This window comes from Passer montanus, unplaced genomic scaffold (genome assembly GCF_014805655.1).
Source record: "Passer montanus isolate IOZ18808 unplaced genomic scaffold, ASM1480565v1 scaffold53, whole genome shotgun sequence".
Taxonomy (NCBI): domain Eukaryota; kingdom Metazoa; phylum Chordata; class Aves; order Passeriformes; family Passeridae; genus Passer; species Passer montanus.
Window position 1 is genome coordinate 4,546,657 of NW_024370263.1, and position 106,483 is coordinate 4,653,139.

General features: G+C 51.1%; 5 protein-coding genes across 11 annotated transcripts; 2 read left to right on the forward strand and 3 right to left on the reverse strand.

Moving 5' to 3' along the window:
• Positions 1–9,670: 9,670 nt before the first annotated feature.
• On the reverse strand, positions 9,671–20,564 carry MVK (mevalonate kinase). 2 transcript variants are annotated; one of them, XM_039724806.1, is made up of 10 exons: positions 20,437–20,564; positions 20,208–20,355; positions 19,348–19,495; positions 18,234–18,389; positions 16,352–16,455; positions 15,479–15,524; positions 14,571–14,661; positions 14,054–14,170; positions 11,425–11,578; positions 9,671–11,122 (listed from the first exon to the last, which is right to left on the reverse strand). In XM_039724806.1, exons 1-10 carry the CDS (start codon positions 20,512–20,514, stop codon positions 10,971–10,973), a joined length of 1,194 nt encoding a protein of 397 aa, XP_039580740.1. In that variant the 5' UTR covers positions 20,515–20,564; the 3' UTR covers positions 9,671–10,970. The 2 variants fall into 2 exon arrangements, with proteins under 2 accessions (XP_039580740.1, XP_039580742.1); XM_039724808.1 differs by having other exon boundaries at positions 9,671–11,166.
• Positions 20,565–20,726: 162 nt separating this feature from the next.
• MMAB (metabolism of cobalamin associated B) lies at positions 20,727–25,041 on the forward strand. The gene is made up of 9 exons (XM_039724867.1): positions 20,727–20,806; positions 20,945–21,003; positions 21,081–21,174; positions 21,279–21,336; positions 21,915–21,987; positions 22,159–22,256; positions 22,513–22,577; positions 23,167–23,226; positions 23,373–25,041. Exons 1-9 carry the CDS (start codon positions 20,727–20,729, stop codon positions 23,458–23,460), a joined length of 675 nt encoding a protein of 224 aa, XP_039580801.1. The 3' UTR covers positions 23,461–25,041.
• A 3,510-nt stretch (positions 25,042–28,551) lies between these two features.
• UBE3B (ubiquitin protein ligase E3B) lies at positions 28,552–49,379 on the reverse strand. 4 transcript variants are annotated; one of them, XM_039724332.1, is made up of 29 exons: positions 49,242–49,379; positions 48,524–48,606; positions 47,921–48,113; positions 47,452–47,572; positions 46,630–46,689; positions 46,200–46,304; positions 46,014–46,110; positions 45,251–45,336; positions 44,493–44,575; positions 43,884–43,989; positions 43,109–43,229; positions 42,345–42,522; positions 41,891–42,060; positions 40,931–41,098; positions 40,015–40,186; positions 39,338–39,456; positions 38,616–38,730; positions 38,157–38,256; positions 37,601–37,720; positions 37,104–37,280; positions 36,913–37,023; positions 35,997–36,134; positions 35,801–35,866; positions 34,408–34,466; positions 32,764–32,946; positions 32,184–32,295; positions 31,804–31,896; positions 29,223–29,497; positions 28,552–29,130 (listed from the first exon to the last, which is right to left on the reverse strand). In XM_039724332.1, the coding sequence occupies exons 3-28, from the start codon at positions 48,079–48,081 to the stop codon at positions 29,240–29,242; spliced, it is 3,279 nt and encodes a 1,092-aa protein (XP_039580266.1). In that variant the 5' UTR covers positions 48,082–48,113; positions 48,524–48,606; positions 49,242–49,379; the 3' UTR covers positions 28,552–29,130; positions 29,223–29,239. The 4 variants fall into 4 exon arrangements, with proteins under 4 accessions (XP_039580266.1, XP_039580268.1, XP_039580265.1 ...); XM_039724334.1 differs by lacking the exon at positions 49,242–49,379 and adding an exon at positions 49,070–49,212 and having other exon boundaries at positions 28,552–29,172; positions 29,268–29,497; XM_039724331.1 differs by lacking the exon at positions 49,242–49,379 and adding an exon at positions 49,070–49,212.
• KCTD10 (potassium channel tetramerization domain containing 10) lies at positions 48,595–61,920 on the forward strand. Of its 2 annotated transcripts, none has more exons than XM_039724339.1 (7): positions 48,595–48,717; positions 51,252–51,465; positions 55,660–55,829; positions 56,308–56,394; positions 56,973–57,025; positions 57,809–58,004; positions 58,600–61,920. In XM_039724339.1, exons 2-7 carry the CDS (start codon positions 51,258–51,260, stop codon positions 58,816–58,818), a joined length of 933 nt encoding a protein of 310 aa, XP_039580273.1. In that variant the 5' UTR covers positions 48,595–48,717; positions 51,252–51,257; the 3' UTR covers positions 58,819–61,920. The 2 variants fall into 2 exon arrangements, with proteins under 2 accessions (XP_039580273.1, XP_039580272.1); XM_039724338.1 differs by lacking the exon at positions 48,595–48,717 and adding an exon at positions 49,349–49,490.
• Positions 61,921–61,966: 46 nt separating this feature from the next.
• On the reverse strand, positions 61,967–91,917 carry MYO1H (myosin IH). Of its 2 annotated transcripts, none has more exons than XM_039724336.1 (32): positions 91,802–91,917; positions 80,192–80,347; positions 79,399–79,514; positions 78,868–79,066; positions 78,351–78,431; positions 77,752–77,931; positions 77,297–77,395; positions 76,581–76,694; positions 76,215–76,286; positions 75,417–75,536; positions 75,052–75,119; positions 74,601–74,706; positions 74,003–74,083; positions 73,611–73,702; positions 72,149–72,243; positions 71,904–71,950; positions 71,616–71,696; positions 70,872–70,977; positions 70,509–70,626; positions 70,142–70,255; positions 69,633–69,709; positions 69,071–69,139; positions 68,416–68,500; positions 67,784–67,943; positions 67,330–67,413; positions 66,786–66,879; positions 66,213–66,268; positions 65,629–65,764; positions 64,788–64,855; positions 64,085–64,182; positions 63,070–63,169; positions 61,967–62,506 (listed from the first exon to the last, which is right to left on the reverse strand). In XM_039724336.1, the coding sequence occupies exons 1-32, from the start codon at positions 91,811–91,813 to the stop codon at positions 62,483–62,485; spliced, it is 3,108 nt and encodes a 1,035-aa protein (XP_039580270.1). In that variant the 5' UTR covers positions 91,814–91,917; the 3' UTR covers positions 61,967–62,482. The 2 variants fall into 2 exon arrangements, with proteins under 2 accessions (XP_039580270.1, XP_039580271.1); XM_039724337.1 differs by lacking the exon at positions 91,802–91,917 and adding an exon at positions 89,138–89,261.
• Between the last annotated feature and the right edge of the window lie 14,566 nt (positions 91,918–106,483).

Below are 106,483 nucleotides of genomic sequence, written 5' to 3' on the forward strand. Positions count from 1 at the left end.
TGTCAGCATATCATTTAGCCTTTTCAATATAAAACCCGGAGACAGGCTGGGAAATCTGTGGTGTTCTCTTTAATGAGGAATGGAAGGGGGGAAAGAGGAGAAGTGGAGGTAGCGGCTTGGCGAGGGTGGGACAAAAGGCACCTCTGTGGTGTGGGGCTCTGGAGGATGCAGGGCACTGGGCTGGCACGCTGCTGTGCTCTGCTGGGACCGTCCTGTCTGGGAGGGAGAGGGGACCCTGCCAGGGCCAGGCACTGCCAAGGCTCTGGGAGCATCCTTGGGGGCTGCTGGAGCCACCAGCACCTGGAGAAAGGGACTGGCAGTGCCATGCAGGGCATTCCAGGTGTGTCCCACCTGGAAGTCGTGAGCAGATGCTGCTCCCACCCCGTGGGGCCTTGCAGAACTGTGTGGGACACACTGTGGGACACACAGCGAGCTCATGGCGTGACCAGTGACAAGGGATGGAGCCACATGTGCCATGAGCTCACTCGGGTGCTGCAGCAGCACCAGGTTTGATCAGTGCTCCATCCACCACGCTACTGGTGGTGCCTTCCCGGCCCTGTTAACATTTTTCCCAATTCCTGGCAGTTCATACACAGGGAGACCCTGGCTGCATGCCCCCAAAAGTGGCATGTCCCTGTTGCCCCCACCATCCCCTGGGCACCGCAGAGCTTTGGGGCCGGCTGCAATCCAGAGGGCAGCGAGCGAGTTCAACACCATCAATAATCCCTGATGGCTACAGAAAGAGCTTTCCCGAGGAATAAATTCTTGCTGCATCAAAAGGAAGCTGCAAATCAATGCGGGAATCGCTCATTCTGAACGATGGGAACTCGTCTCGCTACAGTGGGAAGCGTTAGCTGGGAACAGGGGGGGACACGGGGCCAGGAGCACCAGTCCCCTCCATAAAATAGGGACAAAAATGAATGATGGGCTGGAACGGGAGCGGGATGATCCATCCCGCTGTCCCTGCTCATCCCAACGCCGTGCCAGCCCTCGGAGCACGGCTGCAAACTCCTGACCCTGCTGCCTACGGAGCAAATTCCATTAGGAATTTTTTTTTTTTTTTTTGTCTTGTATGATCCCTGACAACTTTTCGGTGCGGCGCATCCCGCTCGGCCGGGCTGTTCAAAGCCGCAGCGGTGGTCCCGGGGCTGCCTCCGCCTCCATCCCCGCCTTTGTCTGCGCCGGCTCCGGCTCTCAGGGCACTTCGGGAGAGATGGATGTGCGGCCCCGCCGAGGCAGACATGTTCCAGGCGAGATCCTGGGAAGAGGTTTCCTTAGCAACAATAATGAAGTGTGAGCGAGAGAAAAGCTCTCCCGGCTCCGCTCCCTTCTCTGGGGACTCCCAGCAGGTTTGGGGACCCCAGCAGGAGGCGTTCCAAGTGTCCGGGATGAGTGCTGGAGTGGAGCTGCTGCAGATCCTGGCATCGGGATCAGCCGGGAGAGGGGATCTGGGTGCCAGCGCTGTGTGTGTGTGTGGGGAAGCCAAACCAGAGCAGGAGTGGTGATCCCAGCAGCTCCCGAGCATCCCATGGAGCAGCCTCACCTCCAAATCTCCGAGCTGCCTCTGCTCAAGGATGGAGATGTGCCATAGGAGCAGTCCATGAATCCCAGCCTTGGTGGGAAACCCTGGAATGGATGATCCCATCCCTGGCAGCACCAGGAGGCACGACCTGCCTGGCAGCTCCTGCTGGGGTGCCTGGGGAGCGGGATGTGCTGTCCACACTCCAGGAAACATCTGCTGGAGCAAGGAACAGGGCTGGCTGTGCCAGGACAGCCCTGCTCCATGGCCCAGGTCCAGCAGGACCCTCCAGAGCCCTCAGGGAGCTCCAGCTGATCCGTGCTCCAGCCTCAGCTCCACGCCCCCTCCTCCGGGCCAGCGGGGCCGGGGATGGCACTGTGCCTCGAATCACAATTACAGTAAATAAATCCTATTAGGAGGACTTTTACTACCGCATGCTCCTCATTACAATCTGCCCAAACCCCCGGCTCCTGGGATCGCCCCGGTAATGAGGCCGGGATGGATGGATGCGGGAAAATTAACGCTGCTACAAGTTAATTTGTTTTTATTAGCGCGCGGCGGCTGGCGGGGGTGGGGGTGGGTGCCACCCCGCCGGAGCAGCACAGGGATGAGCATCCCCCGTGGCACCTGGATCACTGCGTGCCATCGTCCCCTCAGCCACTGCCTGGCTGCTCTTGGCCTTGGGGACAGCACTGTCCCACCCCAGGGCGGGACGGGCAGATGGCAGTGAGGAACCAGCTCGCTGGATGAGGTCACATCTCATTAATAAAGGCTAATTAAGAGTAAATCATCAAAAAGAGGGGTTGGAGTTGTCTGAATAACCCATGCAGGTGCTGCTGGTAATTAACTCAGGGCTGTGACAGCTCCTGTGGCACTGGAGGGTCACCAGGAGCATCCCTGTCCCCATCTTCTGCCCCGTGGCCACCAAGTGTCCCCTCATGTCCCCCATGGCACTGACAGCTGTTCCTGTGGGAACAGCTGGGCCCTCCTTGGGCTTGGAAAATATAGATCCCACCGTTAATAATACATACATTTATTAAAATTAAACCACTGGCAGATATTACATCCAGCGGCACTGAATTATGGATAGACCTCAGCCCAACCTTTGTTTTTAATTAAAAAGCCCTTTTCAGTAATTCCATTAAAGCAGCAGCTTATGTTTTCCTCCTCTTCCCCCCTTTCAAGCACAATCCGGCAGCGTTCGGGTTGCGCTGATGGAACGGCTTTGAAGTTTCATGAATTGCTGATGTAATTGAATAAAAATAATATTAAGGGGAGAGAAGGGGCGGGGGGAGAGACAGAGAGAGAGAGAGAGACTTTTCTCTAAACCTAAATCCTAATGAAATCACCTTAGTGCGCCGAGCGGAGTGACAGCGAGCCGCTGGATTTGTGCATATTCCCCTAATCCTAAACCCATTAGCCAGGAGGCTCCCTGTGAACCACATGTTGCAGATTACAGCCGGGAAAAGGGCACCCACAAAACCCCAAACCTCCCTTTAATTCCCAGGGAGAGGTACAGAGAACCGCCCCCATCCAGAGGGTGGGAGGTGCAGCTCAGACCCCCCTTGCCAGCAGCTCATTAATGCTTTTTTTAGGGAATTAAGGTAGGGAGATTTCTAATTATTTTGGTGTGTATTAATGGAAATAGGAATTTTTGCCATCCCTCACCTGATTTTGGAAGAGTGGCTGCCCCTGGGATGCCCGGCTGGAGGAGATGTTTGGGATGAGCTCTGGTGGGTGCTGGTGCTTCCAGAGCCCAGGTGGGAAGGGGACCATGATCTCTGGGACTGGGAAGAGAAGGAAGCTGTGTCCTGTCCATGGGAGAGGAACCTGCTCTAGTGGAAGGTGTCCCTGTCCAAGATGATGAACAAGATGATGAACAAAATGATCCTTAAGGTCCCTTCCAACCCAAACCACTCCAGGATCCCGTGATCCTATGACAAACTCGCCTTTCCTTTCTTCCCTCTCTCCTCATTCCTTCCTTCCCAATTTAAGCTCCTCTGCAGGATAATGCAATAAAGACATGAAGCACCTAATTTTCGGTGGGGGACAACAGACGCGACGGTGTATTTACCCAGTCAAACCATTATGAAATCCTACAATTAAGGCTTCAATCAGATAAATGCAATTACATAATACCATCTTATACGATATAATTAAAAACATCTGCAATCAAACCGAAGCCGATGGTACAGTAATCCTTAATCAGAAATTACCCAGCTCCAGCGGAGAGGTTCCATCCCAGAATCCGGCGGGACACGGTGGTGACGGTGCCATCCCCCACTGAGGGAGGATGATGATGGCCATGGGGAGCTGGAGGGATCTCTGGGCCAGCCTGTCTGCTCCCTGCCTTGCTGTGCCCCCAAATCCATGCCCACATCCCCTGGGACACCAGCTCAGCAGGCACGGTGGCACACAGAGGTCGTGCCACAAACAAGGAAGGTGTCCCCAGCCCTGCCCGGGTCTCAGGCTGGCAGTCCCCTCCTGCAAAGTGTCCAGAGATCCTCACTGGGATGGGAATGGACATCAACACCCACTTTTGGTTGTGCTGGCCATGCCATCCCCCAGCCTGCTGCTGGGCCAGGCTGCAGCTCCAGGGCGTTGTGCCCGGCCCTGGCATGTCCCCGAATGAAGACAAATGGACTGGGTGACACCCCAGCATCCGTTAACGGCAGTGCCCTGTCGGGAACGCTGGGGATGTGCCAGCACTGGCAGGAGGAGTGGCAGCACTGGGGCCAGCACCCCACCCGGGGGTCAGCAGGGTCAGCCTTGGGCTCCCACACCCCCAGCTCTGCCCAGAGCCCACCTGGAGATGTTGGCAAGAGGAGCTGGATGGGATCCAGCCCTGGCAGCACCACGTCCCCATTGCTCTGAGCCCCTCACCCCTGCAGCCCCAGCTCCTGCCCCTCCTCACACCTGCCTCTCACAGGGAGCTTTGGGGCTGTGCACAAGAACCCTCCTTGCTGGTGCTGACTCATGTCTCAGGTGGCTCGGGCATCCCAGAACAACACAGGGCATTCCCAGCACTGGAATGGATATCCCAGCACTAGAAGGGGTATCCCAGCACTGGAATGGGTATCCCAGCACTGGAAGGGATATCCCAGCACTGGAATGGATATCCCAGCACTGGAAGGGATATCCCAGCACTGGAATGGATATCCCAGCACTGGAGGGGATATCCCAGCACTGGAGGGGATATCCCAGCACTGGAATGGATATCCCAGCACTGGAGGGGATATCCCAGCACTGGAGGGGATATCCCAGCACTGGAATGGATATCCCAGCACTGGAAGGGATAGCCCAGCACTGGAGGGGATATCCCAGCACTGGAGGGGCTATCCCAGCACTGCAATGGATATCCCAGCACTGGAATGGGTATCCCAGCACTGGAAGGGATATCCCAGCACTGGAGGGGATATCCAGCCCATGCAGTGCCTGTGCTGCAGTTGCCTGGGGGGTCAGGAGCAGCCTTGGGATGAGGCAGGAGCACTGACCCTGCCAACCTTTTCCACCCCCTGACCTTTCCCCAGCCCCTCTCGGAAATGCCACGGAGCTCCTCGCCCGGCCAGACGAAATGTCAGGGAAGGTGGATGGAATATTTCCAGCTGCTGCGCCGGGTGCTGGGGGGGATTTTCCCCAGTGATGTGAGTGGCTCCAGAGGGAGCAGGGGCCGTGCTCCAGCCTGTCCCCATCCTTGTCCCCATCCTTGTCCCCATCCTCATCCCTGTGCCACCCCGGCGCGGGGCCGAGCCGCGCTCGGCTGGCTGCGAGCGTTTAAGCAGAATTGAGTGTGTGTTCAGGCACTTTCAAACACAAGTAATCTTCATCTGGGAGACGGGAAGTGAAATATGTTATTGCCGAGCACAGTAAATTACCCGTGCCAGCCCCGGCGGATAAAACATCGCCGTCGCCGGCCGGCGCAGTCACTCACCCGCGCCGGGCCGCCACCGCCCCATCAATTACAAAACAAACGGCTGCTGGTCAGCCTGGACACGGCACCGGGACTTGTGTGGCCACCGTGGCACCGGGACCTGCCCCAGAACCAGGCAGGCACCCGGTGTTGGCGGATGGATTCCTCCTGGAAAGCACCAGAAGGTCAGTGGGATCTGGAGAGGGACTGGCACTTCCAGCAGCTCCTCCGAGCAGCTTGTGCCGGCTGGTTCAGCTCCTGCTCCCCGGAGTGGCCCCGGCGGGGTGTCCTTGTCATCGTGGTGATGCTGCTTAGTCAGGGCTAACGAGCTGCTGCGGCGGCGAAGCACCCAGGGAAGGCGGGAGGCGAGCGCGCAGCTCCCTCTCCTTTATTTTCCTGGGAAAGACCTTCAGAAAGCCAATCCCGAGCCCATAAAATAAATAAAATAAATTCCTGCAACTTTAGCAATCATTGTGTTGGATTTGGGAGATGTTATTCCTCGTGACAGACAAGGGCAATTATCTGCTATCCGCCAGCAGTTTTAGCCTAATTTCATTACTGCTGTGCAATTCTTCCCGAGCCGCCAGTCTATCACTGTCTCCCAGAAAGGATTAGCCGGCACTTTCTTCATCTTCAAATGAATTTTAGCTGTCATGCCCTTGATGAATAGAAGAGGGAGGACGGTGAACCCACGCCGGTGAGCAGCAGCCTGGCTGTGCCACGGCGCCAGCACCGGTGCCAGAGCATCACCGGAGCTGCCTGGATGTGCCCTGGGATTTCCTGCCATGCAGGATGAATCGGCCAAGGGTTTTCTTGGAGAGCACCCTGGAAGTGGGAAGGGCTCGAAGCTGGTGCCCGACATCCAGGAGGGATTAAAATGACAGGATCTGTAATACAAGGAAATAATGAACACGCCATCCTTCCCCCTCGCCAGGAGATGCTTATCTGTCAGCCCGGGCCACTGAGGGATAGAGAAAAGCAATTTCGACTTCAGAGCTGAAACTGCAGAGGATGTTGCAGGGAGAATGTCCAGGAGATGGTGTCCCAGGAGGATCCACCAGGGTCCCAGAGCTGATGGGAGAATTGAGGCTTCATTTTCCTGGCCAAGCTGGAATAAGGCACACGGATCTCAGCCCAGTGTGTGCCAGGATGCCTTGTCCCCATGGCATCAAGCTGTGCCAGGCAAGGGTCAGGAGGACATCAGGAGGAATTTCCTCATGGAAAAGGTGGTCAGGCCTTAGCAGGGGCTGCTCAGGGAGGTTTGGAATCCCCATCCCTGGGGAAGAGTCCAAAGAAGGCCTGGATGTGGCATTCCAGGCTGGTGACAAAGTGGGGATCACGCACAACTTGGACTCGATGCTCTTGGAAGTCTTTCCCAAGCTGAAAGATCCTGGGATTCTGTGAAATAACTGAGCCCACCAGCGAGGAGAGCCCAGCTGCCCCCAGGACACCCAGAGGGGGTGCAGAGCCCATCCTGGGTCCCCCCAGGACGTCACCTTGCGTAAACGGAAGCTCCGGAGCCGGGGGCTGGCACCAGCCCAGGGCTCTGTTATTTTTGTAAACGTTCATTCCCACCCGCCACAGCATCCTGGCAGAATATTTTAGCACCTTTAATGCAATTTCCTTCTCCCTCTGAAATATCATTTTAATAGAACCCAGCCACACCGTGTACCTGCTCCCTAATAAACCTCTGCGACTTTAATGAACTAAATAGCAAATTACTTTTTTATTCAAGAATGAAATTTCATCATATTCATAATTCATATTTTATTTCAGACATCTGCTGCTGATTACATTACATTTAACTAAAATTAGATGATGCTCAGAATGTAATTAAGCCCCTGCCAAATTCTCTGGCCCACCAATACCAGCCTTGCTCAGCGGGGGCCGCTTGGAACCTAATATGTAATTAGGAGCTATTTTCTAGCTGTTTTTAAAGTCTGAAAATTAGCTGCCTTTATTAATCACACAGACAAATATAAAGCAGAGCCAACGCTTGCTGAAATTTCTAAAAAGGATTTTTTTTTAATTATACACCACATAGCGCTGAGACTCATTTTGAATGTTGATTTGTTGTGCACTGACATTTTGACAACTAGTTCTCAATTTGTCTGTCGTAGTTAGGCAACAACAAAGCAGACGGTAATACTTAACTTTCAAAACCTTCAGCGTGCTGGGAGGGGAGAGGGATGGGGGGGGAAAGGGAGGACGGGCTCCCCACCAGCCCTGGGAATGCGGGAGCCCCAAAATCCCTGGGGATGGGAAGCAGAGGGGACAAGGGAGGTGCCCTTAAAATGGCTCTGGGGGGGTCCCTACTCGCCCTGGGGGATCCCCCCACCTCCCAAACACTCCAAGTGTGTCTGAGGACACGGCACTGGCCCTGCAGAGGGTCCCAGTGCCACCTCCTGTCCCCAGGAGGGACCCCTGGAGCAGCGGGAGCCCCGGGGGTGTGAGCAGCCCCCAGCCCCGCGGGGCTGCGCTCTGACATTTCCTCTCTGTCTCCCTGACCCTGTTCCTGCTCTCTCCGTGATCTCCAATAATGTCACTGCCTCCTCAGCATCTACTCAGCGGAGCAGAAAGAAGGCACTGCTGACACCGAGTGCAAACAAACAATAATACCATCTGTGCCTGCCAGGCCGGCCGGGGAGCGCCGGGGTCCGGCTCAGGGGAGGACGTGCAGGGCGGCAGGAGCCCTTCAGGGCACCAGGACATTCCCCAGGGATGGGGGGAGACACCCTGGCAGTGCCCCGGGCTCTGGCTGTGAAGGACAAGGAGGATTTTTAAAGGTATTTTTATTTAAAGTGTTTTCCTTTTTGTTGTCACTAAACACCGGTGACCCCCAGCTCTCACCCGACCCCCACGCTCTGAAATTCCTCAATCCCTCCTTTAGGCTGGAGCACAGCCTCCCCTCCCCATCCCCGTGCTGGCTATTAGAGGCAAAGCCAGGCTCGTTAGTCTTGCTGCAGAGCTCGTAATGTGAAAAATGAAGCTCAAGAAAAATTAGCCAAATTACCAGGCTAATCCTTCAGCAGCAATCGCTGCCCTGCTGCACATCCGTCCCGCGGGGTGCCTGGGAGAGGAGGGGCTGATCCGTGGGGAGAACACGCTCCACAGGCTTCAGTTCTGCTTCCAAAGCAGCAAAACACACGAGAGACAGAGCTGTGCCTCCTTCTGCCCCACTCTGTGTCCCCGTGGGGCATCAGTCCCTCGGCAGCAGCTGCTCCTGCCCCGGCCTGAGGAGGCAGGGGTGGTTTTGTGTGTCCCAGGGCTCAGGGGTTTTTGTGTGTCCCAGGGCTCAGGGGTGATTCCCGAGTGGAAGGTGGGGTCAGGAACATCCCAGCCACCCCTCGGGTTGTCCCGCTGGGTGTAGCAATGTCCCTGCAGAGCCTTTGTTTGATGGAGCTGGTGAAGGAGCAGTTTGGAAAGGAGGGAATGGGCACTCCCGTGCTCACAGATGGATGTGAAATCTGTGCTCACTCCACACTGGGACTGGCTCCAGCTGCTGACTTCGGCAGATCTGGTCCCTGTGGCACAGGGAAGGCAGATCCCAGCAGTGCCTGTGTCACCCTGGCCCCTTCCCACAGACCCCAGAATGGGTCACCCTCCTGCCACGACACTGCCACCACTCTCCCTGCCCCGGAATGTCACCACTTCCACTGCCACAGAGCAGAGCGGGATGAGCACTCAGGTCGGACATCAGGAGGAATTTCCTCATGGAAAGAGTGGTCCCTTTTGGGGAGGTTTGGAGTCCCCATCCCTGGAGGTGTCCAAGGAACACCTGGATGTGACACTCAGTGCTCTGGGCTGGGTGGGAAAGAGGGGATCGGTCACAGATTGGACTTGGAAAGCTTTCCCAAGCTGGATGATCCTGGGATTCTGTGAATTTCCCCTCAGTTCTAGTCCCCAGCCCTCAGAGCCAACAAGGCTCAGCCCCAGACATGTTGTTTTGAAGGGAAGTTCCCCGTGCTGGATCTGGCATCTCTTTGTGCCAACATCACAAAGTCGACACATGTAAGTGGTTAAAGTCAACACGCTCCCAGATCCTCACATTGATTACACTGTATTAGAAAATGGTAAATTATTTATCAGCCTTTCTGACTTGTGATTAGTGTAAAGCAGCTCTCAGATGCAAATTGGAATTGTAATTAGACATGTAGAAAGGCAGCATCTGAGACCTGCTTTCCTGAAGCAGTGTAAGGTGCTTTTTTCCTTTTGTATCCAGCATAATTATCAAAGAACACTTTGCACATTAAAAAACCCATGGATTTATTAAAACCAGAGACAGTTTTACATGGGATCAGGGAACTAAAGCTGGTCACCATGATGCTGGGAGTTGGAGCTAGAACACCTCAGCTTCTCACACTTGATTTTTTTTATCCCTAGGCTGGAAGGGGAAGGCAAATTCCCCACCTCTGCCAATTCATTACTCAGCTTTGAGTGAAGCGATTCTTGAACACAGCTACACTTAAAAACCCACTTAAAAAACCCACCCCAGACAAACAGAGTGATGATAAAACCCCTTTGGCAGGTACAGCAGAGCCCACAGTCCCTCAGAGTCAGCTGATGACTCCCAGAGATTCTGGCCTCAGCCACTTCCCCTTCGTGCTGTGGCACAGCTCATTAAAATTTCAGGAGTAAAAAATGCATTTACATTTGTGTAATAAGTCTAAATGCATTTAGGTTTTAGAGTTTGTCAACTGCAGCTTATGGTGAGCTTTTGAGGACGTGGTTTGGGTTTCTTTCTCCTACTTAATTACACCAAAGTAAACCCATCAGCAGGCAGGGTCAGGGACATGCTGGTTCAAGGCTGAAGTGTGAGAAAACAGCTTTTACAAGGAGGAATTTTAAGCCTGCCCTTGGCCTGGAGCTGCCCTCCTTGCAGGTGCTGTTTGAGTCAGACCTTGAACATGTGAATAAAAACCAGAGCCTGACTACAGGACTCTGCTTATCAGCCCAGGCAGAGATTGTGGAAAAGAGTGAAAATCAGTAATTTCACTAGAATTGTGCTTTATCTTGCATTTTAATTACCCAACACTTAATTAAGAGCAGGGAAGAGCTGTATTAAAGGTTTCATCTTCACTAGGAATGTAGTCTAGAAGAAACAGAGACCTGAGCATCAAGCCCTGAGCTGCCAAAGATGCTCTTCACCCAAAAACGTCAAAGCACCATGCATATCCACCTTGCCAGCTCCCACAGGACAGCAGGGATGAGGGAAGAGACACCACATGCATCTGAAGCAGCACAGTGTCATTATCCACCCTGGAATCCAGCCAAGCCCCTCTTCTCCTGCCCCTTGGGATCAGCACAGCAGTTGAGGAAGGAAATTCAAATCAGGATTTTTGAGAGCCTTGGTCAAACACCACTGGGTGGGTGCTCCCAGGTCCCCATTGCAGCCCCAAATCCCAGTGACACCAGGTCCCAAACTGGCTCCATACCCATCTGGAGGCCCTCAGCCACACAGGAGAGGGGAAAGAAGTTTCCAGGCATCTGGGCACACAAAGCTCCGAGGACGTGGTGCCAAGGGCTGCCAGAGGCAGCAGCTCAGCTCTGGGCGAGCGCGTGCAGCACTTGGGCACTCAGAGAGGAGCAGGAGTGCAGGCTCACCCCGGGGGCCCCAATCTTGGTCTCCCAGCATTCAAATCCACAGGCACACAAGTCTTGCTTGGCTGCTTCCACGGCCAGCGGGGAGGTGTCTGCCAAGAGCAAGGCAAGAGCAGCCAGCGAGTCAGCACGGCCACTGCAGGGAGAGGGAAAGGGCCATGGCTCCTCCAAACACAGCCCCTGGCACAGGGCCAGTGCCCCCAGGGGCTGACACACATAAATGAACACTCTGAATCAGCCCTGGATCACACACTGCAAGCCACAGTGCCAGGCAGTGCTGGGACACATCCCACCCATCCCTCCAGGCCAGGGCTGGCAGTGATTCCTCTGCTCCCAGACCTGCCCCCCTCCAGAGCTGTGAGGAAGAGGAAGATGCCCAAGGGGCTGTACTGACCTGGTGGCAGCAGGGTGATGCCACAGCCACCCCCACCAGCCCCAGTCAGTTTGCTGTGCAGGCTGTGGGATGCTGTCACCTGGCACAGCCTGTCCAGGGAGGGGTGGCCCACTCCGAGCACATTTAAGTGGTGTTGGTTTATGTCAAAGAATTCCTAAAAGCAACCACAAAGAGAGGAGATGAGCACACAAGGAGACAGAGGCTCTTTACAGCAGTGGCAGCCCTGCCTTCCCAGCCATCCCTTCACAACCACCTCATTTCTGCAGAAATTTGGCCACCAGCACCAGGAGCAAGGTCAGGCCAGATTCTGAGCTGCTCATGTGTCCCTGTCCCCCATCACAACTTGCACAGTGACAGGCACCTTCCAGGAAAACCCTGATCCCTGCAAGCTGCCAGCAGGAATTTTTTCCAGAGCTGTCCAATGCCCCCTGACTGCTTCTCCTCTGCCCTGTCACTCGAGTGCTGAGCAGGAGGCTGTGCAAGGCCCCTCGCCGGCCGTGGGAAGGGCACGGAGCCAGCAGCTCTCATTCCTGGCTGTCACCCTGCCCTGCTCTGCAATCCATCCAGCAAAGCCACATCCAGGGACTTCTGACACGGCTGAGGCGTCGCTGGAGAGGTGACAGAGAGGGACATCCCTTTGTTTGCTCTGTGCTGCACTTCTGCCTCCTCCTGGGCTGGGAGCCAAGGAGCCTCTCGGCAGCACCACGCTGGGACTCTGCACCCAGCTCAAGTGGGGTCGAGAGGGTCCTTCCCTCTGGGCCCTTCTCTGAGTGAGCCCACCCTCCTGGCAGAGCTGTGGGAGCATCCCTGCCACACTTCCCAGCCAGCCAGACCTGCTGCTCCTGGAGAAAGCTGCCCCAGCAGCAAGGTCCAAATGGCCTGAGGGATGGACAACACCACAAAGAAGTGGAAGTTACAGCTTGTCCCTGCCCAGCAGGACAGGTGAGGAATTCAGGAGCAGAGGGAAGGGCTTGGCTTGTGCTTGGAAAAAGTCTGGGGCAGGGCCAGGAGCAGACACCAGCTCCCTGAGCACCACAGTGCCCTCCCAACCCTGTGCTCCAGCACTGACTGCTCCCTGCCTGCAGCTCCCGGTGAGCCAGGAGGGGCTCTGTGCACAGGGAGCACAGGGCAGGTGTCAGCCACATCCCCCTCCCTCTCCACCAGGATCCTGCCAACCCCACACAGGAGGGGACACTGCACAAAGAATCCCTCTCCCCCTCCAGAGCATTTCTGCCCGGTGTTTAAGGAACTGTGGGAAGAGCAAGGAGTGGATGGCAGGCAGAGCTCAGCCACCACCCACTCCAGGCTGGGCAGGACACACGTCCATCCAGAGGCCTCTTGATATGCCTGAGTGAGGGCACAGCACTGCCTGGGATGATCCAAGACACCTGTCATCTCCTGATCCAAAATCTGCCAGGAATCCAATGACAGCTTATGACACACTAGACTAGTTCCATGGTTCAAATACAGCGCTGGCCAGAGCTGCACATTTCAGAAACAGCCCAAAAGATGTATTTATATATCTGTGTGCTGCATCTAATCAGCTGGGCCTCTGTGGGCTCTTCAAGCACAAGACAAAACAACAAGATTCAAGACAGGAACCTGCTCACTGCAGTGCTGCTTCCCGGGTGTGGGACACAAGGATGCTTTGGCATTTTCCATGCGAGGAGCTCAAAGCACAACTCAAATTATCCCCTCTCTTCCCTGTCCCCTGACACTTCTGACAGCCTGAGGATGTGGAATTAAGATGAGTTGTGTGAAGCTGTGCTGTGAATAGATCTCCCTCAGCTAATGGCAGCTCAGCCCACTGTGAGGGGTCCAGAATCCCACCATCCCCCTGGTGCCAAGGGAGCAGGACTCTGCTATGAATCCCACGGGAACAAAGCAAAGCAAGAGCAAGGACGAGCAGAGGTCCTCCTGAGAGCCAAGGGGAAGCATCCAGATGGTACCAAATGGTTCCTGAGTGTCCAGGTTGGCTCCCAGGGCCAGGCCAGGTTTGCCTCAGCTGGGACACAGCCACACATCCCTCCCCCACGGTGCTGTGGAGCAGCATTACAGCACTCTCAGCATTTCTTCCACTCGGAAGCCTGTTCCTCCCCCCTCCCCAGCCTCTGCTCTTTGAGCAAAGCCAAGACAAACAGATCTTTGTGTGCACCTCGTGCATCACTGTCAGGTCAGCTCTGGGCACAGCTCTGTCTGTGGCTCTCCGGAGCCAGGATGAGCCTGGAGCACCAGGAGCTGGCTGGGAACCAGTCAGTCCATCACAAACCAGTGGCTCTGGGCTCTCCTCACCCCAGCCCTGGCAGTGACAGAGCAGCTGCTTCACAGGGAGCGACTGCCAGAGCCGTGGCACTCAATGTAAGAGAAACAAACCCTCCAGAGCCACAGGTCCCCAGAGCCCCAGGCCTGCCCCCTCCCTCCCTGCACACAGCTGGGAAGAGGCACCAGCAGCAGCTTCTGTCTCCTGGCTCCAGGAAGGGCATTAAAAGCAGCACACCCAGACCACGGTTTCGCTTAGAACTGAACATTTCCTGCTATCACTTTTTTTTTCAGATCTAATGTTCTTTAAATGACATTTTGATGTTCAACAGTAACAGTGGCTAAAAATACTGGCGAGCAAGCCCCTTACCTCCAGCACAGGGTAATGCTCTGGTGATGGATTTGCAGGCATTGCTTCCAGAACACTTTGGCACTCCTGAGAAATGGCATCGATGGAGTCCAGCACTGGGTTCATTATGGCAGGGAACTGGAAAGGGGGAAGGAGGGATGTCAGCTGCCTGCTTGCTGCTCTTCCAATACTATTGGGAGGAAACTGGTCCCAGTCTCTTTGAGCTGGGCAATTCCTCACTCATTCCCAGAGCAGGGCAATGGTAGCCTGCTCCTGGCTGCAGAAAAGGGAGGAAGAGAAGGAAACAGGCCAGAGGAAGGAACTGCTTTTTTCATGGTTGCAAATTGATGATTTGAACTCCTGTTAAACTGGAGGAAGGGAAGAGATGAGCTGAAACCCCATTCCCAAGCAGCTGGGAGACAGGAATACAGTGGCTACAGGAGAGATGCCCCAAAAGATCCTGTGGGACCTGCAGTCCCACATGAGGGTTCTCTCTCAAAGGTTATCCCCCACATCTCCACCCCACAACCACCTGCACCTTCAGGATCTTCTCCTTTACACCAGCCACCAGGATCTTGGTGCTCCGAGGGACTTTGGTGTTGGTCAGCAAGATCCTCAGTGTGGGCACCCTGAAAGCAACAGGAGACAGAGAATCCCAGAGTGCTTTGGATTGGAAAGGACCTTACAGCTCATCTCATTCCAACCCCCTGCCATGGGCAGGGAACATCTCCTGGCCTCTTTCCTTCACACCCCCCAAGGCTACAGCTTATTCTGCCTCAAAAGGCCTCCTGAGCAGGAACCCAAGATAAGGAGTCCCATTTATTTTACAAAGCTTCAGCAGGTGTTTCAGTGCTGGCTGGGCTCAGGCTTGTTCCTCCTGGATACAAGGAACAACTGTACTAGAGCTATAAATAGGACTGTAATGTATTTACTAAAACCCATGTTTTTCAAGCAAATTTCTTCCTTTGAAATACTCTCTACAAGAGTAGCCAGCAGTGGCCATTAACTGCTAATAGAGCAATTTCATGCACTGTGAAAGATTTTAATGGAGTCAGATTATACTTCTCTGGCAGGAGGCAGAGGGAACACACAGGACCCAGATTTCTCTCTGCCAATGGGTTTTCCCACCACCAGGTAGCACAAAGTTCCCCCTCCCCACAATGTCATTTGCTGCCAGGAGCAGATCCATTCCTGCTGCCCATAATGCCATGAAATTAATATTGATCCTTTGTGCTGTGTTCATCTAATGTCAGATAATGACCAAATGTTTTATTGTCCCCATTCACCCCAACAACTGAGGCTGCCCACACCCAAAATGGGGTTGCAGAGCCCTTCCCACACTCCAGCCATCTCCCATCATCCTTATACCCTCCAACACCCACCCAGAGCCTCTCTGACATGTTCCACCCACCGTGTGTGAGGGTTATTTTTAAACTCCAATATTACCTCTTTAACGGTGTGATTTTTCCTGCTTGGTATCTCAGGGCTCCACCTAAAGTAAAATACATGTTATTGTCTCAGTAGAGAGCGAGCTGGGAGATAACACAGAAGGTCTTTCATCTTCAGAACCTCACCCAGAGCCTGTGACAGTAATTGCAAGAAACACCAGCTAAATGAACCATGTTCTCCAGCAGCACAGCCCTGCCTCACCCTGCTGCCTTAATGAGAGGGTCTGGCTGGATGTGCTCAACCCAAGGCCTTTCCCTTTGCTCTCCTCTCCTCCAGGATCATAACAAATAATTTTTGAAAAGGCAGAGTTTGGCCAGCATGAAATCTTTCCTGAGAGAACAGAATCCAGCAGTGATTCCCTGTGGCAGAGCCAAGCACATGGGATTCCATGGACTGAACGTGTGCACTGGTGTCAGCAGCCATCCTGCAGCATGGAATTTCATTGTCCAGAAGGAATGTCTAACTTGGCTCCTACCCTCACAGAGGCAGTGTGATTAGGTCTCATTAGAAAGATTATTAACAGTCTCCAAGGACACTTTCAAAACACTGGGAAGTCTCTGCTAATTGAAACTAAATGACAGCTGTCCAACTGCATTTTCCCCTGCATTATCCCTGGGACAGGATTAGGTTTCTTTGTCCCTGCAGAATGTTTAAATATCAGTTATTTGCAGCAAGGTCTCTGCCCCGTGGCACCTGCCTGGGGGGGACAGAGCTCTGGTGCTCCTGCAGCCTGTTCCCAACATTCCAGCTGGCTCCAGGCCCAGCTCACAGATGGGGCAGACTGAGAGAGGGGAAGGATCCCCTGTGCTCAGGCCAGAACAGGGAGCTGATTTTGGGAGTTTCTGCCTGAGAAGCAGCAAACACACCTACCCCAGGTGCCAACAGCATTGTCCACGCCCGAGGGATTGCCATGGATCACCTGCTCCCCTCGGAAGGCCCAGCTGTTAATCAGGGTCAGCTCCTCTTCTGTCCACCTGGAAGGCAAGGAAATAACTCCAACACAAACCACTCCAAACCAGTGGATGGGGAGGGATCAGATTCAGGGGGAAGATCCCAGTCCTGGCCTGGTGTAGATCAGATTTAATGGAATTCAAGTCCAGACTCATCCCCACCTCACCAAACGTGGTGTGTTACCACACACACTGGAAAGGCTGAGGGAGCTGGGATTGTTCAGCCTGAGAGGAGAAGCTTTGGGGCCACCTAATTCCAGTGCCTGAAGGGGCTACAAGAAAGATAGAGGCTATTTACAAGGGCTGGAATGACAGGACAAGGGGAAATGGCTTTAAGTTGACAGAGATCAACAGGTTTAGATTGGATATTAGGAAAAGATTCTTCCCTGTGAGGGTGGTGAGGCCCTGGTTGGGCAGGGACACCTTCCACTCCCAGGTTACTTCAAGCCCCATCCAACCTGGCCTTGGACACTTCCAGGGATCCAGGGGCAGCCACAGCTTCTCTGGGCAGCCTCTGCCAGAGCCTCACCATGCTCAGGGAGGAATTCCCAGTATCCCATCTAATCCTTCTCTCAGTCTGAGCACAAAAAAACACCCCTGACCCTCCCTGCACACCACAAGTCCATTCAACAGGTACTCCATGCTGGGGCAAGGGCACAAATCCACGTTTTGGGAAAGCCTTGCAGCATCTTGCAAGGCAAGGCAGAAATTCCAAGAGCCACCTGCTATCCAGAAACTTCACTCCTGCTCCCCTGAGCCTTGGCTGAATGTCCTTATCCATGTCCACACACCTTGCATTCCACCTGCCAGGATTTAATCTGGGAGCACTCAGCAAACAGCTCACACCAGCAGCCTCAGGAACAGGAGTAAACCACTTGTTTTTAATCCTCTTTGAGAGGCTGCAATTCCTCCCGACACAGGAGCCTTTCTATCCTGCTGTTCTTTTCTTGCCATGGGAAGCAAAATCCTTCTGAAGTCTGACACCCCCAGCTCTCTGCACACCAGCTGGAAGGCAGGAATTATGCAGGATCCATGCTGAAGCCACGGAGGGTGAGCAGGGAATGAAGACATCCTGACTGCACCACTTGGAGCTGCCCTTTCATTTCCCAGTTTGGGAGATTTGCCCAAGCACAGGGGACAAAGTGCTCCCAACAAGACCTGCTTCTGTGTCAGGCTGCAAATTCTGGTTCAGAAGCAGAACACAGAGCCACCCTCCTTGCTGTCTCACTCTCAGCCCCACACAAAATCCCACACAACAGAGTTCTGCCCCTCCAGCTTTGATTTTTAATGGCTTCAAACAGAGCTCCCCCTCACAGGGGCACAGCACTCCAGGCTTCCAAAGAGGAGTTCCAAGGGCAGAGGGAAAGAAACTCTCTTTCATCAGGTACTGATAAAAGGGAAAGACAGGCAGGAGATCAGGAGGAAAAGCAGCACATGCTGAAAAGAATTCATGAGAAATGCAAAAAAAAAACCCAGAAAGGATCCTCAAGGACTTGAAGCAAAATCTGGAAGATGCTCAGAGCCAGAGGAAACTGAGGTTAAAATTTTTCAGTGTGTTTTATTATACTGAAAAAATAAAGCTTTTTTTTCCCCCTTTTTAGGTATGTTTTTCTGACCCTAAACAAGGGAAATGGGGAGTTCTACAAAGTCTGGGACAGGGCTGGGAACACTGGGCATGGACAGGAGATGGGCTCAGGGTGGCACTTGTGACAGCCAAGAGAGACCAGCAGAGGTGGCAGTGCCAGAACTGGTGCAGGCAAAAGGGAAAGTGGAGCACAGGGAGCAGAGCTGGAATTCCTTACCTGGCTGTGGAGTCTCCCTCCTGCAGTGGGCAGGAGATGGCTCCACACACCATGAGCAGGGCTGCAGCCAGGCACACAGCATAGGCAGCACTGGACCCCAGCCCTGCTCCCGTGGGCAGCTCCGACCACACCACGATCTCCACGCTGGGAACATCCCTGCAAAAACAGACACACAGGCACTGCCACAAGCACCCCGAATTCCACCTCCAGACCACATCACAAAGGCAAAGAGGCTGGCAGGACTGATCACAGGGAAAGCTGGTTGAGAACTGGCAACATCAGCACGTGCATCTGACACAGTGGGGCTTCAGGAGGGCTCATTCCTGAATGGAGCAGCCTGGCCAAGCCCCTTGTGCTGGAATAAATCCCTCCTGAGCTGGATCCATGACTGGCACAGCTTGTCAGGCTGCTAGAAGGGGCTCCTGGTAACTAAATACCTGAGCACCACCCTTCAGAGGTTGTTGTAAACAGGATTGTAAACATATTTCTGAATAAAGTGTAAACAACCCAAATCTGTAATTGCACAGCCACATCCCACTGGAGCAAGAGGCTGGTGGGGAAGATGGAACATGGACATATCCACGTCCTTTTGCCTCACTGAACACACCTGGGTTGTGTTCCTGACCCCAAAATCAATCCCAGGAGCTTTTCAGGGCTGCTGAGTGACAGTCCCAGTGCCACCCTGAGACTGCAGGGAAACCACAACCCAGCTGCACATCCCAGCTCCTCATCCTTGGATTTCTTGGATGAGAAGATGGAAGTTGGGCTATACTTTGGTTTCTGACACTGCCCTGAGCACCCATCCAGTCACACAGAGATCACTGATGGTGTTGGGCAAGGCTGGGGACTGGAACAGCCCCAAGTTCTCAGAGTTTTAGGGAGATTCAGCCCATAAAGAAATCAGACTTAGTTCAGACAACAAATTCACAGTTTATTTCTGTTTTTCCAGCCTAAGCCAGGATGACAAGAGCTGCCTGTAGAGGTATGTGTGTGCTGTGACTGTGGCATGAACTGTTCTGGTTTCAGCCCTCAAAACTGAGATCAGAGACTCCCAGCTCAGCTGCCTGAAGCACCCACCCACCACCCAAATTTTGGGGCAGGAGCAGAGCCTTACCCATACTTAGCAGAAATAGCCAGGCACATATACAGGAAGGCAAGAGTAGCAAGACTTTCTGGAGCTGAGGCCCCAGCAGCAATTCCAGCAAACTCCCTCAGTGCATCCAGCTGTTCTAGGCTGGGAGACTTGGACTCATCAACATCAGCTATGGAAGCAAGCAGGGGAGAGTTTAAACACTTAAAAAAAACAGGGAACTGTTACACTGAGAGCAGTATTTACAACAAAACCTTCTGTTACAGCAGGGAGAAACAGCTGGGGCCAATTTCAGGTTCTACCTGAGGATCTGTGATAAAATAAAAGCAAAATCTCCACCAGGCACTCTGAAATCCCAGGGTTTCCACACTCCCCACTTCCAAATGTTTCCCTGCCTACACCTCCCAGTGCATCCACCCACAATTACTGTGGAAAACACTGCAAGTCACAAACTCTTCATTAAAGAATGTGGATTTTGGAGCTGGGATATCCTGGGGCTCCAGCCAGTGCAAGGTGCTGTAGAAATTCCCATGGGGGATGGTGTGGGACACACAGGCAGGAAAACAAGGCCAGGCTGGCTCCTGCCTGTGTCACAGCACTGCCCGAGCCACAGCAGCACCGGAACAAGCCCCTGGAACCCAATCCAGGAGGGGACAGGGCCACCTGAGCATCAGCGGGGTCACAAGGGTAATGCAAATAACTGAGAGGAGCAGGGACAGGTCAGTGAGCAGGGTCAGAGACAAATAACAGGGGGGACAAATAACCCCACAGAGTCACCCCACGGGGGTTCTGCAAGGTCACCTCATGGAGGGTCCCAGCACGGTCACCGGGGTGTGGCAGGCACCGACCGGCACCGAGAGCCCCTCACTGCCCCCGGCCCTTGCCTGCGATCCGCCCCCGCAGGGCCCGGAGGCCGGGGGTGTCCCAGCTCCTGCGAACGCCGACGCCGGGCAGGGAGACGCTCAGCCGGCCCTCAGCGCCGGGCCGCAGGCGGAGGAACGTCCGCAGGTCCAGCGCCACGGCCAGGGCCACCTGCGGGCAGAGAACGGCGGTCAGCGGCGCCTCACCGAGCTGGGCAGCCCTCAGTGCCTCAGTGCCCCGCCGTGCCCTCACCTTGCCCAGCACCACGGCGTGCTCCCCGTGCAGGATCACCTTGCCCGGCGCCGACACCGCCAGCTCCCGCTCCCACATCGCCGCCGCCTCACGGCCCGCGCCGACTGACAGCCGCACCCACCAATGGGGGGCCGCGCCCTGCCCCGCCTCCCCGCGCTCAGCCAATCGCCGGGCGCCGCGCGAGGGCGGGACTTGCGGGCGGCCAATGGGAAGGGGGCGCTGCGGGGTGGCGCGGCGCTGGGGTGACAGCGTGGGCTGAGGGCGGGACGGCGGCGACGGCGGCCGGGAGGATGTGGCGGCGGGCGGCGGCGGCGGCGGGCCGGGAGCTGCGGGGCATGGCGGGGCGGCGGTGGCGGAGCGGGGCGGGCAGGTGAGCCTGGGAGGGCCGGGACCCTCTCACGGCGTCCTTCCGCCCCTCACGGCGTCGTTCCACCCCTCACGGTGTCGTTCCGTCCCTCACGCTGTGTGCCCCCCTCACGGTGTCCCCTCACGGTTTGTGCCTCCACAGCCCCGAGCGCGCCGCTGCCGAGCGGGCCCCCAGGATCTACACGAGGACGGGAGACTCAGGTAGAGCCCGGGGGGCCCCGGGGGCCGCGGGCGGAGCTCCCCGGGCGAGCCCTGAGCGCCTCCCGCCTTTCCCGAAGGATTCTCCAGCACCTTCACCGGGGAGCGGCGGCCCAAGGGCGACCGCATCTTCGCGGCCCTCGGAGCCACGGACGAGCTGAGCTCGGCCATCGGGTACGGACCGGCTGGGAGGGTCCAAGTCACGTGGAAAATCATGTTTGTTATGATTTCTTCATTCCCAGCTAACTCTGTTTTGTTTATTTTTCTCTCTACCCAAGGCTGGCTGGTGAGTTTAGCAGTGAAAAGGGTCACACGTTTGTTGATCAACTTCATAAAGTGAGTATTAATGATCATCTTCATCCAGTGCAGTCCCTTACCTGTGCTATTAAAACATGAACTCCTATGCTTACTATGCTTATGTTATATAGGAGTTAAGCATAACTCCTGTAACTTACCTATGCTATTAAAACATAACATAACAAAACATAAGTTTATTAAAACGTGAAATCCTTAATTTTAGCTACAGTGCTCCCACTGACACACAGGAATTCAATACATTTCAGTATATAAATAGAAATTCAATAGTATTTCAATATGTAAATCTTTAAGGATCCCTTGATTGCCCTCTAAAAGGCAAATTTCTTCAAATAGGAAGGAAACTGCCAGACCAAATTATTAGTTATGGGCAGACAGATTCATCTCTAGGTTTATTCTAAGTCAGATCCACATTGTGAACATGAGTTTTGTTGTAACAGAACTCCAGGTTTGAAACTGGGACACAAACCAACCACAAGGGCACACCAGTGACACAGGTCCTGCCTGGGCAGCCTGTGAGTTTGGCTGGTCAGCTCTGCTGAGCACAGGAATGTGAAAAGCCACGGCTGGGAGTGCCAGCAGTTGTGATTTTTGTCCAGGTCCAGTGCATGCTGCAGGATGTGGGCTCCAACATTGCCACACCACTGTCCTCAGCCAGGGAGGCTCACCGCAGTAAGTCCTGCCTTTCCTGGGGTGGCAGGCCTTGGGCACAGCCTGCTGTGCGTGGTGGGATGTCGAATATTTGCTTTCTCAGGACTTGCTGATCCAAGAAAGCAAAATTAGAGCTCAGCTTGTTGTCTGAATCACTTTTTTTTTCAGTGGATTTTTCTCTCCCCTCTGTAGAGCGAACGTCGTTCAGCGAGAAGCCCATCCTGGAGCTGGAGCAGTGGATTGACAGCTACTCAGAGCAGCTGCCTCCCCTCAGAGCCTTCATCCTGCCTGTAGGTGCTGCCCGTGCCCCTCACCTCCTTGGGGCAGCCCTGCTCACTGCCCACCATGGGAGAGCAGCCTGGGAGGTGCTGTTTCCATGGGCAATGCCAAGAGAAAAGCAGAGGCGAGGAGCTGGGAGCTCCATCTGCCCCCCCTGCTGCACTGGGATGTCCTGGCCGTGGCACAGGGATCAGGGTCATGTGTGTGGGAGGGCAGGGGGCTGTCCCTGCTGCTGCAGGCACTGAGTGCTTGTCCTTGCTGTTGCAGTCTGGGGGCAGGAGCAGTGCTGCTCTCCACTTCTCCCGAGCCGTGTGCCGCAGGGCTGAGAGGTGGTGAGTGCTGTGCTGGGGAAAGGGGATGGGGACACCCCAGTGACAGCAAACCTGGGCTGGGCGTGGGGCTCAAGCCAGGCTTTGGTGTGTTTAGTCCAATTCCAGGAGTGCAGGAGGCCCAAAGCTGGGCTCTGTTCTTCCTTCCCCAACCTAAACCTTTCGGGATTCTGCAGCCTTATCCAACCTGGCCTTGGATGCTTCCAGGGATGGAGCAGCCAGAGCTTCCCTGGTCAGGGCCTCATCACTCTCACAGGGAAGAATTTCTTCCAGTATCCCATCTAACCCTGCCCTCTGGCAGTGGGAAGCCCTTCCCTCTGTCCTGTCACTCGAGGCCCTTGTAAATAGTCACTGTTCAGTGATTCCCATGGATGGGTATCGTGGGAGGAGCAGAGCAGAGGTTTTCCAGGACAAACACAAACATTTCTGGCATCATTTACCCCTCCCAGATCCCCTGGGAAGCAAAGATCCTTCACTTCTGCAGGAGTCAAAGTGGGGACCCCAGGAGAGGTTTGGGGTGGGAAGAGGCTCCACCCTCTGTGGACTCAGAACTGGAAAATTAAACACCAGAATTTCCCTTTGCTTTCCCCAGCGTGGTCCCTTTAGTCCAAGCAGGAGAAGCAGATCCAAACGTGGCCAAGTATTTAAACAGGTAAAAAAATAAAATCCCAAACCATTGCCCTGTCCTACTGTAGCATTCCCTTAGTTCTGGGAATAAAACTGGGGGAGGTTTGCTTCTCACAAGCTTCTCTTCTGGAATAAGGTCACTGGTTTTCCTGCTTCTCCCTTCCTTTCCAGGCTCAGTGATTATCTCTTTGTCCTGGCACGTTATGCTGCAATGAAGGAAGGCAAGGAAGAGAAAATCTACATAAAACCTGAGCCCTAGCTGGGAGCTGGAATGTTTTGTGCTTGATCATGGAAAACTAAATCCAGTTGACTGCTTTTGTCCATCAAGGAAGGGAGAGAGAACAAGCCTGGACTGGAAATGGGAGCTGCCAAGGATTTCCACGTGAAATAACCAGCACCTTGTTGCTAAATCCTGAGAGGAACAGAATCACAGAATATCCTGAGTTGGAAGGGACCCAAACACACCTGGCCCACACATCCCGTGTGGGGATGGCTCTGGAGTCTCTGCTTCTCCCAGGTGGGAGTTGAGGCAGGAGAATTCCATAACGTTTTGGAGGTGCCTTCATTTCCCTGGGCAGCAGCAGGTGCTGTGGGAAGCTCTGACAGGACTCTGAGGATGATGAAGGGAAAACAATCAGCTCCTCCTCTGAAGTCTCAGTGCTCGTATGGAGCAGCAGCTGGAGGCGTTTGGGAATTGTGTCTGCAGCTCTGAAATAATAAATGTGAATTTCCTTGTACCAAAGGGCCACAAACTGTCACATTTTAACACCGAGCCCTGTGTGCTTTGCTGCTCCAAATCCCTTCCAATCCATCAGCTCTGGCTGGAGCTGAGCTGTACAGATTTACAGGAATGCACCACGAATTCCTTGGCTCTGGCTGCCTCTTGTTGAGCATGTGAGGAATGTCTGTGTGCTGACAATGCTGGGCATCCTCTGCCAGGAGCAGGATGGAGGGGGTGAAGCAGGAAAGGCCAAATCCCGGGGTCTGTGTGCTGGGGTTGTCTCCATGTCCCTTGGAATGGTGGGACCAGCTGCCCCTCTGGCTGCAGGAGCAGCTGGGGGAGCAGAGCCCGGGGTTTGGGAGCACCCAGGGCACTGAGGGTGCAGGAAAAGGGGCTGGGGTGAGGAGCAGGGCCCTGCTGGAGCTGGCTGAGAGGGGCAGCACCCTGAGGGTTCCTCCCAGGGTGTTCCTGCTGAGCCTGGAATGTTTCTCCATGGAGCCTTCAGCAGAGCAGGCTGGAGAGAGCTCACACCCACATCACACACACAATTCCAGCTTTGCACTCATGTCCAAGCTGCTTCCAGCTTGGAAATACACCTGGGCAGAACCCATGTGAATTTACCCTGGTGTAATTTTCCCCCTGGGAATGCTGTGGGCTGCAAGGTGGTGATGCCCATCCAGGGCTTTTAGTGAGGCAGCTTTTAAATCCATCCTGCCCCTTTTCCCATTCAGTTATTTGAGTAGAACCAACCTTAAACTTGTTCTCCAAAGAATCTCTGGCTCTGTGTCCCTTTTTGGGCAGTGAGGAATGCTCAGGAATGAGTGAGGAGTGCCCAGCACTGACAGATCCCCTGTCTCATCACTCACCTGGGTTTGAGGCAGATATTTCATGGCTCTTGTTAATGCACATTTTTCATGGAGTAATTTTCCAAGCCTCAGCCTGGAGCACATCCTGGTGACAAATGCTCTGGATTTGGATGGTGCCATCAGCTGCAGTGTCACCTCAGCCATTCCCTGTCCCTGCTCCAGCCAGTTTTACGAGAGCTCTGGCTCTGGGACTGAACCTCAGGAATCAAGAGGCTTTTCAAGTTTAATTTAATAAAATCCTTTGCAATATAAATTCTTCATGAATGCTCCATAAATCAGCTTGGGGAGGGATTTATAGTATTTCCTTTTTTTTTCCAGCTGTGGGGGGAAGAAATCTCACTACTGTTTTGGGACCAAAGCTGGCATTGTTTGGATTGCAAAGAGAAATAAATCAAGCTGCTACACTTAATGTGATGGAGAGATTAAATTTACTGGGGTGCTCCCAGCTGCCCCCTCCCTCTCTACCCACAGCAGTTGTTTCTGGAGGGCTGAGGCAGAGGGAGGTGCTGGGGTGACCCTCGGTGTGTCACTAAGCAGGGCTTGGCTTCAGGAGGGAGTTGGGACAAGGCTGCAGCTCAGCAGGGCTGAGACATTCTGCCCTGAGAGTCGTCCCCAAGGTCACAGGACAGCCATGGGCTCTTGAGCTGGGAAAAGGAGGCTCAGGGGGGACCTTGTGGCTCTGCACAACTCCTGACAGGAGGGGACAGCCTGGGGAGGGGCAGGCTCTGCTCCCAGGGACAGGAGAGAGGAAACTGCATCAAACTGTGCCAGGGGAGGGTCAGGGTGGACAGCAGGAGGAATTTTCTCATGGAAAGGGTGGTCAGGGCTTAGCAGAGGCTGCCCAGGGAGGTTTGGAGTCCCCATCCCTGGAGGTGTCCAAGGAATTCCTGGACATGGCACCCAGTCCTCTGGGCTGGTGACAAGGTGGGAATTGGGCACAGATTGGATTTCATAATCTTGGAGAGCTTTTCCAACCTGGATGATCCTGGAATTCTGTGATTCCTCAGGCTCTGGTGCACCCTCCTCACCAGGCTGGAGCAGAGGCACAGGGCAGCTGAGCTGCCCCTGCTCCCAACCCAAGGTCAGCCAGGCAGCAGCAGCAGAGTGACCAAAACAAAACCCAGCCTCTAAATCCAAATAAACCTCCCTTGCTCTGGGCTGGCAGTTGTTTTTCCAAGCTCTTTGTCTCTTCCCAGCCCTCCCAGCCATCCAGCATAGGGATTCCAGTGCCTGCACCTCATTAATATCACGGGGGAAGGCAGATGCTTTGTCCAGGCTGCCCAGCTCCAGCGCCCAGCAACATTCCTGCCTCGCAGGGTGCCTGATCTGGGATTGCTCCGGAGCTGCCAGCACAGCCATATGTTGCTAAGGGTCGTTTATTCTTGTTTGTAAAATGTATGGCTGCTCCCAGCTTCCACACTGTCAAAATGAGAAGAACTGGCCCCAAAATCTCTTGCTGCATGATTGGATCAGACGCCCGTACATCTGTTAACGCCGTAGGAGCTGTAAAATGGAATAAGTTGGGCTATAACTCAAGCACCTCGATTACCACCACGATGTGGGAGCAGCAGAACGGCTGCTGCTCCGCCAGCAGCCACGCAAACATCCATTGTGCCAAGTCAGATGTAAATTTACACAAGGCAGCATTTCCTGGGCCAGGGCTCAGAAGGGAGAGAGGGATGAGAGCCCCAACCTTGACAGGCTGTGCTGGAGCCCCAGCCCGGTGAGTTTTGGGGTGCACAGCCTGGCAGTGGGGAGACAGCTGGAGCTGCAGGAGCAGGAAAGATCACAGGTTCTCCAGCAGGGCAAGTCCTGTCAGCTCACAAACTCCTGAAATCCCCTTTTAGCCTGGAAATGGGCAAGGAAAAACCCTCCCCACTCTGGAGCAGCCTAGGGCAGGAAACATCAGCTCTGTGCCTGACAGGAGCAGGATGAGCCTGTCTGTGGAGGAAGGGGCTGTTGGGAACCCTCAGCTCTCCCTGTGCTGCAGCCTGGCCCAAAGTGCCCACTCCAGTGCCCACCTCACCCCAGTGCCCCCTCCCTGCCTTGGCAGGGCAGGCACAGAGAGGCAGAGCAACACAGGGAGAGCTCAAACCACCCCAGGGAAACTGGAGAGGGCCAGGATTTAAGAACTTGACCTCAGAAACAGCCACAAAAGCAGCTTGTGAGCACCAGCTCAGTGCCACTTACCCAGGTGGTGACAGTGCCAAGTGCCACATGGTGTGACCAGTCCAGCACCTGCTGCAAGAGCTGCTGCACCTCTTGGTAAATGGGAACACAAAAATGAGCTGCAGAGACATCAGGGATGTGGGGACCAGAGCATGGCACAGCCTCCCCTCCATCCTAACCTGGAATCTAGCATGGGGCACAGGTGCAGAACAGAGGAATCTGACAGAGGGAACACCAGCCTGGGTGTGAGCCAGGGGCTGGGACAGCCTGCAGGAGCAGAGAGGGGCAGCAGGAGCTGCTGTTTGCCCCTGAGCACCCCGTGCCTGCAGCAGGCTGGGACACCCAGCTCTGCTCTGTGCCAGCACTGAGCCAGCACCAGGCCCCAGGGATCCTCCAGGGATCCCCCCCAGCTCCTCACCCCGCAGTTCCCAGTTTTATGCTCCCAAGGCTGGTGTAGCCACGGCCACATCTGACCTCGGTGGCCCCAAGCGATGCGTGCCCAGCCCCTGGTTGATGCCAGGGAAGCAGGGCTGTGCAGGCCTGGCTGCTGCCAGCTCTGCCTTGGCAGCAGCTGCTCTGGGCTTGCTTTTTGCTGTTCCTGACAGTGCCAGATGCCTGTGTGTCAAAACAATGGCACTTGCACACTGACTGGGAGCCTCTCCCTCGCTCCCACCATGCTCCCGCTCCCAGCAGAGCCAGAGAGGGCTGGGAATGGCCAGGGGGGCAGGAGGGCTCCAGGCAGGGATGGAGGGGCACTGAGGGGCTCCAGACCTGGAGTCAGAGGGAAGCTGGAGCAGCAGGCACAGCTCTCACTCCTCCAAGGAGCCTCCAAGCAGAAACACACAATATTATAATGTTATTATTAACATCAAAGCCCATGGCTCCAGCAGCTGCTCCTTGGGGCTCCCCCACTCCTGCACTGGGGGATCCCACTTGGATTTCCAGCCTGTTTCCCTCTCCACCAGTGGTTGCAGCCACCATTCCCAGATGAGCACTGAGCATTGCTGGTCCCACCCACCCCTGCATCCGAGGAGCACCAACACCCCCAGGAAGGACCAAACTCCAGCACTCTGCAGGAGCAGGCAGAGCTTCTCCAAGCATATTCCAACATCTCCAAGCAAATCCTGCTTCAAACAAGGCTACCAGCTCCCTTTGGGCTCAGCAGGCCTCATATCCCCCTATCTAGAGCACCCCAGAGATCCCAGCTCTCAGGGGCACCAGGAATCAGCCTGGAAACAAGAATTCCCATGGGAGCAGCAGGCTCCATGCGCAGCCTGGCACACTCACAGAATCCCAGACTGGTTTTGGTTAAAGGGAACCTCAAAGCTCATCCCATTCCACCCCCTGCCATTGGCAGGGACACCTTCCACTATCCCAGGTGGCTCCAAGACCTGTCCAGCCTGGCCTTGGACACTTCCAGGAATCCAGGGGCAGCCACAGCCTCTCTGGGCACCCTGTGCCAGGGTCTCCTTACCCCTGGAATAAAGGCAGGTGCTGAGAGGTGCCAGGGCCCCCAAAGCCCTGCTCTGCTCTGCCAGGAGTATCCTACCAGCACATTCCCTGCCCTAGGAAAGGACCAGGAGACATCCAACCATCTGAACTCATCCCAGCTTTTATTTTCTCTGCAGGTCAGACACACAGGGATGGAACCAAGGTCTCCACGGCAGCAATTCTTGGAGAGAAAAGATCCTTGTGAATCTCCTGTGGCAAAACCATCCCTGGGCAGAATTCACAGAGCAGGCAGGGACTGACACAGCCCCCCTGGGACACAGGAATCAGCCCCTCCACAGGAATCCTTGCCTGCATCCACTGGGAATTTCCCAGACATTTATCATATTTTCCACACCAGCTCCAGCACTGGAGCAGTGTCTGTAGTGCAACATCTCCAGGTTTGGAGGGACCAAGCTAAGTCTGCAGTTAGATTTTTTTTCTAGGAATTGTACTCCTGAGGAACAAAGGGAAAAGGGGAGCAAGGATTTGATCTCAGTGTTCAACAACTCATTTCACTGAATGCTCATTGTGCTCTAGTCAGACACACTGCACTTCCTAGAAGGAAAAAGGAGATTTTGGGTGATACTTAAACTCTGAGAGGTCCAAGGCAGTGCCTAAACCTCCCAACTATGCAGTCACCAATGGGTTAATGTCAAAATGTTCTATGCATAAATAAAAAAAAAAAAGAAATTTACTATAATTTTTAATTTCTCTGACTCACAGCGTCACCAATGGGTTAATGTCAAAATGTTCTATGCATAAATAAAAAAAAAAGAAATTTACTATCATTTTTAATTTCTCTGACTCACAGCCCAGTGTCCTGAACCCTGTGGATGCAGACATTCCTGTCCGCACCAACACTTCCCATCACTCCTGGTTAATCTCACTGATTTGACAGAGAAGAAGGATCCTGACATTGCTTTCCAGATGCATTTCCAGGCATTGGCTCTAAAAAAAGGGTTGTTTCTCTGAAATCCATCTGAAGCACGACAGGAGGAGGATGAAGCCAAGGCCATCTCGCTGCTCGGTGCCGAGGGTTTTCCGACCCCCTGGAAATATTGGGAAATATTGTAGTTAAGGGGGTTCTTCCAGAGCCCAGGGTGTGCAGACCTGTGCTCTGCTGAGCTCACCTGGGCACAGGAATCCTGTGGGATGGACCAGGCAGGGCAGCAGGAGAGGTGGGACATGGCCAGGGAGGGGAATGAGGATCCCCAGTGCCACAGGGAGGGAAGGAGGGAGAGAAAACCCTGGGCAGAAGCCAGCAGCCTGTGCAGGAGCTTGTTTTACCAGAGAGGTGAAGGGCAGGAGGTGACTGGCTTTTAACCCTGTCCCCAAGAGGGCAATGGCATGGCTCTGCTTTGTGCCAGAGTCCCAGCAGGGCCAGGACAGCCCAGGAGCAGCCCAGTTCCTACTCTCTCCAGCCTGGGCCAGGGCAGGGCTCACAGCAGCTCAAGGGACCAAAGATGGGAAACTGCAGAGACACTTTATGAGTGTCCCAGAAATGGCAGGAAGGATCCACACCTGCCCAAGTCACCCCCTGCAAAAGCTGCCTGCTCCAGGCAAACACTGACAGAAATAAGGCCAGAAAGAGACAAAGTGACCAAAATAAAGAGTTTGGCAACAAAGCAAACGTGGCCATTACACAGAGAGCCTGCCCTGGGTCCAAACAACTCCCTAAGAAAGGGCCTGCAAGCAAAGGGAAACTTCCATCCCAGAGGGATTTTGCCAGTGGAGGTTTCCAGAGGATTTGACACATTCCCCTGGTTCCAGAGAGGAACCTGGCCCACCTGAGCACCGTGCTGGGGAGCCCGAGTGTGTGCCAGCTCCTGTCCTCTGGAAACCAAGGAAAATGAAACCTTTCCTACTCCTGAGAAATTGAGACATGACTCTTTCTGTCCCAAGGCCTGGGTCTGGCAGGAGCCTGGCAGAGGCACAGCTGGCTGAGCCCACTCCTGCTGCTCCAGCCTTAACCTCTGGCATTCCAAAGCCTTCCCAAGAGCCACAGGGTCCATCTGCTCCTGCTGAAGCTGCTGCTTCCCTGTGATTCCTTCTCCAAGACACACCCAGGACCCTGCAGGAGCAGGGACACCTGGAATCCCCCTGTCCTGAGACAGCAGTTCCCACTCCAGGCACCTCCAACGCTGCCATCCCTCTGCCTTCGTGCAGCTTCCCAGACTCACTTCCAGCCAGCCCAGCTCCTGGGGAAGGAAGAAGCAGCACTGCCACGGCAGCAGCTGCCCAGCCTGCTGGGGGTCTCACTGTCACTAATCTGGGTGGCACTTGGAGCGTTCCTTCCGTGCTCCCCCGGGGTTTGCTTTTAAGGACGATTTCCGTGGGTGTCAAGTGAAGGGCTTAAGGTCAGGCCCATCCCCTCCTCCAGCCTGGAGCCGTGCCTAAGAAAAACCAGCCCTGAGCCCAGCAGCTCTTCCCTGGATCCCTGTGAACCTCCACTACCAGCTGCCTCTCCAGGCCTCCAGCGAGCTCGGCTCCCGCCCAGCTGCTCCGGGCTCCACGTGGGAAGGGCTCCCCCTTCCAGCAGCAGCTCCCAGCCCCATCCCGAGCCTAGGACAGCTCGAAGCCGGTGTTCATGCTGATGGCGTAGCGCAGCTTCTCCCTCAGGATGCTCTTCTTGCTGTAGTTGGGGAGCTTGAGGAGGTTGAAGCACGTGGAGGAGGTCGGGAGGCGCCCGCCCGGCTCCTTCTTGCGGATGGTGAAGAAGCCGCGCAAAACGCTGCCCAGGGTGTCCCCCGTGTCCTGCAAGGACACACAGCTGTCACCTCCCTCTGCGGGCTCCTGGCACACAGCAGAGGTGCCAACACAAAATCTGGCACTGGGAAGAGGGAGCCAAAGTCCAAAGCTCAATTTCTCAGCCCTCTCCAAGGAGCTTCGCTGGTAAGGTAATGGCTGACACGGGCAGGGTGTGCAGGGAGACAGCTGGGACACAGGGAGATCCCAAACACAGCCCCAGAGGAACCCAGGGAATCCAGGAGCTGCTCCCTGTGTGTGCAGCCATGAGCATTCTACTGGGGTAGGGCTGTGTTCAGAATCCCAGAACGGTTTGGGTTGGAAGGGACCTTAAAGCTCATCCCATTCCATCCCCTTGCCATGGGCAGGGACACCTTCCATTATTCCAGGTTGCTCCAAGTCTCATCCAGCCTGGCTTGGGATCCCTCCAGGGATGGCAGCCACAGCTTCTCTGAGCACCATGTGCCAGGGCCTCACCAGCCTCACAGGGAAGAATTTCTCCCTGATATCTAATCCTAACATCTCATCTTCCCACACTAAGGGTTTCCAGGTCAGATGGAGGAGAGGAAGCTGGGAGGGAATTCCCAAGCCCTGAGAGCAGGATGCCTACCTGGTCATCAGACACTTCCACGCAGCGGATGGAGAAAGGAGGCTTGAGGTAGGCAAAGCCCAGAAGTGGAGGCCTGGAGCAGCTGGTGACAAACTGCAAAGTAACACATGGTGATGATGGGAGCAGAACAGCCACACAATGACAGTCCTAGCACTGCTGGGACTGACACTGAGCACCCCCCGTGTGTGTCTGACAGCCTTTGGGGAGTGCCACCTCTGCAGGGCCATTCATGGTGACACCACAGCATCCACAGAGCTCTGCTGGGCACTTCCAGGTGTCAGGAATTCTGGTGCTCCTTCAGAGAGCGCTCACATAACTAGAGAACAGCCCTGGCCCCACCACCCCAGCTCCCAGCTGGGCAGGGATGGCTCCTCACTCACCTTGAGGAACATGGCTCTCTCCTCAGGGCTGAAGTCGTTGGCCAGGATGTCCCAGAGCCAGATGATGACACGGTGACTGCCATGGAAGCCCCCATAGTACACCGTGTGTTTCCTGGGGAGGGAAAGGCTCTGACAGGCCTGCCACTGCAGCAGGAGGGGCTGAGGTGCTGGAAGGGTCACTCAGGTGGGATGGTTTGGGTTGGAAGTGACCTTAAATCTCATCTTGTTGCACCCCCTGCCACAGGCAGGGATAAATTCCAGTTGCCCACATTGCTCCAAGCCCTGTCCAACGCCTGCCATGGGTCAGGGTTCACTGCTGACACTGAACCCCAAGCACCTCCTGGGCACTTGATCAGAGGAAAGGGAAAAGCAGAGAGCAATTCCGCTCCCAGGAACCAACAGAAGAAAGGACCCATCCCAAATCAGCCTTGAGGAACACATTCCAAAGCTGCTCCTCCAAGCAAGAGCAGCAGAAGTTGTGGCCAAGTCGCTGTCCTGCCACCTCCCAGGAGCTCTGCAAAGGAAGAGCTCAGCTCCCAGGCCAGATGAGGGACGCCCAGCAGCCCCAGCTGTCACTCACTTCAGGTCCTCGAGGTCGATCTCGGCGTTGTCCCCGGAGATGAGGCGCTGCAGCTCGGGCGCGGAGAACATGCGGATCCACTCGGGCTTGATGATGGACCTGAAGCCGCCGATGAGCGCGGCGGTCTGGCTCTTGATCTGGGTGTGCATCCGGAAATGTGCCATCAGGTGGATGTAGCTGATCCTGTGGGACAGGCAGGTGCCACGGGGACGTGGAGCTGACAGGGACAGCCGGCACTGAACTGGCCCTGATGTGTTTCTCCAGCCCCGAAAGGACTGGGGCAGCCTGGACAGGGTTGTTCTTCACCCTCCAGGCCCTGCTTGTTATTTAAGCAGATGTTTTTCTGGCCCTTTTCCCCCTCTGGGACTTTGCTCATTTCTCAGAGCTCCTGCCCAGCTAAGGGACTAATTTGCTTTAATAACTCCTTAATCAGCCTTGGCTGGACACAGCTCCAACTCCTTTTAACAGCTCAGCTCTCCTCTAGGTCTGACCAACAGCTCACTGGGCTCTGCTGCCCCACGGCTGGAGAAACACCACACCAAAACCACGAACCATGGGAAAGGTGAACTTTTTGTTAGAGAGAGGCTCTTCCTCTTCTCACCTCCAGGCAAAACACCTGAACTTGCCGATTCTTCTTCAGCAGACCCCACCTCAATTCCACTGCCTGGTTTTTGGCAAGGTCACCCCAGCATCCCCAGGCAGAGCTGTTTCCATATTGCTGCCATTCCCAGCACTTCTGCTCCCTCCCAGCTCCCAGTTTGGGTGCAAAAGCTTCAAATTTCTGCTGTAAATTACTAGAGCAGCATCCAGGACTTTCAACTTTTTTCCCCTGAGCCGACTTGTGAGAAGCCAGAGGAAGATCCTTTCAAATGCAAACTCCCTGGTCAGAGCTGGAGAAGAGAAAAGCCTGGAAACATCAGACTGCAAAGCACAGATCCAGGTGGGATCCAGCTTCCATTTGTCAGGAAAAAAGATAACAACCCCCAGATCACCAGTTCAAACACACATTTGCTTAATAGATATCTCATTCTGCTTTTATGAGCACTGAAGGGGATAGGGAAGGGGAAAAAAAAAGGAACAAAAAGGTGGGGTTGGTTTGCAGGCTCCGGAGTTGACATTTCTGATAACGATCTAAAAGCCGGTTATCTGTGAAAACAGCCCCGGGGCTCGGTGTCTCCTCTGATTTCCTGGCTCTAAAGAACGACTGTCGAGTACATTTGAATTCAGCACTGTGTGCTCGGAACACGGTGCTTTATACAACTGCCACATGTTATCATTCTGAGGAGATCTGTCTGCTCCAAGGTGTCTTTGAGCATCTGTGCCCTCTGTGTTCACCACTGTGTGCCTGAATTGCTTTGAATCCATCTGTCTGTATCCATCACCATCATTAAATCCTGCAAAATCTCCCTGACTGGGTGCCTTTGACCTCAGAAGTGCTGTTTCAAGAAGTAAATTGTCAATTTTTATTTTGCAAATCAAATTTAATACAATTTCTGCCGATGAACTGTAACCAGCAAATTCTATTAAGATATTTATGTGCTCCTTCTGCTCCAATCTATCTCAATTCATTCCAGATGCAAGCCCAAGGAACCAGAATAAAGTATTGTGCAGTGGTGACCTTAAAAATCTAATTGCTGTACTTACTTATTTTCATTGGTAACGGGAATGGTCTTCCCTCCAGGAACAAGTTCATGGCAAACCAGCTGAGGGAAGAAATGATTGGATTGCTAATTACTGCCTGGAACCACAATGGAAGGAAATGCCATGCTAAGCTGTTACCTCCCCATAAAACATTTATTTTTACAATAAACCAGCAGGATTTAAAATTTAAGTAATAATCCTGCTTCTGCCTTGAACCAGTTTCACTTAACTATTAACAGAGTAATTGAACAGCAGGAACTGCAGCTCTCCCACCAGTGGAGCCAGCCCTTCTCCAAGGAAGCCTCCTCTGCAGTCTGATCCATCACTGCTGAACCACACACAAATCAATTCCAAGAGCCCTGGGGGACTGTCACAGTCCCAGAATCCAGAGGCTGAGCAAGCTCAGAGAGCTCAGCCTGGCAGCACAACCCAAAGCTGGCTGAGGCACAGGTCCCATGCAGGAGCTCTGTCCTTCCAGGCAGGAAGGCAGAGAGCCAGGAGGGATCTCCCAGTGCCTGGTGATCTCCAGCTCAGGGCCAGGACCCTCCAGGTGCTGCCTGCAGAGTCCCCACTCCTCTTTGTCCAAGCTGAGGCAGCACATCCTCATTCCCACTTGACAGGGGCCTCTGTGCTTGGCTCCAGGTGAATTCCATGGTCAGGCTGAAGCCCAGCACAGGGAATGAGCTCAGCTGTGACATGGCTGTGGCTACAGGGACAGAGTTCAGTCAGGGTGACCCCACCTGGCTCCTTCAGCCCAACCAAAGCACTGGGGAAACAGGAATGCCTGGGTTATTTTTAACCTCAGTGAACCACAGCCTCCAGTGTCTCATTGCTGGGCTCCATATCCTGCTCCTACCTTCATTTTTCACATGGAAGAACCCTCCAAGCTGAAACCTCAGCAATCCTGAGGCAGCAGCAGGTGTCCTCCATGGCTCCCCACGGAATTTGCAGCACAACACTGCCAGCAAAAAGCACTTTCATCTTATCTCTCTCCAAATTTTCCAGCTCTGTACACACAACTTCACAGGGCTCAAGTGCAACCAAGTACCTCCAAGTCTTCCTAAGGGACTGCCAAACAGCTTTTCATTCTCTAGGCCAAGAGACCTCTTGACACACTTGGGAGTTTCCCTGACAGAAGCATCTATGTAGGAAGAAAAGAAATTTCTCCCTATTCACAGGCTCTTCTTTTAAGAGGGGAAATCCAGTTATGCAGGGGAATTATTAAACACTTTTCAACCCTGGAAGCAGAAAAATTAAGGGTCAGAGGGGAACCTCTTCTTGTGGAAAAAGCTGCTTTTCTGTCCACAGGTAAATACTGAATCCCACGGCTGAGTTCAGACAAGCTGAGAGGACAAAGCAGAGGTGAAGTCCAAAAAATCACTGAATAAAAACCTACCTGACCCATGACATCTTCATCATAGGAGAGTGTCAAGCCCAGGTCACTGATGTCACCATCATAACGCTGAAGAACAACAGGGAAGAAGGAAAAAAAGGGAAAAAGGTTAGAGTTCACCAGAAGAACAACCAGTCACTCCCAGTTTCTAACAACAGGCAGCAATCAGGGAGGTTGACAGGAAAATTATTGCTCCAACCTTAATTGAAGTGAGATTTTTATAGAACTCTGAGTCCAAGGAGGGCAGTTCATCCACGGAGCTGTAGAAGACACTGTGGTGGTGCCCAAGGAGCTGACTCAAAAAGAAGGAAGCAAATGGAACATCCACAACTATTCCCTGTGGACAAGAAGAATGCACAGGTAAGGTCCTGCCACACACTTGGGGTTGTGGCATCTTTGGTGACCTGCAAGGCAGATCTTGTGAAGTGGAACAAGTGCAAAGAGCACTTTGCAAGGCACCAAAGTCAGCTACAAACCCCACATCCTCTTAAAATCCATTAATTAGTAAGGCAGGTGCAAAAAGGCACCTGGGGAACTCCATGTGTTCTTTAAAAGAACTGCAGTACATGGTTTGAACTGAAAGAGGGGAAATTGAGTGAGATACATGGAAAAATCCTTCCCTGTGAGGCTGGTGAGGCCGTGGCACAGGGTGCCCAGAGAAACTGTAGCTGCTCCTGGATCCCTGGAAGTGTCCAAGGCCAGGCTGGACAGCGCTTGGAGCAACCTGGGATAGTGGAAGGTGTCCCTGCCCATGGGAAGGGGATCGGACTAGAAAGTTCCCTTTCAACCCAAATAATTCTATCAGAGTCATTCTGTTATTTCATCCTCCTTTTTGCCTCATGTCCTTTTGAGGTATCAACAAATGGATAAGGTGCAACACCAAAAAACCAGGCTGGTGTCCCAGCACTATGAGGAACAATCAAGGCATGACCCAGGTTTTACCTCCAAGATTATTTTTAATACATGCCTAAAGAAATTCCAGCCTGTTCCACTAAGAGGATCTTTATCCAAGCCATTTTTCCAAACTCCGCTCTTCAATAAAACCTCCCAAGCAGGACAGGTGCCCTCAAAGGCACCATCACTGACAAGATCCCAACCTGGTGCTTCTGGCTCACCTCATACACAGCCTTCCCAAGCATCTTCCCCACAAACTCAAAGAGCTGCAGGTAGTTCTCATGGATGTAGGATGTTGGGGATGGATAGAGCCTCTCATCACCACTGGTGGTCTGCACAAAGAGTTAAGAGCCCAGTGAGCCAGAATGGCTTTGCCTGCACCAGGTCACCTCAGGTGGCACCTGTGTCCTACCTTGAACAGGTTCAGTGCAGGGTCAAACACCTTTTTAATGATCTCTTCCAGGAACTCTTTGAAGACCCCATCTTGATCAATGCCAGCCTCATCAACGCCCAGATCATTGACAAACTTCACCCTGATCACTCCCTTCATGGCGTTCTGGGAAAGCTGCCGGAGCTGCTCGTACCCATCCTACACAGAGCAGAGAACCCAGAGGATAATCCCAGAGAGAGACACGTGAAACACCCACCCAGAGATGCAGCAGAGACAGGACACAGGCCCACCACAGAAATCTGCATCTGTCATATGGTCTTGAGCTCAAAAAACCAGCATTTTCCAAGTCAAAATTCCAGGCTTGCAGCAACCTGAGCTGAACGAGGATCCAGCATCCTCCTGGAATGTCAGCTCTGGGAGTGGATCCCTCAGCAGCCACAGAGAAGGTAAAATCACAGCTCCCTGCCCTGTTTTTTCAGGCCAGGTTGCTGCCCTGTGGGCTGGCTCGTGCCCCTCACCTCGAGCATGCGGGAGCGGCGGATGGTGATGTGGGTGACGTGAGGGGACGCCGAGCTCGTCTCCACCAGCCCCAGCTTCTCCTTCTCCTTGGTGACCATGTTCCGGAAGAGCAGCACCCTCTGCAAAAACAAAACAAATGGACAATCCATGGGGATTCCCATCTTGCAACAGCAGGGATTTGGGAAGCTCCTGACACACAGAACTGATGTTGGTTGTCCTGTTCCCAGCTATTCCCAGGGGTGCCACTGTCACCCACTCACTGCAGGCAGCTGCACACACAGATCAGTTCTGTCTTGACAGAGAGATCAGGACATCTGAATGAAGTGCACTAGGAAGAGGTGAGGAATCAGATCAGTCCTCTCTCAGTGACAGAAATCAAGACATTTAGAGGAAATCTATTGGGGAAGGTGAGGATGAAGGAGAAGACTTTCATTCAGCTGGCATTTCAAAAGAAGCTCCATGTCACAAAATGTTCCAGACACGTGTCCCTCCCACCCCAATGGCTACCCAGGCTATTGATTCCCAGCCTCCACCCTCTGCCCCCATCCCACTCACGTTCTTGTGGGGAATGACATGTGGGATGTACTGCAGGAGCAGCTGGGCTCGTTTCTTGTCCTTGTCCAGCTCCTGGAAGAGCACGCTGGGTTTGAGGTCCCTTGACAAAGAAAGGCAGAGGTTCAGAGATCCCTGACAAATACCCAGGTGTGGGAGAGAGGGAACAGGAGTGATTCCAAAGATGACTGAAGTGCTCAGTGTACACACTAAGAAGGTAAAAGGGGCCAGGGACACCCAAGCTCTTGGGCGCTGAGTCAGTTTTCCAAGCACCACCTAAACCTCCCACCACAGAGAAAAGCACAACACAAGGGGTGTCCTTAACTGCAAACACAAGCAGCAGTTCCCACCTCGATCCCACAGACAGAATGTCAATAAGGAATCCCAAATCAGGCTCCCCAGAGGATGTGGAGCAGTGGGACAAGCCTGGAGCTGCCCAGGATCCTTGCCCTGGCCACTCACTTGCGCAGCCAGTGATCCTCGGGAGCGAAGCGCCGCCGACAATCCCGCTCGTACAGCACCATCAGCCAGCCATGGACAGAGTGGAACAGCTCCAAGGTCTCCCCTCGGGCATTCTCTGCACAAAAAGAACCAGGCAGCAAAGTCCAGGCACCTTGGCACCAGCAGGAGTCACACTTAGATTATCCTCCCCACAGTAATAGCACTGGGGTGCTTTCCTGACCTGCACGGACTCTGGAGGGAAGGATTTTGTGCCTCTGGGAAGAGAGATGGTCTCTTCTTTAAACAGAGCTAATCAAAGCCATCTCACTTCACATCAGAGCTGGACTATCTCAGCTAATTACCAGAGAGCTGAGCTCTACCCAAATTATACCAGCAGAGAGATCCACAGCAGATTCTACAGAGACCCAAGCAAGCTGCTCTGCCTGGTCACAGCACTGCCCTGCTCTTGTCCAACACATGGCCCAGCCTTGCTAAACCTCATCTCTGCCAAAAACCAACATACCCATCATGTCTGTTACACAAATTCTTACTGGAAATAGGGAAGTGCTCTAGATTTGGCACAAAGCATGATCGTGGCATCTGGACATCAAAAGACTGGGACATATTCCCACATTGAAGTGCTTTTTGTGCCAAGGAATAATTAGCAGAAGCTTCAAATTCCAAAATTAATGCAATTTGTGGTTCTAACAGTAACATCAACTCAATCTACTAAAAGCACTCACCTACAATTCCATCCCAGATCATCTTAAACACAAAGGAATTCAGGAAAGAGGAGATGGTCACCAGCTCTTCCAGCTTGAATGAAATCTGCTCTTCGTAGACCTCAATGTCATCCAGAATCCTGTCAGAGCAAACAAATGCAAATGCACAAGTGTAAATTTAATTCCCTGTTGAAATTTTCATAAAGGCACATTATCCTTTAGCAGCAGCTCTTATTTCTATGACAACTGACACCCATGAGGATCTAAAGTCATAAACAACCAAACCTTATTTATGGATTTTGACTGATAGCAGATCCTAACAGAAGATGGTATGAGAGGCTGAGATACAAGCAAAGTCAGTGTTTTATACTTAAAAGACCTTTTCCATTCCCAAGAAAAATTTTGCCTCTCTAGTGACCAGCAAGGGCAATTTTCCACCCCCTTTCCCATCTTCTGTGTTGTTTCTTTTCCCCCTTCCTGCCCAGTTTTGTCACCAGCTGCAAGCAGCACATGGCTGAGGGAAAAAAGTTCTTTTGAAGCCTTTTATTTTTCAGGAATCAATCCCAAAAGCTTGCTGCTTTACCCTGCCTACTTATCTTCATGAAAAGACATAAAGCCTTAAATGTTTCTCTTGAACCTGAAGGAACACAACAGCTCCATGTCACAAACCCAGGGATCCCCACCCATGAGCTACCTACGTGATGAGGTGACGGGAGCAGTCACAGAAGAGCATCAACATGGCCAGCAGCCTCTTGGATTCCTCTGTGTCGTTGTTCAAACACTCCAAAAAGAGTTTTAACCCTCCCTGTGGTCCCAGCTCACAGATGAAAGCCCACAATTTGGGCAGTAGATCATCCAGGTAAGTGAGACCTATGAAAATATAAAGTGCACGCAGTAAAGCTCATTCTGTTATTTCTGAAAGCCTAGAGAGGTGAAGCTTGAAGCTGAAAGAGCCTTTTGCAAAGCAGAAGAGGAACATGAGCATCCCATTTGGCTCCCAGGCCTGTCTGCATTAACAGGACAGGGACAATCACCAGGAAAGCACAAAAAACCCCCCAAGTTTTTAATAAGGCATTGTTTGCACATCTTGAACCTCTTCCCCAAAATTCTTTTGCAGCTTTAGAAAATAATGAATCCCTGTGATCCCACATCCATGTTAGGGATGGGAACACAACAGGGCTGCACCCTTGGTCACCACAAAGCACCCAAAGTATGGACTCACTCCCTGCTCTACCCACCAAACCAAAACAGTGATCTCCTCCTCCACCCCTTCTGCAGATGTATGAAAGCATTCAGTGTTCCCACCACAGGAAGATTAATATTGCCAGGCTCCCCAAAAACCCTGACTCAGGCTGAAGATTGAGAGGGAGTAAGCAAGGTTTCATGAGAGGAAAACTTGCTTTAATTTGTATTCTTGAGAGTTTGTGCTTGATCAAGTGGTGCTGAATGTTATTGATCCCACGGATGATGCAGGATGGAACAAGCCTTCCCCAGCCAGTCAATAACCTGTTGGCAGTGATAAAACTCCCAACAAATCAACAGAAATAAGAAAATCTCTTTTTTTTTCCTCTCTCTCTACTGGAAAGGATTTGAGCAGCAGGGAGGTGGCCTGACCTGTGAGGATCTGCAGGCGGATCTGGGTCAGGGTGGTCAGGGTGGTTTGGTACAGGACACAGATGCTGCAAACCTTCTGCACCTCAGCAGAGTCCACGCGCTTCCCTCCCACCGGCTTCAGGATGTTCCGGACTGAGGCCGACTTCTGGAAAGCTCTCTTGAACAGGTCTGGGGGCAGAAACACAGGAGGAATGCCAAAGGGCAGGGTTAGATGGGATTTTGGGAAGGAATCATTCCCTGTGAGGGTGGAGACGCCCAAGCACAGGGTGCCCAGAGAAGCTGTGGCTGCCCCTGGGTCCCTGAAGTGTCCAAGGCCAGGTTGGACAGGGCTTGGAGCAGCCTGGGACAGGGAAAGGTGTCCCTGCCCATGGCCCTAAATCCCTTCCAATTCAAACCATTCCACAGTTCTATACATGCTCTACAGGACCAGGTGAAAAGAATGAGCTGTAAGTGCCCTTCCAACTCAAACCACTCGTGATCCACGGTCCTGACTGTGGCAAATAATGACCACAGGATCCTGTGGCAACAGCCAGAAAATATCAGATTTACAGTTATCTTATCCCAAATCCTTTTCTGCAGGACCACCACACCTCACAGGTGCAGGATCCAGCTTCACCTTGCTTTCCACATGGGAAGCTGAGCCCTCATCTTCCCTTGGAAGTCTTAAGTTTTGCCAAAAGCACTTCAGCTACTTGAGGAAACGATGAAAAGAAACTGCTAAAATAAGCAAATATTTTCCCAGCGCCAAAGAAAGAGACTTGCCCTAGGTCACAGAAGCATTCCAAGGAGGAATTACAAATAGGAGGCATCACACCTCCACCTAAGCAGCAGCAGCTGCTGCAAGTAATTATTCAAAGCTTTTGGCAGAAGTGAAAAAGTCAAAGCCCTGCGAGTTTGGGAGAGAAATCTACATAACCACACACAAAGAGACAAAAAAACCCAAAACCCTCTAGAACTGACTTTTCATAGGAAGGCTGTTCTGAGGGGAGATTGGCTGTGCTGGCAGCTGAGCTATCTCCTGATTTTCCAGCAGTTTCTTGCTGAGCACATCACTGAAGAGGATCCGGATCATGTGGACCCCCCAGAGGTGCTGCAGCTGCTTGGTCAGCAGGGGCATGGACTCGTTCAGCCTGGAAGACAGAGCAGGGGGACAGCTTAGAAAGCAGCTTGGAATAAAACACCAGGCAGTGATACTGATCCATTTAGCTCATAATCCAAACTGGAATATGCACCCACCCATGGAACAGTCTGTGCAGGAATGCTACAGTTTATTGTGCAGCTAGAACCTGAAATATCTGAGAAATTATTCTCACTGTTCATCTCAAAACATAAAACACTCTGCAACATATAAAAAAAAATTAAAAATAAAAGGAGAGGCTTCATCATGTTTCTCAGTGAGGTCCTTCCCACTCACCCATAATCCACAGTCTGTGAGAACCAGCCCAGCACAGGGTGCCAGTGGGTGAGGTTGGATTTCTTCTGGGACACATACTTCTGGCAGTAGGAGAGCATGTGGATGAGCACCCCCACAAAATGAGCTGTCTCCTCCTCCAGCACCTGGTCATTCAGGGAGCCCAGGAACACCAGATTGCCTGGAGGAAGGACCAGCACAGCAAGGCTTAAGGAGGAACAGATGCTGTGGGACAGGGGTTACAGGTGAAGTGAATCCTCTCCCAGTCCCAGGAGAGGATTTGTGTCAGCAGTGATCTCAAAGGCCACCCTGCAGGAAGCCATTTCCAGCACACAGCAACCCCTGAGGTGCCAGGTCCCTTTGGCCACCTTCCCACCAACACCTTCTACAAACTACTAGAAGCTACACCCCACGGTTATCTCAGAGTCCCAACTGGTAATCTTGTTACTTTTGCAGGAATGTGAATTTAAATATGTAGCAGCATTTAGGGGAGGGAGATCCAAGTCTGCCACACTCAGAGTCCAAATGAAAAGCTGGCAGAGATGATGCATGACATGGATACAAGAGCAAATCTCTGGCCCTTCTTCCCTTTGCAAAGGTCTTAAACCTTGTCTGTAACATCCCAAAATACACCTCAGCTATCATTTAGAGAAAATTATCAAAATAACAATTAAAAATTATGAGCTGGAAGCAGCTCTTCTCCATGGAAAAAGAAGATCAGAATCAAGACTCTTTTTCAAGCCCAGCAGAAGAGTGGAGGTGCTCACCCAGCAAGCAGAGGGTGTGACTGCCCTCCAGGCACACGCACACATCCCGGCACTGCGACTCCCGGCTCAGGAACAGGATGAACTTCCTGAAGAGATCGTGGGATTCCATCACTGCCAGGCGCTGCAACACAGCATGGAGGGCCACTGAGGCTGGCAAGCAGCACATTCCCACTCCTGACCTGCCAGCAGCATTGGCACTGCCTCCTCTTCCCAAATAAAGCAGCAAGTTGAGGCTGCTTTAGTGTCAAACATTCTGCCCCACAGAGTGCTTGACACGGAGCTGGGCTGGGAAATAAAACCCCTGGCAGGTGAACAGGGCATGCTGGAGATGGAGCCAGACCTTTGCAATGTTCTGTCTGCAAGAACACAGGATTTGCCCATTTGGCACAAAACCTGCCTGTCTGCACCAAGCAGGTTGAATTGGGTTAGTGGGCAGCACACTTGTCACCCTCACAGAGCCTCTGCCACCCAAAAAGGTGATTTTGGCTTTGGCTCTGTCTGTGGTTATGGAAAAGGAAGAGCAAGGACATGAAAAATTCAAGCTGTGGGTCATATATGCCTTTATTATTTATTTATTTAGGTATTTTAGGGCAGTTCAGCCCATCATCCCACTAGTGTTGATAATTCTGCATTAGAAATCCAGAGTATTTGTAAGGCTCACAACAGAGAATTGAAACTGGCAAAGAGAAATGCCACAGCTCTGTTCCAAGAGCTGGTAAAATGAAGTAACAAGTGGCCTGGTGTGATAATCAGTCCTCTGAGATCACCCACTTACCTCAGGGGTGAGAGTAGCAAGGTGAGTCATTATAGCAGGCACAGACATGACATGGATCAGGAAGGACCTCAGCAGATTGTCTGAGAACTGTGCAGGAACCACAGGGCTACAGAGAGAGAGAGAGAGTTCAGAGCTCAACCCAACCTGGGTAAGCATCATAGGCTCCAACTGAGCCATCCAGAACTGGATCCTGGGAATTCTCTCAGCAAGAGACACAGGGAATGGCTTGGGTTGGAAGGGAACATAAAGCTCAGCCCATCCCACACCTTCCACTATCCCAGGCTGCTCCAAGCCCTTTCCAACATGGCTTTGAAGCATCCCATGGAAAAGATCAAAAGATCATTCCCTCACACTTCTGTTCTCAGAACAAGCTCACCCTGAACTGAAGTGCACCCTCAAGTTTAGGCTCACACTAATTCCTGACTCAAAGTCACTCTAATCTGAAAAAGGGTGACAGCAAAGTGAGCCATTTGCCTAAAGCAACTTCTTTCCTCAGGGTGATATTCTCAATGGCACAAAACCACTCAAAGAATGAGAAGTCTTAAAAAAATCCCACAAAAAAAAGAGAATTTTGGCTGCAAATCCCCCAGGCAGCTCCAGCTGACTCACCGCAAGGCAAGGGAGAAGATGGCAGTCAAGGAACCTTTGGACAGGGAAGGTCTGGATCTTGCCAAGCCATTAGTTAGCAAAATCTGGATTGGAAAAAATAAATGAAAATATAAAAACCCTGTAGTACTCAGAAAAAAAAAATACTATTACTCCTGAAAGACGTTAAGTTTATTTAATGCAGAGAAAACATCAGAGCAGCCTAAAATCCAGTTCTTGCAAGATATTTGGCAGAACTAGAAGGGCTTCAGGCTAATAATGGCAGAAGAGAGATACTGCAATGAAATCAGACACTCTGCAGGACTTATTTCCCTAGAACCTGTGCTCACAGGCTTTAAAAATTAACAGGCAAGGCTCGGAGTTTGGTAATGTAATTCTTATTTAAAAGATTCATTACATCAGTTCCTTTTCCCAGCAGAGCAGCAAACAAACCCAACCAATACGATGTGGCAGCTGCAAAGTTTGGCAAAATTATGTAGGACTTGTCCCTGTCCATCTCATGATGAGGTGATTAAACAGGATTTAGGTTCAGCAGCAGTGACAGAAGGGGAAGGGTGGATTTGGTCTCAGGTGGGGACACTGCTTTACTTGAGAAACTTGAGAGATTTTTGCTTTGCTTGAGAAAAATAATATCATGCACAAATCAGCAGCAGCTCATCCCTGAGACCCCAGCACAGACCCAAAGAGCTCCTCAGGAGAGGGGCACAGGCAGGGCTGGGGCTGGTTTGGGTGAAGCTGGGACTGGGGCAGCTCAGACTGACCTGCAGCACGGAGTAGAAGCCCTTCTGGTTCAGGTGGCCCATGATGTTGGCACAGATGTGGTTCATGGCAGGCCTCAGGGTCTCACCTTTGGGTTAAAGCACTGATGTCACTCCCACAGCACAACAGCCCCACTCTGACTCCCCCACAGGAAGGTTGGTCACTGCCCGAGCCCTCCTGGCACAAAGTGCTTGTCCTTCTACACAACCCGTCATTCTGGCAGCACTTCACACTGCATTGTTTAGGCTCTAAGAGTCTCATTTCCTTTTACTACTTGTCTGCCTTTTCTACATCTGCAAAACCCCAGAGCTAAGAGCATTCCCTTATCCTATAAACACTTCTTGTGTGGGCGTTTTTGGAATATTATAAAAATGCTGTAGCAGCTATTGGTATCCTAAGGAAAACAGCCTAATCCCAAGGGCAACCAGACTAATCCCAAGGGAATCCTTGTTTTGGGCAAACACAGGAGCAGAATAAATCCTTGTGGCAACCAATGAACCTTTGTGGCAACTGTTTTTTTTCTGCAGAAACAGAATCCCAGAATGGTTTGAGTTGGAAGGAATGTTAAGGCTCATCCCATCCCAAACTCCTGCCAAGGGCAGGGACACCTCCCACTATTCCAGGTTGCTCCAAACCCTCTCCAACCTGGCCTTGGGCACTTCCAGGGATGGAGGAGCCACAGCTTCTCTGGAACATGTGCCGAGCATTCAGTAGATTTTAACACCAAGTCCCAAATCAGTGGCCTAAAGACTTGGATGCACCAACCTTTTCCCCGCAGGATTTTCCAGGTGGAAGTGTCTGTGAAGGTGACCAGCATTGTGAGGTGCAAGTTCACCAGTCTGGAGTCCTGCAGGATGTCAGGCTGGGATAACAAACAGCAGAGTTAACAAAGCACTGAGCCTTCTGCCACCTGCCAAATGCAGGGAGAGACAACACAAGAATAGTCCTTACCTTGAGCTGCTTGAGGAATTCACAGCAAAACCACAGGATGTCTTTGATCTGTTTGATCCAGAGGAGTGTGAGGTCCTTGGAGAGTGCCAGTGACACGTACCACACCTGAGCAGGGGGGGATGCACACAGGGATCAGGGTTTGTGCTACTGCTGGGCAGAGTTTGGGGACTGAACCCAGCAGTGGGACCAAGATGCTCCTCTCCCCAAACTCCCACATCACCCACCCCAGAAACCAAATGCGCTTTAACTCCTGTGGCTGCACAGAGTAAAAATATCCCAGGACTTGTCCAAACTTTCCTTGTGGAATCTCCACAGTGCTCAAGGGCTTGTGAAAGCTTAAAATTACATATTAGCAAAGTAAATCCCCACACAGAGAGAGTTACAAACGACCACCAAGCCCTCCCCAGTCCAAACCAAACCCCCTGCTGACCTTGGGCTCGTTCTCCACATCCATGCTGTTCAGGATACAACGGCACAGCTTTTCAAACCTCTGGGAAAATCCAAAGGTGGGATTAGTTCTAACTACAGGAAGGGCTATTCTGGAAAAGCACAAGAACAGCTCAGCAGAGGGAGGAAGATCTCTCTGTCTCAAATCAGCAAATGTTCCCAGGACATTCCCTACAGGAATCCTGATGGCTCCTTCCCTGGGAGCACACACATCACACTGCTGCTGCTGTGCAGGATTCCCTCCTTGGCACACAGGGCTTTTTTTGGGTGCTGCACCTACAGAAAACTGCATTTGAGCACAGATTTCCATGGGACAGAGATTAAAATACCCTCACTGCTGCTGCCATTGGAATGCAGCTTTCCACCTTCCAGCTGCTTTCCTTCCAGCCAGCCCTCACAGCTTCCTGGGATCATCATTTCAAGGCTTCACTCTGAACCCACAAGTTCAGGGCATGGTGAGAAAAGCTGCTGGGGGACAAAGAGCCTTCCCTGTGGCAGCACAGAGCTCTGGGAGCTGTGCCAATGCACCTGCCTGGGGACCTGAGGTGTGCCAAAATCCCCAGGCACTGCTCAGCTGGCACAGTCAGCAGGAGAAACATCCATTAAAGGATGTCCCAAATACAGAACCACTGCTGAAAAATTCAAGGCTTCTCCTGTTTCAATCCTTCAGGAAGGGCCAGGAGTCAGAGAGAACACTGCTGAAGGCAAAATATATTGCAAGAACCCCCAAGATCACTGAGTAAGGAATTAAACATATTTAACCTGTCCCCAAAAGCATGGAGGGATGTCAGGGCAGCGTCCTCACCTCCTTGTCCTCCTTGGGATTGAACACAAACAGCAGCTTCCTGGCAATCCTGAACACAGACAGGGCACTTCTTTTACTTGAGCCACATTCATTTGTCCCAAAGAAATCCTCCACCTCTTTCCTAGCAAAGAGGGAAAAACAAGAAGTTAAAAAGCAATCACTGAGCAAAGAATTCCTTCCCTGAAGGGGCCCAGGGGGAAGATGGAGAGAGACTCTTTACAAAGGTCTGGAATGACAGGAAAAAGGAGAATGGAGATAAATTGACACAGCACAGGGTTAGATGGGATATTGGGAAGAAATCCTTCCCCTGTGAGGGTGGAAGAAGCTGTGGCTGCCTCATCCCTGGAAATGTCCAAGGCCAGGTTGGAGCACCCTGGGATAGTGAAAAGCAGCGAGGGGTTTGGAATGAGATGAGCTTTAAGGACCCTCCCAAGCCAACCCATTGCACAGCCCCACAAATCCCACACACCTGATGTCCCTCTGCAGGCGGCAGCGACACAGAAACCTCCTGACCAGGGCCTGGAGCTGCACTGCAGCTCTCTCCCTCTCCTTCAGCTCCCGCCGCTCCTCCCGCGCCTGCCGCGCCTTGTCCAGGAACTGCGCCCTGGAGGACTGGCTGGCACTGAACATGGCTGGGGGAGCAGGATCCTCGCAGCAAGCACCTGCAACACCAGGGCACAGTGGAGAAAACGCTCACAGAAAGGTGCTCTTGGCTGCCTGCAGGGGAGGGGAGAATCTGACAGCAGAGGGAAAAGTGGGATGAAAAAAACCCCAGTGACGGTCACGGGGCTGCAGCAGGGACACAAAAACAGTGGCAGGGAATCCTTCCAGCACAGCCCACAGCCTGCTGCAGGCTGGGAGGTTTTAAGTGGAAAAACAAACAAATCAGGGGTTTTGACACTGTGCTCCACCTCCCCTGTCCAGCCTCTGTTCTTTCCTTGGTAACAGGTAAGAACAACTCTCCAGCCAGGGACAGGAGGCAAAGGGCACCAGGGACACTGATTTACTGCCATTCACCAGATAAAACACCCAGGGTCAACCAGAGCTTTAAAAACAGCAACAAAGAACTCACCTGAGGGGTCACTTCTTCAAGGGAAGCGTGTGATGCTCATTTACACACTCACATGATCCCCGTCCAGAGGCTTCGGGCAGCTCCTGCATGGACAAGCACATTCCCTGCGGCTGATTTGGGGACTTAGACTTTCCCTCCGCAGTTCCGAGTCCTTTGGACCCGATTTACCTCCCGCTGCACCCGCAAGGAAACCGGTAAGTGGGAGGAGAAGCAGCACCGCGGCTCGGCGGCGGTCACCAGCACAGGAGGGCAGGGATAACTCCGTGTGTGACAGCGCGGAAGGACAAAGCGACCCGGGCCGCCGGGAGCCGGAGCAGGTGCCACCCCCGAGTAGCCACCCTGGGCTGCAGCTCCCAGGAGTCGCCGAGCAGCCGCAGAGCCCCCTCAGCCCCTCTGGCAGCCGCAGAGCCCCCTCAGCCCCTCTGGCAGCCGCAGAGCCCCCTCAGCCCCTCTGGCAGCGCCGCATCCCTCCCGCAGCCTCCCCGGCCCAGGCTCCCACCGCGCCGCGCCGGGCCCCGCCGCTGCCGGCAGCCTCCAGGAGCTCACCCTCGTTCCGGAGGACACCGGGCCGGGCCGAGCGGCCCCGGAACGCCCCCAGTCCCTCCCGGCTCCCCCTCAGGACCAGGCCGCGGCCGCAGCCCCCTCCTCGCCCCCGCGTCCGCGCTCCCCGTCCGGCCGCCAACCCGCCCCGCCGCTGCCGTTCCGCCGGCCCGCTCACCAGCTGGGCGCAGGCAGCACACCCAGCTCTGCGTGCCGGTGGTACCGCGAAGGTCAAACCGAGCCGAGCCGAACCAAGCCGTGCCAAGCCCGTGAGGCGGCGGCGCGGCGCGGCAGCGGCCCGGGGGGCCCGGCGGGCCATCGGACGGGTTTGGGGGCGCACCCGGGCGGCGCCGGAAGCGAGGCGAGGGGCGGAAGTTCCCCGCCCGGCGCTCCGCTCGCTCGCTCCGAGGGGCTCGGTCCGTTCATGGTGAGGGGCAGAGGGCGGCGCGGGACGGGCCTGCAGCGCTGGGCTGCGCTCAGGGCCCCGCGGGGACGAGGGCTGAGGGGAACGGGGTATGAGGGGCTGCGGGGTCCGGGCCTCGCGGGGCGGGGGAAGCTGAGGGGGCTGCGGCCTTTGTGAGGGGGGTGAAGGGAGTCTGGGCCGGGGGCCTCAGGGGGGCTTTGGGCTGTGGGAGGGGGGCGGAGGGGCCGGGGATTGCGGGGAGCGGTGCTGCCCGCGGGAGCCGCTGCCCTGGGGAGGTTGGGGTGAGGGTTTGGGGGTGGTGAGGAGCGGCAGATTCCTGGGATCCCGGGATCCCTCGAGGCTGGAGAGAGGGGTCCCGGGGGGAGTCTGATCCCCGGGAGTGGCGGTGCTCGCGGTCCGGTTTGCCCGTGCCCCGTGGTTTGGGGAGCGCAGGGCTGCGATTTGGGGTCGTGGGGGGCTCCATCCCCTCGGGAGCCCCGCGCTCATTCCTGCCCGAGCTGGGTTGTCCGGTTCCGGGGGAGCTGAGGTTGCTGCCTGTGCATCCCGGAGATGATGGGATCATCTCCAGGCCGTCCCTGCCCCTCTCCCGTGCCGCACAACTCCGGCTCCTTTGGGAGCTTCCTGGCAGCGAAGCAAAAATCCTTCGGTTCAGCTCATCCCGGAGCTGGGATGGAAGGGGTTAATTATCCCACCCCGTCCCATCCTGAGGGAAAGGAGGCTCAAAGTGATTAAGGGTTTAGCGGCTCTGGGGGCATTTGTGGTGCTGAGCCTCCCTGTGCCGGTGCCAGTGTGACCTCGGTGACAAGGAGGTGACAGGAATGTGGCTGCGGGCTGCTCGGTCCGGCTGGGTTTTGGTGCTCTGAGCACTGTGGGAGGGCAAGAAAAGCTCCTGTGTGCTCTCCCTGTTTGCTCCAAGGGAAAAAGCCTTGAAAACCTGTGGATGTTCTGCATTTTAGCACTGGGGAATCTGTTGATTTCTGCATTTGGAATCATCTGCTCCACTTGTGTGTGTTGGGAATTGCCCAATTCTGTCCCAGATTATTGATGGAGTAAGAGCTTTAAGCTGTGGAGTTGTGTAAGAAATGAAAGCAGTTGTTGTGGGAAAGCGTTGCCTTTGCAGTGCAAAACCCAGCTCAGCATTCCCAGGGCTTTTCCCCGGGAAAAAACAGGGGCTGTGTCCATGAGTATCCTTCAGTTCCTGAGAGTGAAACATTTAAAACACTTGAGAACTTCACACAGAGAGCCACGGGAGGAGCCCAGGGGTGAGACACACCGTGGGAGCAGGGCTGTCCCTCTGCCAGGGTGGGAGCTGCTCCTTTGAGCTGGGAGGTCCTTCCTTGAACTGAAAAGTCTTTCCTTCAGCTGGGAGCTGCTCCTTTGAGCTGGGAGGTCCTTCCTTGAGCTGGAATGTCCTCCCTTGAGCTGGGAGCTGCTCCTTTGAGCTGGGAGGTCCTTCCTTGAACCAGAAAGTCCTTCCTTGAGCTGAGAGCTGCTCCCTTGAACTGGGAAGTCCTTCTTTGAGCTGGGAAGTCCTTCTTTGAGCTGGGAAGTCTTTCCTTGAGCTGGGAAGTCTTTCCTTGAGCTGGGAACTGCTCCTTTGGGCTGAGAGCTGCTCCTTCGAGTTGGGAAGTCCTTCTTTGAACTGAAAAGTCCTTTTCTTGAGCTGGGAGCTGCTCCTTTGAGCTGGAAATTGCACTCTTGAGCTGGGAAGTCCTTCCTTGAGCTGGGAGCTCCTTCCTTGAGCCGGGCACCCTTTCCCTGCAGGAAGAGATGTCGGGAGAGAGCGTGGTGAGCTCAGCAGTGCCGGCGGCCGCGACGCGCACGACGTCCTTCAAGGGCAGCAGCCCCAGCTCCAAGTACGTGAAGCTGAACGTGGGGGGGGCCCTGTACTACACCACCATGCAGACCCTGACCAAGCAGGACACCATGCTCAAGGCCATGTTCAGCGGGCGCATGGAGGTGCTCACGGACAGTGAAGGTAAGGGTTGGGGTGTTCCTGGTGCCCTCCGTGTCCTTCCTGGGCAGGGAAAGTCACAGGGGTTGTGGGAAGGTCAGAGGAACTTCTCTTAGCAGGGTTGGAAGGATGGAGGATCTCTCCTGCAAGGGAGGGTTGGGATTGTTCAGTCTGGACAAAAGGAAGGTTTGGGGTGACCTAACTGTGGCCTTGCAGTGCCTGAAGGAGCCACAAAAGCCACTGAGAGAATATTTAGAAAGCCCTGGAGTAGCAGGATAAGAGAATGGGTTTGGATTAGATATTGGGATGAAGTCTTTCCATGTGAGGGAAGCCCTGGCACAGGGTTCCCAAAGCAGCTGTGGCTGCCCTATCCCTGGAAGTGTCCCTGGCCAGGTTGGAGCAGCCTGGCATCATGGAAAGTGTCCCTGCTCATGGCAAGGAGTGGAGTAAATAATCTTCAAGGTCCCTCCTAACCCAAACCATGCTGTTGTTCCATGATTCCATGATTATACAGCTGGGAAAATACAGTACAGGGTGGACTGAGTTTTGAGTGCTTTAAAACAGTGTGTTTAGAGGTTTATGATAAGCTTTCCTGAGATAAGAGGAAGTGGATTTGAAGGGAAAAAATGTAAAAATACAGCCTGATTAGCTGAATATTCCTGGTTTAGCTGGAAGTCTTTATATTTAAGCTGGGGAAAACAAAGCTGTGTTGTTCCAGGTGTAATCCCAGGCCAGGATAAAGCAGGAATGTGGATGCTGTGATTGGGGGCTCTGGATTAAAGGGTCTCTGGGATACTTATCCTGGATACATGGAGGTTGCATTGAAAAAGTCAGTCTGTGGGTCAAATTTGGAAAAAAGTCAAATGGGAATCAACACTGGGTCCAGTTTGGGAAAAAAAAAAATCTGTCAAATGGGAATCAACACCTGGACTGGGAACACTGGAGGAGTGAAATGTTGTGAACATTCTCCCTTTGCTAAACTTGGGCTGGATCTTCCTGTCCCTCCCTGAAGCTGCTGTGCTGAATTTGATAATTCCAGACTTCCCATGGTTGGAAATGGATTGGAAATTCCAAATTCATTTTGGAAACTCACCCTGGCGTGATCCCAGTGTCCTGGGCAGGTACAGGAGGGTTGGGACATCCCATTCCCAGGGCTCAGAGGCTCTGGAAGTGCAGGTGCTGTTTGCACCTCAAATCTGAGGATAACTGGAGTTTCTCCCACTAAAATACCATGTCTGGGACTTAAAATCCCAAGTTTGTTTTGCTGTGACTCCCACAGTGTGTGTGTGGGATTGTTCCATGGAACCAGTTAGTGTTTTAAGAGGAATTTGATACTTCCTGTATGTTGTAACACAGACACTCCCATTGCAGCAGTTCTTGCTTTATCTCCCCTTGCCTGAAAACTGGGACAATAGCACTGGGGCTGCTAAAGGAAACACTTTTTATCTGGAATTCTTCAAAATCCTCCTCATTGGTCACACCCAAAACCTGGCACCAAACAAGATGTTTCTTAGGAAAAGAAGCCAGACTTGGGGAGCAGATGGAAGGGGTTGGGTTGAACCAGTCTGGAATTTGGCACACGGGGTCCTGCTCTGTGTCTGGGATTCAGATCCCAGCTCCTCCTCCCAGCTGAACAATTCCAACCTGCTCTTCCTCAGGCTGGAGGAGAAAAGTCTGTGCTTCTCTGGCTGTGGGTGGCAGATGATTGCTTTCAGCTTAGAAATTATTGATGAACTGTAGCAAATCAGCATATTTGGAACATTTTCTTTGGATGATAATGAGCAGGGAGAAGGATGTGAGTTTTCCAGGTGCATCCACCTGTTTCCAATTCTCTTTTCTTCCCTGACCCCCTGCTGCTGTTGATGAGGAAGCTGTTCCTGGTCCAGCTGCTGATAAGAGAGTGGAGCCTCAGGCAGTGTCCAGTGTCAGGCTCCTGTTTCACCTGCCAGGGCTTGGTTGGAAAATATCTGGTTTTAGCTGGTTTTAGCATCCTGTCCCTGAGAATTCCCATAAAATAAAGATGGATTTCTAAAGGTGTGATATGTCCATGGACAAAAGCAGTGAGGAGAGGGAGGCTCTGCCCCTCTGCCCAGGTGAGACAGATGTTTCTTAGGAAACCTGCAGAGCTGCCCCAGCCCTGGGCCCAGCACAGGGAGGAGCTGGAGCTGCTGGAGAGAGCCCAGAGGAGGCACCAGGAAGATCAGAGGGATGGAGCAGCTCTGCTGGAGGGAAAGGCTGGGATTGTTCAGCCTGGAGAAGGGAAGGCTCTGGAGTGACCTAAGTGTGGTTTCCAGGGCCTGAAGGAGCTGACAGAAAGGTGGGAAAGGACTATTTGCAAGGGTTTGGAGTGGTGGATGGCTTCAAATTGCCAGAGGGGCAATAGATGGGGTATTGGGAAGAAATCCACCCTGTGAGGGTGGTGAGAGGCTGGGATGGAATTCCCAGAGAAGCTGTGGCTGTCCCATCCCTGGAATGTCCAAGGCCAGGTTGGACAGGGCTTGGAGCAACCTGGGATGGTGGAAGGTGGCTCTGCCCATGACAGGGGGTTGGAACTTCAAGTTCCCTTCCATCCCAAACTATTCCATGGTTCCATACAGCCCATGGATTCCATGTCCATGTTCCTAAATGGATCACAGGATGTTTTTGGAACACTGCATTAAAAAAATTACTCCAAAAGACTTCAGCCCACTTGTTGGCTCTGCTGTGGCCCAGTGGCACCAGGGTCACTTCCCTGTGACTCATCTCCTTTGGGCTGTCTGGGGGAAGCAGAAGGGTTTTTAAAGTTCTTCTAGTGGTCACCCTGATTTTGCAATGCTACTGAAGTGTTTTCTCATCCCCCACATGAAAATGAGCAATTCTGCTTCAGTTTCACCATCTGTAAACATGAAGTTGCAGCAGATTTTTGCAGCCTGTGAGGAATCACAGAAGAGTTTGGGGATGGTAATTCTGCTCTCACTGGCTCTTTACCTTCCTGTGTGCTCCACTGAGCTTGGGAAGTAGCTGCATTTGTGGAATATGGATATCCTGGTTTATTACCATGGCTTGTACTTCCGCTTTATCACAGAATCCCAAAATGGTTTGGGTCAGAAAGGACTTTAAAGCTCACCTTGTTCCACCCCTGCCTTGGGCAGGGACACCTTTCAGTAAATCTCCCACTAAAATTGGATTTCTTGCTTTCCATACTCTGCACTGCCAAATGGGCTTTTTTCTGTTCTAGTTGGATTAGCCATTAGTCTGGATCAGTCCTTTGTTCCATCATTTCTTTCTCTAGTTTGTTGTTCCAGCCTGTAAAATCACACTTGGAGCACACTTTGTGTTGTCTGTGGACAGCAGGAATAAGGGAGCTGGGAAGGCTGGAGTGAGCTGCTGCAGAGTGTCTCCTTTTCCCTCAGAAAAGGCCATGTTCCCTTTCCAGACTGAACCAAATGTTCAGACTTTTCCTTGTAATTCCATTCATGCAGAGCACACAGGGGCTGCTTTAACCTACTTTCCTTATTTGTCCAAAATATGACTCCTTCCCCACAAGCGTTTCCTCGCTGCATTCCTGAGCCTCAGCCTGTGAGAGTGGCCATCTGTTCACTCAGGGAAACTCCAGCCTTGGCACTCCTGACTTTTCCAGGGTCCAGCCTGATCCCAGCAGCGAGAGGTGAAATGTGGATGCTGCACCCACAGCTTTGGTGGTAGCTCTTTTCTTCTCTGGAGAAGAGAAGGCTCCAGGGAGACCTTGGAGCACTTTGCAGTGCCTAGAGGGACTCCAGGAGAGCTGAAAGAGGGACTTTGAGCAAGGGCATGGAGGGACGAGACAAGGGGGAATGGCTTTCCACTGTCAGAGGCAGGGCTGGATGGGATATTGAGGAGAAATTCTTCCATGTGAGACTGCTGAGGGTGCCCAGAGAAGCTGTGCCTGCCCCTGGATCCCTGGAAGTGTCCCAGGCCAGGTTGGACAGGGGTTTGGAGCAACCTGGGCTAGTGGAAGGTGTCCTTGCACATAGCAGGGGTGGGACTGGATGGGCTTGAAGATCCCTTCCAACCCAAACCATTCCATGATTCTCCTCCCACCACGGTCCCAGGCTCCAGCTGTGCCGCACTCCCTGCTCGCATTCCCCGTTCCATCCTCACACTCCCTGTTCCACCATGTCCTTCACCAGTTTGTTCTGCCAAGGCCTTTAGCCACGTTCATCTCAGCTTGTCCTTACTGTGGTCCTCCTGTGTCCCCAGGCTGGATCCTGATCGACCGCTGTGGGAAGCACTTTGGGACAATCCTGAACTACCTGCGGGACGGGGCCGTGCCGCTCCCGGAGAGCCGCCGGGAGATCGAGGAGCTGCTGGCTGAGGCCAAGTACTACCTGGTGCAGGGGCTGGTGGATGAATGCCAGGCAGCCCTGCAGGTGGGCACGGGGCTCAGGGGTAGCTGGGGGTGGGCAGCAGCATCTGGGCAGAGCAGGATTTTCTCCTGGTCTTCATGTGGATGGGATGGAAATGGGAATCGTTCGTGTTGCCATCTGCTGGTGTCTGGTCACATCTAGGAAAACCAGCTTCTTCCCAGGGCTGCTGGGAGTCCTGTTGCGTTCTTTGTTATGCCCTGAGGTTCCCATCTTGGGTTTGATGCCATTGTTACTGATATCCTGTCTGAGAGAAGCCCCATGCCAGATCCTGCTGTTTAACTGGGCACAGGACATTCAGTGGTGGAGCACAGGAATGGACACCTCAGGTGCTCCCTGAAGAATGGTGCCTGGCCAGCCACAGTCCAGAACCACCACAGGGACAGACTGGACACTGATCCCTCAGCAGAGCTCTTTCCCAGGAAATGTGGGTGTGCCCTGGGATCTGTTGTCACTCAGCTGCTGTTTGGTTCTTCTCCCACAGAACAAGGATGCGTATGAGCCCTTCTGCAAGGTCCCGGTGATCACCTCCTCCAAGGAGGAACAGAAGCTGATTGCAACCTCCAACAAGGTGAGAGAGACTGGGATGTGCCATGGGGAGAGCTGGGGGTGCCCATCCTGGAGAGGAGAAGGCTCTGGGGAGACCTCAGAGCTCCTTCTAGTGCCTAAAGAGGCTCCAACAGAACTAGAGTGCTGGACAGGGGATGGAGTGACAGGATAAGGGGTGATGCCTTTAAGTTGCAGGAGGGCAGGGTTAGATGGGATATTAGGAAAAAATTCTTCTTTTGAGGTTGGTGAGGCCCTTGCTCAGGGTGCCCAGAGAAGCTGTGGCTGCCCCATCCCTGGAAGTGTCCAAGGCCAGGCTGGATAGGGATTGGAGCAACCTGGGATAGTGGAAGGTGTCCCTGCACATAGCAGGGGGTACTGATAAGACAGAGGGAAGATAAGAATAGATGAGGATCCAGTCCCAGAAGGGGTCAGGAGGGATTGCAGCCCCATTGCCAACCTGTGCATCACAGGTTTGCAGCAACACCACAGAAATCCCACTGGGAATTTGTCATTGCAGCTTCTCTGTGGGGCCTTGGGCTGAGCTGAGGTTCCAGCTCAGGCTGTGCTCCCTGGAACTCATCTGTGCTTTGTTTCTTACAGCCAGCAGTGAAGCTGCTCTATAACAGAAGTAACAACAAATATTCCTACACCAGGTAAGTGACTTCACGTGGAATTGCTGGAAGTTTTTCATACATTAAAATCCACTATAAAAGTTTCCTTTTTCTTCCCCCGACTCAATGACAGATTGGTGTTGGCAGGCACTCCATTTTTTCCCAATTAATTTCAAACTGAAGTCAGAAGGGAGTCTGCTGCCATCCATGGAAGGCTGAGCCTGTGCTATTTCTGTGCCAGAGGAATTCCTCTGATCCATAGGTGCAGCTGGCAGAGGCTCCTGGCCAAGTGCTGTCTGCATTCCCATGGACTGCAGTGTGGTAGTTGAACACAGGGAGCTCAGTGAGTGGTGAAATCATCAATCTGGGAGCCTTGTCCTCATTCTCTTATTCCCTTATAAGTTTCATGACATAACAGTGCCCATCCAGGGTGCTGAGCTCAGGAATGGTTTGATTTGGCTGATAGGATTTTGCACCTGGGTGAAATGGCCTTGGACAGTTGTTGACAGGGCTGTTGCTTTTGTATGGCTGCTGCTTCAGCTTTTCCTGCCTGTAGTAGTGAAATAATAAGAATTAATTTCTTTAGTTTGCCCCATCCCTGGAAGTGTCCAAGGCCAGGCTGGATGGGGCTTGGAGCAACCTGGGCTAGTGGAAGGTGCCCTGCCCGTGTCACAGGGTGGCACTGGATGGGCTTTAACGTCCCTCCATCCCAAACCATCCTGGGATTCTGTGACACAGGAATCTGGGATCTCAGGCCTGTCAGTGCTCACTGCTCCCACTCTTTCCATGTGCTCTAAATTCCTGCTGCTGCCTCCATTCCCACAGCAACTCTGATGACAACATGCTGAAGAACATTGAGCTCTTTGACAAGCTGTCCCTGAGGTTCAACGGGAGGGTGCTCTTCATCAAGGATGTCATTGGGGATGAGATCTGCTGCTGGTCCTTCTACGGGCAGGGCCGCAAGATCGCCGAGGTCTGCTGCACCTCCATCGTTTATGCCACTGAGAAGAAGCAGACCAAGGTACAGGAAAACTGGGGATGCTCCAGCCTGGCACCCTGACAGCTGAACAGGCTGGCACTTTGTCATTGTTCAGCACCTCTGGAGGCTAATCAGTGCACTGAGAGTGGAGCAGCAGCTGGAGCTCATCCTGGGGGTGCAGCAGGAGCTGCCTGCACTGGGCAGTTGGGATATTCCATAAAGCCCTGTGGTATTCCATAATGCATCGTGGTATCCATAATGTTCAGTCCAGCTCTATCTTCAGACAAACTATATTTGGGTTTGGCAGTTGCAAGTAGATGATCTAGGGATGGAACTAAATTATCTTTAAGGTCCCTCCCAACCCAAACCATTCCCTGGCTCTACACCCCCATGTAAGGAGGGATGCAGCAATGGTACACCTTCCCTATATTCTTCCCTTTCCCAGGACAGATCTGTCTGGTTCTGGTAAAAACCCAACTTGTTGTTGGACTCAGAAACAAAAAAATGGAATAGAAAGGATTGTGCCTGAAAGGATTTCTGTGGCTGGGGTGCAGTTGAGGAACTGTAACACCAGGTGTCAGGAATCCAAACCGAGGTAAAACCTGCAGTGAGTGACCTTCTGTTCCCTGCCTGCCAGGTGGAGTTCCCAGAAGCCCGGATTTACGAGGAGACCCTGAACATTCTTCTGTACGAATCCCAGGATGGGAGGGGGCCGGACAATGCCCTCCTGGAAGCCACGGGAGGGGCTGCAGGGCGCTCCCACCACCTGGAGGAGGACGAGGAGCGGGAGCGCATCGAGCGCGTGCGGAGGATCCACATCAAGCGCCCGGATGACAGGGCCCACCTGCACCAGTGAGCCTGGGGACCCCCTCAGCTCTGGGGAAGGGGCTGCCCTGCAGCAGGACCAGGCAGTGCAGCTCCTGCCCAGCACAGTCTGTAAATTGGGATTTGTAACAAACTCTAGGTTATTTGGGGTATTTAAATGCGGTAGTTGTAGGGCAAGGATCGATGAGGTTACTGGGCAGCCTGGAAGGGCCTGTTGAGCAGCTGGAGAAATGCCCAGAATTTTTAGCACTCTTGTCGTTGCTGTTTTGTGCTGGAGAGGAGGAGGACTGGCTTCCTGTGACTTTGGTAATGATCCTGCACTTTAAAACCAAAACAGCAAACAAAAGGTCAGCCAGCCACCCTCCTTCCCTCCAGGCACTCCCTGACCCTCCTGGGCTGGGGGGAAAGGCAGGGACCTGGACCCAGGGCTGCTGCACAGCTCCCTGCCTCCTGGGAGAGAGCTTGGGAGTGCCTTGGGTGACTCCCCAAAGAACAAATACACAGGCTGATGAGGTTCCTGGAGTGCTGGGAGCAGAGAGATCCCTCAGAACGTGGGAGGGAGCAGGGGCTGCTCCCTCAGGTTCCCCACAGCTCTCAGGATCTGCTGCTCCAACGGTTCAGTGGAGCTTCTGCAGCACTGAGCTGGGGACACCCATCCCTGTTTTATCCCTAAAGTTCAAGGTTAAAATTCCGCCCAAAGGAGGAGAATCAGGAGCAAACTGTCCATGGTTGCTTTCCCTAGGAGTGCTGTTGGTGCTGGTCAGTGCTTAGAGCTTCTGTCTGAGCCTGGATCTCAGCTGAGGGGTTGGTTTCCAGCAGCTCTCAGGTACCAGGAGTCACAGCAGTTCAGTCCCCCCATGTTGGGGGGTGCTGGTGGGGGACAGCAGCCCTGGTTCCCTTCTGGAGCTGATCCAGGAGCGTTGCCTTGCTCTGAGTGAGGGGAAACAGAAGCAGGCAGTGACCCAGAGGCAGATGTTCCCTGTTTGACTTCACCCTGAGGCTGTTCCAAATCCTCCCAGCATGGCAGCTGTGTGTGGAAGGGCAGAGCATGGAGAAGGCCACTGCACTGTGGTTTTCTACAAGTGCTTTTCTCTTGTCAATGAATATTTTATCTACCTCCTTGTCTCCTGTTGCCTGTTGCGGAGTCAAGTGACAGTGGTGGGAGGTGGGGTGTCATTCCATAGGGGTGAGCAGAGTCACAGCTGTGACAGTTCAGGTCACCAGTCCTGGCAGGGAGAGAAACCTGAGGTAGGAAGTGTTAGACTTGCACTGCAGCAGCACCCATGGGTGACACCAGAGCACTCTGCCTGGGCTAGAGTTTCTTTTGACCCTTTCTCTGGAATATTTAGCACTGGCTTCAACAGCCACACTCCTCTGGAGCAGCAGCTCTGTGTTCCTGCTCCAGGGATCCCTGCTCCTGGCTCAGGGCTGCTGAGGACATGGGAACAGTGTAAAAAGCAACGGTGCTGCAGCAGCACCAGCCACGTTCTTCTGTTCCACAGAGCTCGTTGGTAGAGGCTGAAACACACCAGGAAGTGGCTGTTCAGTTTTGGATCATCAAGTAAAGCTCAAAGATTTTCAATTTAATCTGAGGCCATCTTTCTAGTAACCAAAGACTTCTCCACATTGCAGGCAGCTGCTGGCTGTGGCAGGTGGGGGTGTTGTACCTGTCTCCTCTTTCTCCTGCAGCTGCTGATTGTTCACTGAGAGCTCCACAGTCTCCTTGGGGTTCAGCAGCTTCAGCTCTGTCCTGACACCTCAGGGCCTCCAGTTTGAGTTGTGCTTAAACCTGTTTGCAGCACCCTCTAGGGCAGTGCAGAGGGGGAAGGAGCCAGTGCCTCTCCCCTCAGGGCTGGGATGAGCTGAGGGCGAGGCAGGGAAGTCCTGGATTGTTGTTTCTCCAGCACTGTGTACTTTGACACTTACTGCTGATTACTGGGCTGTTACTGGGCTTCTCAGCGTCTGGAGCAGCCCTTGGGGTGGAGGCTGTGTCTCAGCAGAGGGTGACCAGGGACCAGCACCAGTCCTGCAGCAAACCCTGCTCACTCCAGCTGGGAGCTGCTCTCCAGCTCACCCCCAGCTGTGCTGGCCTGCAGACCCCAGACCAAATCCAGTCCTGTGGGGCACAGCAGCTTCAGCCCCAGGAGGTGACACCAGTACTAAGCACCTGACAGGTCACAGCTACATGATTAACTTCTCTGTAAATAGATCCTTAACTGGCTTCAGGCTTTTCCCTTTCAGGTTATGCAAACTAAGTTCTTAAAAACCAGGGGAGGGCTGTTTTTAATCTTTGTACAGTGCTTTGTAGAGCTGTTGGTTTAGCAAAGTCACTCCAGGAGAGTTAAAGTTTCCATTTCAGTTTCGTTACTGCATTTGTGGGCAGACTGTGTCTTAACTCACTCCTGAGCTCACCCTCAGGGTTCTGTAGGGTGCAGCCAAGCTGTGCTGTCCTGGGGCCTGTCCTTTACCTGCTGCCCCTGTCCTTGCTCTGGGCACACCCTGGTCATGCCCTTGCACAAATGCTCTCAGCCCTGAGCCTCGTTACTCTAAATGGTTTTACTCTGAGCTCTCAGGTGCAGTGGGGGCTCAGGGCAGGTGTCCTGGGCACAAGCAGCTCTTCAGATTATCCTTCCCTGCCTCCCAGTGCCAGGGAGAGCAGAGCTGGCTGCTTCCATCCTCCAGCACCAGCAGTGCCAGCACAGCCCAGGGGAACTGAGGAAAGTCCCCCTGGGGAAGGGATTTTGTCCCCTCCCAGCTCCTGACACGGGTGGGGCTGCACGAGGAGGGGACAGGGACCAGCCCTGGTGCCCCTTTCCCACCTCTCTCTCCCTGTAGCACCAAAGCAGCTGCTCCTGCACTACCCCAAGGCAGGTTTGGATCCCCTGAGCAGCACCTGGGCAAGGCTCCAAGCTTCCATCCTACCTTAGAGCAAAGCATAGGTAGAACCTTTCAGTCTTAATGGAATTGTTTCATGGACAACAGCAAATTCCTGTTCTGTACAATCATTCCCACCTGTCCAGACTTCTGCACAGAACAAGCTTCAGCTGGATTTCAGTGTATGGTTGATGTTTGCAATATGTACTTTTGTTTTTTTTTAATATAACACAATAAATTAGAAGATATTTCATATTTACATGCGAGTCACTTTATTACTTGCTTGGAGCTCGATATCCTCATGGGCTGTGTGGCTGGAGGAACTTTTGGGATGAAATATCAGATCTCCATCCTAATTAATGTCAGTTTGACCTCCCAGCCCTCCCTGTGGGAGAGGGTTGGGATTCTCTCTGGTCAGTCTGCCTTGAGAAAAGTTGGTTTTAGACCTGGGTTAATACTGCTCTGCATTTCCTGCAGTGCTCCTGCATAGTGAGTCAAAGTACAGCTACAGAAGCCTTTTGGCTTCTGTCCTAATCCTTCCTGACCTCTCAGAGATGGAGATTTTACCTTGGAACTTGGGGGATAAATGTCCCTGTGACCACGTAAGGAGCGTCTCCTTCTGGGGACGTTACAGCAACATCAGGGATTTTATTTATCTATAGCTGAACAGTTTTAAGCTATAAAAAAAGAGCCTAAAAGATGCAAACAAACTCTCAAATCACAGCAGCCCTGTGGCATCAGATTCCAGGGGAGATGTGAGGGCTGGTCTCATCCTGCAGGCTCCTTCTGTTCCCAGCCAAGGGAACAGGAACTGGTTCTCATCAAGACTTTCTTGGGGTTGACACCTGGAAGAAGAGGAAGGAGCCATTAAATCAGGAATTCTCAAGATGCCTGGGAAGAGAGGTGGTGGTGAGTTTCTATTTGCCCATTGGTACATAGAGACAATTCCCTCCATCTCATCTGCAGGATGGAGAATTCCACTTGGAATTCTTCCTTGGAGCTGTCACCTCCTCAGAGGACCTGCCTGGGTGACAAGAAGTGCCTTCCCTCCATGCCCCAACCCCAACCCTTGGTTGAGGGAGGCAACAAGAGGTAGAAAACACCCGCTGAGGCCTCATTTTTCTGGTGCACATTGAGTTTGGGTCAGACTAAATTCTCTGAGTGCCCACACCAGGAGCCAGCCTTGCTCCCCCATCCCTGGGCCAGTTCCTGCACAATCCCTGGAGCTGCAGCTCCCAGCACTGTCGTGGATCACCTCATGCAGGTGACACTGACAGGGTGGTCACCTCCTGCCTTGGGAGGGGACAGTCCCTCCTGGACTCCCAGGAAGGGGGGGCTGTGCTCTCTGCAGCTGGAGATCCACAGGAGGAAGCAGCAGGTGCCTCCCTGTGCTCAGCTGAGGCCTTACCACTGTCAGCTGTCCCGTTTTGTCCTTGAAGACCTGAGGCTCTGGCCCCACGGTGAACACCATGGTCCCCTCCTTCCCGGAGCCCACGCGGAACCGGAGGCTGCAAGCACAGAATGCCCCTGCAGAGCTCTCCCCACAAGAGGTTTTACTCCAAACCCCCTTTATTTCTGTTCCCTGGGCAAATCTTGTTAGAGGAGCAGATCAGAGCCTCCAGCTTAGGTGAATTTCCTAAACAATTGCATTATCCCAGCGAGCCCAAGGGGCTGATGAATGGAACAAGGCTGCCCAGCCCGGGCTTCTGAGTGTTCCTGGTGCAATTAAGCACTGGAAGCTAAGCAGATCTGACCTGGAGGAAAGCACTGAGCACACCAAATCTAATTAGAGCTGAAACGCAAAGGCCAGGCTGAAAAGCTGGAGCAGAAGTGCAGGTTTCACCTGCCAGCTCCAATTCCCAGAGAGGTTGGAGACATGGACTGCATCCACCTGCCAGGAGCTCAGGGCTGGGACTGGGAGGAATCACATTTTGGGCCTCCTCAATCCTTCTGGGAGAGGAGCATTTGTCCTGAGGTGACCCACAGCTTCCCAGTTGGCTTTCCTGAGGCTAATGGGATCCCCTGTGGAACCACTAAAGCCATGACCTCATGCCCAGGTCACATCAGAAAACTGAAAAAAAAAAAGTGGGTTTAAAGTACAATCACCTAGAAATAAGTTGGGTTTAGGCAGGTGGGGCATGGGCAGCTGTCAGCAGCACCCCTAGCAAGGTGCAAGGACTGATCAATCTGGGAAAGCCTGAGAAAAAGCTTGGAATGATTTTTAATACATTTTCTCTCAGTGCATCCCATTTCATCTCCCTGTGCCTCTGGAAGTCACAAAAACAGAGATGCTGCTGCACCAGACCTGTCCAGCTCTGGGCACTGTCTGCTGGGGGGATGTCAACAGTCTTGACCTAGTCCAGGCCTAAAAGGTTTTCCCATAAAATTGAGGCTGTCCAGTACTACCCATCCACCTTCCTTACCTTCCCTTCACCACTTTAACGAGGCTTTGCTTGTTGGCCAATATGCAGAGCTTGGTCACTGTCTCAAATATGTGCTCACACTGCAGTATCACATCTCCCTGGAAACAAAAAAAGGGGGATAAAGTCACCTGGCATCATCCCAGCACGTGATGGTGCAGAGAAACTCCTTTGGAATGACTGCCAGGCAGAAGAGACCAAATTGAACACCCTCTCCAGGGATTATTTAGGATTTATTTGGTCTAAAAAAAGGCAGGAGCGTGTCCAGAGAAGGGGATGGAAAATCAGCCACACCAGGAGGTGCCAAATTGAACACCCTCTCCAGGGATTATTTAGGATTTATTTGGTCTAAAAAAAGGCAGGAGCGTGTTCAGAGAAGGGGATGGAGAATCAGCCACACCAGGAGGGGCTGAGGGGGCTCAGCCTGGAGAAAAGGAGGCTCAGGGGGACCTTCCCATTCTCCACCACTCCCTGGTAGGTTGGGATTCTCAGCCTGGAGAAAAGCAGGCTCAGGGGGACCTTCCCATTCTCTCTGGCAGGCTGGGATTCCAAGTCAAAGTTTTCATATTGAGACAGGAAGGATGTAAAGGCCCGGCTGATTACAAACCAAACAAACACCAGGAATTGTGTCATTCCAGGAGTTTATAGGAGGGTATTGGAGGATCAGCCCCATGACCTCACTTTAACCACCATCCCAATTTCCCACCTTCTGCTTGTTGTCCTCGGGAACATGAATGACCACGATCCCATCGCTCAGGTTACTGGTGGAGATCCCTTCAAAAGAAGGCCAGAATTAGAGGGAAACCTCCCAAACCCAGCCCCACACCACCCCCAGCTCCCTCCTCCAGAAGAAACAACTGCAGCCCCACATGGTTACAGGGGAAATCACATTTCTGAAGGAGGGCTCTGTCCTTCCTAAGAGTGAAGAATATTCCCATTCTTAGAGCAAAACACACAAAGCTCCAACTTTGATTAATTAATCTGAGTTTTCAAAATATCTTCTGGAGGTCCTTTTATGTCACCCATTGTCCATAGCACAATTCCAACAGTGGTGATTTAAACCCCTGCATGAGCTGTTTGCCCCAGACTTTTCCCTGGTGCCTTGGTTTTGGTAACAGAAGAGGGGGAAGGATCCATTCTACCCCTGAACTGTAGTTCCAACACTGCCAGGATTAAAAAAATACCCACAAACCAGGGTAGGAAAGGTTTGGGTTATTTTTTCTCCCTTCTATGTCAGCAGAAAGTGATGTCTTCCTGCATTTAAACATTTCAAGGAACTCTTACTCATAAAATCATCCTTCAAGGCTTTGTCCAGCCCCCAGGAAAAGAGGGACAGATCATTCAAATATCTTTGCAAGACAAAGTCTCAGAATGTCATCCTTCCTAAAGGCTGCCTGGCAGGACGGGAATCCCCACAGCAACTCACAGAATCATCATGGAGTGGTTTGGGTTGGAAGGAACATTTAGGATCATCCCATTCCACCTGTCCCACTAGCCCAGGTTGCTCCTAGTCCCACCCAGCCTTGGACAGTGACTCCCAGATGTACCTTTCAGGGTGGAATATTCAATTTTCTGCTTGATCTTGGCCATCTCCACCACGTAGGCTGAGCTCTGGGTCAGCACCAGGAGCCTCTCCCGCGCCTTGAACCCGTTCCTATCATATTTTATCACGGGGGTCACATACTGAAAACAACGAGTTGGAATCAGCATTTCCACTACTGCAAGCTCCTGCTCCAGGGGTTTGGATTTTCCTGCCTGGAAGCAGCTCAGAGAGGAGCAGCTCTGCCAGTGGAGCTGCAGGTCCCGGCTCACAGGGATCTGGGTTCTCTACACTGGAAAATGCAGGAGGGAGAATCCTGGGAATGACTGGGCCCCTGTGCCCTCTATGCCATAACCATGGGAAGTGCAGGGACACTTCAGCTCTGCTCCTGCCCTGGACAGGGCTAGGAATGTTCTTTAAGCTTTCATTAAAAGCAATCTTAAATAACTTTTAATTAGGTGTATTTTGAGACCTGCCTCAAATTTAAAAGCAAGGAAATTGTGGCTCTGCTGCTCTTCATCAGTTCCTGAGTGAGCAACCAGCTCCAGGACTGCAGTGAAGGTAATTCCAAGAGTTCTGTCCTTCCCTTACCTTGATGTTCTCCCCACGGATGAGCTGCAGCACTTTGGGGTTTAGGTCATTCTCTTCTGAGGAGCAAACCAGAAAGAGAAACTGGGTGTGGGTGCCAGAGCCACAGCCCCAGACAGACACTCCCCACCCCCAGCAAACCCCAGGGAGCTGGTTTAGCTGTCTTCATCCCAGCTGGCTTTTTCCCCTTGGAATGCTCCCTTCCAAACTGAGCCTGGTCACCTCCAGCTGCTCCCAAACCCATTTTGGTGGCTTTTCCTGCCTGACAAGTAAATTCACACCAGGAGTTTCTGCCTGTTTTTGGGTCTGCTGTTGATTCCCTGGTCCATCCCAGCCCCCAGGGAATTCTGCTCAGGTTTATGGCTTTCTGTCCCAGAGGGATCCCAGTACCCCCAGTTTGAGAACAATCCAGCAGTGATGTCATGTCACTCGATGTGACAGGGAGGAACTCCAATGGCAGGTGATGCTGCCTCTGCCAGGAGGGAATTTCTCTTGGAAAAGAGTTTGTTTGGTCAAGCAGGAATTTACAGAGCCAGGAGGACGTGGCTGAGGCCTGCAGGGGTTTGCTGCACTCACTCAGGCGGGTCTCCAGGAAGGGCTGGCTGAGGCTCTCCAGGTATCCCTCCTTCTTCCCACTGAAAACAGCACTGGTCACCACCTTCTGCTGCAGCTGATGGGAGGAGGAACAGCCTTTACCTCAGAATTCCACCACTGGGAACACCAGCAGGGACAATGCAACCACTGCTACTCCACAGCATCCTTCTGCTCACACACTGCCAACCTCACTCATGGAATCTTGGAACTGTGCTGCTTTTCTCCTGGCAGCTTTGGCTTATTCTGGGAACATCCTACAGATTTTTTATATTTATGGATCTTTTCCAATTCTATGGAGAGCAGATCTCATGCCATAAATTAAGCCCCATCTGTCTGCTCTCTCCATCATGAGGGGCACTAGAGGAAACCCCTGGCTCCAGGAGTTTGCTCTCCTATCAGAAATTTGCCTTTAACACTGAGGAACTGATTGGAGCAGCAGGATCAGAAGGTGCTGCCTGTGTCCCAGGTGATCCTCAGGGATCACACCTGTTTGAACTGCCACATTTGCACTCCAGGATTTGGTTACCTGCACTTTCCTCTCAGCAGTGAGCCCTCGGCAGTATTTCCTCACCAGGTTCCTCATGCAGATTTTCCGGAGCATCTCGGATGTCTGCATTAAAAAAATCAGGAAAAAATAAAGGAGGGAAGTTGTACAAACAGCTCTGCCTGTGCCATGAGCCTAGAACCCCATGGGATTAATTTTGTCTTTATTAGAGCTTGTGAGTTCACTCTTCTGTCAGTGCATTTTCCCTTTTTATTGCTTAAACCAACAGAGAGCTCCATCATTTCTCTTGGAAAGACCAACCACTGTGCTATTCCACCCATTCCCACCCAAACACAGCAGATCCTGGGGTTTTCCAAAGGCTCTGAACAGAGGATGAGCCAGCAGCAGATCATTTTCTCCCAGCCAGAATGTGCACACACATGGCCACCAAACAGGGGCCACCTCCACCTCTCCCAAAGCCTCCAGAACCCCTCACCTCTTCCAGGATGGAGGGAGGCTTGAGCCAGCTCTGGTCCAAGACATTTTTTGGGAGGTGATCTCGGAGCTTCATCAGGTAGTGGTACTGTGAAAGCCTCACAAAGTCCCTGTTCTCTGGGCAAAGGGGCTTCTTCCGATTGATGAAGCCGTTTATGAACCTACAGAAAATATCCCATGACCTCCAGAAGTCCAGGGAAATGAGGGGAGGGACAGGCTAAGGATCACTGGTATTAATTCTGAGGGTCAGCCATGGAAATCTCAAGCTTTAGAATATTCTAAATATTGACAGGTTTTTACCAAGTTCTGTTGGCCAAACCACAGTGCTTTGGAGTTCAGAAGGAATCAGCTCTACTTCAGGGTTTAGGGGAGTGGAGAGGGAGGATGAAGAGAATGGAGGGGCATGGAAAAAACTATGGGGAAATTCTTCCCTGTGAGGATGGTGAGGCCCTGGCAGAGGGTCCTAGAGAAGTTGTGGTTGTGTCCAAGACCATGTTGGACAGGGCTTGGAGCACCCTGGGATAGTGGGAGGTGTCCCCTTGGTGGCAGGGGGAACTGGATGGGCTCCTAGGTCCCTTCCAACCCAAACCATTCTGGGATTCTGTGGCTGGGCAATATGGTTGGGACAGTTACTTCCTGATGGTCTGCACTGCCCACGTCCTCTTCTTGGCTGCTCTCCGTGCCAGGGCTCCTCTCCAACAGGCCTCCAGCTTGATTGCTGCAAGAGGGAATCAGTCCTGGGCCTTGGCCTTCACATTCACCCAGCAGCAGCTAAAACTGGTTATTCTGCAGCTCTAAGAACCAGCTGGTGGGAACAGCAAGTTTGGAACGTTTCCTTCTCCGTGGTGGATCAAGTTCTACCTGAGCTGAGGGGCTCAGCATCAAGGCCAGGCCTTGTCCCTGCTCTGCCTCCTGCTGTCCCTGCCCACAGCCCTAAAAGCTGCTTTGAGGCTGCACTTTACATCAGCCTGCTGTGATAAGAGGGGTTTTTCCCCCAGCAGCTGAGGATCAACCCCAGGTACCCCAGAGTGTCCCCAGTGTGTGACAAAGGCCCTGCTGCTGCTCAGAGCTGCTCCCACGGCTGAGGCCGAGAGCAGCTCGTGGTGTGAGGGTCCAAACAGAACTAAAGGAACCTCTGGAAAAGCTCTGGGAATGCTCTGGGTGCAGCTGCCCCCTCCTGTGACCCCAACAGTCCCAAGTGCTGCCCACAGCACCAGGGATTTGGAAAAGGCTCCAGGCCCTGAGGAAAGCCCAGCCCTGAGAGAATCCCCCAGTGCAGAGCCTGTACCTGCTTTCCTCTTCTTCTGGTACGCTCTTTTCCCGAGGAATCCTTTGTATTTGGCCTGGAGTCTTGAAACTGGAAAGAAGGCAGAGACATCACTGGCACTGCAGGGTCAGGGGGGTGAGGAGCTGTGTCCCTCCATGGCACAGGGGACAGAGGGGACACAATGCCAACGGGACCAGGAGCAGCCCCTGTAGGTACCATGCCCTTTAGTTCTGCTTCTCAAGGAGCAGGTACCCCTAGGATGGGACAGAAGAGACCCCAATCCCAAGGGAAAGGCACTTGTGCGTCTGGACATGGACAGGGAGGGACTCATAGCACTGAGGAGCTCCAAAGGAGCCACACATCCACACTTAAACAGGGATTTTCCCCCCGCCTGGAGCAACTTTACTGAGGTTTCCATGGATTCTGAGAGCTGTGCAGACCAGGGTTGGGAGGGACCTTAAAGCCCATCCCATTCCATGCCCTGCCATGGGCTGGGACACCTTCCACCATCCCAGGTTGCTCCAAGCCCCACCCAAGCCAGAGTCAGGAAGAAGGTCCCAGACCAAGGGAACTGGACCCTTACTCAGCAGGTGCTTTCTGTACTCAAAGGCATCTTCCGTGGCAAACAGGGTCTTTGGGAAACGGATGAATATTTTGGTTCTGAAAAAGAGACCAGGAGCAGGTTATCCTTGGTGAGCCATCCTTCCTGAGCAGGCTCAGAGCCCCCCTCAAACAGCTGTAATGCCACCCAAGCCTTGGGCAAACAGGGTCTTTGGGAAACGGATGAATATTTTGGTTCTGAAAAAGAGACCAGGAGCAGGTTATCCTTGGTGAGCCATCCTTCCTGAGCAGGCTCAGAGCCCCAAGACGGCTGTAATGCCACCCAAGCCTTGGGCTGCCCAGGGAAGCAGAAGCTGGAGCCCTGACCCAGAAATGGAAAAAATTAAGTTGGATTTGAGCTCCCATAGAAACAGGTAAAAATAATGAGGAAATTTGTGCATCTGGGAGTTTTATCTCTCTCCTTGCTCCTGTCACAGACAGGACAGGGGATCCAGGACAGCAAACACTGAGCAGCCAGAACAAGGACCTTACCTTCCTAATTTGTACTCCTCAGGCTTGTAACCAATGTGTTTGATGAGTCTCTCCACACCTTCTGCTGCTGGCCCGTGCCAGTTTGGCCAGGTAGCTGGACAGAGACATTTGTACCTGAAACATCAGCAGGACATCAATGCAAACTCCCTGAAGTTTGAGGAACCCCTTCCTGAAACTACCCCTGAAATTTCCTCTGTTTTACTCAAGGCAGAAAATGCCAACGCAGATCAAAACGATGCAGACAAGAACAGGCAAGGGGTATTTTTGAAGCAGAAGGGGTTCTGCTGCCAACTCTCACTACTGGGACTGGAGTTTTGCTCGCTCTGCAGCCCTCAGGAGGGCAGGATTACCTGGCCAGCTCCCTCACCTTTGCAGGAAGAGCTCGTACTTGCGGCGGTAGGCGAAGCCAGCGCGTCTCACCCGCAGGTGCTCCATCAGCCCCAGGTACTTCACCTGGTGTCGGATCAGGAAATCATCAAACTTCCCTGCAGCAAGAGCACACCTCCACTGCTCAGGTCTGCCTGGGGAAGCTCACCCACGTGCCCATGTGTTGGGGGAAATCAGGAAGGAATCAAAACCCCAATTACCCACGGGGACAAATTTCCTGTGTATTTGACCAAGGTGTTTAAACACAAACACAAATCCACAACATACACACACTGCACCCTGCTCCACAGAAATCCCTCTGTCCATTCCTTGGACTCAGCAGAGCCTTCAGGCCCAGCCTTACCAGGCTCCTTGTTCTCATTGGGTTTGATGCAGCGGATGTACGAGGGCTCCTTGGACATCAGGATCTCAATGAGACTCGTCAGACTGTTCTTGAACTGGGTTGCAACCTAAGACAGCATCAAAAGGACTTCCTGAGCTCTGGAACTCCTCCCTGCAGGAAGGGGAATCGACTCCCTGCATCCAGCTTACACCTGGAAGCAAAAGCTGATGGTGCATTGGTAGCCTGGAGTTTTTGGAGTGTGGTCAGCTGTGTCAGTGCTGAGCTGGAGCATTTGAGCCCTGGCCATGCAGCTGGACACAGCAGACAGCCCTGCAGAGCCCCCTGCTCCTTGGGGGATGTGCTGTGGGATGTCACTTTGCTGGCTGCTGTCTCAGCAGCACCACTGTTCCTCTGCCAGAGAGCTCTCAGGGGTGGATGGCAGCAAAAACCTCCAGCAAGTGCAGGAATCCCAAAATCCCACCATTTATAGGGTGGGAAGGGCCCTCTGGAGATCACCCAGTCCAACCTCCTACCAAGGCAGGGTCACCCAGAGCAGGTGACACACAGGAATGTGTCCAGGTGGGTTTGGAATGACTCTAGGTCCTCCCTGGGCAGCTCTTCCTCAGGTTGAGGCAGAACTTGTTGCGTTTTAGTTTATGTTGTGTTTTAGTTTATGGCCAGCAGGACTGAGGAAGGGATCAGTGATTAAACCAAGGCCTGGGAGCTGAGTTGATATTCAGAATTAAGACTAAAGACAGAACTCACAGTCTCTGGTCTTCTCCTGTTGTCTAGCTCTGACAGGAGGAAACAATCCCTGATGATGCTGTTTTTGGAGTTGCACAGCACCTAAAACAGGAGGAGATAAAAGTTGCCCTATTGAGCAGCCCTTCTATTCCTCCTGGGAGCAATACAGCCCTGAGAACATGCACTGAGATGCCTAAAGATCAGTGCTAAAGAGAAAAGGATGTTTTTGTTTGCTACAGAGAATAAATAAATAAATCTTCTGCACCAAGCAGGTGATATAAATGAGCAGCATCCCTTTTTTTTGCTTACCTCCTTCAGGTTTCTGTACAGCAGATCATTATTCTTCTCCAGAAATCCTGAAAAAAAAATTGAATTAAAAGAAAATAGAAAACAGGAACATTCACATCCTCAAAATTCTCACTGCAGCCACATTTAAGACTCCCAGGTCAGTGCCTGCAGAGGGCAGGTATTTTGTAATTCCTCTGCCCATCAAGTCACCATCATCCAGAGCAGTTTAGGAGCTCGGGAGCTCCAGCCTGGCCATTCTCACTCACCCACAGCACAGTAGGTGACCTCTCCTGCGTAGTGGAGGATGCGGAAATCCACCCAGTCGATGGATTTCCGCGTCTTCTGGTCCGCCAGCTTGCGCCTGCCGGGGGAAAAGCCAACAGAACACCAGGAGAAAGAGCAGCAAAGAGATTCCCTCAGCCTGGGGACAGCCACAGCTGGGGGACAGCTGGAAATGTGGTGTTTGAGCCTTTTGATGGGGCTCTGACTGCGGGGTTATGGCCCTTGAGCAAACCATCACCTCTCCCTGCTGGCAGCTCCCACAAACTGCTCAGGGTACTGGGATCTACTCATGGCCATTTGGCAGTGATCACCCATTCCAGAAATATTAAGTTTTTTTTTTTCCATAACATCCATTTAAATACATTTTTACTGCTTATGTGGGGGAAAAAAACACCAGCTCCCAACCCAAAGCAAACCCAGGGGGGGAAAGGATTTCAGACATTTTGCCCTAGAGCGAGAACCCAAATACAAAGGAGGAATCCCAAATGCTTGAGAATAGCAGAATATTTCAGAAAGCAAGGATTCCTGGGTGAGGAAAAAAAAAGAACAAAACAAGAAGGGAAAAAAAAAGAACCAAACAAGAAAAAAAAGAGCAACTTCACAGTTGAAGTTTCAGCTTTGTAAGCAGTCACAAACAGCAGAGCTGAGTGTCACAACAAGCACGTTCATGTATCAAAGCTCCTTCCAAGAGCAGATCCCGTGGAAGTAGCTCCAGCACTTCTATTTAAAGCTTTTAATCAGGCAGAACAGCATTAAGGCACATTGTGGTGACAAGCAAGTTGGCTACAAATTTTCCACTTGGCTGTGGTGGAGTTCAAAGCTGCAGGAACAGTGACAGCTCAGCACTGCGACTCTCAATTGATGACTTGTCACAGCCCTTCAGCAGCTTCTGCAGGGAAGTGCCAGCACAGCCCGGCGCCAACGCGCTCAGCTGCCACCAAAACGGGATCCAAACCCCCTCCAAATGGAGTATGAACCAAAATGTCACTCATCTGGGGGAGAGGAGCACGAGCATTTTCTCTCTTCTTTGTGCTCCAAGCTCACACAGAACAAGATGGGTGTAAATATTTACATATCCCCCCTCAGCCGCAGGCATTTGGCTCCTTGTCACAACATCTTCAGCTTCCCCTGGGGTCCCTGGGGACCAAAGCCATCTATGCCAAAGCCATTTAACTTTCCTGGGCTAAAATCCTGAGCCAAATCCCAGGAGCCCCAAATTTTGGTGTGGAATGACAGACTCAGAGCTCAGCATCAGAGCAGTGAAGGGACAGAGCCCTGCTCACACCTCCCAGCACCCCGGATCCACCAGTGGAGATTTCCAACATCAGACACTGCACGGGCTCTTTGATTCCCCCTGGGACAAGGCAGAGAGTGTTCCCTCCCCAGCCCTGGCATGGATTTGGGATGGGAAGGGTCTGGGATAGGATACAGAGGGTAAATGCATACGTCACGAAGTGGGCATGGTCTCCTACTTTCTCTTCCAGCTTTTCCAAGAAGCTCAAATCTGTCGCTTCCCCAGGCCGTAAACACTCCTCATCCTGGAACAGCAGGCACTGGATCAGAGCTGCTCTGAGCTCGTGTTCCCTCCTCAACAACATTCAGGACAACTTTGCCCCACAAACCCAAAGCTGCATTGCAGGGGAAGCAGAACATCCCCCACCATTAACTCCCCCCAGAACCAGATCCTCTGCCTCACCCTCTGGGTGTTTGTTACAGGAATCTGTGTTTATGTTCTGGATAACACAGACCCATCCCATAATTAGAGGATAAAATGTGATTAAGAACCATTAGAGCAAAGCACAGGCTGCATTTTAATTTAGTACAAACTCTGTTCTTACCAGGATGGAGATTATTCCTTTGTGCTTCTGCTCAACCAAGTCACAGATGATTTTGTTGTTAAAATATGGGATTGGTTCCCACTGGAAAAGGAAAAAAGGAAGAACAGTTTTAGATGAAGACCTTTTCTTTGCAATTTTTAAAGTTCTTTGGTACTTAAATAAGATACAGCCTCAGATCCCACAGAAATGAGTGGTGTGAATTAGGACCCACTGAGGTAAAAGGTGACAGCACAGTGATCCATGATCCCCCTCCAGAGTTCTCCTGCTTCCAGCAGCCCACACCACCCTCTTGTTCTCTACATAAATCCTCTCCATCTTTCCATGTTTTACACTGCTGGAATCCCTCATTCTCCAGGGACATTGTCACTTCTGAGCATCTGAACTTTGGGGAAGGTCCTGCTTGTTCCTTAAATGATGTCAATTAAATCTGGGTTAAATTGCACTTCAAAAGGGCACCAGAAAGAGACCCCTGCAAATCTTACACTTCCCATGGGAACAACAACAATCTAAAAAAGCAGGATGACTTTCACATTGGTGATCAAAAGCATTCAGTGTAATGGCAGTTCAAAGAGAAAAGGGAGGGGGAAATATAATTTACCTCAATGCCTTCCAGTTCATATTCCTCCTGCTCTGCCTTCAGGGTCATCTCAATCAGCAGCTGCTGCAGCTTCTCGTTGCAGTAATTAATGCAGAACTGCTCAAAACTTCAGGGAGGTTAAATGAGCAGCAGGTTTGATGTGATCCAGGGCAGTTTTGCTTCTTCCTCCACGGACTAAACCACCCATTCCCATACAGGGACCAAGCTCCCACTCCCACAGGGACCAAATTCCCCATTTTTATATGGACCAAACCCCCCATTCCCACACAAACAAGTCCCCCCCTTGCTCCCACACTGTTGCACCACAGCCCAAGGCAAAGCTTTTCCTGGGGTCCAACAAACCCTGCACTCAGGTTTTAGTGCCCTGTACTGGGCTGAGGTCACTCTCAAAAATTCATGCAGAAATGTCCTGTACCCCCAGGTCACCCCAAATCCCAGGAACAGCCCTTACCTGTTTGTGTCCAGCACTTCAAAGCCATAAATATCCAGCAGACCAATAACTGTTTTCTGAGTCGAGTCCTGTCAAAAACAGCCCTGCTGTACCATTGCCCCTTCCCTGCAGGTGGCTGCTCTCACCTGAACTTCTAACTTTCTCTTTCAGAGAAATCTCAGTGGAGAAGCCACTTTAAGGCAGGTAATGAACTGCTAAAACTCTTTAACAGGCAGTAACTAAAGGGTTTTCCAGCCCAGGGCTGGGACATGTCCCAGCAGCAATTAATCCAACATCCCAGGTATTTGGTGATGAGGGTTGTGGGACCTCTCTGGAGAAACTGCTCAGCATTTTAGGAACATTCAGGACCCAGACAAGAAACCAACCTTGTTGGCAAGAGAGCCATTGATTTTGTTGACCAGCCACGTGAAAGTCCTTCCATAAATTGCTTTTGCTACGGCGTCCCGGGCATAAAACGCCAGATCCACATTCAGTGGGCTGAGCACCTGGAAATAAAGATATCCCAGAGAGGATGAACACCACGGGGGACCAGAGCAAACTGCTGCCCAGCCAGGTCACATCTGGCCCTTGGAGAAGCAGCCACATTGTCCTACAGCACAGCACAGCCACCCCTGGACTGCAGCTATTCCTGCAGGGGGTTAGAATGGGATCATTTAAGGACCTTTCCAACCCAAACCACTCTGGAATTCCCTGATTTTCCCTACAGCTTTATTTTCCACCAGTGTTCCTTCAGCCTGGTGTATCCCCACCTGCCAGCAGGTTTGGGGCACTACATTCTGGTGGGTATTAATTTAGACAAAGCAGGAAAATATTCTGAACTCATTTTACTTCAATATTATTAAAATAAAAATATAAAATGTTCAAAGAGTGGTTTTCTCTGTTTGTGCAGCCCAGCTTCCCAGGAAGCACCATCGACTGGGCAAGGGGAAATTGTTTGGCTCAAATACAATTCCCTGTTCCAGCTTTTTAACAGCTCTTGCCTTGTTCAGCAATAAAACTCCAATATATTTTAGTTCAACATCTCAGGCTGGAAGAAGGGGATGTGGAGGAGGAGAGGGACAGTCAGAGGGATCTGGTTTACACTCAGAACTGGCTCCTCACCCACCCCACCCCAGCTGGGGGTCTCCCAGATTAATCTGGGACTACACAGAACGCCCTGGTACCTCCTCAGATCTGGCTTCGATCTTCCTGTGGGTGAGAGCTTCCTGCAGGATGGACAGGTGAGCACCCAGGAGCTGCAGGGAGAGAAATACCTGCACTCAGAGCACAGCCACAGGTCTCTGATTAAATAAGCAGCACTGTGTGATCAGCAGGGCACAACCCCCAGCCCCTCCCCAGTCTCCCCATCTTGGAGCCACAGGAAATCCGGAAACTTCAGGGAGAAAACTCGAGGTGGTTTACAACAAGAGCTGGTCATTTTTAGAGTTATCCTTGTGCTTTTGGGAATAAATATTTTGTACCAATAAGAAAATCCCTGCAAGGTTTTCCTCCTAGCCCTGGGAATTCTGACCCCATCTGGGAAGAGGCACCTTGGAAATCCACTTGATCTGGGAGCCGTCGCGGATGATGGCGTGGCCATTGCTGTCCTCCTCAAACTGGATGTTCCCAAGGTGCAGGACACTGGCAACGATTCCAAAGAGATGCTGATAATGGGAGATATTCCATTAGAACATGGCTTCTCACAGCCCTGTGGGGTGGTGCTGATCTCTCCTGCCATTAATTAACAGAATTTTGGCCGGGCTGAAGGAGGAGAACCAGAGGACCCAGTACCAACCCTGGCATCGTGCTCTTCACCACCCACCCCCTCAATCCCACTGAATCACGGAATCCCAGAAGGGTTTGGGGTGGAAAGGAATTTAGACATCATTTAGCTCCACCCCTGCCAGGGCAGAGACACCTTCCACTATCCCAGGTTGCTCCAAGCCCCATCCATCCTTGGGCACTTCCAGGGATGGGGCAACCACAGCTGCTCTGGGAAACCTGTGCCAGGGACCCAATTTCTTCCCAGTATCTAATCCAAACCTACAGTGTGGCAGTGGGAAGTCATTCCCCTTTGTCCTGTCACCCGAGACCCTTGTCCAAAGTCCCTCACCAAGTTTCTTGTCAGCCCCTTCTGTCCTGACCACCCAAAGTGTGTCCTGTTCCACCTTTCATCCCTCTCCACAGCTGCTCCCACCACCTCAGGAAAAGGGCAGTGCCCTCCTCTCTGAAATCCCTTTGCTCAGCCCCTTTTAAGCAGCAGTACCTCGATATCTTTTTCAGTGAAGTCAATGATGGAAAAAGCTTTCCGGACTATTTTCCAGTCATTCTTGTCATTGATAGAAAACACTTTGGCACATCGACCCTAGGCAGCAAAGGAAAGATGAATTAATACAATTAATTGGTAAAGAACTTTTATTATCAGCAAACACAGATACTTCTGGGCACACCGGTTTGATTTCCAGTTCCTTCAGTGAGTTTTTTCACTGCTATTAATCCTTAGCATGGCTCCTTTGATCAAATCTTTCAGTTTATACTGGAAACCCCAAATAAATCAAACCCCTGAGTGCAGAGAGCATCACCACAAATTGGCTGAAGCTGTGCAGAGCTTGATCTTCCATCCATCCTTTATTTTTAGGGTAAGAATACCTTCTGCCCAAGCTGCATTTTCCATCCCTACAATTCCTGGTGAGCCCCAGAGCAGCTGCAGCCCCCACTGACCTGGATGAGGTACGTGTACTTCTGGGGGTTGCGCTCCAGCCCGAGCCAGCAGAGCAGATCCTTGTCTCCCCCCTCCAGCAGCTGGTAGAAAATATGGAAATTCCTCTCTCCGTGGTTTTGGTGGACAACTCGGGATTTCTCAATCAGGTAGCTGAGGATGTGCCCTCCCACTGGAGCTCCCTGGCAGAGCAAAGCAGGCAGATCAACACCAAAAATACCAATAATCCCCATGACTGCTGTTTCTTTTCTCCTAGGAATGAGGAATAGGCTCAGGAAAAGCCAAATTCTGCTGTCATTTATCTGCCACCTTTTGTTTAAGATTGTCCAGCAACAGTACAAGGATTTGCTGTCTTGTAAAAGTAACCTGAGCTTTAAAATTCTCTATCAGCTTTCCGTGGAGCACTGCCAGCATTGCCAGCAAGGCTGGAAGTTTTCAGGATGGATAACCAGTGACCTCACCTGCAAAATGCAAGGTCTGCAAAAACAGGGTCAGAAATGTGCAGGGTAAGAATGAATAAATCCTGGGCTGCCTGCTCAGCACCCAGGAGGTTTCTCAGACACAGCTCCTTTTGCCAGCGCTCCACTGAGTTTGTTCTCACCTTAAAATCAAACTGGATATCCATGTACTTCCCAAATCTGCTGGAGTTGTCGTTGCGCAGGGTTTTTGCATTCCCAAAAGCCTGGGGGTAAGCAGAGAGGGAAAGTCACTTCTCACCTCACTGGCACCAAGTAACCAAGACTTGCTGCTTCAGCCAAGTCCCACTGAATTTAGTGGGATTAAAGAAATACAAACGAATGCATTTCCATAGCTTTAAACTGGAATTCAGCTAAACCAATTACTGATTTTTCTTATCTAACCTATAACTGAGGCCCCAAGGAAATGCTGCACAGTGCAGTTTTTTTGTATTTTCTTGTATTTCTTTCAGCATCTCTCAAATCAAACCCCCAGACTTAAATTTTCGAACATTAAATTATACTAAATCCCAAATATTCTTTCAGAGGCTGTGCCAATATTGGCCATTCTTGCTCAGGGCTGCAGATTTGCAGGGAATCCTGGAGCAGTGAGGCCACCAACTCCAACCCCTCTGCATTTTTGGTCTTCCTTTGGTTCCTCACCTCGAGGACGGGGTTGGAGAGCAGGAGCCGGTCCCGGACAGTCTGGAGCTGCTCCGTGGTGGGACAGGTGACTGCATAGTACTGCAGGATCTTCTTGGATGCCTCTGTCTTGCCAGCCCCACTCTCCCCAGAGATGAGGATGAAGTGGTTGTTGTACTCATTGCACATCACCCTGTAGGCGTTGTCAGCTATGGCATAGCTGGGACAGGCACGGGAGGGGAAACATCCATTAGGAATGGCACAGGGGGAGGAATAGCAAAGGTTTCCAAGAGTTTTTACTCCTGGTTTAATTTTACAAGTGTTGGACAGGGTAATAGAATCCCAAAATGGGTTGGAAGGGATGGTAGGGATCATCTCATTCTGGGCAGGGACACCCACTGCCAAAGCTGGGCTCAAAACCTGAGCCTGACTCAAGGCCTGACAGTAAAAATCAGGCCTAGTGACTGTGGACACCCCCCGTGGTGGCAGTAGAGCATTACAGGGAAATCCCAAAATTAGGAATACCCACAGAGATGCCATGGGAACACTCACAGGTGTGGGGGCAGCTCAAAGAAGTTCACGCCCCGATAAAGCTGCATCTGAGACACTGTGTAAATGTCCAGCTCCTGGTAGGGGTTCACAGACACGAGGAGAGAACCAATGTAGGTCTGCAGGGAGAGAGAGCCCGGTGGGATACCTGCTCCATCCCAAAATCCCAAAGGAGGAGCCAAGGGACACCTGCTTCACCCCAAAATCCCAAAGGAGGAGGCAAGTACCTCAGGACATTATCTACAAATGCCAAAGGTGGTACAGAGCTTGTTATGGAAGAACCAAACCAACCAAGCAGAACTCCTCCCAAACTGATACCAAACTTCTTCCAAAATCCCCTTGGTTATGAGTAAAGCTGAACCATGACAGCAAACTCAGAGCCTGAGAATTCAAATGCAAGGATTTGGGATCCCTTGGTGCTTCCAGGACCCTTTTCCTACTCAAGTTAACACAACACAAAATAAAATCCTCAGCCCTTCCCAGACAAACCTTGCCCTGCCTTCCTTCAGCTTTTTCCATTCCCTTCCTATTTACTGCACATCCCTTAAAGCTTCACCAGGCAACTTCAGAGCAAGCTGAGATTTATTTTCACCAGTCCAAGTAGATAAATTACTCCTGGGTGATCACTCTGCTGGGCACTACCAACACCTTGTTAGATACACAGAGGATACTCAGCTCTTCCTCCTGGATCTGACCAGCAAAGCCACCTCAGGGACATCTCAGGAGCCACAGGGACATCTCAGCAGCCACCAGGCCACCTGAGGGACATCTCAGCAGCCACCTGAGGGACACTTACATAGATGAGGTTCTCCTGGTAGCGCTTGCGAAGGTTGTTGAGGAAAGCAGCCTCGCTGGTGTGGGAATCCAGAAGGACAAAATCCTGCACCCCGACCTTGTCCCGGGCTATCAGAGCCCCTTCCATGGCGTCGCCGTTCTCGTCCACCTCCTCCTTCTGCAACACAAAGGTTGTGGGGTGCAGGGTCAGGAGGGGGCAGAGAGGGCCCTTCCCAGGGACAAAACTCAGCCTGGCACGGGTAATTCCAAGAGATCATTACTCCAGCTTGTCCAAGGATTATTCCTTGTCCAAGGAATTCCATCCAAGCTCTTCCCAGTCCAGACGTCCCAGACTCGCTGCTGTGAGCAGGAAGGAAGATCCCAGTTTCCATAAAGACTGACACAAACCCAGCCCTGGAGATGTAGTCAGGATGTGAACACTCAGTAACTCAGTCCAGCCAGAATTTTCCAGGCACAAAGTTGGAATAAACAGTGGAAGGCACCAGAAAAACCCTTAGTTTTTCCCCCTTTGTACAGATCAAGGCATGAAAATGGAGAATCCCTGGAAAAGGCTGCGAGGGGTTTGACTTGTAGGCAAAAAAGATGAATCCCACAGCACCACCCTGCACAGGAATGTGATTCCCAGTGATTCCCAGTGCTTCCCAGCAGCAGCTCCAAGTCAGCTTTCAGTGCTGGCAGCAGATGTCCCCACACGCCAGCGAGAGGCACGGCCACTGCTGATAAAACTGATCAGAGAGGGACCTGGGGATGGTTAAACCCTGCCCAGCATCCCCATCCTTCTCCAAAGGCTGAGAGATGCAAAAAAGGCTGTCCCTGACACAACCAAATCCTCTTGCACCCGCCACTTCTCATTCTTTATGGTAAAAATTGAATTTATCTGGGAAATTCTCACTCCTGAGGGTCAAGCTCGATTCTCAGGCTATAAAAATAAACGGTGCTTTTTATTTCCTTAAACCAAGCTGCTAATTTCATGCTAGCAAATAAAAAAAAAATTGTCTACGTATTTCATACATATTATGGTATGACAAATTATGGTATGACAAATTATGTCTACATCACACATATTATGGAAATATTGTGCTAAAACTGGGTTTTCAGGGTTTCCTTTTGTTTTTACAGACACCAGGATTACCCAGTTCAGAGACAAATTCCCATCCTAAGGCATAAATGGGCAGAAATGCATTCAGTACAGTTGGAGCTCCTTACCTTGGAGTAAATTCCCTTGGAGTGAGCTCCCTTGGAGTGTTCCAGGCTTGCACAACACGGGGGGAACGTGGCTGAGCAGCCAGAGCAGCTCCAGGCTGTGCTCACCAGCCCAGCACCTTTGCTGTTCTCCTCCTGCCCTTGGGGACATTGGCTTGTCCCTTGTTGCTGCTCCACTGCTCAAGGGGACGCTGTGGTTGTGTGCAGGGTTTTCACCAAGCACTAAAAGGACGGCGATGCTCTGTTTGTGCAGGGTCAGGTTCTGCCCCTTTTTTAATTTATTTTTCATTTTTCCAAACCAGAAGCTCTGCAAATTGGCAATAGGCACCAAATTGAATTCTGCTGAGCACTGGCAAGCCCTGACTCTGGAGGGAGGTTTTTGGGATGAGCCTGCAGGCACTGGTGGATATTGGGGCTTGGTGGATTTAGGAGCAGGGTGGCATAAATGAAGAGCAAATGACCCAAACACACAACATCCTTTATGACTGTGGCAAATACAGGAAAATCAGCTCTTAAACAGGAATTTTAGGGTTATTCTCATTTTAATCCAGCCTGTTCTTTGCGTTTGTCTCTTTAAGTGTGGGCTGAGTTTTGAGATTTTTGAGTTTTGAGCAGCAACAAGACCACAACACTCCAGAGAGAAAGATCCCCTGAAAGCAGGTTATTTTTATAAAAAGTAAAGAAATCAGACCGGCACTACTTCACACACAAGAAATGCCATTTTTTGCTTTGCTGACTGTCCCCAGCCCCAGCATACAGAATTCCTCATTTTTCCTTAGCCAGAGCATGACCTGATTGTGATGGCTTCTCCTTTCTATCAGAAAGTTCCTAATTTTTTCTTTTTAATATTAATATCCTTTTTTCCCCCTCCCCTGCACTTGAGCACTCTCATCCATTTGTTGTGCCTGTCCTTAGCTCAGGCTCCATTGGTTTGGAAGACAAAATAAAGGATGATTTTTGCTTCTCAAACCAACACCTGGACAGACCCCACTGCCAGTTCAGGGAGGAACATGGAAGGGGGAGAGAGAAAATAATAATACTAATAATACTACTAATAATATGAATACTACTAATACTAAAATTATTATTAGCATTAGCATTAATAATAACTTTATTTAATTTTTTTTTATTATTATTTTGCTTCTGACAAAAGAGCTCCCAGGAAAAGGCACTTTTCCTTTCTCTCCCAGCTGGAAAGCAGGAAAGGATCAGCCTGACTCCCCCTCAGCATCTGCCTGCTCAGGTTTCGTTAACCCACTTCTCTCAGGTGTATGTTAATGACTAAATGACACTGCTCCCCACCAGCCAAAGCCCAGAAAAGAGTTCAAGAGTTATTTTGTGCCCAGATTTTCTCAGTGTTTTGCTGGTGCTGATAATTTTATGATGCCAGCATCCTTTAGTGCCCTGTCCCCTGCCATTTCTGGAATTTCACTGCAAGTTTTGTGCTTGAATAAGAGATGCCCCAGGATTCATCAGTGCACGTGAGCCCAGCAAGACACTGCTCTTTTAAAGGATTATTTCCCTTCCCTCATCACTCAGGAGCCAGGAGATTTCTTTCTCTCCTAAAGACACGAGCTTTATCAGAAAACCTCTCCCTCACTACAATGAAGGGTTTTGCTTTTCCCACAGGGATTTGTCTGTCAACAGGGAAACTGCAAGGAGCTCTGTGGGATCACAGCACAAATTCCTGAGCTCTGCAGCCCCTGAGAAAGAGCCAGACAGAGCAGGCCAGCTCCTTTAACAAAGTTTGTACCACTTTGAAGCAAGGTCTGTCAAGGAAACAACTTCTAAAACACAGAAAGAAACTTTGCAAAATTATTACTTATCTTCACCAGAGGATCAAAACTTCGTTTTTCAATTGATGCTGCATTGATGTGTTTTTGGTTTAACGCCATAGAACAGAAGAGATGAGGGTGCAGGGGGGAGGAGGATCATTATGAGGCCACAGCTATTTTGGAAGCACTGGAAAAACCCAAACCATGCAGGTGAGAGCCTTTGAAAGCTTCATAGCTCCCACCCACACAGGGAACTGCACCAAAAGGCCCAACCCAACAAATCCAGCTTTACTGGGACCACCAACAGCAAAAAAAAATCTCCTCAAAGATCCTCCACAACCCAAACCATCCAGAGCTGCCGGATTTCCCTTCCACCACCCTGAAAATCTCGATTTTTGTGTCACACCTGAGTCCTGCTTTACCTCCAGCCTCCCCTCACCTCCTTGTCCAGCCCTTGCTGCTTCCACAGAGTTCCCGGGGCTGGAATTGAGTCCCACGGACACCAGGATCGTGTGTCGGGCTGTTTGCTGCTCGCTCCTTGGGCAGGGATGCGCCATCCTCCCTCTTTAATGAATTATCCAAGAGCTGTCAGCACCGAGCCCCGGCAGCTGCTGCAGCAGCTCCAGGAGCTTCTGCCTCTCACCAAACACCCACGGCTCACTCTGGGGGTGAACCCATGGGTTCTGACCTTCCTGATGGGCAATTTGGGCAAACCCGGGCACAAAATACATCCCATCACTCCTCAGCCCCTTCCACAACTCCAGGCTCGGCTCCCACTAGAGGTCACTGCAAAACCCAGTTTAAGTCGCAGTTTCCATGGATTTTCCTTCTTTCTTTTTCTTTTTTTTTTTTTTTCCTTTTTTTTTTTAATTTTTTATTTTTCATATGCAATAGGCAGTTTTCTCTACTCAGAAATTATTTTCCTCCTGGACACCAACTCCCAGCTGGTGCCAGCTCTTTCCTGCCTCTGCCCAGCTGTCAAAGACAGCAACAACAGAGATTTCCCCAATCTCCAACAGGATAAAACCCATCCATTTGGGAAATGAGCAGCACCAAGCCACCTCTCCATTCTCCAGATGATCCTTCCATTAATTATGAGCTCTGTGTTTAAGGAGTTTCCCACCCAAGCCCCACCTCGCTGGATGAGGAGCTGCTAAAGGGACTTGTAGCAGGATCAGGTTCTCCAGAAATGGGAGAGCCCTTCCTGGGCCACAGGACCCCTCGTGCCTCAGAGCATGAGCCAGGCAAAGGCATTTCTGACTTACCCTCAGCTAATAAATACTGGGGTGAACAAAACCGTTCAAAACTTAAAATGAAAAAACCCTCAATGAGGCACATTTTCACAGAGAAGTGGGAAAAACACCTGTTTATCTAAACAACCTGCCAGGTTGTTTAGACCCCTCTGTTTCCCAACAGAATCAGGGTTTGATAACAGAAACAGGTTTTGGTAACAGAAAGTTAATTTTTCCCACCCAGAGCACATTTCTGTTCTGATCTCCCAACAATCCCACCCTGTGCACCCCTGGAAGTGGTGTCCAAATTCTGGAGCTCTGGCAGCCTCAGGGCTGTGCCCATTCCTTGGGGAACCCCATCAGTGCCCAGCACCCTCTGGGGGAAGAACCTTTCCCTGATATCCAACCTAAACCCACTGACAGCTTCAGCATCCTGGAAACTTCTGTGACACCAAACTTTTCATTTTTGCCTGTTCTCCGCAGTTACAGCTCTGAGATAAAAGCATGGTGCCACAGGAACGTGCAATAAGTGAACATCCCTGTAGTCATCTGGTGCAAAAGAGACACGAGATAAAAAATAGACATGAGATTTAAAATAGACACGAGATTCAAAATGGACACAAGATTCAAAATGGACTCAAGATCTAATAGAGAGTGTGAGGCTTGCCCATCACAGCTGAGCTCGGAGCAGCACTGCTAACACTCATTCCCTCAGGAACGTGGGAGCTCTGTTTTGGAAATATTTCTTTACTGAGAGGCAGCAGCTCCCTGACCCATCCTGCTCCCCTCGTGTGCTCCAGGAATTTGCTCATTAGGAGTCCCGGGCTGCAGGGATCACAACAAGGAACCCCTCAGCTCTGCTCCACCCTCGGCTCTCTGGAGGAATTGGCCCAAGGGGCCGTGACCAGGGAGAATGGAAAAGGAAGATGTTCTGCCAGAGGCACTTGGCAGAGTCAGCGGGGGAGCACGGCCACGTCCCGGCAGTGCTGGATCTTCCTCCGGCCATGACCTCGGGGTCAGGACTCCAGCGCTCTGCAGGGATGCCCCGTGTCTGCTCCAGGAGCAGTCAGGACTCATCCCATTGTCCCCAAAGGAAATTCAGAGTGTCAGATCTTGGCAGCAGGACTTGGGGTGACACATCCCCACCCAGGAAGAACAGCCAGCCCAGGGCAGTGGGAATACTTTCCCCCTCCTGAGGAAACCTTGGTGTGGCTCCTGAGAATTCAGCGGCTCGGCTTAGCTCTCAGATAAATGAGAAACCCATAAAAAAGGGATTAAAGCAGAGCAGATTCCACCACAGGACCAAGTTACGCTCGTCCCATCGCAGCAAAGCCAACAAAACAAGATGATTTTTAGATATTTCACTGAGACTTTTCACAGATCTCTGGAAACCTCATCCAGATTTCTAACAGAGCTGGAATGCTGGACATGGACCATGCTTAGGAATGCAGCAGCCATGGAAAAGGGACATTTTGTGTGTGCAGGGAGGCACTTGGACTGTCTGGCACTACTGTACACGTTCCTCGAGGCAGGAGAATTCATAAATACAATTATACTGTGGAAAAAATTACACATTGTAACCTAATTTCTTTTCAAAAGAATACAGAATAAGAGGGTTTTAAGGTTAATCAACAGCCCAGGGAAACGCCAAGAGTTCTTAAGGCCTCTTGTCTGTCTCCAGGGCATGGTCTGCTATAGACTTGTTAAAGGGTGACTGTCTGTCTTTCTCAATAGAGGAGAGGTCGAGGTGAACCACTTCACTTTCATAAATCAAAAGAAAGAAAAAAAGTGAGAAAATCTCCCGAGTTCAAACATTTCTTTAAACCCCAAACTTTAAATACTAAATGGGCTTCATGGCTGCCATTTTGAAAAACATTAGTTTGCCAAAGGACCCTTTTGATTCCTATTGGAAAAGCGAGCGCTCACAGATAATCCATTGAGAATCCAAACCCCCACAAAAGGCTCCCTGAAACAATCGCGGCGCTGCTGAAGGACAACATTTTTGTGCCCAAAAGAAAACATTTTAACGCGCTACAATCCATGACACATATATTCCTCCATTTCCTTTCAGTAATTATTCATTAGAAAACATTTAACGTCACTGCGGATTTCACACTGGGCAGTCTGCACACAAAGGAGAAGAGTTGGCCCATTTAGAAGGGGCTGAGGCCGCCTTTTCTCATCCCAGGAGCTCCAAGGCGGAGGGGGCTGCCGGACACAAGGGGCCGGCTAAATTGTGCGGTTAACGGTCAAAGCCCCCCTGCCTACTTTGACACTCATTTAAAGATGACGGGGAACAATAGAGATTTGTTCTTAGCAACTCTTTCTTGTGCCACGGGGTCCCCGTCGGCCGCGCCGGGCGCTCCGAGGCCTGCGAGCGGGGCCTGGGCCCGGGCCCACCTGCCCCCGGCGCTCCCCACTTTAACACAACGAGACAGGTAAAGAATATCAGCGAAAAAGAGCCCCATTCACCACGTCAGCTTCAATAAAACAATGGCCTGTCAGGTTAATGCGAGCGGCTCGGGTTTTGGGTGGGTGCCAGCAAGCCCGGCCCAGGTTAGGAAAACGCTTCAGAATTCCCAGTTTGTGGCAGTGCTCCCAGGTTACAGCAGGCAGCCAAGCGTTCAGGCACCTGACTTAGAGCATAAAACATTTCTTTAGAGATTTTTTTTCCTCATAGGAAGCCCTTTTGCTGTTTCAGCTTGTTTCACACGCACAGAGATGCTGCCCAAAACTCCGGGCTCATCCCTGCAGCCCAGACACGCTGGATGAGCGAGGAAAGCAGCAGCAATTCCAACTCCCTTGGGAAATTTAGGACCAGGTAAAACCCAGCTCAAATCCTGTCAGGCCAGAGCACAGACACTGAAGTGCTCATTCTCTCAGTTGCTGGCTTTTAGATCTGAATTTCAGAGTTTTCTTCATGCTTGCAGAGACAGCTCCTTCATGAATCCTGAATTCTTAATTGCAGAACAGGATGGTTTATTAGAAAACATAAATTTCTGATAAACTCCATAGCTAACCTCCTTATGCTCCAGAGCATTCCTCAGCTGACAGAGCACAGGATTTACAGCTGAAAAACTAAAATTCAGAGTTAAAAATCCTGGGAATGCAGCAAGGCAGATTGATTCAATATCTAGGAAAAAGAAAGATGGTCCTGGAGTATCTGACAGTCCCTAAGGTACAGGGAGAGGAGTATTTGACCACAGTCAATTCATGTGTTCCAGGTTGAAGACACCTCCAGAGTCTTTACAAGCCTTCAAGACAGAACAGAGAACCAGAGGAAAACGGCCCCAAAATCACATTTATGGACACAGCAAGAAAGCCACTGATAAAGCAGGGATTGGAATCCCATCTCCCATAGGAATGCTCCAACCATCCCCAAGGACCAAACTCTTTGGGCACCAGGCAGCAGAAAGGAGCTGCCAGTGTGAGCCACCATCAGAACTGAGAGCAGATGAGACAAACGACACCTGGGACAACAAATCCCAGTCAAAACCAAGAGTATAACTCCAGTTCCCACAGCAAAATTTAGTTTTTATCACTCCATAAGAGCCCCCAAAAAGTCAGGGGCTGCGTCCATAAAATTCACACACCAGGGACTTGCAGAGGCTGCAACACAAGGTCTGATTCAGGAACTGCAGCCAAGGTCACCCAAAGCTCTCTGTGATTTAGGAGAGGCCTTGCTCTGGCTCTGCTCTGTCAGGGTTGAGGGGACAGCAGTGCCAGGGCTGCAGTTTTGGGTGGGAGGAGCTGGAGGGGCAGCAAAGAGGCTGGAAGGGCTCATGGTGTGCTTGAGGATTTATTGGCAGGGCAGGATTTCAGCTGAGCCTGGAGACGCAGCCACGATGGGAGTAAAGAGCAAAACCCTCCTGCAAACTCCTCCAGAAAACATCTTCATCTGCCTTTCCCTGGATCCCTGGCACACAAAGCACTTTGGTACAAGCTTTTAAAACCAGGAGACAGGCACAGAGACATTGTCAGAGTGTTTCACTCTGGGAACTGCCACCTGAAGCCACACAAGAGCCCCTGTCCCCACCTGGGAGAAGGACACCAGACCAGACCTGCAGCTCCAACCAGAAAAGAGTCTCAGTACAGGAGCATCTGTAAAGGAAATAATTTATCTTCTCTTCAAAAACATCCCTTTCCTACCCCTCAAGGTAACTTGCAGTGCACCAGAACTATTTTTGAGAGTGGGAAGGGCCTGGTTGTTGGCTCTGTGATCATCCATCAAGGACGGATCATCCATCAAGGATGGATCATCCATCAAGGATGGATCATCAAGGGAAGGGAAGGGAACACTCTGCCCTTGGCTTGTTACAGCCACAGGGACAGAGGAATGAAGAGCCACAGTGACCCCCTCTGAGAGCATCCAGGTTGGTTCTAACAAAAGAACCAACTCCAGCATTTCAAGTGTAGCAGGACCCACCCATCAGGGCAACCTAAGGGCTGCTCCTCTGGGTTTGGGTTTAAGGAAGCATCAAGATTCCTCCGGCAGTCACAGGTTCCCAGGCTCTGGTGGTGCCAGACCCTTTCTCCACTGAGCAGAAAAAATTCCTTTTTTTTCAGATAGGTGAAAGCTCCTTCCCTCTTCCTTTGGTCCCACCATTCTCTCCAGAATACCCCAAAACTTCTCCCTGTGTTCCTTGGAGAAGGACAACAACCACTGCTTCCAGTCAGGTTCCAGCTTGCCATTACCCAGAAATTCCCATAAAACCCAAGGAAGAGCTCTGAACTTACCCTTCTACATGGATACAAAAAGGCAGCTTAAGGCAAACCAAGAAGGAAAGAGGAAAAATTAATCCCCCACCACCACACCTTCAGAAGCACAAAATTACTCATTCCATGTGGGGTCAAGGGCAGGGCAGAACAGGTGGAGGCACAGGGCACTCAGCTGATTCCTAAATGGCTTCTGGATGGCTGACAGATCCTCTGAAACAGGGAAAACCTGGTAAAGTGGGTCAGAATAGCCACATTTGATTGGATTTAGGTGCATGCTTGAATCAGAAAGCAAAGTTTGCAATTTTTTTTGCTATTCCTCATCTTGAAATTTAAATGTACCTAAAATTAACAAGTTTCTTTTAAAGAGTCTCATAATTCTTTATGACTTATTTATCTTTTATATATATATACTTACTGCTAAATGTTATTTGAGGAAGTAGAAATAACTGCAGTGATTTAGTTGGAAATGTTTTACCTATTAAAAATAATGCAGGAGTTCTTTGGAGGAAAGGGATGTGTCGCCTTTATGAGACTTCCCTGGAAGAATTCCTCACTGAGGACTATTTACAAGGAATGGAAATTATCCTGGCAGTCAGACTGAGAATTTCCCTGCTGCTGGATGAAGAGCAAAGAGAGGATGAGGGAGGAAAGCAGGGAAGTGGGGAGAAAGGAGAAAGCAGATCCTGCAGCCGGTGCTCTGCCCACGTCCTGGCTCTGCAGCAGAACAATTATCCCAGTAATTATCCCAAATTATCCCAGTAATGAATGTGCTCATCCTGTTTGCTGGAATTCTGCCTCGTGTCATTAATACAGTAAATAGCCAGACAGGGAGTCCCATCTGAGGGGGGAAAAGGCCCCTCCAAACCCAAGCCTTCCTAAGGAGGAATTATTCTTGAGCCTCCTGCAACCATGGGTGAAAAGAAATTCCCTCGTTCCTCTATCAGCTCCAAGCCTCAGTGGCAAAGTCCTTACCCCAATGGATGGACCCTTCTGCTGCTGAATTTTGGATCATTGAGCAGGGGGATCCACCATCCCTACTCAGCCAGATCATGCACAGAGCAGCACAACATGCAGAGTAAAAATCCCATTTGTGCTGCAGCGAGGAAAACTCCAGGGATCTCCCAGCATTGGACCACAGCCAGACACCCCCAGCAGCTCCGAGCTCAGCCGTCAGGACTTCAGCTCCCTGAGAGACCCCTTTGCCTCCCTCTCTGATGGGACCCACAAGAGCAAACCCACCTTTCACTCCGTGTTCTCACCAGACTTCAGATGTGGAAGGAATTCATTGTGGCTAATTAAAAATTAAATCCTCCCTTGCCTTCGGTCACTGTGTTTCTCTCTCTGCCTCAGCCTGTCACGCTCTGCCTCTGCCACCTTCTCTCTGGCAATAATTTCCTTCCTTCTCCTTGGCCTCTGCATCCAGCTCTGCCATCTGCCCTGAGGCACCCGGCTCCTGCTCTGCTCCCAGCTGACCACCTTGGCTGCAGCTCCTCTCCCAGTGCCTCGGAGTCACTCCTTCCTTCCCTCCAGCCCCCCCAGCTGCAGGGCTTCCCCTCCTCCTGCCTCTTTCCAGCCCAGGGAGCAGCTCCCTGGGAAGCTTTTCCAGCACACTCTGAGCTCCCAGCGCTGCTGCAGGACTGACCTTCCTGGGCTCCGTGTCCCACCACGCTTTTCCACGGGCACAGGAGGACAGGAGATGGCCAGGGAGCCTCTGAGCAGGTCTCACCACACCAATGCCCAATAAATAAACCAAGGATTAACCAGGTTATTTGCAGCAGGTGGAATGTTTGCCGAGGAGACCACAGGAATTTCAGCCTCGTCCAGTTCTTTAGGAGGCAGCTCTGGACAGAGAATGTCAAGGTTATGGATGTTTGTCCTGCAAAAGCCATGCCCAGGTTTTGTGAAGCAGACTGCAGAGCACCACACCAAAACTGTGACCTCTGTCCAAAGAACCCAGCTCCAGAACCTTGGGAGCATTTAGGAAAATTAAACTGCATTGTTTAAGAAATCAGCCTGCATCCATGTTAGTGGTGCAGTACTGCTAAATTTTCTCTGGAAGTTTTCCTAAAGTCTATGATGAGAGAAACTCGTCAGCAGAAACCAAGAAACCTGCACCTTAATTATAATTTGTTATAAACCTTCCCTTCGTGGAAAAAATAAAGAAGTAGTTGGATTGATCCTGGAGTTCCATCTGTCATCTCCTCTGTCAACTGTAATTTCATTACAATTCAAGTGAGATGTCATCCCAGTCCCAGATTCCAAGATATTTCTGTCCTGAAGTCAAAAAATGCCATTAGCCAGCAGAGAAAGAAAGGGAACCTTTAGGAGCACACAGGAATTGAGGAGAAAAGTTGTTCTTACCCCACGTTGTCCAGGATAAACTCAATTATATTTCTGCCCCAGCAAGTTTGGGAAATGAGTCCTGATATTTGTGACTGGATTGCATCAGTTGTATGCTTTATAAAAGTATAATTTTCAGATCATTATCCCATCATTTAACCTACAGAAATGCACCACTCAAATACACAGTAATACAGATAATAGAAATCTTAAAATCCCCGAGTGATTGGGTTGGAAAGGACCTTAAAAACCCTCCAGTTCCACCCCCCTGCAGGACATACCCCGTGGAATAAATCTCTCTGTTAATGCATCTCCCACTAGAGCCACGATAATTGAAGTTACCTGGGTGTCCATCCTGGCTGCTGTTACCAATTATTCCAGGGAAACCATTCACCAGGGGCTTTGAACCTGGGTAAGGTCCCTCAGAACTCTGGGCAGCCGGGCAGGGACGATGTCCTCACCCCAATTGAGCACCTTTAATAATTGACGGGGACCAGGGACTTGGGCCTATGGCACTTGCATCCACTTAGTGGCCACTTTTCCAAGATAAGAACTAGAAACTGTATCTTCCTCCAGATTAGGTTGCACCAGGGATCCTTGAGGAGTCGGGGTGGGCATTCTGCGTTAATTACAAACTACCCGAATTAGGGAGGGCATTTTTTGGGTGTACCGAGCTGGAGCCATCCCAGTTTGATGGCAGCACGGAGCAGGTGGTGGGTGCTCAGCTGCTCCTTCAGAGCCCACAGTGGCTGAGGCTGCAGGAGCTGCCTGGAGCTGGGAGCTTTAAGGTTAATAATGTATATCCCCTTGGTTATAGGATCTCCCTTCCCCAGGCTAAGACATGCTTAAAAATTAACAGTGCAGATATCCCACAAAGGAGGAGCAGGTGCTAAGACTCCACATGAATCTTTCATGTGATTCCAACCCACAGAGGCAATTTTAGCAGCTTCCCTGCATTGCTGCAGCCTTTGGGATCTCCCCACCTCACTGGGACAGAGCCCAGGGTGGGTACAGGTCACCCTGGAGGAATTGGAATAAAACTCTTGTGGGGGATGAGGGCCCCACTCTGACATGCAGATATTGAATTCTGCCTTTTTCCTCCCCGGGGTCCTGACGTGCTGTAACCAGATCTGGGGAGAGGCTGCTCCACCTGCACCTCGCAGCCTCACTCAGCATCAGCTGGTGAAAAACTACACCCCGAGCTCTGAGCCATTCCTACAGCTGCTTCAACAGGGAAAATATTCATTAGATTCCCTCAGGATTTATCCCATTCATTTCCTGGTGCCTCTGAGGCATGGGGATATTGCTGTGGGTGTTTGAACTCAGAAGAGAGGGCAGGGAGCACTTACAGGACTGCAGCACCAAAGCTTTAGGGTAAAAATCCCAGGGATGAGCTGGGAAATGCATGTTAACACTGCCGAGCCACTCAGTTTAGATCCTGGGCACCTTCCAGGAAAAGGGAGAGGAAAATAGAGAAATTAATATAATATGAGATGGTGTGACACAGAGATGGAAAGCATATAAATGTGTCTTACTGACTTTGGGGCAGAAACATTGAGGAAAACTCATTAATTCATTTAGGGATGTGTTGGAGCAGAGCTGAGGGTGTCACTGAGAGTTGCAAGAAATGGAAAACAAAGGGTGCTCGTGGCCACTCAGACTCTCCAGGTAGGATCAATTTATCCCTCCCCATCCCTTCTTTTGCTGACAGAAAATCCCAAAGTCCCTGCCTGGTTACAGAGACAAGGAGGAACTTTTCAGTGAGCTGGCCTGGACTCCTGGATGTGCCATGGACATCCCTTGTCCACCTGGACTTTGGACATGCCAAGAAGGTGTTACCCTGTCCACCAGAATAGCTCTGTTCCCTCTCACACATCATTTCTCAGAAATTACAACGGGAAGTTGCCACCAGCTGAAATAAAATCCCAACGAGATCTTTCCATGCCATCAGTGGAAAGGGGATTACTCAGGGAATTGCTTTGTAGAGAGTGGGAATTGCAGAATCATTTATTTGGGTTGGGAAAGACATCCAAGATTGAGTCCAACCTGATCCTGACCTTGTCCCCAGCCCAGAGCACTGGGTGCCACCTCCAGTCCTCCCTCAGACACCTCCAGGGATGGGGACTGCAAACCTCCCTGGGCAGCCCCTTCCAGGGCCTGACCACCCTTTCCATGAGGAAAGCACAGAAAAACCAAACTAAAAGGAATTAAAAGAGAGACAGAAATGTTGTTCTTTGCTGACAAGTGCAAAATGACAACTTTGTAGCTGGAGCCAGGGTGTTGTGATGGACACACGGAGCTCTTCAAACACTCCTTGCAACTCAGGCTTGAGACTGGAACCCAGAATCCTGCTTTCCTCCAGCAAAATCTTTTGTTTCTAACACACAATCTCTCTTCAGCTGGTTGAGAGAAAACAAAACATAGCAGACCCCCCAAAAAAAACAAAAAAAAAAAAACCAAAACAAAAAAACCCACAAACAAAAAAAACCAAAACCAAAACCAAGAAAACAACATCCCAAAATCCACAGAGGGAACAGGAGATAATTTGTTCCTTGTAAAATCCATGAAAACCACAACCTGCTCGTTTCTATGGACAGCTCATGGGGTGGCTTCCAGGAAATCATTTCCCTGTGTCCTGTTCTCCCTTCCTTCACTCCAGCACAGCCCCAGCTCCTGGCCTGCTGTCAGAGGGACATTTCAGCAGCTGGCAGTGGCTCCTTTGTGTGCAGAGATCACCTTCAGCGATTATTTATTGCAGGAGTTCAGATTCCTGCCTTCCTGTGACATGATGAATGACTTTTAAGTAACATAATATCTGGTTTCCTCCTCTTTCACACACCCATTTCATTGCCAGGTGTCTTCAGTGACCAGATCCAAAGGGATTGGTTGCAGTCAAAAGGGAAAGAGAAATCCTTTACCACGTGTCCAGCCTCCTCTTGTTCATATTTAATGGAATTCTTGCTTGGGTTAAAATGATTATCAATTATTCACCCTTGATCTCAGTCATTCCAAACATCCCAAGTAATAAATAGCACTCCTCTACTGCTGGTAAAAATTCCCAGTTTTTGTTTTCATTTTTTAAGCTCTTCTCCAGCAAGCTGGCCGGTGAATTATAGAATATAAATGTGTATATTAATTAAAGAATAAAGCAGGTTAGCAGGTCAGGAGTGTCAGGAGGCAGATCCAGCAGCTCAGGATCTGAGTGTCTCCCAGCACTGGGAACAAAGTCCTGTCCTTTCAAACCAGCCCTCAGACCTCTCTTTCAGCTTGTTTTAACATTTGAAAAGAGTATTTTTTGTCTGGCTAAATTAAATCCTCGACATCTTTTGTTTCTAACCCACATTCTTTCTCAAGCTGGTTGAGAGGAAACAAAAACAGAGCAGACAAAAAACCCCAAAAAACACCCCAAAAGAGCACAGAGGGAACAGGAGATAATTTGATCCTGGTTAAATCCATGAAAACCACAACCTGCTCTCCACGAGCCTCTCCAAACCCTGCTGCACCTCTGGAACAGAGCAGCCACACATGAGGAAATTCTGCCATTGTAAGGTTGGAATGTGAGATTTTTACTTTGCATTTAAAGCCCAGACAAGGTGGGGAACAATCACAGGTTGGACTGGATGGTCTGGGAGGTCTTTTCCACCCCCAGTGATTCTGGGATCAATCCAGCACAGCCATAATAATCCTTGAGCTTCATGTAGCACCAAGGTGGTGTTGCACAGGCCGTCAAATCATGAATTTATCCCATTAAAAGTTCATATTCACGAGGCAAACAAGGAATCAGGGAAATGTGAACTCCTCTTAATATGAACAAATCCTTCTCTGCACTTGAAATTGGGGTGGATTTAAATGAGGATTTAAAGTTTCTTCCTAACAGGAAAACTTCATGGAGCCAGCAATGCTGTGTAGCCAGAACTTACAGAAGTTAATTACTACAACAAATATAGGAGTAATATTTTTGTTAACTCAGCAACAGGAGGGGGGACACTGAAACCCTTTAGCTCAGATGTGAATTTCCCCAAAAACTGCTGTACAGAACAAGTACAGGCAAAAAACCCAGCATCCAAAGCCCTCCAGTCTCCCTCACCACAACCTTCCCACAAAAACACACCCCTAAAACTTCAGCTCCACACCCACAACGTGGCTGACCATTGAGGGGTGACAATCCTTCCTGTCCCTGGTGTGGCTGCAGGGAATATTCCCAGCAAAGCCTAAATGCTGATGTGCAAGAGGTGCAAAAATCCCAAATTTAGACCCATGGGATCATGGAAAGCTGTGATAAATCCCAAATACTGATACACAGAGGCAAGGAAAGCTGTGATAAATCCCAAATACTGATACACAGAGGCAAGGAAAGCTGTGATAAATCCCAAATACTGATACACAGGGGCATGGAAAGCTGTGATAAATCCCTTTCAGGCTCACTCCTCACACAGGTCACTAAACCTGGGCTGTATTTTTGGGAGTGTGCTGCTCCCTGGCCACAAAGGCCTTTTCTCTGCAAGTTCAGTCAAAAGGACAAGAGCACAGGACAGAGCCCCTGGATCTCCTGGGATTTTAGGGTCACAGCAGGGACCTCGTGCAGGGCCAGGGAAGGAGGGGGATTCTTTCTGTTCAAAGCCAACAAAAACACCCAATGAGTGGAAAAGCTGGGCAGTTCATGCAGTTGGTGCTGCCTGGCTGGAATAGCATTTCCAGGCTGGCTGTGGGCATGGAAAATCATCCCCAGAGGTGCCATCACATCAGCTCCCAAGTGAGTGGTTGGGCTGAAAAAAAAGCACAGTTTTGGTGCTGGTTTTGGAGCTATTTTTCTCTCCCAGCAGAAGTGATAGCCTCTGTGTGCAGCAGAAACAATGCCAGGAGAAAAGCTGGAGTTCCAGCATGGACAGGAAACAAAGGGCTCATCCAGGAGCTTCTCCAGGCTGCAGGAATTCCCTGCTCCAGAGGCAGCAGGAGAAGGGAGGCACGACTGAGCTTGGGCTGGGAAGGGTGGCTGACACCAAGGAGAGCAGCTGGGAAGGAGCAGGGACTGGGCAAACATTGGGTAGTCCTTGCTCATTTTCTCCAGGACAATCCCAGCCTCCAGGCCTGATGCCACAGAGTTTCCATGATTAAGTGTCTGTTAATTAAACACACAGTATGTAATTACTAATGCAAACTGCCCAAACCCCTAAGAAGAGTAGAGATCCCACTGTTCCAAACTGAAGGATTCTTGTCTTGGATTCCTCAAGACACTTTAGATGTGTTACTTCTCATGGGAGAAGTGCTGTAGTTTGTTTATTTGACCTTCAAGCAAAGCTGAAGAGGAAAGTACAGAAAATATAAATATATCAAAGGAAATGTTCTTTGAAACGAGTGCTTAACCTCACCTGTGCAAAGGAAAACCCAATATTTAATCAAAGCCTTCTGTAAGTAGGAATTTTGGTTCCACGAGTAAGCCAAAGAGTTTTGTGAGGGATTAACTGCTTTGAGAACTCTGCCAAAATTAAAGCTTCAATAACAAATGACTTGGTCTTGCAGCTGACTCAAAAAAAGAGCACAGGGAATGATTTACCAACCTGATTTTCCACCACCACAAGGGTGAGACAACTCCTTCCTCAGCACGGACTGGAATGTTCCTTCCCTAAGAAAATCCAAGGCATGAATATTTACAATATTTACAGCAACAGGATGGTTCAATTCCATCTTCATCCAGAGGTGTCTTCACAGAAAAGCCCCACCTGATAGTGATAAAAATGTTGCTTTGTGGCAGAAAAAAGATGTGAATGGAACAGTAAGAAAGCCCATGTTGAGGTATTGAGAGGAATCTTCCCTTGAAATTCTGAATAAAACTTCCCACAGGAATTTGGGGAAAACCTTCAGCAGTTTCTCTTGTTTGCCTGACACCCCTGCAAATCTGTTTAAAACTACCTGAACCATGTGAAGCTCTCACAGGCAGTCTGGGCTGATTAAAGAGTTTTTCATCACCACCCTGGGCCCACGTTTGGATTTTTGGTATAAAAGTGTAGAGAAAAGGTCCAACAGGTGCAGGGCCAGGTCAGGTTCTAATTAACAGGAGTGTCCTCACACCCCAGGCAGGTTTTACACAACACAGAGCTCAAAGCAGCAGCACTCTGCAAAAAAAGCAAAGCCTGCAAACAAGCCCTGTTGTTCCATGAAACTTAAAATACAATTTGACTCTGTCATAGCCATGTAGATGAGCTATCTGCATTAAATTGTGTTTAATTTAACTCTAGAACTATAGGGCCCAATTAAAAATAATGAGGCCTGTCTCCAACTGTCAGGCTTAATTAGAGATAATGGGAAGTGATAGTTCCTGGAATAGATTCATTTTTGTCTGATAGACGAACTGGGGCAGGGGTCTTGGCAGGGGTCAGTGGAATAGACCTGCCAACAAAACACGGGTCAGTCAAGCTTAAGGAGTCTTAAGGAACCTGGTTATTAAATAAGGAAGTAGGAAGTAAATCAAATCCAAAAGCACATGAATAACCCCAACAGATTCTTTTTGTTGTTGTTGTTTTTCCTGTTACATCCCCATATATCGAAATTCATCTGAGCATTGGAGGGCCCATTCTGAAACCAAATAAAGGTTAAAGCTGTTTGGCAGGGCTGAAGGGGAACTCAAAAAAGAAGAGCCCAACTTCATATTCCAAGGAGTTCAGCAGGATCAATACTCTCCTGAGACAAAAACTGTAGCAAAAGCACTGAGCTTTTATCTATAAAAAACAACCATCAGCAATGGGGATTTGGATGTAGAAAGAAACCAAGGTGTTGAAGTAAGAATGTAATAAGAAACCAAGCCAGGCGTTCTGTGGCAAGTGGATTTGTAGACAGTTTTTAGGGTTTGATAGAAAACCCTAAAAACTCTCTACAAATCCATTTTAGGGTTTGATAGAAAACCCTAAAACGTCTCTACAAATCCATTTCCCACAGTTTTTTGTGTGATGAATTGGTTGCTTCGCCTAAAAACTCTCTACAAATCCATTTTAGGGTTTGATAGAAAACCCTAAAGCGTCTCTACAAATCCATTTCCCACAGTCTTTTGTGTGATGAATTGATTGCTTCAGGCAACAAAAACTGGAAAAATTTGCCAACTTTTCCTTCCAAAAACGCAGCAGAGCAGTCAGAGCAGCTCAGAAGCGAAACCATTCACCCCTGAGGAAGCTCAAGCGGGTGACAACTCTTGGTCACCAGACAGTGGCTGTCATTTTGGATGAGTAATTGATGCTGAGTGGGGAGGGAGCCACAAGCCCAGGGCCGTGTGGGACATTCCGTGTGTGTCCACACTCCAGGCACTGCAGGAACAGAACCCTGTCCTTGTCCTTGTCCCAGCACTGCCTCTGGAGCTCGTGCTGGATAATCCTGATGCTCCCACCCAGCTTTTCCTTTTGTTTGTGTGGGAAGACACTTTTTAAACCCAATGATATCTCGCTCCACGTCCAACGCCGCTCGCGCACCGTGCCCGCGGCTCCTGGTCCCTGCTCCCCTCCCCCTGTGCAGCCCAGCCTGCAAAGTCATGCTTTGAATTTAAATCTCTGCTCTGGGGCTTCTGAGGAGGGAAAAACCAGCTCAGGGCCCGAGATTCTCCCCAGCTGTTCTGAAAGAAATGGGCAAATTTCTAATTAGAGACGTTGTTTCTCCTCATCCTTCCCTTCTTGCTCGCCAAGAATCCCAGGAGGGGACACAGGATGACAAATGTGTCACTGCTGAAATACAGCAAAGGGCCACTGGCAAGACACAGCATCAGTGTTATTCCCTTCCTGCGGGGTTTTATCAGGTTTGAAGGCTCTGACAGACCCTAACCCCAGGTCTGGGGGAAAACCTTCCTGAGCTGCCCCAATGGGAATCACCTCAGGCAGGAAGAGCTCGGGAGCCTGAGCCACGACTCTGCAGCTGGGTAAAACTCAGAAAAACAGGGAGGCAGTTTCAATCACCACCCTTAGGTGTGATCTAGTTTTAAAAAATCCCCATAAAGATGTCTCCACCTCCTCTGAAGGATATCCAGCTCCTGTCATGCAGCACTTGGGATTTGGAGAATTCTGGTGTTTGAGCTCAGTACAAAAACTGCTCCTGGGATTCAGGGCTGAGCTCCTGGTGGGAACTCAGGTGTGTGAGTACAATGTCCCACCCCTGGAAGTGCCCGAGGCCAGGCTGGACCAGGCTTGGAGCAGCCAGGAATAGTGGAAAATGTCCCTGCCCATGGAAGGGGTGGAACTGGGTGAGATTTAAGATCCTTTCCAACCCAAACCATCCTGGGATTCTCGGAGTACAAGGATGTGTGTCCTTAAGAAAACCCTCCTGATTACTTCATATCTTAAAACCTTAAGTTTGGAGCACTACATAAAATCAACTGAAATGTTTTAAACTGTACCAGAGAAAGTTCCAGTCATGGAGCAGCAACCCTGAGCTTGTGTGTCATGGATGTGGCAAAAGGAGAAAAGCCAGCAAAATCAGATTTAATGAAGGGGTTTGTAAGGATGGCCAGGGAAAACGTTTTGATGATGAGTAGAAGAAAATAAAATCAATTTTTCCATGCAGCTTCTGAAATGGTAGTAAACCCCTGTGTTTACAGAGCAAATAAAGTGTTTTTACTGTTTTTATTGAAGTAAAAGCTAAGCCAAAGATTCACATTTCCAAATATCAAATCCTACATAGAAGACAATTTTATTTATGGCTAATTCTGCCTCCCTCATGAAGCAGAGATTGTTTTACCTTCAATGGCCAGGAGCAGACTCTTGTTTCCTTTGGGACCTCACAATAAAATCAACTTCATGGTGAGACCTCTCCGGAAGGCTCAGAAGGTTCCTCCAGCAGGAGCATCCCACAGCTCCACAGAAAACCCTTAATTTGCTATAAAGACTGAGATGTTGCTATCACTTAAATCTGAAGACTGCCACCACCACAAGAATCAGACGTTCATCTTACGCTGCCGTTTGCAGAGAATTCCAAATACAAAGAAACCCAGCAGGCAGCCCAGGAATCCCCAGCCCCGGGGCTCCTCTGATTAAAAAAGAACCTTATGGGGAGGAAGAGAAAGAGACAGACAATTCATCCTGAAGACACCAGGGGTTTTTTTCCCTGCTGAGTGGCCCTGGTTTTGCCCAGGAGCCCAGGGAAGCACCAAGGTCCTTCAGTCGCCCCTTGGTCACTTGTTACTGTAGCAGAAAAATCAGTTTATTCCCTTGTGACAGTAACCCAGGGAACAAATCCATGATGACACCGTTCCATGCATTGGTGAACTTCGTGGCCTCGTAGGTCACTGGACAAATCTCTCTAAACTGAACTGTTGACAGTTCTTTGCAGGGTTCCCCCCAGGAAACTGAAGGTTAATTGACCGTTCTTTCAAACCATGAAATGCTTTTGAAAATGTTAGTTTTAAGTCTCGTAGCCTAAAAGCTGATGAAGCAGCGTGTTCTGTACTGGGGTGTCTTCTAATTACTGGAATGAAGAGTTATGGCCAGGGAAGGTGCAGAAATGGTTTAATTAGACCTGTGTGCCATGGAAGCAGGAAACAATATTCACTAAATCATGGGCTTGGTGAGGGCAGAGCTGCTGAGGGAGCAGGAGGAGCTGCTCATAAGGGAGCTGATGATTTATTGGGAATGTTGATTTGGTGATGGCCTTATCAAGAGAAGGGATCTTAACTTTTCACTCTTAAAAAACCTCAGGAAAATACTCACGGGCTTCTGTTTGCTCACTGGCTCCAAAGGAATGGCCACTGCTGGATTCTGATGGATGCTTCCACCCAGGAATAGTCACACAAATCCTCAGGAACTGGAATCCCTGAAAACACCCAACACTCTGGAGCACCTGGCAGGAAAGCAGGGGTGGTATCCCCCATTTCTGATGCATGGGTAGAACCAATATTCACCAAAGATTTACAGAAACCAGGAAGAAAATGGAAATCAAACCTTCTGTCCCTTCTGAAAGGATTTGGGCTGAATTTGGGCTGTGCACACTTGGATGTTACTCTGGCATCATGTGGGTGCTATTTTTCATTTGAGATAAAATGTGTCTGTGATACACTGAAAATATTGAAGAAATAAAAACAAAGAAAAAACCCCTCTGTGTTTGTTATTAACACCTCTCCACAAACCTTGAAAAAAGTTCTACTTGAGCATCTCCAGTCGTGGCTGATAACCCTGATGCCATTAATATTAATTAAGGAAAAGTTAATTACTATGACGAAGGAATAGGTGAGACCTACACAGGATTCTCTGCACAGTTCCTCAGCTGTAAATAAAGCACAGGCTACAAAAGAGCAATAAAGAGATCAAAAGTGACAATTTTGTGTGCTCTGGGGCTGAAGTTGTCTCTTCCAATGACAAACTAAATTAGAAAATCCATCCATCAGCCAACAGCATATTGATAGCCCTCTGGTTTTGGGAAAAAAATATCATTTCAGAAGTATTTATTTTCATCCCCTAAACACAAAATAAAAGTGTTAACTGTAACAGATTTGTTCTAATTTCATTGCTTCATATTATTGTACAAAATAACCACTGCACAGTTACAGCACCTATAAACACATTTTGCCCCAGACTAGACACAAATCAGTGCAAAATATGCTTCCAGTGCACTCACAGATGTAAAAATTGTGCTAAGCTTAGGTTTAACTGGCTAAATTATAAATATATTGTCAGGCTTTGTGTGTCTTTGTGGGTTGGGTTTGGGGTTCTGCCAGCTCTTAAAGCACAAACAGCCCTGCCTCTGCAGGATTTATGTTGCAGGGGCATTTAGAAGCCCCAGGCCCATTTTTCCAGGCAAATCATGGAATCCCAGCGAGGTTTGGGTTGGAAGAGACTTAAATCTCCTCTTGTTCCACTCCTGCCATGGGCAGGAACACCCAGCCTGGCCTGGGCACTTCAGGGATCCAGGGGCATTGCACCCACCTGAATTCCCACCAGGACCAAGCAGCACGATGGATTCTGTTCCTAAGTAAGAACAATTTCACATTAAAATCAGAGAGTAGCTCAGCTGGCAGTTGGAATTTCAGGGCTGTGCAGGGCAGCAATGTCATTTCACAAAGATAAAGATTAATTTCTTCCAGGCCAGACTCCCAGCACTTCACAAGCAGGACATTTTCCCTGTGGGATAGACAGAATTAATTTTGGGAACAAGAAGCTGCCAGACTCTGAAAGGAATCCCCATTTGTTGGTGTTTGCCACATAAAGATGCAATAAAACAAAACAACAAGGAAAAAAAAGGAATCAGAAAAGTAGCAACAGCATTAGGAAGTAAAAATGGGATTTTAAAGGGAGTCAGAGCAGGTTTCCCTTTGTTTGGGAGACACTGCAAAACTTTTCCAGGGCAGATTTTCCAGGACAGCCCTCCCAGCAGGAGCCAGGCTCCAGGAGCCCCGGTGCTTTGCTCACCTTGGCCATGAGGAAAAGCTTTCTGTCCGTTACATCCATGCATCTAATCAGGGATTGTGCCTTTTGTCACACTCCCAGCCACCATCTGTGTGCTCCCAAGTGGCCAGGCTTGAGGGCTAAACCCCCAGCCCGGTGGGATTAATCTGCAATTTCACACCAAATGATTTTTAAGGATAATTTGTTAGGATACAGTATCCTGAAATAAAACAAACGGTCGGTGCTTTCGCAGGGGGATAAAAGGAGGGAGCTTGTAGAGTTTCCTGTTTCCAGTGGCTTGGACAGAATCCATTTGCACATTTTTATTCCCATATGAATGCACAAATCCTGGGAAAAGAGCCTGTGGGTAATGGGAAGAGCTGCTTCTGATTTCTGGGGGTGAGGATACCACCCCAAATCTGGCACTGGAAAGGGGATGGAGTGAAACCAAATTCCCATCTCCACCAGGGGCTGAGAATCTGAGTGATGAAGCTGCAGTTTAAAATGTGAATAAAATATTTCAGTTCTGTAGGGAGGGGCTGGAGGGATAAATTAAATCTGGTAAATAAAGGAGGAGCTCAAAAATCCAACCTTTCCCATAAAACAAAGCTGGCTTGAAGGAAATTATTCCTAAGGAACACTAAATACTTTCAGAGCTGAATTCACATCAGTATTTCCCCCACATGTTTTAGGTACTGGTGAGGAGAGGGATGAAAACCACAATCAGGAAAAAAAAGCCAAGTGAGGAGCAGGAAGATCCAGGGCCAGGACACCCCGATGTCCTTTCACAAAAAACAACAAGGAACAAACATGAAGCTGCTTTTCAGCCATTCTGGGTTCACCACAAAAACCACAGGTCCCAGTCCAAACTGCCTGAGGTGGGGGGAATATTTGGATTTTCCAGCCTGGTCACCAAAATCTTCACAGAGTTCTCATCAATCTCTGCTTTTCAAGGTTTCTCAGCTCTCTCTTGCTTTTTTCCCCCTCTACTTTTCTCCTAAAGCAGTGGAGACTGTGGAAAATAAACCAAACTTGTTTTATGATGACCTCAGCTGGTAGCAAAATTAATTCAGTTTGTCATCCAAAAGTTTAAAAGAAACAGACTAAAAGAAAATCTATAGAAATTAAAGATATTTCAGGAGAAATTCATACAAAAGAAAGTGAATGCCTTTGAAAAACAAATCCCTATTTTACTTCTGTTGTTGTATGGCATTATTTGTTTACTACAAAGCTGTTAGTCCAAAGAAAGGAAGACGTTAATTGCTGAACAATGTTAATTTAAAGGCTATATGTGATTTTTCAAGCCACCAAATAAGTCAGACAGAAATTGGATCAATAGAAAAACCTTACACATTTCTCTGCTAATATTCACTGTAAAAATAACTTCAGTTGTGACAGGTGAATTTGAACCCTTCCTTAACTGAGATAAGGATAAATACAAATACAACCAGAAACTATCCATATCTTGTGTTCTTGCATTTTAAATTACAGAAAGAAACAGAGCTGCTGGATACCAGGAGAAAATACACCCCAATATTCCTTTCCATGCCATTCCCATGGACAGCATCACTTCCCAGCCTGACAGGAACTGCCGAGAAAGCCCCAAAAACAAGGGAAAAAAAACCTTTTTTTTTTAAGTCCAACCACACCAGCAGCCTGCAGTTCTGCAACTCCAGCTTGGAGCTGACTGATGGAACATGGAACAGCTGGAGCTCCCTGGCTGTGGAAGGGGCTGAAACAAGATGAGTTTTTAAGGTCCCTCCCAACCCAAAGTGTTCTGCGAACTCCTGAGTTTTGTCCTATCCAAGGGCAGGGACCCAAAACCCCCCCGTGCCCATTGCATTGGACCTCCCCCGTTGTGAAACAGCTCCTTGCACCAGTAACTGGAATTTTCCTTGCTGGAACTTGCTCCTGCAGGTTTGGAGAGCAGAGCCCTTGATCCCTCCCTGCTGCAGGTGAGCACACGGGGCAGGAGCCGCCCCCTGCTCCTCACCTGCTGCAGCCCTGCCCTCCCAAGGCTGGCAAATCACCTGAGAGGGGAAAGCAGCTCGGCCATGGAATGTGTTCCTGCAGGGAAAGCAGCCAGGGGAAGCTCAGCACAATGCCTTGAACGGGCTCCAAGGAGCCCTGGAAGGAACTTTGTGTTTTATCCCCACCCCTCCTGCAAATATTCAGCCTCAGGAACGCGTTCTTTAAAGTGTTTTTTGAGTTACCAGGTAAGGATGTGACAACTCTGAGATGACCTTTTAATAATTACAGCCCAACATTAATTAATGCAGCCTGTAATTAAGGGAACACGGACAACTGTGCAAACTCCATGCCTGAGGCTCTGCCAGAACTGGGACTGTTCCTCTTATTTCAGGTCTCCAGAGGTGCCTGATAAAGGCATTGATTAATAGAAATATTGATTAATCTCCACTTCTATTGACAGCAATTAACAGAGAGAGATTTGATGCTCATCAAAGTGAACAGATTCTCATTAAGAGCACAAAAAAAGATCTGTCTTCACATTTCACCCCCTCCATACTCTGTGGTAAACTGGCAAGCACAAGGAAATACATTTATCACAGATCTTGTGGGTTTTCATTGCGCAAGGACATTGGGAGTATTTCCACATTTCACCTTTGCTGTGCTGAGCCCAAAGGACCCAGTGTCATCACAGACTTCAAACCCTTTCCTGACAGAGAAGGTTGGTCCCTCTTTTGATGATGGGTTTATAGGAAATAAAATCTGGTCTCAAGAAAAGACCTGGACAGTCCAAGCCAGTATTTTCTGGGGCTGGATCACTGCTGGTGTGGGATTCGACCTTGGCTCAGATGTTTGATCCATGTCTTTCTGGTACTTGGAGGTAACACTGTCCCAGATTCATGCCATTATCATCAGACTTCACTCTCTGATGGCTGAACCACTCTAAAAGCCTCTGGTGAAAGAGGAGGCAGAATTACAGTGCTCAGAATGAATTATTCTCTTTCCAGATTGATCCAAGCCCTGTCCAGCCTGGCCTTGGGCACTTCCAGGGATCCAGGGGCAGCCACAGCTTCTGGGGGCACCCCTGTGCCAGCACCCTCGCACCCTCCCATCCTCACCCTCATCCCCTCCATCCTCATCCCCTCCATCCTTCCATCCTCATCCTCATCCCTTCCATCCTCATCCCCTCCATCCTCATCCTCCCATCCTCATCCCTCACCTCCCGCAGCGCTGAGGCTCAGGCCGGGCACTGTCCCGGCTCCGTTCCCGCTCCCGCGCCCATTCCCGCGGCCATCCCGGCACCGGCGGCGGGGACAACCGGGGACAACCGGGGACAGCCGGGGACAACCGGGGACTGCCGGGGACAGCCGGGGACTGCCGGGGACAGGCGGCTCCGAGCGCGGCACCGGGTGCCGAGCATCGGCTGAGCATCGGGCACCGAGCACCGGTACCGAGCATCGTGTACCGGGCCCCGAGCGCCGGTACCGAGCACCGGGCGTTGGGCACCGGCTCCCCCGAGCCGCCCCCGCCCCGCTCCGCTCTCCTCCCGCCGCTGCCCGTTTGAGCGGGCGGGTCCCTCCTCCTCCTGCCCGCGGAAAGTTGCACAAAGTTGGGTCAATCTGGGCTTTTCCCCCGCTCCCATTGGCCGCTCTCCGCTGGGACCGGGCCGGAGCGGCGGGGCGGGGGCACCGGGGCACCGGGGGCG

Coding starts and splice junctions, on each gene's coding strand:
- MVK (XM_039724806.1), bottom strand. CDS start 20,514: ATGTGGGAGCGGGAGCTGGCGGTGTCGGCGCCGGGCAAGGTGATCCTG. Junction 20,356..20,436: donor ACGCCGTGGTGCTGGGCAAG/GTGAGGGCACGG, acceptor CTCTGCCCGCAG/GTGGCCCTGGCCGTGGCGCT. Junction 11,579..14,053: donor AGCATTACCCTGTGCTGGAG/GTAAGGGGCTTG, acceptor GGTTGCTTTTAG/GAATTCTTTGACATAAACCA.
- MMAB (XM_039724867.1), top strand. CDS start 20,727: ATGTGGCGGCGGGCGGCGGCGGCGGCGGGCCGGGAGCTGCGGGGCATG. Junction 21,004..21,080: donor CACGAGGACGGGAGACTCAG/GTAGAGCCCGGG, acceptor CCTTTCCCGAAG/GATTCTCCAGCACCTTCACC. Junction 22,578..23,166: donor TGCCGCAGGGCTGAGAGGTG/GTGAGTGCTGTG, acceptor TGCTTTCCCCAG/CGTGGTCCCTTTAGTCCAAG.
- UBE3B (XM_039724332.1), bottom strand. CDS start 48,081: ATGTTCAGTGCCAGCCAGTCCTCCAGGGCGCAGTTCCTGGACAAGGCG. Junction 46,111..46,199: donor AATTCCTCAAGCAGCTCAAG/GTAAGGACTATT, acceptor TTGTTATCCCAG/CCTGACATCCTGCAGGACTC. Junction 31,897..32,183: donor AGAGAGCCATGTTCCTCAAG/GTGAGTGAGGAG, acceptor GTTACTTTGCAG/TTTGTCACCAGCTGCTCCAG.
- KCTD10 (XM_039724338.1), top strand. Junction 55,830..56,307: donor AATGCCAGGCAGCCCTGCAG/GTGGGCACGGGG, acceptor CTTCTCCCACAG/AACAAGGATGCGTATGAGCC. Junction 58,005..58,599: donor CTGAGAAGAAGCAGACCAAG/GTACAGGAAAAC, acceptor CCTGCCTGCCAG/GTGGAGTTCCCAGAAGCCCG.
- MYO1H (XM_039724336.1), bottom strand. Junction 77,932..78,350: donor ATATCCAGTTTGATTTTAAG/GTGAGAACAAAC, acceptor TTGCTCTGCCAG/GGAGCTCCAGTGGGAGGGCA. Junction 64,183..64,787: donor CCGAGGACAACAAGCAGAAG/GTGGGAAATTGG, acceptor TTTTGTTTCCAG/GGAGATGTGATACTGCAGTG.